Source organism: Neolamprologus multifasciatus, chromosome 4 (genome assembly GCF_963576455.1).
Source record: "Neolamprologus multifasciatus chromosome 4, fNeoMul1.2, whole genome shotgun sequence".
Taxonomy (NCBI): domain Eukaryota; kingdom Metazoa; phylum Chordata; class Actinopteri; order Cichliformes; family Cichlidae; genus Neolamprologus; species Neolamprologus multifasciatus.
Genome location: NC_140442.1, coordinates 7,617,199 through 7,739,094, shown reverse-complemented (window position 1 = coordinate 7,739,094; position 121,896 = coordinate 7,617,199). Strand labels below are relative to the sequence as shown.

Genomic DNA, 121,896 nt, shown 5'->3' with positions numbered 1-121,896 from the left:
GGAGCCATGTATAAATACTAATGGGCTACATTTACGAGACTGGCGCACATTTCTTCTATGGTTATATTCAAGGAACGGACTATTTACTCTCGATGGGTTTTTCTTCTTCCTTCCTCCCCCTACTCCCACAATCCCCTCCCCCCCTCCATCTTTTTATATCGTGAACGCGCGCAATAGGCTGCTATTAAATGGGCGGACTCGGAGGCGCGGTCACGTTCAGAGTGGCTCTGGTGGGTTTGAGTGGCACATAAAAGTGCGCGAGCCACCGGCCGGCCGGCGGAACTCTACCGCTCTATGAGACCGGATCGGAGCTGACTGACACCGGGGATCGGAACCAGAGCCGGTGACTCATCTGTAATTATTATTATTATTAGTAGTAGTAATAGTAGTATTTTAAACCTCAATCCAGCGCACATCGCCTGCACTGCATGATGTTTGTGCTGCTGTTATGTAAAACAAAACCCTTCTAGATTAACAGCTTGATAAGTAGCCTCGACTTTTCTTTCTAATCAGTAAGCTTTTTTTTTTTTTTTTTAAAGAAAAGTCTAAAATCCCTATTAATAGTTGTTGTTGTTTTTTTTATGTGTGCTTTATGAGCTCTCTGACCTTTTTTCGGCATTTGTCTGCCTTTTAAGTTTGTCCTGTACTGCGTTTCCACTGATTCAGCATTCATTGTATTTTTCTTCCCATAAAGGAACAAACCAGCTACAGTTTGAAGTCAGCTGGTTAGATCTGGACGTCCACTGTAGACATCAGGGAAAATCCAAGGTAAGCACACGTCCTGTGGAAAAAGTTGAATAGGGCTGACCTGCCCGGATACATAATCTGTAGCTTACCGTTTTGCTTGCTTGCTGGAACTGCATGAGTGAGTCTTACCTTGTTTTTCGCTCTTCTACACAATACTTGACCCTTTTCCCCCTCTCCAAAAATCCATAATTTGCTGCCGCCTCTTGTCTGACACAGTTGCTGGTTGGCTGCTTTATATAATATTTATAGATTTTTTTTCGTGCCTTTTCATTGAAATTATATTATTGCTATGAAATCTATATTTGACTTCTTTGCCTCCACCCAAACCCCCACACCCTCCTTTATTGCATTGATGTTTCCCAGAAGGTCACCCTCCTCCTCACCGCGGCCCATTGCGTGGGATGCTGGAGAGCAGAAGAGCGGGGGTGGAGATTTGATGCCACTTGGCAATATTAAAAGTTGTGGCGTAGTAAATCATGGGGGATTCAATCTTCAATTGCTGTTATGTCCCACCCCATCCCCCAGGCGAGGAGGAACCCCAGAGACCCAGGCGCTCAGAGATCATGGCCTCCCACCCAACTCACATCTCCCCTGACAAGCGCTTCCTGATCTTCTTTGACTTCGACGAGACCATCGTGGATGAAACCAGCGATGACATGGTCGTGCAGGCCGTCCCGGGTCAGCACCTCCCCGGGTGGCTGACGGACACTTATCAGCCCGGCCGCTACAACGAATACATGCAGCGGGTGCTGGCCTACCTGGCGGAGCAGGGGGTCACCGAGAGCGACATACGCAGCGTCATGGAGAAGATACCGGCCACACCCGGCATGCTCACCCTCTTCCAGTTCCTCCGCAACCGGCCCGCGAAGGACTTTGAGGTGATACTGGTGTCCGACGCCAACACCTACTTCATAGAGTGCTGGCTCCGGCGCGTCGGGGCCCGCCAGCTGTTCCACCGCATCTTTTCCAACCCTGCGACCTTCAACAAGGACGGGCGGCTGGTGCTGCGGCCCTTCCACTCTCACGACTGCCCCCGGTGCCCAGACAACATGTGCAAGCAGGTGATCGTCAAGGACTACGTGGCCCGCAGGACGCAGGAGCGGGGGCGCCCGTACCAGAGGATCTTCTACGTCGGGGACGGAGCTAATGACTTCTGCCCCGTGCTCTCCCTCGGTCCCCGCGACGTGGCCTTCCCGCGGAGGGACTTCCCCATGCACCGGCTGATCACCGAGACCCACGAAGCCCAGCCAGGGGAGTTCAAGGCTGTCACGGTGCCTTGGGTGAGCGCGGAGGATGTGGTGCAGCGGCTCCGGAAACTGGTGGCAGATTAAAGGGTCACACACTTAGAGAGAGAAAGAGTGTAACACAGAGGGGTGTAATCCAGGGGCCAGCTGACACTTTAAATCATATTCTCAGGTAAAATATTCCCAGAAATTGTTGTGCACGGCAATAAGATATTTGTACCATCTGCGAGGGTCATTGTGTCTATCTGGCGACCAACACGTGCCTCAGTCCAGAATCTCACGTTTTTGTTCCCCAGTCCTGAAATAGAAACCTGGTTTAATCATTAGACATCAAGACCTCAGCTGTTACCCAAAGTGGGGAATCAAATGTAATGATATAAGCATATTAAAGCATATTTCAGTATAACTATAAAGTTTGAGAGCATCCGATTAATAAATATCCTTCAGTGTGGAACATGGAGTGATTGTAAATGTTAAAGTGGGTCAGTGGTATGAGGAATCACTGCAGCAGTCAATAAAAATCTTATAAATAACATGACAAATATATCAACCAACTGAGTTGAGTGCTCCCGAATAGCAGTTATAACTGTTTTATTACAAACTGCACATTTTTGAATATGCAACATTAAATCCATTAAATAAAATTCAGACTTACACTGCCATGTGATGGCAAAGGGCATTGAAACTGACCAAACAGTATTTTTTACGTTCCCCAGACACTAACTTCTGTCTAATTGAGAACTGTATGAATGACCGTGTATCAAGAGTGAGTGTTAATGTTTATCAGTCTGTCTTTATTGTGTAGGCTTCGCCTACTGAGACTATCAACACCAGCAGGAATAAAGCCATCGACTGAAACTGTGTCTGTGTACTTTTTATCGCATTGCCAGAATCCACGAGCAGCAGTGAACTCCCCCCGATATCGTTCATAAAGGCGGGACATAGTGTCACATTTTCTGTTACAACGCTGACAACCGCTAGGATATCCCTCGTCTGAAAATTTTAGACGGCTTTAACTCCCATCACAAACTCATACGCACCCACAATTTGCATGCCATAACAATTACAAAGTCACTTGAAAGAGACTGCAATTAAAAACGGTCTTGAAATGACACCTGAAAGCCACATTAAAACCCAATAAACCAATGATTTTTTTTCAGAATGACGTCTTATACTTTCATATTTGTTAAAAAGTATTTTCATTCTTTATTAGAAGGCATGCCTGACTTTTAGTATATAAAAATATTACAATATGTCTTTAATTTCATCTCCTTTATCTCCTCACGAGCATATTCATGCGTGTCTAGTGCCCTCTTGTGGTTAAAGGGTGTAACTACATACGCGATGTTGTTATGGTCTTTATTCAGGTCAGCGATTAAGATTTAGGTCTACAACACGGTAACGTTTACATTTTCCGAGTCTTTCGGCTAATATATTCTAAAAGTAGTTATCAAAATAACTCTAAAAATAGAGGAAGTTGTAGTTACATATGGGGGTCAACTGAGGGCAACAATTGCACACGGACGTCAGTGAAGATATAAAAAATAAAAACAAATCATTACATAAATGCTCTGTGAGTACACGCGTTTTATTTTGCAGCAAGTGTCATTTGAGGATGGTGAAGCGATGTAGCAATGAACCCTTCGTTTTGCAAACGTGTGCAGTAGTGGCTTTGTAGCCCAAATGGCGGCAGTAGTGAGCTTTAACATCCATTGTTAACCGCCTTCATATTAAACAACTGAAGAAGAAAACCGGAAGCGTCTGGTGCGCATGGCGCTCTTTGAATAATATTTTCTCCTCTGCTTATAAACACAACTCTCAGTTTGCTCGAAATCGATAATTAAGTTATTCCTACAGGATACAGGTATGTGTATTTAGCCGCATGCAGCACTGAGTTATCTTTAACTAAAATCTCTGAACAACAACAACGTAACTCAAACGTCGCTTTCAAGCCATTCATTTCTGTGCTTGTTAGCCGGCTAGCACGGTCGTCTTAGGATCGCTAGTGCAGTAATGGAAGAGCTGCTTATGTCAAACGGAAACGTCTTAGTCAAGATGCATTTTCTGTGCTGATTATCTGTGGACAGAAAACTCGAGTGAACTTGATAAAAGTAACTGAACTACGTCCCTGCATGCTATGCAGCGGTTAGCGTTAGCATTCGCTTTAGCGGTGACTTACAGTGGCATATACTTTCTCATGAATGTTAACCGCCACTGGCAGACAACAAACAAGCCAAAGCTAACTTATATTAAAAGTACATTTCATTTTCTAGTGAAGCATTAAAATGAAGAAGTTACTGATGTGTTATTGATGACTCGGTGACACGTTACGTTTTGGCTAACTTAAACAGCAATAACATACGTTACACATTTTAAATATCTCGTCTTTTTTTCCCCTCTCCTATATATATTTTTCTGCTGAAACGTTATGCGTTTTGTATGCTACAGTGGATCGTATTTATTAAATGAACTTTGCCACCAAATTCAGTTGCTCATTGATATATCAACCCCTCATTTAGTTCTCTGCGATATGGAGGCTGATTTGTATGACGAGTTTGGGAACTACATCGGTCCAGAGCTGGACTCTGACGACGATGATGATGACCTGGATGCAGAGGACAGAGACGTCGACGAGGTACGGTTAACACTCAAGAACCAGCAGTAATTACTAGGTAGTACCGAAGTTCGTGTTTGCAGTGTATACATGAGTTTGTGGTATTTACAATTTGCAGGGTGATGAAGATGACGAGGATGAGCCAGCGGATGCTGATGATGATGTCCCTGGCATGGAGGTGGTCCTGCATGAGGACAAGAAGTACTATCCTACAGCAGAGGAGGTCTATGGGCCTGAAGTGGAAACTATTGTACAGGAGGAAGATACACAACCACTTACAGGTAGGGCTGCTTAAACTGATCTAAAGATGAAAAAAAACCTTGTTGACCAAAATCCAAGGTTTCTACATACAGAAAAGAGGTTTTTGCCTTCTCTCAACAGAAAATTACCAGCACCATGATTAACATTATTATAAATGTAAAGTGGCCATTATTTTAAAAGTGGGTTTTAATTTAGTCAAGAATAAAAAAATAAGCTACAAAAAATGATAGGAAAATGCTTAGACTTCTGTCAAGTAACAGATGCTCATGGCTTTAACTTTATGAGGACCAATCATGCTTACATGTGTAGTCACTAACGAGAAACCCCGAAGGTCTTGTCATCTTGGTCGAGCTGAACTTAACAGTGAATTTGGGTTTGTTAGGAAGCAGCATAAGTGGGAGAACATAGATGGATGAAAACAGGCGCAATAGTACACTGGGCAAAATTAAAGAAAAATGTAAATGTTTTGAAAACCCACAGATTCAGTCTCTGTATTTTCAGATACATTTTAACGGTAGACTGAATCTTTCTGTACTGTAAACATAGTCAAGGAGTGCAGTCTTAAAAATGCTTCTTTTCATGATCCTGTACACAATATTGTCTTTTTACTCCTTCCAGAGCCGATCATCAAGCCTGTGAAGAACAAGCAGTTCACCCTGATGGAACAGGAGTTGCCTGCCACAGTTTACGATATGGAGTAAGAAATTTTCAAGTGTTTCGTTGCATCTGAAAATGCAATTCAGCGTTTCACAGACTGATCTCGTGTAATATTCTTTACACATTAATCCATCTACATGCATTTACAGCGTGTCTTTGGCAAGCAGCATTAACCCTCTTCTCCCTCGCCAGATTTCTCGCAGATCTGATGGACGGGCCAGAGCTGATTCGTAACGTCACCCTCTGCGGTCACCTTCACCACGGCAAGGTTAGAGTCTGCCTTATTCCTGCTCCGGGCGCAGGCTTCTTTAAATATGCTCTTCCAGTCGTGGTCCTCCTCCAGCATGTAGCCAAGCGAACATGTGTTCCTAAGATGAAAAATTGAACAGATTTGGAACATTTTGGAGCATATGCTAATAACATGGCTGCACTTTAGAGCCATCTGTGGCTCACGGGAATCTAATGAATGTGTTTATTCCATTCAGACCTGTTTTGTGGATTGCCTGATTGAGCAGACACACCCAGAAATCAGGAAGAGAGATGATGTGGATGTGAGTGTTGTGTACAATAATTCAAAATGTTTGCAGTCTGTTATACATAGATTCTGTATATGACAGCTGAGACCAACATGATCTGTTACTTTTTCAGCTCCGGTACACAGACATCCTCTTTACCGAACAAGAGGTGAGTGGCTTGGTTTAACTGCTGTAATGCTACATAGCATTCATTACTAAATAATTCTATCAATATTTATAAGTATCCAGAGTCTATTTAGCCTGAATATCTTCTTTAGAAGACCGTATTGATGTTTTCCTTGCTTTTGCCTGATCCATGTTTTTATAGAGAGGAGTTGGCATCAAAAGTACCCCTGTCACAATGGTCCTGCCTGACTCCAGAGGAAAATCCTACCTTTTCAATATAATGGATACACCAGGTATTGTATTCACATTGGATCCTTTAGTTGTTAGATGCATATTTTGAGGTTTTATAGAATGATCTAAAAGTTGCTGACAAAAAACATAAAAACTAACAAGTCTACTTTTGTGCTTGTCCTCCCATAGGCCATGTGAATTTCTCTGACGAGGTCACATCTAGCATCCGCCTCTCAGATGGCGTTGTCCTCTTCATAGATGCAGCAGAAGGAGTGAGTCAACTCCTATTTGCGGTTCTCCCAAACCAACACTATCTATATCTTTTTATGTCATTTCACGTGTGGTCTTCAGCTGCCCATAGATCTCACAGATATTTGTGTATCTCTGCCCAGGTGATGCTGAACACAGAGCGTCTCATCAAGCATGCAGTTCAGGAGCGAATGGCGATCACCATCTGCATCAACAAGGTTGATCGTCTCATTCTGGAGCTCAAACTGCCGCCCACAGATGCTTATTATAAACTTCGCCACATTGTAGATGAGGTCAATGGTTTGCTGAGGTAATACTGGGAACCCCTCGCTAACAGTGTCTGAAGTGTGTGAAGCGTTTTATGCGATTTTTTTTCCCCCCAAAGAAAATTACCATAAAAATATTTGTTAATAATAGATATTATTGTCTTGGTGTGTGTTAAGTTACTACGTTTAAATATTTTCTAATATGATATCTTGGTGGTATGAGGTAGTGTGAAGCTTGCCAGCACTGTGCTGCTGACAATAGCAGGATTCTTTATTTTGTCAGGCGGTAAACATGGTCGCAGCAAGAATTTCTTTTAAAGGAAAGCCACATTAATCTGTAACTGACCACCCAGTGACACTGGTTGCTGATTGGCTATTTCTCTTCCCTCTCAGCACATATTCTACAGATGAGAACTTGGTGGTGTCTCCTCTCCTTGGAAATGTCTGCTTTGCCAGCTCTCAGTACAGCATCTGTTTCACCCTGGGGTCCTTTGCAAAGATCTACTCCGATACCTATGGTGAGATGACTTTTGGGCTTATAAAGTAGTGAAATCGGTGCTTCACTACAGCAGTATTAATATATTGCTGTTTCTAACCATAAAGCTTTGTCTGAATAATGAACCTTGTGTATTTCTGCTATTTTGACCCAATTTAATTCATTTAAAACATGTAAATGCACAAGAAACATGGCGTCCTTATACAGTTTATCTGTTTCAGTTTTTATGTGTTGTTTATTTTTTGTTAAATGAACCTTTTTTGTTTACATAGCATGGTTGATGAATTAAATAATTTGTGGTTTCTAAAGTACATTCGATAAGCTAAAACCATAAGATTACAAAATACTCTGAAGTTAGGGGCCTTTTAGGTTGTAAATCTAACAAGTGCTTATGTCTTTTACTGAAAGCTGATGTATAATATATCGTTTTGATATTTTTCTGTCTTGAAAAAGAATCTTAACACACATGATTTTGATTTTTAAAGTGGTTCAGGAAGCCTGAAAAACAAATGTCAGACTGAAGAATCTTAGTTCAGTCTGGGGGGCTTCAAAGCTTCGACTTTCATGTGACCAGCCCTACAAAAAGCCATGACTTTATTTCATACACTGCACTGTATCCTCTTACCCGTTCTCTCTCTGTTTGTAGGTGACATCAACTATAATGAGTTTGCCAAGAGGCTCTGGGGAGATATTTATTTCAACCCCAAAACGTGAGTAGCTAATGTGGATACGCAACTACGCTCTTAATACATCATTACTATTATTACTACTACAGCAGTTTTCTCTTCTTCCTAATTCAGTCGCAAGTTCACGAAAAAAGCTCCCAGTAGTAACTCCCAGCGCAGCTTTGTGGAATTTGTTCTGGAGCCTCTCTACAAGATCCTCTCACAGGTTCGATGCATTTAACGTCTTATTTATTTATTTATTTTAACATATGCACAACCAGGTAGCTTGGTACATTCTGGCTGCAGGGAGGGTGGGATGAACTCGCAAAGCTCTGTGTGTAATCCTTACCTAAATCCTCTTTGTACCTAGGTGGTTGGGGATGTGGACACGTCTCTCCCTCGAGTTTTGGATGAGCTTGGTATCCACCTGACTAAGGAGGAGCTGAAGCTGAACATTAGACCCCTGCTGAGGCTCGTCTGTAATCGCTTCTTTGGAGAGTTCACTGGTATTGCCCGATTTATTTATTTTGTTTTGTTTATATATATTATTCTTTCTTTTTTTGAAACTTAAAATACTATACAGGCTTGTATGCTTGGCTGCGTAATCAATAAAGTAGTAATAAGACTATAGACTATTAGCTTGTCTGTATGTTGTAGCTGTAATCTGTAGATTAACGGTCATTCTTTAGAAAATCTGAGTCTCATATCTTCAGTACATCAAATCTTGGTGCTTTTCTTGCAGGCTTTGTAGACATGTGCGTGCAACACATTCCTTCACCACAAGAGGGTGCTAGGAACAAGATCGAGCACACCTACACCGGTGGTCTTGACTCAGACTTGGGGGAAGTCATGGCAGAGTGTGATCCTGATGTAAGTTTAATGGAAGGTCAGGTTTGTTGTGTGCTGAGAAGATGCAGCAGTTAATTACTAAAGGTGGCAGTCTCCTTCCAGTGGAATTCTTTCAGGTCTGATGCAAAAAAAGTCAAAGGGCTCCTTGAATTGCTCGAAAAACACAAATTGTTAATTGATACCTTTACTAAAAGTTATGTTCCAGTGGTTAAAACTTTCCACTTCTTCATAATTCCTCTTATGTTCTCATGTCTGTCGTCCTCAGGGTCCTCTGATGTGCCACACCACTAAGATGTACAGTACAGAGGATGGCGTTCAGTTTCATGCTTTCGGTCGGGTGCTGAGCGGGACCATTCAGGCAGGTCAGCCCGTCAAGGTCTTGGGAGAGAACTACACACTTGAAGATGAGGAGGACTCTCAGGTCTGCACTGTGGGGCGTCTCTGGATTTCTGTGGCCAGGTATACTTTTAAAGCTTGAATTCTTTGTTTTGTCGCAAATCAGGGATTGGTTATTAAAATTTCAGTTGATCCCACTATTTTAGGTATCAGATTGAAGTGAATCGAGTGCCCGCCGGTAACTGGGTTCTCATTGAGGGCTGTGACCAGCCGATCGTCAAGACTGCCACAATCACAGAGCCCAGAGGGAACGAAGAGGTGGGAGATCGGCAGAAAAATATGCCCAACGTCTTAAAAAAATAAAAAAAGAGTCAAATCCAGATTCTCATGTTTTTTTTTAACTCTGCCTTTTAGGCTCAGATTTTTAGGCCGTTGAAGTTCAACACAGCATCAGTCATCAAGATCGCAGTGGAGCCAGTGAATCCATCAGAGCTGCCCAAAATGCTCGACGGACTGAGGAAGGTCAACAAGAGCTATCCTTCTCTCACCACAAAGGTATGACATCACACATATGTCAATAATTTTCTTCTTTTCTTTTTTTTAAATAACAGCCTGAGCCTGTTATTTTAAAGTCAGTATGTTTTAAAATTTTTCAGTGTAGTTTTACCTTTGAAAGGACAAACATTGGAAGCGTCGCTGCTCCAGACTGTAATCTAAACAACAGTTAAATGAATTGACTGGTGTGTTTGTCTTTCAGGTGGAGGAGTCTGGAGAGCATGTCATCTTGGGGACAGGAGAGCTTTACTTGGACTGCGTCATGCACGACTTGAGGAAGATGTACTCTGAAATCGACATCAAAGTAATTTTTCCTCCGCGTTGCTTTACTAATGATGTACAACTCGTGGCATTTATTTCACGTCTCGTAATGACACCTTCAGGGACCACAAGAATTAGTAAGAAAATTTAAATGATGAGATTTAGTTTTTGCTGCAATTTCCCTGGAAGTTATTAGGCTGTAGCTGCAATGTTAGTCTGTTAAAGGGGAGGAAACAGTGTGTTATCCTCGCAGCTGCCAACCCAGATGTGCTTTGATGTTTTTAAAGAAGTTTTTTTTTTTGTGGTTTTTATTTACTTTTTTGGTAGAAAAATGAAATATTACTTAAAGACAGTACACACGAGTAAAATCATTGCTTTCTATTTGTAATTTCGCTCCTCGTCCCCCCTCAGGTTGCCGACCCTGTTGTGACTTTCTGTGAAACAGTTGTGGAGACATCGTCCCTGAAGTGCTTTGCTGAGACGCCTAATAAAAAGTACGTGTCGAGGGTAATATTTTTAGATCTTATCCAAACAAACAACAGCATGAGGGCAGTCTGGGATAGATTATTAATCTAATTTAGAGCACCCGGCTCTAAAATAATTTTCTTTTTTAGTTTTAAAGTTTGAAATCGAATGCATGCTGTTTTGCAGTTTGTAGTGTTTGATGTTGAGAAGTTAAATATGTGCACTGTTCAGAGTGTTTCAGTCAGTCTTTCCCTTGAGCTGAGTTTCTCTCCAACCCATAATTAGTGATTGATAGATGTATGATATGATTGACAGGAATAAGATCACCATGATTGCCGAGCCCTTGGAGAAGGGGCTGGCCGAGGACATCGAGAATGAAGTAGTGCAGATATCTTGGAACAGGTAGGTGAAGACATTACTCTTATCCTCACACGTATAGAAGATAGAATGAACTTTCAATGAACTAAAACAATGTAATTTACTATTTTAGACGTGTTGATTTCTTCCTTTTCCTTCTAATATGATACCAGGGTTATAAAATACTCAATACTTCAGCGCCATCCTGACCAATATTTTATTTTCATTTATCCTCAAACAGATTTAAATCAGCAGACATTTAAGCCCAGTCATTAGCTCTGTATTTGAATGTGCCAAAGAAGGAAGGCATAGAAATATTCAAAGCTTATAAAAGTACATTTATTGATCTCTACTCTAGATATTTTATCATGAATAGACACAGAGGTGTGCCCTTTCTGAGTGATCCGATTCAGCTAGTTTTAAATGTTTCGTTTGAGTTGAATGCAGGAGTCAGGTTTGGTGTAAAATTTCTCACCACTGCTTTCTTCATGTTTTCCTATTGTAAAAGTCTACAGTCAAGCGGCGCTTCATAAATCTAAATAGTTTACAACATGGAAACTGCTGGCAACACTCAAGAAACAGAAACAGATCAAATTTAGATTTTCCAGAAAAGACCTAAAAAGGAAAGAAATGCCCAGTTGATTAATGGTTTGGGGTTTTTTTTATTTATAAATGAAAGTAAAATGAACTCATGCCAGAATGGTGGGCACATAGAATGAAAAAGGAAGGAAAGAAAGAAAGAAAGGGTTCATGATCCAAACAATACCACATTATCTATCAAACGCAGTGAAGGCAGTGTTATGTTAGTGGAATGCACGGCATCCAGAGGAACTTGGTCACCGATAGCTACAGATTTTGTGACTGCAGCAAGAAGTAGCAAGATGTGTTTTTAAGTTATAGAACTATAGTTTCTGCTCACATTCAGTTAAATGCTGCAAAACTGATTTGAACATTATAAGAAAAGATGCAGAAAAATGCATTGGAGCAGCTTTTTAAGGCAAAAGACATGCACGTGTTCTTAGATGGCTAACTCGGTCACCTGACCTTAATACGGCCGAGTATGATTTTTTTTTTTTGTATATATATTTTTATTGAAGAAAAAAAGGACTTGTTACAATAAGGTGCATTGATATTATTTAGTCCCCCCCAAAAAAAAAGAGAGAGAAAAAAAAAGGAAAAGACTTTTTCTTAGTCCTTTTGTTTTACATTCAGATAGTGAAAAAATGAACTCGGTGGCTTGACAGTGTATACATGATGCAGCATGTTTAACTTATTTACAAAGAATGCATTAGGTAGATATTATGAAGTTGAGGGTCAACCTGACATTGTACGATACATGGGAGATACACCAATTCAGGGCTGGTCTTACCTAAATTCAGGGCGGATGGGGGACGCAAAGCTAATCCATTTATTCCATATTTTGTAGAATTTGTCTTTTCGAATTTTTAAAAAGAATGTAAATTTTTCCATTTCAAATATTTCAAAAACCACATTAAACCAATCAAGTGTTGGCGGAGTTGGATTTAACCACTTTCTGGTTATTGATTTTTTTTGCTGGCCGCTAATAGCGCTTGTAAGAGCTTTGCGTCCCCTCCCCGGACCGAGCCAGCAACCAAGCCCAAGTACAAATTTATAAAATTAATGTCAAATTTTATCTTAAAAAACTCACAAAGAGTTTTATGAATTCCCAGCCAGTAATACTTTAAGTTAGGGCAGTCCCAAAAGATATGATAATGATGTGCCTCTTCTGATCCACATCTTCTCCACCATTCCGCTGTCCCATTTTTATATTTAGAGAGTATGATTTTTCATTTATTTATCTATTTATTTAGATTACTGAAGCCAAAACTAAAAGCACAAGGCCAGGAAAAGCATCTCAAGAGAGAGAACTCTGTTTTTTTTGTGCCAGACTTTATACAATCAATGCTGGTATTTTACATTAAGGTATTAAAAATAATCCATGCATTTAAAATTTGGACAAACATTTTACAGTTGGTTCTATTGGTTTGTCGATTTTTCTAGCGCTTGCACAAATGAAGGGACACTGTATTAACAAACAAAAAAAATCTCAACGGTCAATGAAAGTCTATATTTTAGTCACATCTTAATTGCCTCTTATGTTTATTTTTCTTTGAAATGTATTACTGGTATTCAGGACTATTGGGTAAATACAAAAGCAGCTACTGTCACCAATATATCTATTTAAAGTGTATATAAACAACTTTCTGTATTTTAATATTAAGGCAATATGAAGAACAAACTGAATGTATGTCTTCATTTTTTTTAAAAATCCTCCATGCTGTATTGATCAAGTCACTTACAGTAATTGAATCATTCACTAAAAGCATGGATGAATTTCCTCCTCTCTGACATGATTACATGCATGAGTGAGTATGGTGCTCGAGAGAGGCTTCCAGTCAGTACATGTCTCAGCTCATTGGTATCTAGCAGAGCCAGCATGGGATACTCTTCCTCTTCCATTAACCCCTTTACCCCCCAGCGAGCCAATATCTTTAATGTTACACAGTGGCACAGTGGTGCAGCCCTCTTTTCAACTGGGCTCTGTTCTTTTCTCATGACAGGAAGAAGCTGGGAGAGTTTTTCCAGACCAAGTACGACTGGGATTTGCTGGCTGCCAGATCTATTTGGGCCTTCGGACCAGACACTACAGGACCAAACATTCTTGTAGACGACACACTGCCTTCTGAGGTGAGGTTTTAATTCAGCCATGCAGCTTAGTCACAACAGTGTGTGCGCCTGTTTGTCTATGCAAAGATTTAATGCTAGACGCTTTTTCCTACTTGAGCACAGACTCTTCAAAACAAAATAAAACTCTTTGACAGTTTAAAAAAGCATCCAAAAACATAACAGAAAATGGGGCTTTTAAAAGCACAAAATTCAAATTGTTTTTATGCAAAAGAATTTATCATTTGAAAAGCTGAAGCCCTTTGAGTATTTGGCAGTTTGACTTTTTTCAGTCTTGCCGAAATTCATGCATTAACAATAGAAACCTAGAGGAGCGTACTTGCACCAAATCTCAACATCCCCCATATTCATATGAACATCTGGATCTGAATTAGTTTGTGATACTTCAAGGTGATGACACTATTTTTTCACTTTTCAAATTAACATTTGTGTATATGAGATATGGTCTTGTTTTTGCTCGATTCCAATCGGGAATTTTAATCACTTCTAAACTGGTCCAAGGTCGACATCTGGTTTAAAAACAAAAAAAATCATGCAAATGAGCACAGTTTTTTGAGTAGCTTAGAGACCGACAAACTGAACCAATCAGAACTTGTTGGCAGAGCTCTTAAACCAGGGGTCTCAAACTCCAGTTCTCGAGGGCCGCTGTCCTGAAAACTTTTCCATGTGTCCCTGTTGCAACTCACCTGAATACAATTAGCAGGTTATTAGCAAGACTCTATAGAACTTGACTGCATGCTGAGGTGGCAATTCAGCCATTTGGTTCATGTTACAGCAGCTCATGAGTGAACGAACACGGTGCAATAAAATAACTTTTGGATAGGGCTGCTCGATTATGGCAAAAATGATAATCACGATTATTTTCACTAAAATTGAGATCTCAATTATTTGACGATATTTATTTAACAATAACAATGTATTGAATAATGGCTTTAAAGATTGTCAAAAAATAATATAAAATAGTGTGCAAATACTGATAACAGTGCAAATGTTTGCAATATAAAAATAAATGAAAAAATGTAAGCATCTATGTTTAGTGAACTTTGCAGTGTTGCTCTGTGGTGCAGCTACGACACCGTAGCAAAGTTTACACACTATGTTTACTTGATCCACGTCTGACTCCTCGAACCCATAATGTTTCCACACCACTGAAGTTTTTTTTTACCTCTCTTTTCAACCAACGGCAGTCACTCTCCTCTCCAAATAACTTCTGCTTAGCTTTCCGAGCTTCCCTCGGGTCCTCTTAATTGTTGTGACGTGTGCTAATAATCGGCTCAGTCATTTTTAATGATCGTTGAAAGCCCAGATCGTAATTTAGATTAAAATTCGATTAATTGAGCAGCCCTACTTTTGGAAGTACATTTTTCCAAACACTTACATTTACTTAAATTTACTTGAGTAGGGTTTGGGGTTGCCACTTCAGCATGCAGTCAAGTTTTGTTCTCTCTGAATAAATTAGTAGGTAATGACCTACTAATTTTATTCAGGTGTGTTGCAACAGGGACACATGGAAAACTTTCAGGACAGCGGCCCTCGAGGACTGGAGTTTGAGATCCCTGCCTTAAACTATGCCGTTATATGAAATTTGTGACAGTAGTTTAGTTATCGATGATTCATTTTAATTTTTATTATATAAGATCAAAAAAATACATTTTAAAGAAATAAAAGTTTAGAACATCCACTCTTGGCTAGCTGTGCTTAGTTTCTACCCGTCAAATCATACAAGGATATTGAACTGTCAAGGTTTTAGCCAATCCTCCATCAACTTGTGTTTCACCTCCAGGTGGACAAAGCACTGCTTGGTTCAGTCAAAGACAGCATTGTGCAGGGCTTCCAGTGGGGCACCAGGGAAGGACCTCTGTGTGATGAACGTAAGTTCTCTCTTTGAACCCCGCACCACTGAAACACGCTGTTTGGATTGCATCTGGTGCTGGAATTTCCTCCTAACCTTGTAGAAACTGTACACTGTCAAAATGTGCCTTTCCTCATCAGTGTTATCTAACCATAACCGTGTGTTTTGCTGCCTTCAGCCATCAGAAATGTCAAGTTCAAGATCCTGGACGCGGTCATAGCTCAGGAGCCTCTCCACAGAGGAGGAGGTCAGGTCATCCCAACAGCAAGGAGAGTGGTGTACTCTGCTTTCCTCATGGTGAGCTCATTCTTCCCCCGATCCCCATTCTTCTCATCTGCCATCAGCTTCTCCAGTTTTTCCTTTCACCCGCACTTTCTTTAATGTTCCATTACCTTGATTAGAGTATGGATCTTTGCTGATGTGTGGTCTTTTTAATTGCAGTGTGATAACATTTCTCTTTCATGATGTTGGCTTCTTTCCTCATCTTCTTTGGCTTGTATGCTGCTGTTTTCATAAATCTGTCAGTCAGCTATACATGCCATTGCCATTTTTTTTTTCTCCAGGCTTTTGGCTTTAACGTATACTGTCCCTTATGTCTCAGGCCACTCCGAGGTTGATGGAGCCATATTACTTTGTAGAGGTTCAGGCTCCAGCTGATTGTGTGTCTGCAGTTTACACAGTGCTGGCTCGAAGGAGGTTTGTCTGTTTTCTTTATATCGATGTAGGGTTTAGTGCAAAGCAGTGCAAATATTAGTAAATACAAATTCCTTCTGCTTTTTAATTATTGGTGTCGTGTTTGTCATTGATCAGGGGTCACGTCACCCAGGATGCACCGATTCCAGGCTCTCCTCTCTACACAATTAAGGCTTTCATCCCAGCCATCGACTCGTTCGGCTTTGAGACAGACCTTCGCACACACACACAGGGTCAGGCCTTTGCTCTGTCTGTGTTCCACCACTGGCAGGTAAGATTTAAAGACATTAACTTGCTTTCCAGCTGATGTTTGTTTAGTAAAGTCAGTAACAACGTCAGTGAAAATCCAGGTGGAAATGCTAAGAAAACGCAGACATTCAAGGAGCTTTGGAGACATCCAGAGGTGTCAGACTTACACATGGAGTTTGGTATGCGCTGTACTTTAATACAAGTAAAGAAAAAGCTTAGATTCATCGAGAATGAAATAATGGCCAACCTTCACCTGCTTGCATCTGAGGAGCGGAATAAGCTTTTATCAAAACAGACAAAAAAAACACCCCAAACATACGGTTAATTTGTGAATTTCATAGTGAATATTCGCTAAACGACAGCGTGATTTTTGGTTCGTCTGCTGAAACCCATGCACTTACTTGCGCGCACAAACTCTGACACCACATAAAATTATGGCAGCTTGTGCAGCAGAGTGACCCACGTCGTGCACATGTCTGCCACTCTGGTTAAAACGCTTTTGATGTGGACTAGAGGGGAGTGTTGAGTCATTACGTTTTAAGTATAACGTGGCTGTCCGGGTATCTTTCTGCACATGTCTGACATGTGTTTGTGTCTGCACTCTGCAGAGCTGTGTCAGGGAAAATTAACTCTACTTAGTGTAGATTAATAGTTTGCTGCTCTGAAATTAGTCTGAAAGAAAAAAGGATTATCCTGGATGGAAATATTAAGTATTTTTTTATACTCCTAAGTTTTGTTTTATCCTCTTGAGGTGAAAATGAAAGTGTGACAAGAAGCTAGGCATGAGTTATTTATTCATAAGCTTGTTGAAATACTGTAAAAAGAGGTATTATAGGTACACTGATCCTTTGGGACATGAAAAATAAATGAAAACCCACTGATGACAAATGCACACAGGGTTTTTTTCCCTCCCTCGTAACTTATTTCAGTCAACTTGTTAGGTTTTGTATTGTGTGTAGTTTTTTTTTCCCTGAGAATATAAATTACCCTTCATGTTTTAGGGCAGTTACCAACTCAGATTTCCCCTGGGAAGATTCCTGATTTTATTTTCATTTTTAAAACTGCAGCAGAAATATTTTGATATTTTGCAATTATGTGAACCAGTGTGATGAATTATTTCCACCTAGCTCAGTTGTAGATTGTTTCGAGAAACTCTCCTTTAAAAAACAAGGATTTTCCCCCCCAGCAGACTTCCAAGATGAAGTACCAATCACCACGACCACCTATCCTTAAATGACTCTTCAAAAGGCAGCCTCTCTGTCTGTAACCGATACAATCAACACTATGAATGTTCACTGCTGACTAGTCCTGCCAGCACATATAGATTCAGCTGTCCCAGATAATAAGAATATAGCACAGTGAGCTATGCTGTTTGCCGCATTTAACTCAAGAGGCTATATTGTGCCTCCCTCATTAGTTTGATCATGTAGTGCCGGTATTGGCATGCTATCAGTGCGCTGCTGACTTATTCTTGTTCGAGGCTCCCATCCATCTGTTGATTAGGCTTCAGCCATGCTATTGATGATATTTTTCCCCTTTTCCTCTACTTTTAATCTCTCCTCGAGGCTGAGAAAGTCTTAGCTACTTGCCTCACACTACTTACTTCAGATTCAAGCTTTCCTCTTCCTCCTGGATTTAGGAACTGTATCACATCTCACTAAAAACTTTCAAAGGTTATCCAATGAGTTAGTGGATTTAGTAAATTGTTTAAAAACCTTCAAACTAATTTCTTCCGACTCAACCTGTTAACAAGACGCTGATGCCATGTCGGTCACAGACAAAAAGAGTGACAGCACTTTCACGTTGCGCTTTCCATCATGTTGATGGACGCACCCCTGACTCAGTAACAAAGGGACAGACTTGCAACTGAATCAGATATTTAATGAAATGTCCACTCAGCTTGTTAATGCTCTGAGTTTGATGTGCTTCGTGTTGTCAGATTATTTCACAGATTGTGCACGGTTGAGTGAAAGGGGGAAGAATTCCCATGTTGACCAGTCACAGCTGCCATTTGCTCTTTCTCTCTTCATTTTTCACCATGACGATCGGGTTTGTCTTTCAGATTGTGCCTGGTGACCCTCTAGATAAGAGCATTGTGATCAGGCCCCTCGAGCCTCAGCCTGCCCCCCATCTAGCCAGAGAGTTCATGATCAAGACCCGAAGACGCAAAGTGAGCCTTTTGACCACTTGTTCATCGATACTTCTATAAAATGTGCTTGTAAATTGTCTTATTTTTTTTATTATATCTAAAAAATTTTTGGTTCTCCGAAGGGCCTGAGCGAGGATGTGAGCATCAGCAAGTTCTTCGACGACCCTATGTTGTTGGAGCTGGCCAAACAAGACGTGGTGCTCAACTATCCCATGTGAGATCGCAGCATTCACTGCAAACTCCAGCAACTCCACCAAGACCTCTGCTGCTCAGTGAACAGCAAATCCTGCTTGTTTTAGAAGTTGTGGGGTATAATGTTGCTACACCTTACCCATTGCAGAGCAGCTGTAGTTGTCAAACATCGCAGAAGTTTGTTGCTTCATCAATCTCTTGTATTTTTATTTTTTATATGTACAAACTGTCATTGTTTTTGTAGAGGAAAAAGAGACATTTGGTGTTCGATCTGGCGTATGTCTGAATAAAAGTTTGTAAGTCAGATGTTGAGATGTCTGGTTCTTTCTAGTGATGCAATCTTTTAACATCATTTTACATTTCAAAGTCGACGTATGGGTGTATTGGATTTGAAACACCTGGATGGGAATCTTCAGTGTTTGTGTCTGTGGGTGAAAATGTTGCTTAGTTGGACTTTTTGCTGATGGCTTGAGTGAGCGGTGCGTGTCTGGAACACAGTGTGGGCAGTGACTGATAGGTTGTGGGATGATTTGAGGCAGCCAGGCAGGAAGCAAAGGTTAGGGTCACATGACCAAATAAAAGGGGGAACAAAGGAATGATGGAGCATATCAAAGGAGACAGATGTCATTGGATTAAATGTTTGGTCTTCCTTCATCTTGAGTGTGTGCTGTAAACTTAAAAGGCCTGGAAGTGACACAACCCAACAAATGACTTCTTCCTATGGATGTAGTTTCAATGGCGTGTAGAGAATGTGGAGTGGCTCAGGTAATTTCAGGTAATTAGACGAAGGGGTAGGGTTATCCAAATTGGTGTCAGGCTAATCAGCAGTACATTTACAGTAAAATCAAATCGGCCGGCTGTGTAACTTTTCTGTAGCTGGGAAGTTGTGTGAATTCAAATTTAACAGGAAGGAGCTAAGAATGTAAAATGAACAATGCCAGGATTTTTTTAAAGCTGTCAATAACTTATATAATGCTGTTATATAAAATCCACTTTAATGATGTGATTGGGTTTTTAAGGATGCTTCATAAATCATAAATCCATATATAATAGTTTCTAAAGACCCTGGTTATGAGTTTTCAATTGCCCAAGTATATTAAGAGCTCATCTATAGGCAGGATAAAATTTGGCAAACAATACAAACTGCCTTCTCAACTGATGGGATCACCAGAAGTCAGTTTATGTAACTTACAGAGTATAGCATTACTTAAATGCAGGTTTGATATTTTTGGGGGTTTTTTGTATGGGAATTGTTTTTCAAAAGTTTGGTGGTGCAGTATCCCAAAGAACTCCTTCTGAAAAATCCAATAAAAGCATGAAGAACTGCCTGCAACTCAGCATTTAGGAGACCGTCTTTTTGAGCAGTTTAAAGTTACACAATGAGTGATCCTCCAGCCAAATCAGCAGCAGAGAAGTGGATAATGCTGCAGGAGCAGTTTGAGAGGCACCGTCTGCTGTGAAACTTGATTTCAAACTGACCACAGCCACTGCTCTTGGTGAAAGATGAAACTTTCAAGCCTGTAGGGTGTAAGCATTTGAACATAAAACATATATACTGAGTACATTATCACTCTAAAGAGCAGCTTTTAATTTCACTTCAGGACACATTGGTTTGCGTATCTTGTCACACCTTCGGAGCACAGCAGTGTCTGAACAGCTCGGTCCTTCATCACTCACCACTGACAATCCCTCAAACAGTCCCGGAGGTGATGGAGATTGGGAAGGTTAGCCCTGGAATAGGAAGAGTTGAAAATGGCAAGCTACTTTTGACATTTGGACTGAATGTCAATCCTGTTCAGGGTGACAAGTGATTTTTGTGTATTTATTTATTTTTGGCAAATGTGGGTAGATCGCAGGGGTAAGGGTAGGGGTGGGGGTTTCTCTGCCCTTTACAAATGCTTCAGGGTAGGAGAATTGAAAGGAATTGGATATTTGTGAACAAGAACTCACTTCCTCATCGATGTATTTAGATGCAGGTTCTGTCAGAGGTTTACATCCAGTTATCTCTGTTCTATAAGAATATGATCAACTCTGCATTTGTTAAGTAAGCGTGCACTCAGACACGGTCCCATCACTCCTCCCTTATGTGCTGGCGTGAGATCGTGCCTGGCCCCGGGCGCAGAGACGGATGGCAGCAGTTCTTGCCGGTCTGAACACAAGGCCCCGGAGCAGTCATTACAATCTGTGGTCCCTGTGCTAAATATAGACAGGAGCAAGGTTCTGCCGTGTTATAGGGCCAACTAGGGGCACTCTCCTCCTCCTCAGTCAGGCCTTTTCCTTTGCGTCTTCATCTGATTTCAACATCTCATCAGTCACCCTTTCCCACAGTTTGTCCGTCCTCTGCTCTTACTTTTTTATTCGTGCTGTTCTTTCTCACTGCAACTACACACCTCTCAGGCTCTGCCATGTGTCTATGACTCAATCACACTTGTCTCTTCCTGCTAACATCATGAGCGAATCTCTCCCTCTGGATTATCCGGCACAACGTGGACAGCTATAGGCACTGAGAGTCCAGGCAGACAGTTTCATAATAAGAATCTGTTTATAGCGAAGATGTAACCACAATTATCTACTCGCTGAAGGAAGATGATGAAGGTTGAGTCAGCCTCCAAACAATGTCATGACTACAGCAACTACAAAGAAGCCAAAAAAGAAAAAAAAAACTATACAAAGTGAAGCAAAACAAACAACGAGTACTTTCAGACTGGATGTCTTGCTGCTTTGTTGAGGCCTTTCGTACGTGTCTGCACCAGGGGCCTGCTTTCTCATAAGCAAAGAAGGCCGTCGATCTGAACAATGTTTCCAAACCTTCCCAGAATATATCCTATTGCTCCTCCTTTCATATCTACCTTCCAGCAGATCCATAAAAATCTGAGGTAGGGGATTTGATCTGGCACACAAATAAACACATGACTGTGTGACTCCTGCACCCGCGGGCACCCAAAGAACCAACAGTACTGATTCATTTCCTATCAGGGGATCCAGAGTTCATGCCAGAGTTTAGCTCACATACTCATTGAGGCTGCACATGCATGGGTGCCTGCAGAATCAGAGAGGGTGGATGGACTCGTGAGCCACCCCGCCTTTAGAAGAATGAAGCTGCAACCTCAAAGCTGCTAGCTGTCTCAATTTGCCAAATGAACCATATGTGTTCCCATGCTTGAGGCCTTCTAAACAAGCAGATTGAGACCAGACGTGGGCCCTCACTCAGTGGTGCGATTGAGATGGTAATGAATGGTAGAACACCTTGAAGTGATCCAAATCATTTCACGAATTACTCATCTGTAAGCCCCTTTTCACTGTAAGGAATCGAAGAACCCCGATCCCTTCAGTCACTTCCTTGGATATCATTTACAGCCCAATAATTATTAATTGTTTTTTGTCAATGGTTTAATTAATTAACCTATTTTTTTTCCTATATAAAAAGCCAAGTACGTCAAATTGACACTTTATTTGTGCTTTATGGATTTGGACCACAAACAAAACTACACCAGACTAGAACAAGACTAATCTTGCTAAATAAAGACAGTTTTAACTTTGCATTTCTTTATTTATTTTTTAGGGTTTTTTTTGTATTTCTCCAGTTTGCTTTTATGGGAAGAGAAGTCTCCCCCATTTGCTCTGAGTTAAATTTCCTCTTGACTGCTGTAAATATTTTTATAATGTAAACAAAACATTTTTTTAAGCAAAACATTACAAACATTCTGAGCATGTTTTGAAATTTTTTGATTTTATTTTTAGATTTATTTCATAAAATGTCTTCTTTCAGACTAGCTGAAAGAAAATGTCTAAGATTCACATCTACACTCACTGGCCTCATTAGTAATGCCTTGCTACTACTTGCTCTGTTGGACCCTCCTTTGCCTTCAGAACCGCCCTTATTCTTTGTGGTATAGATTCACCGAGGTGCTGGAAACATCTGGAGATTCTGGTTCATTTTGACATCATAGCATCACAGTTCTGCTTTAGGTTTGTTGACTGCACATCCATGATGGGAATCCTCCTTCCTGTCACATCCCTAAAGTAGCTTATTTGGACTGATATCTGGTGACTGTGGAGGCCATATGAGTACAGTGATCTAATTTTCATGTTCAAGAAACCAGACTAAGATGATTTCAGCTTTGTGACATGATCACCATGATTTACATGGTGGTCATAAAGGAGTGGTCATGGCGGATCCATGTTTTCATGCTGTTTAGTATAAATTCTGATCCTATTTAAATGTTGGAGCAGAAACTCAAACTTAGACCAGGCCACATTTTGAAGTTTTCTGTTGTCCAGGTCTTGTGAGCTCGGCTGCTGTAGCCCACTGGCTTCAAGGTTCAGTGTGTTGTACATTCAGAGATGCTCTGCATTCTCTGTAAATCCTCGAGATGGTTGTTTGGGAAAATCCCAGCAAATCAGCAGTTTCTGAAATACTCAGACCAGCCAGACTGACACCAACAACCATGCCATGTTCAAAATAATATGAGATTGTCTCCCCATTCCGATGCTCAGTTTGAACTTGTTGACCATGCCTGATTGCTTCCATGTGATTGGCTGATAGATTAGATTTGCACTGATGAGTAGAAAACGTGTTATTTTTATTGCACTATGACAGGCTTGCAAAACAAAAAGAAGTATAATTACTATAAGTCATTAATTGAGCAAAATTAACTGTGAGGACTATTTGTTGTTTGTGAAAAATGGATAGAATTTTCACCAAATCCCATATTTTCCCAAATCACGGTCAAAATACACACACATATATATTTTTTACCCTTCTATTAAATTTAATAGGTAATAAAAATATATTTCCAAAACCGAATCTGTAAATCTTCCACCCCAATGTGCCAACAAAAATGAAACGATGCCTTTGAAAATGGGTTTATCTAATATTGCCCATATAAGTGTTCCAGAGTGACACACATTTTATTTATAATGCCTCATTGCCATACTAAGGAAATACACTTGCAGTACAATAGCACATTCCACCCCCCACCCCCTCGTCCCCGCCCCCAATATATCTGAGACACCACCAGCGTCTTCCGTTAATTGTGGATAAGCAGATTAAGAACATAAACTCATAGCAACACTAATTTGAATAAATAAATAAGTATTACCTCTAACATTCCCAGTGCTTTTTTTTAATAAAAAAATATATTAAATGTTGTATTTAAATGATACCATAGCAGATAATTATCCTATTGATTATTCCATTATAAAACAGCAGAAATACGCCGAGCCTCTAACTGTGATATCTGAACGGCTGCACCACAAACAAAGACTACAAGTACAAACTGCCCTTTCCTTAGGCAGATGTTTATGGACCCGAGATGTGTGACCTGTCGGGTACGCGCACTACCAAAGACACGTACGCGCAACATCGCTGCTCCCCTCCTGCAAAGATGGGTCTCCAAGCTTACAGTCAGAGACTCCAGCTGTCACTCATCGATATCCGCGTTCAGCTAATGTCAGACTGCATGTGGAAAACGGCGAAGGCTCCGTTCCCGATAAATACGAGACAAGGACACCGCTGGATGGAGGTGGACCTCCAGTGATCAACAGATCAGCAACTCCACTGTTCACTCCCCCTGTGAGGACAAGACGAGGGACCCGAAAGACAACGCTGGAGCCAAATGGCACGTGTGAGCCGCTGACGTATTTATTAGCAAATTCTCGAGCCGGTCATAGTGATATGGACAAACTAGCGCTGAAGATTTGGTATTAAAAAGCCGATACAGCTGTTATCAGAGCTGGTGTGGGTTCGGTTCTTGTCAAGATGACCAGACTATTGTTTAGCATCGCTGTAATGGAATGGGCCCGCAGGAATTTTGGCACCGGTTTTACGCAACAAACCACATAGTTGAATCGACGTAGCTCGACCGAAGACAGAATAGCGTGGCTGGCATGGACAAAGACTGCTTACACATCTCGTAGTGATGCTCTGAGACTAAATTGAAACACAATAGTGAAACATCCTGCTGGTTCCTCCCGAGAAGTGGAGCTGATAATCAACGGCGGGATTCAAGTTTGGACCTCACCAAGTCCAAAACGACCTTTCCCTCCCAAACAACGGATCATCTTATATCTTAAAGCATCCTCACAGACTCGCATAGCGGTAAGAATATGCCTGTTAATTGCTGTAATACTGTTACAGTGTCCCTCCTTTGTTCCTAATGGGGCTAATTTAACCCAGCGGGCACCCTGCTACGGTTGCTTGGGGGGTCATAGACGCACCATTTGGCACCATAACGCACAGAAGACGGTTTCAGCTATGCGTTTCATTTCTGTTGGACCGAATCTCCTCTGTTGTTTGGCATGTGTAACAGAGTGGTCAAGGCCAAGCTGTGAGCAACAAGAAATCAACTTCTTTGTACAAGTGTGCTTTGGGGAAGGAGCTGCAAAGGACACGTCTAATTAATATAAAGTGTCAATTCAGAGACACATATCCGCACAACAGAAAACAAATATAGGTTAAAAATCCACGCTGTGTATGCTTTGAGAAACAAAACCAAATCCATTTATTCTCAAATCATATCAGCATGTAGATGATGTAGAGGGCGGTGCAGGGATTCTCCTCAGGGTTTCGTTAAATCCCGCAGGAGCTTTTGAGATTAGTTGAATCGCATGCAGATTCTATAATGGCTTTATTGGTAAAATCTTTGTTTTGTATAATTAATGAATTGATTTCACAAGTATTGGACGCATATGTATAGCTTTTAGGAAGTTTGCATTGATTTAAATTTATGAATAGAATTTTGGCAACATTTGAATTATTTAAATTAGACCAAAAATGTTATCTGCATCAGTAAAGCTCACTATAATTCAGGTTTATTTCTTATAAAATGTGCTTAAACTAAAAGAATATAACAATAAGGTTGTTCATACCATTCCAGATGTAAATAACTGTGTATTAATATATATATATATATATATATATATATATATATATATATATATATATATATATATATATATATATATATATATATATATACATTAATATAAAAAAATCAATTCAAATCTGAATATAAAGACAGCAAATTAAAAAATAAATAAATAACTAAAAGCACTCCCCAGGTTTTTGTGATTGTCTTTATCCGTGGTGCTCCATACCTCCATATATTTGCTGATTCAGGGATTATTTCATAAATCCAGAAGTCAATATATCAAAAGTAACATTCCCACCACTTAAAGCTGAGAAGCAGCCAGCACCCAGCATTATTCACCATGATGAGAAACCCTTTCATTGTGCTGGACCTCTTTGAATTATGCCACATTGGTTTCTTTGTCGAGCATTTGTCAATGCCATACGAGCAGTGTCTCACATATGAGCCTCCATAATGAGTTTCTTCCCCTGTGCTTCAGAAAATCCTCGCTATATGTGCAGCTATTGTGATGGATTTGGGATATTGCCAGTGAAAGAGCTTAGGACCAGTGAGTGATGCTTACTTTGCACATAACATATGGATGCTATGTATTTATTTTGAATTTATTCCTTGGTAGGATTCCAAGAGCAACATATAACCTCCATTTGCCCTCCATTCTTTGTTCTATATTTCCATCAAGTAAATGCAGTTTTGGCATTTCACAGCCCTGCATACTATAGATTTAATTAACATTTTCTGCATGTGAAACTACTCTGCGAGGCAGTCCATCTGTGCTGTCGGATTCTCCTCCCACCTTTTTACCCTTGTACCCCACTGGAGACCATTATTTAACTCTCACTGTGCATTGGGGGTGGAACCTATGCCAGTATGGGAGGAAGGGAAGGGAAGTCCACCCCTGTGCACTCCAGCACTGCGAGAAAGATGAGGAGCACATTCTCTTTGGCAGCAAGAAAATGCCCCATCAGTTAGTATCATGATGAATGTGTTACTGTCCTCTTTTTATATTAAATACAATGCTTTTTTGCATTATTTCACTCATGGGGACACTAAAGAAACTCATGACCTGGCAGATATAAGTGATAAATTGTGCATGGATGTTTACTAAATGACCAGAAGATGTCCCAGAAAAGTTGGAGATATGTTACATAGCCTCTGGTAAGTTGATTTATCCAATCGATCAAAGCAAAAAAAAAAAAAAAAGAGAGAGAAAAAAGCAAAAAAAAAAAAAAAGGAAAAAGAAGAAAAGTGTTGAGCTTTTACAGTAATCCCCCCAAAAATGTAACTTTAAGTCAAGTCCAGAAGAGACAAACAAAAGAAAAGAAAAAGACCAAGCAGGCTATCCGCTCTGCTGAAAAAGCATGTGATGATTTCCAAATCGCAAGATCAAAGCTTGAAATTTAGAGGGTACACTGCAGAATGTCACGTGCCTGAAATGAAAGCAATGCACTAGTTATTGAGGACGTGTTAAGCTTAAGCTTTGATTATATATGCATTAAAATATATATATTTGAATGTATCTGTACAAATATGTACATATGTAAGCAGCATTTTACCTTTGTAGCTGGTGGACGCGGGGCTATATTCCTAAATACTTTAAAGCTGCACATTTCAAAAGCTCCATGTGTAAAAAATGAAAAAGTTAATACATGTTATTAGTCGGGTTGTTTCAGTTGAATGGGTCTATTCCTGTTGCTTGGCTCAGGACCAAGCCACAGAATACACTGTATTAAATGTTCCTGTATAGATTTCATTATGGCTTGCTATGAATGGTCAGTACTGCAGTTTAATGTAGAATGCATTAGCATTGTCTTCTTTCAATTTACAGTTAAAATTTAGTATGATGCTCCTTAATTAAAATGAAGATGCATTCAAGTTTCTTGAGCCTTTGTACGACTTTTGAAGAAAACAATATTTTGCATAGTTTGAGGATCAAAGTATAAGCACAGCTCAATGGCGGAGGAGTCAATAATGATTTTTTTCGGATTCAAAATAAAATCCTTGATGCCAATATTACTACAGAAGAGTGGAAATGTAAGAAAAGTTTATAGATGTCAATTGGTTGTTTGAATCATAAAGAAGTGAAATATGTTTGTTTCCGAAAGTCTACATACAATGATCTTATGTTCAGTGCCATCAATTAATTGTAATTGTATGATTCATTATCTGTTTTGTAAATTTTTACAATGTATTTTTATTCTATGAAACAGGTTAAAAATGAGCAAAACATGTTTTCTTGTATTAAGTTATTTTGCATTAGTTTGATGCTCCTGCCCATTTTAGGTTTGACACCACAGTATTACATACTACAGTATTACAGTGTATTTTGTTAGGCACCCAAGATAACAGCAACAATGAAGCCCTGCAACTCTTCAAATGTAAATAATAGCAGTAAAGAATCATTCATACAAAGTAGTTTTAAAACCATGAAATTCCTCTTTTAGTTTCCACCAGTGAAAACTGCCTTAATCTCTAAAATATATTATGTGTATCAAATTATCTACCTTTGTGCTGTTATTCGAACGCTATTTTACGATAATCACTTGCAACTAAATCAGCCGTCTGCAATTACCATAATTGTCGGCTGAAATATCTGCGGGATGTGTTTAAGTCAATTACATGCTTTATGGCAGCTATCTTGAATAAATGAAGTAATTCACTTCCTGCTTTTCCCAGTTCTTTCCTTCAGAATGTGTAATGTGGAGCCAGTACAGTAAGAGCTAAATTTTATGCTTTCAGCCACTACTTCAAAAAAGACCTATCCCTACTTGCATATTAGAAGCAGGTGTTGTGCAGCACAAAACTGTCAGTCGTCAAAACATGCAATGTTACTGGAACCTCAAAGAAAAATGTTTGAGTGACGAGGGAGTGCAGTGTTGTAGATAAAGTGGGAAAAATATAGAGATGTTGGGAGATTCTTCGCCACCGCAGCTTCTCCTAACTGGCTTTGCCCAACATGAAACATCAAGGTATTATGTCTATATCTTGTTTAGCAGACGTGAGCACACAGGCAGGCTTAATCCTCAGAGTGCAGCACACTGAGGGAAAAGTGTCTTTATGCCTGCCAACTAGTCTGGATTCCCTCTGCTTGACACTGTGTACTCTGCTCTGCAATTTCTGGTTGCCAGTTCCTGTAAATGACTTTAAAGTAAGAGCAGAAGGAAGGTGGCTTGCTCTGTTTGTAATTACCGAGCGTTTAGAATTTTAAGAAGTCACCAAATGCAAATGATAGATAGAGCGGAATGTGCGTTGTGCTGCATTACTTCCATATTTGCTCTATAAATGCACATTTGTACGTTGTTTATAATTTGGCTGTCTTTGGTAGTACAGTTGGGATCTAATTTACGGATTTGCATGATGTGGTGGAAATGTTTCTGCAATGAGCAAATGATTCTGGGAGAATAGTTTTAGAAGATTTAGTGAAAATATTGAAATTTGTTTCAGAACACTGATTTAAAAATAACTGGTAACTAACTGCGTCTGGTCTCTTAAGACAACTTTGAAGATTTTAAAATGTTTTGCAAATACTTTTCGTTAAGCTAAACTAAACAGATTTTGACCTTCACGTGCTTCCCAATTTAAGTAAGTTCAGTGGTGAGATTATTGTAGTTTGATGTGTGCATGTGAGTGCAGTTGAGCATGCTTTGTGTCCTGCGTGCCTGATATTTAAGGGGAGACCTTAAATATTGGGCGACAAAGAGTAGGGGAGGGTTGTGCGTGCTCTCTGTGACTCAGGATGACTCCTCTGGAAAACGAACCCTGGAGTCGGCCCTGACCCCTCGCAGTTGTGTCGGTGCACGTGTCGCCGTGATGCCACAGCAGATCTCCGAATCTTTAGCTAAAAACAGGCGATGGGGAGTGTCTGATTTCGTCTAACAAAGGGAATCCTGAACACCAGGATTTTTGTGTCATCCTAGTTGTATTGCTGCAGCATGTCGTAGTCGTGCGATACACGTGTCCAGATCGCAAAGTCCTCGCAATGCAGTAGTGCTGTGTACTTTGATTTAAAACTGCAGTGTTGCGTTTCACAGATATATGACACACTCTTTCCCTGTAGAGTTTGATTAATATGTTGATTAGTAAACAGGGAAATTAAGTAGCAACAATTTTCATAAGTGGGCATTAATTCTAACTGTAGAATAACAAACTTAATTTATAATACAATTTCCCAATAAAGCTGCAAAGTGCTTCACAGAAAGAAAGTAAACACTTACAAAAACAACAAACAAGAGCAAAATATAATATTAAAATATATATTCCATAAGTCAAACATCTATAAAGCCCTCTTAATAAAATAATTTTTAAAGTAGAATCTTTCAGGGAAATAAAGTTGTCATTCTGCTCTTAATTGGCAGATTGAAAACCAGCAGAATACTTTTAAAGATTAAGGTAAATGCCCAGGTGGATAAGAGGTTAGTAGGTCTATGATATATTCGGGAGCAAGGCCATTCAATATTTAATGATTCTTCTCAAATTAATGCTTTAAAATTATGAGTAGAATTTTATGAAGCAAAAAGCCAGCTTTCAAAGATCTCCATTGTGAGGACTTTTGACTTTTCCCCATTAACCGTCTCAAGGCAGGCCTTGCAGATTTGCAACAGTTAAAAACTAACAACCTGATTACCCCACATACATATTTTATGAGTTCTTTTTACTCAGAAGTACCACTGCAGGACTTGGTTGTGCATTAGCAACAAAAAGTTTAATTTGAGCCTGAGAGGGTTAAAATATAGCTTCCATTTTTGGAGTGGAATAACTAATGGAATAACTAATAATTAGTTCACAGCACTAACTAGGTATGTCAGCAATTTTTCTGCCATTCAATGTGATGTAAATGCTAAGAAGGAAGTAAATTTATTCAGCTTTAATTGAAATAAATGGTACAGTTACATCCTTAATTACTAGCACCCATTCTGGTATGACATATCCAAAACAGACCACAGGTAAAAATAATTTATACTGATGTGAAACAGAGAAAACTAGTAAATGCCTCCTTGCAGAAGGCACAATAGGGGACATTTATTGTAATAGAAGAAGATATAGACAGACAGAGAGAACCCCTGTGAGTGTGGATGAAATTGGATGTCACTTTCACCTAGCCAGCACTCATGAAGACATACGGGCAGTCCAGCAAATGAAAACAGTCGTGAGGGACCTTCCCACTGGGAATGTCACTATGACATACTGGGATCAGCTCAGACATACATGCCATGAGCCTGGAAACATACATGCAGATGTACCGAGCCCTGCATGTACAGAGATGTTTACGCTTCAGTCAGTGTTGCACATGCATATTCAAACTGATATGTCATGCTCACGAATCTGTGTATGCTGACACATTTACATATGAGCATAGCTGTCATAGCCCAGGCTGTGATTCGGGGTGACAGGTCTTATGCCACTTCCCTCGGGTCATCGGAGGGTCGGAGTCACAACGTGACAGGGATGGGGGGCAGAGAGATGTCTTTCATTCACTGTCACTCACCAATGACACAACCTTTCCTGTGGTTTACTCACATTCCCGGGTTCAGCAGTGTTTGAGCTTCTGCACTGTGTGCTCATGTGACTCATACCTGTTGTTTTGGTTTTGTCTGCGGTTGCTCATCTTAATCTCCTCTTGTTGGTAAACTTGTATTAATGTAAAGTGTCAGTCTGACAATTATGCACCAGTCATCAGAAGTTCTTTAGTATCTCAAATTATATATATGTGAAGGCATCTTTAATATAACTGACCAAACTCTCTTGGGTTTCTTTGCTTCCGATTATTAGAAATCTAACAATTACTGTGCCTGTGTATACTCTTAGTTGATTCATTTTATTTTTCTCTCAAAATTTTGGAAAATACCCATTATAATATTTTAACCTCCTAGGACCTGGCGTCCACATATGTGGACATCACATTTTGGGTTATTTAGACTAAAATACTCAATTTTGCTCTACATGGGCCTGATATCCACTTATGAGGACATTATACTGCTTCTGTTCTATCAAACTTTTAAACAAATATCCTCATATGTGGCACTTATTTTTCTTAAAAACAAAAATAAGGTTAAAAAAAATCTGGTAATTCTTTGTTTTTACATTCATCGGGCCCCAATATGCCCAAATATCAAAGAGAAATTAAAAACGCATGTCGTGAAAGAGTTCGGGTCTTAGGAGGTTAAAGGCTGAGGGAATGTACCCAAAACAAAGAATTGAAATTAATCACCATATGTTTAAATATACTTGAAAAAAATATTGAAAAGCTTGACATTCTTCTTCTTCTTTGGAAAAAAGACTGAAATAAGTTTTTTGCATTTACCATAGAAAAATGTTATATTGAGTGTGTTTTAAACATGTCTTAGTTTGATCGAATGCGGGTTAATTTTAAGGAACATTTCTTTATGAGAATGAAAAGCTTGTAATGTTTTATCTTAAATTTTGTTTCAAAAATCGCAAGGTTCCCCCTAAGAGTAGTCAGTAAAGAGTACAGGAAATATTGTGGCCTGGGAGACCTCTGACATCCCTCACATTACTCTCCTGTCTGTTCTTTTTAACCTTTTTACTCCCCATTTGAAATATCATAAGATAAGATAAGATAAGATAAGATAAAACTTTATTAATCCCTCAGGTGGGTTCCTCTGGGAAATTCGGTTTCCAAAAGCACAGCACCGACAGAAGTTACAGAGTTACAGAATATTATATATATATATATATATATATATATATATATATATATATATATATATATATATATATATACACACACACACACACACACACATATAAATAAAATTCATTGTCTTGGGTGTAATATTTTTAAGGACAGATGTCATCCATGATAAGAAGAAATGAACATTAAATTCAAATAAACTTAAAATAATGTTATTTTGAAAAATGTATTAAATACACTTCAATCCATTAATTAAAGTAAGTGGGATCGATATTGAAAGAGTAAATGAAAACAAATTTCTGTGGGTAATGGCAGATGAGAGACTTAGTTGAAAAGCACACATTAAATATGTCAATTTTGAAGATTAAAGAAGCACTGTAATAATAAAAGGACATTGCATCTACTTTTTCTTCTTCTTCTTAAAAACTTTGGATTATTTACTATGAGGGTTGTTGGGATTATACAAATTGACTATTTTTACAGCTTGAGACATTTAAATATGCAGATCTCGTGAAATTCCGAACAACATAAAACTTGTTCAGAGGAAAAAATAATCAAATACAGGGAAACATTCAAGGCATGCTTTCTACAAGAATAAGCATCTCTTATGTATGAGGATAGGATTAAAATGAATGTAGATGTGACTTTTCTTCAGTAAAATTCTTTGCATGGCGTTTATACTGTTTCCTCTGCATGAAGTGATCTCATGTTTTTTCCAAGACCAACATGAAAAACAGTCATTGATATGATAAACTATCATTGCACTCAGATGAACCCTAAATACTACCTCAGTGAATGAGTTTTTGCTATATCTAAAAATAGCTATGTACTATTTCAGTGTATAACTCATCTTCTTCATGTGCTTTGTTAAACTAAAATCTAAAAATCACACCAATGCATTTAATGTCCTTTATATTATAAATAATACAAAATTATTTTGTGTACAATAGACAGTTTCCCATTCAATGAAAAAATACAGAATACCACAATGATTAAAATCATGTTTTTTTAATTAAATTTGGCAGAGCTGCATTTGAGGTTTCACAGAATGGGTTCAATGATGTCATCGTTATCAACTCTAATACATCAGCTCTAATCTACAGATTTGAATAAGTTCAAATTTATTCTAGTTTTCAGATGTCACTCTGACCTGGTGATGAATTGCGGCCTCACAATTTTACAGCTGGATCTGACTAAATCTGGATGTGTTTCAGGTCAAAAGAAAAAAAAAACAAGTCCTGGACAGTCACACAGGCCCAGAGACCGGTTGACAAAAACGGTGTATTTCAAACAGTTGCGATTGGTTGCTTGCAGTAACTGTAAAAACTGATTGCTAAAGCTCCGTTCACACAGGTAAGCGATTCCCTGGTCACAAGGAAAAAGCGCTTATTCCACAAACAGTCGGCAAGTGGCTGCTGTACTGTTTTATTGCTGGCAGTCACCAGTATGAAATTCATATAAAGAGAAATATATCTCGCTGCATCCAAAATGTGCTTATGATTGCTTTGGTTGCCAGCATACTCCTGCAAACTCCCATAGTTTTGTAGAAGCTTCTGACTTATGTGTAAACAGTCGCAAACTGCTCGACATGTGTTTGCGAAACTTAAAGAAGTGCAATGCAAAAAAGAAACTGAGAATGTTGACCTTCAAAATAAAAGTTGTGTCTTACCTATGAAAGCAACATAATTCAAAAGAGACAGCTTTTCCTTTAAAGGCAAACATTCTCTGTCTCCAGTTTACATTTAACAGTGAATTTACATTGAAATTGTGTCACTACAGCTAAAAAATAGGTGAGGCACCCTTTGCTATTTTGGATAATTTGGGAAATTTTAAAAAAAACAACTCATTTTTGACCCAAAAGGTCACTGGTATCAGATTTTGGAGGGCCATAATAATCAAAATCAAAGTTTTCAGAGCAAACGCACATACGGTTACACTAAAAGCCTGTTTTTCAGCAATGTGATCACATAATGCTGTTAAACATTATCAGCGCAGGTGCAGTGAAGGAGGGCACACATATTTTTAATGAAACACACAGAGTTACCTTTATTATCTGAGCAAACACATGCAAGTCATCAGCAGAATGCCACTACAACTGTGGAGAGCATATTAGGGGATCTGTGCCACAGAGCTGCACATGGCAGAAGGCATGCGCTGATGTGACCGTAAGCGCTCACGCCTGATTGGCTCAGCTGGGGCAGCCACGGCTGGGTGATGTCCCCCTCGCTCTCTGTCACAGGCGGAGCTAAACAGAGCAGCCAGGTTCACAGACCGCGGCCGAAACCCTGTCACCGCCTTGCCTAGCAGACTCTGCCACACTCTGAGAGGCACACACACACACACACACACGCACACACACAGGCTAAAATAAGATGAACGCTAGATGCAGGGCAGACTGCATGAAGTGCGATATGTAAGACGTTTTTTTTTTATTTTTTTGTTGCCTGCATGCGTAGTCTTAATGATTTATCCACAATAACCCTGTGAACATATTACTTCAATTTCATCCCACGCCTTCTTTTCACAATACCCCTGAAGGTCACCACCTCCATTACTGGGTCACAAAGCTCATATTCATTAGCTGCTGATAGACTCACTGAGGTGTCACCACTCATCATTCATGAAATGCCTTTATTGATGCATTCTTACATTATAAAAACCTCCAGCTCGGTCTTTTTCTTTAACGTGTTTGAAACATAAACCAGAATAGTGTCCCTTTGATTTACTTTTAAAGGAATTTTGTTCAATTGAACAACTGCAGGGGGTTACACTAATAAAAAGATAGAAAGAGACAAGCTAACACTGGGTTATTTTTAGCCGCTGTTCCATAAACAACATGTTCCTCCTGACACAAAGATGCTCTGGGGTCATGTTCAGTGTTTATACAGCCTCCAATGGAGATGTCATACCTAAGACTAACTGGATTATTGGTTAAAACAGACAGAGGAAAGTAGGTTTTGAAAATATGCTGCAACCTGACTCCTGGCTTCCTCTAATACCTGTGAATATATATTCATAATGACTGGTGTTTTCTGCTAATCTTTTACAGACCATGTGGATCAGGTAAGTAATGATAGAAACTTTCTGTCCTGTCTTCTTTCATTAACCAGTTAAATCATGAGAAACTCTTCTAGATTTTTGGAGTATGTTTTATTGCTAGACTGTGATAGCACCACAGAACGTCTACTTACATTCAGGTACTTTACAGTTGTGTGAGGAAAGCCCTACACACAACCTCTCAGCTTCTTCTTGTCCGCATCGTTTTTGGCCACCAAAACACCGAGTCTTTTTTCCCTCCACTTTCTTGTTACATCACCCACACGTGACGTGTCTTCCAGGACATTCCTGTCCCGTCCTTTCCTCTCTGTGTCTTCTCCTGGAGTCATGTTTAAACAAAGTAACATTCATACATGAGTGGGTTTCTATGACTACGAGGCCCCAGGATTTTTTGAGCCGTAGACCACCATGGTGCGATGGGTGTAGGAAAAAGCCCAAAGGCGAGCACAGATGCTCTCGTGCTACTAGTGTTGCCTTGATAATAGCCTTATGGGCTAAAATTTGAGACTCTACATCTAAAATGAAAGAAAAAAAAAAGGAAAAAGCTGATTCACTTGACAGAAGTGCTTAAGGCCTAACTTTAAATAGCTCATTGCAATTTCTGTTTCCTCTTCTCCTGTTTTTTTTCCCTGTCTTTCTGTTGGACGTAGGACTGTCTTTAACTCTTATGAAGTCTTAGGACAGCCTGTTTAAATAAAGGGTAACTCAGATGAAGATCATGTTTGTTCAAAATGATAATGTTTTAGTAAATGCATGCACAGACGGCAGGGGAGAGCAACAACATCAGTTTCCTCGACTGGAACAGTGCAGTACTTTCTGGATTTTATCACAGCTCCTCTCTGCAGTTTGGTGTGGGAAAAGATGAGCAGTCTAGAACCAGCTGTCTGCTCAAACCTCCAGAAGTAGTTCCCCTTAAGGTTTGAAAAAACATCATCCTTTATGTATGTACACATTCTTATTTGTGTTGTCTTTAGACTTGTAATCCCCACAGTTTCAGATTTGGCACATTTTTCATTACCACGATAGCAGCAGACAGCGTAGTTTAGGACTGCTGCAGACAAAACGAGCCATTTCCACCCTGAAGGGGTCCCTGCACTGAAGCCAGTTTGTATCTGTTATTAAAGATACACATTGTGACCTTCTACAAATGGCATTTCTAGAGGGGTGCAGAGTGTGGCACGTTCAGTGAAGAGGCTGAATAGTACTGATATGATTCAAGTAGATACAGCTTTGTTATGCTTTAATTATGTTGGATCAATTTTGATGGAAATACAGATGAGAATTTTTAGAAGTCGGGGAAGATTTGAGTTTTAATGAGTCATTTTTGTCAGATTATTTTTCACTCTCTGATTAACAGTTTTTATGGAGTAGTTTTATTTTCCTTTAATTCGGTCTGGCCTTGGCGACCTATTTTAATTCTTAGACTCTACTAGAGTAGCCTTACAAGAAGCACACATCAAAATAATCCTTCTTTATATTATTCAAGGCCTTAGCACAGCCCCTCAGTTCCTCTATCAGAAATTATGCATTTTAGTTTCCTCTCACTTCCTTTAAGGCTGCCTTAATTTGATTGGATGCTTCTTGCAAACAAACTATTTCTATCTGTCTCTTCTGTGTTCACAGCCTGTTACTGTGTTATTGAGAAGATTGCATCAGGACTATATGATTTTAGTGATAATATAACGCCATTCAAAACAGAGATTACCGTAAGCTACTTGTGCAAATGCTGACATTGCTATACAAAGCTTTGATGGTGTTTAAAGTAAGTTTCCATGACTATAACAGCTTATATGAAAACAGGCAATAATAGGTCACCTCTAAGTGACATTGGTGAGTTGGCATGATAGTGTTTTTCTATGGCTCCTGTAATGAGAAACAGCATGAGCCAGATGTTGCATTAGCATTAACAATCATAATTAGCAGGTGGACATCACACACACTCATATAAAGAGAAAAATCAGTAAATACACTGTGTTGTTACAGCCCATAATAAACAGTTATAAAAACTTATCTAGAGAGTATTGTCTATGTATGAGTAGAAATCAAAACAACTTTCATCTGTAACCCTTCTTACGTTTTGCACTCATCTTTACTTTATCGCTTATTATACCAGGAGCCGTTCATAGCAGTAACAAGAAGAGACTTGATTCTGTTTACTTTATTCTTGATGTAGATACAAACATTGGGCTGTGTGGTCTTCAGAGTGATGAAGGAGATTTCATTCGGCCTTTGGTGGTTGCATAAGCAGGGTGCCTAGGCTGTGAGGTACCCTGAAGGGTTTGCCTTAGGCAATAATGTATTTATGGAGTTAATATTTTTGGCTTAAAAATATATTTTTCTTGAGCCAGTCCTTAATAAGACACTTCTTTTTATAGGTTTACATACACATGTAACCTCAAAAGACCAATTTCTGAGGGTATAAAAAACTGTTACTCTATTATTTTCTCTGTCCTTTCCCCCCTTTTCCTCTTGTTGGGTAATTGTCGTTCGATAGTATCCACACTATAGCTGTGAATGCAGGCTTTTCTTCTTTTACTCCTGGGTTTTAGATCCAATATCAGTGAGAGCAAGATCATTTTTTTTTGCACAACCAGACCTGTCAGTTAGCATGGCAAGCCCGGTTGCATCATTAAACTTGTATTGGAACAAGTGTAACTGCAGGCAAGAACATATTGCTGGAATAGGGCTCGTTTTGTTCCCCTTTCCTTTCAGTATGTTTCCTTCTCAGCTCTCCAATCCTCTTATGCCTTTTCAGTCTTTTATCTTCTCCCCCCCTTCTGCATCCATAAAGTGTTTTGTAGGAAATTTGATTGCCAAGTTCCGTTTACATTCACCCACCATCTGCTGAAATTGGCTGCAACTGTGAATCATTTCTTAATATTGGCAGCTTTGCATTGACTTGCCTCCTTATTTTTCCTCCATTTCATCTTTTCCCACTGTCTGGCATGCTTTAACCTATTCGTTGTGAGCAAAAACAACGGTCCGATCCGTAACTCTCAATAAAAGACAGCTCACAGAAAGAACACTTGAACCACAAGTGGTTGGACTGTAGAGATAAAAAGTTTTTTACTGGGAGTATATGCTAGCAGATCACACATGAAGTATGAAACTGTCTGCTTTTGAAGTGGTGCAGTCAATATTTTTCCAGCGAGTGATTCAAAGAACTCATTGATATTCATATAACACATTAAAACTACAGTTGTTGTTTTTTTTTTAACAACAAATCCATACTTAACTTTATGTCTTAAAGAGATATTTATGCTTAACATTTATATCATCTGTAGAGGATAGAGGATACAATTTGTGCTACTCTGTTACTATGTCACATGTACTATTACTTCCCTGAAAATACTATAAACCGCTGGGAAGCTTCATTTATCAAAAACATCACCTTTGAAACTCTTGATCTCATTTGTTTACATTTTTTTTATCAAGTACAACATTACAAGTACAACTATTATAAGATGCAGTTGAGTAGCAGTGGAAAGTAGAATCAAAAATGTAACTAAAGTTAACTCAAGGAAAGTATAGAAAGCAATTACCAGAAGTACAGCCCTTCAGTAAATACTTTGGTATGCTTAAGTGCCACATTAGCATGCTAATATCCTTACACAATATTAATATGTGCCTGTTTAATGGCTTCTGTGTGCTACATGCCCACTATCTTAGATCACCAAATGTGCTAATGCTAAACAAACTAATCACAAAGTAGTGCCCTGTTATAAACCTTTGGTTAGAGCCATGTAGTTAAAATTCAATGTACTGAGTGAAATTGTAATCGGTTGTATATGGATGCTGCTATTGCATGTCATTAATTTTATCCGCTCCCTCCTATAGATTGCGCTCCTCTTTTCAGCTTCTTTTCCCACTTTATCCTCAACCCAACGTTTCAACTGCTCATGGTCTCTTTGTTTTAAAAGAGATTTTCCTTCCCCACAGTCATAAAGTGCTCGCTCACACCTGACCGTTTTCTCTGTAGGTTCTTTGGCTTATAATATGAAGTGCTTTGAAATGACTATTGGGAACTGGGACTGTATAAATAAAATGGAGTGTTACTTAATGTAACGGCATCATTAAGTCTTGAATGTGAAGGAATGTCTGACAGATTTAGAGTTCTCAATCCTGTAGAGATTGAGATGCTTCAGATTGGATCATAGTGGCTTATTAAAAACCGACCAAGAGGCCAACATTGCCATAGCTACATCTGCACTAGTATCTTGGGAACAATTAAGGTCATTGCCACCCACCGTTACACATTTACCTCTTGGGTCTCACCTGTTAATTTGGTATTTACAGTGACCCGAGTGTCACTGTGTGGTGGCAGTTTGTGAAGGATTTTTTAGTTTGAACTCTATTTCAACTCTGTCTCTGAGTGTTATCGTTTGATAAACCTTGGCCCTTGCTTTACTCCTCAAGGAAAATACAGTGACAGTGGAGTGATCGCGTCCATGGTGCAGTCAGATGAAAGTGAATGAAGGCTGATGAATGCTGTGACACTGACGGAGACTTGTTATCAAGATATTAAAGTATAACTTGAAAAATCCGTGTCCTCTGCCAGTCAGTTTCCCAGTGCTGGCCCGTTATATTTATGACTGATGTCTTCTGGATTTGTTAGATGAAACAGGAACAGGGTCAGAGTTTTGTGTTCAAATGTTTTGGCTGACTGGTGCATCCTTGAGCAAGACGCTTGACCTCTAACAGCTCCTGGCACAGGGTGAAGTATTGCCTCGAAGCAAACGAGTCATGAAGAGAGAAGATGCAGGGGGAAAGCAAGAGATCAGTATTCAGGGCTTACGAAAGTAATTCTAAGATTTATTATCAAATTTAATTATTAGAAAATTAAGATAAATTAAGGATTTCTGTTCAAAAGCTATTTTAAAACACTGAAGATGTTGGTAGTCATTCAGTCTTCTGGCTGCACACCACAGGTGGGCAAGATTATCGGTCTTAATTTATTCCAACAGAAGATTCAGTTGCAGATTATCAAGGTTTGTGTCATTAACTTAACCCAAATAAAATCTTAATGAGAGCACTGGGAGCTCCTCTATGAATCGTGTGTGCACATGCTCCCATGCATGTTTGTGAATGCACTCACATTTATGCCACCGTGAAGCCTGAATGCAGCGGGATCCCTCCTCCTTTCTCCACACAAACTGAGCCAAAATCATCATCTCGGCGTTCAGTCACTGTGATGGCAAGGATGTCTCTACTTATCTGCAGTAAACAAATTCAACCGTGGCTGGCAGTGGCATTTGGCCTCTGTGTGCTCTCCTTCCTGGCAGCATGTGTGAGTGGAGCTGCTGCAACTGGAGCAACAGAGGATCCTGAAGTCGACGGTTTCTCCTCTAACGTGTCTGATTTAAACAGTGCGGCGCCGCAGGCTGAAAGTCACATTTCATTAAACAATGCTAATTAATTTTTGCGCGAAGTCATGCGCGTTTCAAACTGATTGACTCATTGTCACACCCTAAATAGATGAAGCATTAACGGTCCACCACGTGTGATGCTTTGAGTGTCAATTTCACGCCAGCTGTAGGGGTGGAAGTTATGGTCTTAATGTTTGTAAAGTCAAATTTGGGGTATTAAGAAAAGGGTAGCTTCATAGGGCCGCTGCTAATCAGTCACTCATTAGTGTTGTTGCATTGTAATAATCCTCTGGGACCTGTTTGTGCTTTATGTTCTATTAACAGTGAGTCTGTCATCTGTATGGGGAGCGCTGACAGAGTTAGCTCTGACAGCAGGGGGGCGGATGAGCGCTGTTGGCAGGTATCAGGTCTGCTTTGGCTCGAGACAATGAGCTTCATGGTGAATCTGGGCTTCTGCACAGGAGCAGCCTAATACTCTTAAGACTCCCTTCATGTCATTCCCTCTTTCCCGCTTTACCTTACTTAACCCATATGTCTTTTCCCCATGCATTCCCACTAGCTTTCCTCTAAGGTCAGTGTAGCTGAGCTCAGGGACCCATTATTCCTGGTCTGTCATATGTCAGCTCTTTAATCATCTGACAGAGTGCAAGAAATCAGTTTCATCAATAAGTGGAGAATTTGTGCTTTCTTTGTGTGTGTGCGTGCATGTTTGTGTGTGGTAATTGACCCTTGTGTTGCAGTCGGCATATCTTTTTGCACTGTGGTGGATTATTCCTGTCTCCCTGGGCTTGTTAGTGGTTTGTTTCACATCAGTTCCATGTCACACTGAAAGCACACAAAGCCCCGTGTGGATAAGAGCGCGATAGTGTGTTTGCTCTGGGTTCCATTGACACAAAAAAAGAAGTTAAGAAAAAAAAGAAAAAGCCATAGCTAATTGACATTAAAACGGCATCATTGCAGCCTCATTTGTTCCTGAAAAACCTCAAGGCGATTTGTCTCCAGCAAAAAGTTAATTGCTGCTTCTTTTATGCTTTTTGTGTGCATAGCTAAAGGCTTTGTTATCCCTCAACGATGCAACTTGTGGCTGACATCAAAATGAAACATTTTACAAAACAAGAAAGAGCTAGTGTGCCTCCATTTTCCTACTGCAGTATCTGCTTTAAAAAAAATACCATAGCTTGAATCACGGTCCTCTGTGATGGTACAGCACAGAAAAGAACGATGGAAGAATCCCCTCATGAAAACAACATTTCATTTTGACAACTTTACATTCCCCACTAATATACAATGACAAATGTGTACTCACCAGCCACTTTATTAGATATGCTGTTCAGTGGCTCGTTAATGCAAATATCTAATCAGCCAAGTAGACATGGCTAACAAGACCAGCTGAAGTTCAACTGAGCTTCAGAAGGCTGCTTTCAGAGTCACTTACTTTGGAAGAAAATGGAGAAGGCATGGGTTTTGGTGCCTGATGGGCTTGTAAGAGTATTTTAGAAACTGCTGATCTAATAGGATTTTCCCACACAACCAGAGAATTACAGCGAATGGGCCGAGTGGGTGAAAACACATTGTTGAGGCCAGAGATGAGAGGAGAATGGACAGTCTGCTTCGAGCTAATAGGAAAACAATAGTAACTCAAATAAACACGTCTTACAACGAAAGAATAAGAAAGCATTTCTGAATGCATTCTGCATCAGACCTTGAAGTAAATGCACTATGGCAGCAGAAGACCACACCTAGTGCCACTTCTGTTAGCTAAGAACAGCAAACTGAGGTTACAATTCACAAACACTCGCCAGAAGTGGTCAGCATATTTCTCGCACTTTGTTGAATCTATGCCACTGAGAATCAAGGCAGTTCTAAAGGTAAAAGAGGGTCCAGCCCACTGCTAGCAAAATGTAGTTAGCAAAGTTTCCAGTGAGTGTACATTAGAGAGATAGAAACAAATGAACACACTGTTCCATACCACTCTCCACTTTTATTTGGAATCTTAATTTACCAACGCAGCAGAGAAAAAGGAAATATTGCCCTTGTGAAGCAGGTGGCATTTAAGGAGTCCCCTACATAATTATCATCTGGAAAAAACAACAGCTCTATACTCTTTTCTAAACTTAAATCACATTTGATTGAGTGAATGGTTTATAAGTTTTAGGAGGTGGGCTGAATATTGGAATAAATGAGGATCCATAATGGGTCCAGAGGGAAAGTGTCTCAGTGAGCTTCAGCCACACCGTCCCTCTGTGCTAGCTGAAAGAGAAGAGTTTAGAGGAAGGGCTTTGAGAATTACCAAGCAGGTAAGTGAAGGAGAATTAATATGACATGTGGTGTTGTTCCAAAATTTAAGTTGTAATAACCCGATTTAATACTTTCTATATCTGTAACACGTTTGGCTGTCAGATTAATAAAAATCTCTAGCATGATGTATTTTGTCTTCTTAGCTAACTATCAGCTTGTGAAACCAATAAAAAAAAAATAGAAAGAAACCTTATTACTAGCATAGAGTGGACTTGAAATTCTCAACTTTGGAGTTGGAATCTCCTAAAGGAAAACAGGAGGTGACAGGAGGTGAACTTAGATTTGTGATTGCTGTTGTTAAGTTGCGCAGAGCAAATGCAAGTGGAGCACAGATACCCAATAAATGTTGAAGAAGTCCAAATCATTTAGAATTGCACCTGGATTCTTGTGCTCTAATATTAAAGCTGATTCACCAAATTGATTGATTTGTTTTTATCTTATGGGATTACACACTACACGAAATGTCTTTTGCAAACATTCTTCAGCCATAGTGAAACAAGCAAACTGACATGTTTTTTTCTAATAATATATGATTTAAGGAAAATGTGTTTTTTTAAAGGAATTAATTTAAATAATTCATAGTTGAAGAGGCACATCACATGTAAAGTCAAATTTGGACTCTAGTGTGAATGCAGCTTTTTTCTAAACTTGTAGTATAATTAAATTGTCTATATAAGGGGCTGTTGGCTTCACGTGGCCTCAGACTAATGGAATAAGCCATTATGCAAATCAAGCAGTGTATCTGATATGTAGGAAGCGAGAGTCAGTCCTTATGGTTCTTGATGGATGATGAAGAGAAGGAAGTGGAAGGGGGGGGATGGAGATGGCAAACAGCAGGAAGAGTGACTGTATTGGGTTTTGTGGGGGTGGGCAGTGAGATAGGGGAGATTGTGGGGGAAGGAAACACTAGTCAGCCAAGTCCTTGCATTTCATTTATTATAATACCTCTATACTGTGAGCCAGCCTTTGAGTAAGCTTCATTTTTTTGCTGTCTGTGCATTGGCACTGACTGGGATGTTGCATGAGAGCGTTGTCTCTGCTCTGCTCAGTGCCATGAGCTGAAACAGGGGGCTCCATTCATGCGCTCTGATTTTGTCTCATTAGCCTGTGGTTTACCATAGTGGCTCCATAGTGTAGTAGCTTACAACGAGTGAAAGAGTCTCAGTTTGGATCTAGGAGGAGACATAAATCCCTTTGAGTTGCATCATCTCGCAAATCTGGCAAATCCAACATGCAGAGTTACCCACTGTGGCGGCCCCTTGTGAACACAGGTGGAACCTAAAGTATCTTAGACTGTGGGTGCCATATGTGCTGAGCTGCCTTTATGCATTTGTATGTTGTTTCTATAGATTAAGAGAATTTACATTGCTGGAAGTGTTTTCCAATTTATCATATTTGTAAACTGGACATATGTCAGCAACCATTATTTTTTAAGATGGCAGACAGATGATAGCAACGAATCAGGGAAGGCGGGAGGGGCTGGTGTACTCGTTTCAATTTCTGTCAAGATTTTGCCGCCCTCTGGTCAAGAGTTTTGAAATTGACCCTTGTGATTGCCTTGTCCAAAAAGCCTACTTTAGCTCTTGATCCGGAAGAGTGCTTTTTGTTTTTCCTTTCACACTGATGTCAAATTACAAGCAGCAGAGAGGGAAACACACCATCAGAGCTCTCCTCTGGTTCATCTCCATCACCATTCTGCTCTTTGTTCCTATCAGTCTTTCAGACAGCAGAATGGCCCCTACAGTATAGACCGAGGCTGAAAGCTGCAGCTGCTGCACACACTGAGCAGAGGCGAGGGACAGCACTCCCCCAGTTACTACACACACACACACACACGGATGGAGGAGAGAGCTGCTCCTCCCTGTTTGTCTGATGTTTTGCTTTGCTTTAATAGCAAGACGGATGCCATTTAAAACTTTCGCTTCATTTCACTCAATGCAAATCCAGCTGCATTAGTGGATTGCCAGAGTCCTTCACTGACATGGGACAGTACATGCAGTGGCTCTATACAGCCAGCTCCACCTGATTAGTCCTAATGTTAGTCAAAAAAAAAAGTACAGCTATGCATAGACTATTTTTTTTTTAATATGACTAAAATCTATATTTAAAATTACCTTTCTTGCCCCCAGAATTATATTACATAGTTTTAAATACATCACGTCTACCACATCCTGAATAAAGAATCATTAGTGTGTGAAATTAGCATTTTTTTTCTTGCTGTTTGTTTTTCAACCAGACAAACAAAACTGAACATAAAAAACAAACAAAAAAACAAAAAAACGCTGTCTTCTAAGACCTTTTCCCCTATGTGCACATTTTGACAGTTGTTCAAGGTGACAAGTAGTATTTATAATAGTTACTTTTAATAGAAATGATATCAACACTTAAAGAAAAAAGAAAAAAGACACTGACACTTAAAATGTTTGAGCAACTTTGCTGATTTTGTTAAAAGTTTAAAATGTTCTTATCATTGTCACACAAATTTGGATTTGAGGACCCAAATACAGACTACGGGGGAAAAAGCCCCAAAAGTCAAAGTCTAAACATGAGGAGCCAAGGAAGAAATGGAATACAAACTTGGGCCCAGCTCCAGAAGACAGGTTCAACAAAGCCTGAGTCTAATCCTTGGTGGGAAACTCTTAGTTTTCAGTTGCAGAAAAGCTGGAAAAATGAAGCCATAATCACTGGATTTCTGATAGCATTCACCATGACAATGAGTAAATGAAGAACAGCGGCTTCATTTTTATGAAGCTATGTGAAGGATGACATTCATCATAAACACGAGGGGAGAAAAATGTAATTGTCATCTATGCAGTCATCCAAATTTACCTTTACAGGTAAAGGTGAAACCCGACCAAATTTTACTTTTGATCTTTAGGTTAAAACTATCCAGCTTCACCCTGACAAGGAAAAATGCAGGTCCTAAAGGACAAATATGAAATAATGAGATAAAAAAATAGATTACTTTGACATGCAATATTATTTAGATTCATTAAAACTCATTTAGTTTATTTTCAATAAAAACAATGGTTCAGACTTTGCACGACATAAGTTGATGACTATATTTGAATATGTGAAAATATTTCAGCATAAAATCCAGTGACACAGACTGCCTGTATTCAAAAACCTCACTTTAAACTACACTTAGTCTCACATTACAACTTTCAACTAAAATATTCACAAAATCTCCAACTGATAAACAATGACAGGTATTTATTCATCATTGTGACTGATTCTTCTTCTTCTTCTTCTTCTTCTTCTTATTATTATTATTATTATTATTATTATTATTATTATTATTATTATTATTAATAATAATAATAAAATGCTCATGAATACACTAATCCATGCTAAATGTTTTAAATCAAGGTGCTTGGACATCAGTTACACAAATGAAAAAGCAGGAGTGAAGAAGTCAAAGAGAAACTTTGTTGACCCTGGCACCTGACACAGTTTAAGTTTAAAGTCTCTTTCTAGAACAAAAAAGCCAGAAATTCCTCTCATGTGTCAACAAACTCAGAGTTTTCATTAAACCTGCTTTCTGGAACAAAGCCTTGGGAAACACACTGAGACAAAAAGTTGGACTGGACTATATATACAGAGATCACTGATTAGGGATTAGACAAAGGAGGGGAATGAGATGCAGAAAAAAACCCCGGACAAAACAAAAGAGAGTACCATAGACTTGAATATTAACACTTAATAAGGGAACACAAAGGGACGAACACAGGAACAAAAAGAAAGGAAGGCAGACAGAAACAGAAACACTCGGGCAACTGCTGCTACTGACAGTAACAGACATGAACCAAAACACAAGATAACACAAAAATGAAGAAACAAAGCTCAAAAAAGGGATAAGATATAAGGCAAGTTTAACATAGACAAATTTCTTAGTTTCTTAGTTGTCTTCACTAAACATAAAACCTCAGAGATAATGAACATTTCCACACTTGTTATCAGTTTTTTCTTTGTTTTCACTAGCCCAGCCTTTCTTCTTCAGGCTCTGCTTGCGCTCACATAGAAGGGACGTTTGATGTATTATTTGACTCTTCTTCTGCACAATGTTGACCAGTTGAATCCCCTCCCCCCAACTCCAAGGCAGATACATTATTGGAGGAATGTGTGACAGAGCTCTCTAAAAGAAAAGAAAAATATAGCAATAAAATGGAAGATTGCCATTGCAGATAGGACAAGAGAGTAATGCTGCAGAAAATCATTTGGTGATTTGATCACCAGAAGCATGCAGAGCAGTTAGAAAAAATGTATATGTTAACTCAAGATAATATGCAATATTTATTTTATTGCTCAGTGTGTTCTTACTTAATTCTGACATGACAGCAGAACATGAATTCTCACTGTGTCATATACTAATAAACAGGAGGTTGAAATCACTTACGTTTGTTGTCAGATTCTTCTCAAATTAATCTTATTGATTGGTGATAAACAGTCTACATGTTATGTGTTCAGCATGTGTTACCATGGTAACACCGTAAAAAGGCAGCCATATTTGTTGTTCTGGCTGTTAGCTTCATATATGCCTCTCCGGGCCGGTAATACAGAGCAACTCCAACACACCCAGGATATCTTTCCCCCGTCTGGTTTCACTTACCCTGACAGCAGCAGTTGGGTTCAGGATCATAAGCAGGTTATTATCACCTTGATAAATCTACCATGAGATTCCAAATCTAGCAATCAGTACACTTAAAAAGTGTTTTAAAAAGTGGTGGTGACTTTACAAAGAAACTATAGTACTGTGGAAAAGTCTTGATCCACCCTTCACTTCTTTACATTTTGTCTAACAATTCTAACAAAGTCAGCATTTGGTACGACCACTTTTATTCTTCAGCTCAGCCTGAATTCTCTTAGTAAGTCATTCTTGTCATTTCGTTAAGTAGTCTTCAGGAACGGTTCTCAGGGCTTCTTGAATGACATTCGAAGCTCTTCTTTGTTGGGTGTCTTTTTTTCCATTCTCTGTTAAGACGATCCCACACTGCTTCCATAATGTTGATGTCTGGGTCTGTCCAGGTTTGCTTTTACCACACTGGCAGTATGTTTGGGATAACTGTCACTTTGAAAAAATAAGCCGTTGCCAATCAATTGATTTCTGTATCTGGCATCATGAATCAAAAGCTAATGGTACGTTGGAACATTTCTGTATTCATAATTTCATCAATTTTGACAGGATCCCCAACACCACTGGCTAAAATCCAGCAGCAAACCATTCCAGAGCCATTGTGTTTTACAGGTAGACACTCACTGTTATACCTCTCTCCTGACCTCTGTAGATATTGATGATGGTTTAAACCAGATATTTGAAATTTGGATTCATCACTCCGTAAGTCCTCTTGGCACTGATTTTCAGTCAACATCAGCCTTTTCTCCCTGTTTCCCTTCATTAATAATAGCTATTTGACAGCCACTTTCCCACTGAGACCGTTTTGGGGGACATTTTTCTCTGTTATTGGGTAGTGCAGCAGTGATAAATAAACAAGAAGGAAGGGGAGACATGCAGTGAAGTGCCGCTGGTCAGACTTGAACATTTGCCTTATGGAATATGGTCGCCTGCTCACCCAGAGAGCTTTTTTCTTTCTTTCTTTCTTTCTTTCTTTCTTTCTTTCTTTCTTTCTTTCTTTCTTTCTTTCTTTCTTTCTTTCTTTCTTTCTTTCTTTTTGTCTGGTCATAGCTGATTTTTTTCCTTTCTTAAGGGCATCACTCTCATACATGTTTTTTCGACAGTTTATTTTTTATTTTTTTAGGCTTGCCACTTCTTCTTTTGTCATCCACCGTACAGTTTCTTCCTATCTTTTAGACCCACACTACATGCCGTTCTGTGTATATACTGTATGGGGTAGGTACAAAATTGGCTAGGTACAAGGAGTGGACTGTAAACAAGACATCAATCAGCCAATGTCCAGAGAACAACTTTGAAAGACCTTCAGAAAGATTGGAGAACTATTGCTCACACCACACCACCAAAAAAAAAGTCTGTCTTCTTGGATGCAAAATAAAGATATAATAAGGAAAGGATGGCTGGTTCAAGGCTTTTATACAGTACTGCATACTATGGGGAAAGTATGAAGAAGTTAAACACAGGAGTTTTAAGAATTTTCACCAGTGGGCCTGAAAAAGAGGGACCAGTTTAATTTATTAAAACCAGGAAGGAAAGTCAATAAAACTTCTGCATGGTTATCTTTGAGATTTTATATATATAGACAATATAAATATTAGTCTATTTATATTGCCGTAATATATTATGCCTATTATGTGAACACAACTATGTTTAGAACTCCTTATCAAAGACCAGTTTCCCCATGGGACAAAAAAGTTTATTTTTAGCTTATCTTAATGTTCCCCCACTGTATCTGTATATTTACTACTAAGATATGTTTCAGGCAGGACCTTTTTCTTTTTTAAAGTAGCCTGTTGGGTAATATATTAAGCAAAAAGCCCGGCATACTTGACTCCAGACAATTCACCAGTCTAATGGGAGCTGAACCATTAAATTGCCTGTTAATTGGAATTTCAGCACTAACAATTAAGTATATATAATGTATTTAACATACCATGGCACAAAGAAAAAAAAACTGCCCGTGGCTTTCCTCAGTGTATCTGAAGTGTCAGATTACTGTGTAGGTTCTGGCTTTCAGAAGGCTTTACGGTCACAGTATACCTATATTGCGTATTTAGTGCAGAAGTACAAATCTCTTGTTTGCATTTATTAGAGGTAGTCCTACTCCACTTGGAAGCTGTGACTCTTTTGTGTCACATAAATTAATAAATTAATGTGCAGCATGTTTTTGCCGTCCCGCTAATGAAATTCCTATTTTGCAGCAATAGTTTGGGAACCAGTGGTGTGGTATTTATAATGCACTTCTATGTGGTATCATATTTAAAGAAATGTTCTCTTCCTTTATCTATCTTCCCTCTGCCCAGCTTTTCAGCTCCTGCGGTATTAAAGATACGCTGCTGTAAAAGAAGTCATCTGTAATCCTACATGTGCTGTATGGCCCCTCTAAAGAAGGCTCATCAAGGTGAAACTCTTGTATGATTTTTTTAGACACTAAAAGCATGATAGCAGGTTTTTTGGGATGAGAGGGAAAAGCACACACTGTGCATCCAGGTGTGTGATATTTAGCAGCAGCAATCGCCTCGGGAGCAGAACCGTCAAACAAGTGAGCGCACTGTAATGAAGGACTAGCCACTTCCCTGGAGAATGTGAATAATGTGAATAGGAATAAATGACATACAGTACTTTGCAGGAAAATACACTCACACACACTCACACACACACACACACACATGCACACACACTTTTTCTGCCCTTAGAACCTGTCACCAGTGGGTAAGGTGCTCCGCATGCGCACACACAGGCAAGCACGCACACTGAATACATCCATGCCTGAAGACACAACAAGAAATAATAATTGTGAGTCAGCCTCACATATGCATACAGACACACACATACAGTATATACACAGACACAGCCAATAGCCAGTCTGCTTTTTCCATAGGAACATATTTTGTTGTTACTGGAGACATTATTTCAAATTAACCACACATTTTATTCTCATTAAGTGAATATTTTACACACCTTTGATTCAATAATACAGACCCACAGATGCTTCCTCAGCTCCATCCGCCCTGCTCCTCTTCCTCAGTCCTTCTCTGACAGGTCTCTATATTTGCAGGTGAGCCTGAGGAGATGATAGCAGTGTGTTTTCGTGTGCGTGCGTGTTTTGGGGACTTGCTCTGCATGATTATGTATGATAACATACGCATGCTGAAGTATCCATTCACCTCAGGTTAACTCGTCTCCTCAACACTAATTACAGATGTTAATCTAATCTGCGGCCGATGAGTTAAATGAGGCTTTTTATGGCAATTCATGAGATGAAGTGTGGCTCAGTGATGTACGTGTGATAAGAACACACAACCTAAACCTTTTAAGAATTTACTATCTCAAAAAAAAAGCAGTTGTCTGTTTTACTCCAACTAATGGCTGCAGCTATATGAGAGTCAAACAGCAAATATGAATTTCTGCACTTTTTGTCTCTTTTCTACGCCATTTGCAGCATAGATTATCTCTTCTAAAATAATTGCAAAATGCTGTCACTGGTTTGCAAAATCTTGTTCACTGTCACTAGCATTAGCTTGCTTTATAACTAATGCATTTAGAGTAGATAAATGCATGCCCATCTAAAGCCTTATTATCCACACGGCTATAACTGTGTGATGATAGCATTATACGATAAAATACGTTTATTTTAAGATGTTTAAATGCAGGGTTTTTATGGTTGAATTCTGCTAAGAGAAGATATATGAAAAGAAACGAGCAGCAACAAAATGCTGAGCGGAAAGCTTTTCGATTGTCTGCCACCCTGTTGCCTCTGACATGCAGCAGAGCTTTATCACATGTGCAAAGATTCCTGTTTACATACAGCAATTGAAGAGGCAAAATGGGAACCTGTTGATCTACAGATAAATGTTCCACCACTGAGCTGTACTCCCTCATGATTTGTACGTGCTTTATCTGTGAATTCAGCTCTGTTTGATAATGAACTGTATCCACAAAGCCCGAGTCAAGGAGGCAGCCTCTCTCTGAACTGCAAATATTTAACAGCCCAAATGTGTTTGTTCACTCGTGAGTCTCTGCATGTTTGTGTATGATAATGAACCTGCGCTTATAGCATCCATCCTCCCTCTATTAATTAATTTGCTCCATGGCACAGATAAAAATCAACAACAGTTTATTATTTCCCGGGATTTTTGCTTTTTATCGTGGAGGAAAAAAGGCTTTTAAACATTTCCACACATGAGATGAAGATACATGAACCTTACAGAGAACTCATATACAACATGCTCTATAATAGCCAATAAAAGGATCAGAAGTCACCTGAATATGAATGTAATTTATATAATGATCTTTAAAAGAATACCTGACACTATTTTTTTTTTTTTAGCTTGAGAGATACAGTATGAACAATAATTTATTTATTTCTTTTTTTGGACATGGGCATTCTGTACTCTGGATTATATAGCAGGCTGGTCAGTTCATTAGTGTTTAATGCTATTTAGAGTGTGCATTCATTTATGGCATGCTTTCTTAGGCTCCAGTAGTTGCCTGGAAAAAAATACATACAAAGACAAATCTGAGTGCCCCCTGTGTTTGCTTTATATGCCCATAAGTCCAGGAGCGCTGCTTACGGTAGACTGAGGTTCATTTAATATTACCTCCTGTAGAGAGGCTGGAATGCCCTGAATGAAACAAGCAGGGGAAATTATTGTCGCAGAGCGTGAACTACTGGCATTGTCATACAGGAGATTGTATAACAACTCATCCACAGGTGCCAAACTGGAGCCTATCAGCTTCTTAAAATCTGCGGTTTTCTGTTCTAATTTCATTTATTCACTGGAAGAGTTTTTCACAGAGGAAATAGATTTTGCAGATGATCAAATTAAAGAGATGACTATAATGATCAAGCATTTTCAGACAAAACTGATGAAGCCCAGCTGAGTGACCCCCCCCCCCTTTTTTTAAACTTGTGTTTAAACATTCATGTGTGATAATGTCACATTATGTGTGATAATGTCATAGTTAGAAAAGGGCATTTTGATCCATAGTCTGACGCTTTATCTTTGTGCTGTTCCCCCTAATGTAGGGTTCACATATAGTTCAATCCATGAATAATGTAAAAAATTAAATTTCCTTTTGCTCTCTCTGATGTATTTAATGTTTCTATAGTGTTGGCTGCCTATGTATCCAGCTCATTTCCTACAAATCTAAAAAAAAAAAAAAAGAGTACTTCCTATGATAAGGGAAATGATTTTTCACTACAAAGGCAGCATTGATTGACTAGTGATAAAGGATTCTTAAAGGAACACTGTAGCCTCTATAAGCACCCATGATTTTAATTAATATAGCATTTTTTAAAAAATACAAATGATCTGTTCTGCTAGTCATAACTCTAACCCTTTGCACTGCAGATGTGCCATACAGTGTATGCATTGCCAAACGTAATTACAATAACATATGCTACGTCATCCTTTGCTTTGCAGCTTTCGGATCGGGTGATATTGTTACCATCTTTTCATAATACCACTGTAGTGCAAAAAGGGGACACCCAGACTTGAACTGGGGACCTCTTGATCTGCAGTCAATTGCTCTACCACTGAGCTATACCCCCTTGGTGTTAGCCCAGGAAATGACCTGTATATAAAGGCAAATGTAGATCAAACAAATGACGGGCTTTTACGTGTTCTTCATTTGTAAACAAATAAAAGTTGTTTACATCCATGTGATGAACCCACTGACCTGCTGTACTTCCTGATTGGTTCAGTGGGATGGTTGCATCCACTTAAACTTTGGTTGTGAATATAAAACCTATTAATCCCCGTGAAGGCAGACGAAAGTGGTAGCTAAAGTTAAACTGGAGCAGTATAAACTACTCAGACCACAAGAATGTTTCTTGCTCCCTGATTAATGTTAATCAGGTGAAGAAACTCTGTAATAGCACTAGAATGGACACAGGAGGCAGCAAGTAACCCTATAAGAAGAGGGGCTGGTTTGGTATTTATCGTAGAAATAGATTGCAGCTGAAGTGAAGTGTAGAGTCACTGGAGATGCTGAGATTTGAACAGCAAACCATTAAATCTAAAGGGAAATATTTTGTTTTATACCACCTTCTGCACAAGACATGCAAACATGCTTTCTGATACAAACTGCTAAGCCAACCCAAACATTAAAAATGATACTTGCTTCTGAGTTTCTTTCTACATGCTGGCCCCATTAGATACATGGCCTTTAAAAGTAAAATTAAATATATATAAGATCAATATATAAGATAATATATATAAGATATATCAACGATTAAATATCTTTAAGTATCCCTATCTTTTCACAATTTTCCTTACCTACATGTGAGACTAATGTAGTAAAACAGAGAAAATAAGATCCCGCCACATTTATTGACAATGCATAAGATTAGAATTTAGGGAATTTTAAGGTTCCCCGTTTGCATTTTATTCTAAAAATCTAAACATGAATTAGAAACTCATAGAAACTCGATCACTGAAGCACACACAAGCAGTCAGACCAGCCTCTCCTCTTTTTATTAGAACGTCAGGAAAAAAATTACAATTTATTCCTTGTTTGGTCATTTTTGTTTGTTTGTTTACATAAATGAAGACATTTCCACTACTAATTGATGTGGAAACGGCATTAACGTGGAAAAAAATAACTTTGTTAATTAAATGAAATGTCAAACTTTCAAAATTTCTTTGAGGATGATCTCCTTAAACATTTCCCTCTTGTTTAAACATCTGTGTGTCAGTGTATCCTCTCAAATTTATGTTTGTTGATTCATATGTTTACAGCAACAGCTTCGCCTCCACTCTGTGAGGTGTTCAACCCACCATTGAAGAGCTTAACTTGATGGCTGGCATTTGAAAAATTGTGGTACTTTAATTTGGTAAAATTACGACAGTCTTGAGAAAGTTTACCATCAGGAAGTCATCGATCAAATTTAACTTTCTTGTTTAAACTTGGAAATTCCACACTGCACATGCAAATGGGTCCAAAACACTCCACACATCTTGTACAATTTTTTCATAAAGCTAAACTTTTTTGATGAAACCCATATTTTAAGATGACTCGGCTGTCTTGGGCTTCATGCATATTAATAGCTACTCATCATTCTACGGCTCTGAAAGAGATTTCTTTAATGGCCCGGGTGGAAGTATGTTGCGAAAATACTGACAAGAAGCCAAATGACAACTTTGTCACTTAAGCCTCTTCTTTAAGTGCTTCACTGTTTACATGGACGATACACAGTAAAATGAGCCAAATTAGTTTGGTTTATGCAAGCCGAGTGAGGGATTATGGGTGCTAAGCGGTCCCAATCTCCTCAATCCATCTATGAGCAGCCTGTGTTATGACTTGCTCATATATACACATTTTTTGAAGGCTGCTCATATGTGCTCAGAATATAAAATGCACACAGAAGACTTAGAAGAACCCAGTGTTGATGACTTGCCTCAAATGTTAAGCAGTGAAACTGTTGATTGTTTGCTTTGGTGCTGTATGGAAAATCAAAGGCTTGTCCTGTGCAGTATGACAAGATCTGCATGTTATCTAGCAGCACGCATGACTACTGCATATATATGCAAGCATATGCATGTGTGACACAGATGTTTGCAGTTAAAAAAAAAAGGCATGCTATTATGGATGGTTTTTGCACATGCTATTTGTGTTAACAAATTCTGGTTTCTAGTTTACTCTTATTTGAGTAATTGTATAGTGTGTTTCACATAGGTTGCAAATGGAATTGCATTAAGGATCTCTTGATTTGATTTGTGTACTCACCTTACAGTATAATGTGTCATGCTGAGAGACGTTGTTGTCAATGTGGTGCTATTTAAGTAAATACTGAAATTAAAACTAAAAACTGTGGACAAGGGAAGCAGTTAAAGACAGTCAAAGTTTGTGGCCTTCACAGGGGGGCAACCAGAGTTGAACTGGGGACGTGTTGAGCTGCAGTCATATACTGTAACCCACAGCTAAACCCCTCTGTGTGGCAAACTAGCACTGACAGTAACATGGAGTATGTCCATTTCATGTCAGCAGAGAAAAGAATAAAACCATCTCTCCCCCTCAATGTCTGTGTAATCACACAAACACAGACAGTCTTTCACAGAATGACTTACTGTGTATTACTTGAATGTTAAAGCTTGTCACATAGTCTGATTAGAAGTAGCTGTAAATCACGATAAGCGTGCTTAAAAAACTATCACAAATTTGACTTAGCTCCAGTTAAGGATTTGGATATTCATTCCCATCATTACTCTGAACTTCAGCATCAGCACCATCATTAAAAACAACTCAAATGAATTGACATCAAAGGAAAGAATGTTACCAGGGATACTGCCAACATTAAAAAAGACACACATAGGAAGGAAACTTGGCAAAAAAAACATTTTTAACCAAAGCTGTGGATTTTGAGCGACATGATATGAATTTAAAGAAGAATTATACTCTGTGCTTTCCTAGCGTATGATCTGTGAAATTCGGCGATAGGAATTGGTCCGCTCAAAGGAGAGCGATAAGAAAAGAGGCTGCGATAGCGTGCAGTCCTAATTTGAGCAACCACCACTGGTGAGTGGATTTGGACAATATCAGACGAACATCTTTTATTGTTCATAGCGTGCATGATTATGACTCATGAGGAAGCGAGGGGAGGGGGAAGAGGGAAGGAGTGAGGAGGGCATGTGGACGCTGGAAGAGATGGAGGATTATGATTGAGTCTTCGTGCTTCTGAAAGCACCGACTAAAGTCCATAAACGTTGGCAATAAATGTTCATGTTTTGTTTCCCAACCTTCAATCGAGAGTACACTGTGTTGTCAAAGAGCTTGCAAAGAAAAGCGTCTGGACTTCTTTAAGTTGCTTGAAGACGTTTCACCTCTCATCCGAGAAGCTTCTTCAGTTCTAAGGTCAAATGGTGGGGAGTCCCAGATTTAAACCTAGTGGGAGTTTCCCCCCACAGTGGGACAAAAGGATCCCCTGATGATCCTCTAATCGCCTGAGCCAAGGTGTGAAAATGGGTGTGGGTCACACTGTGTTCTTTCATTGTTGCCCATATGATGTTGGGAAGGGATGGTGTGAGTGTGTGTGTAGTTATCCACTGGCAACAACTGACTAAACCTTTGGGTCTGAAAAGTGAACACAAGTGAAGTGAAAAGCCTGAATGTGGGAACACTGGGAACTTCATTTAGTGTACCCACTTCATTAGACACTCTTTATCTTCTTGTTAATGCAAATATCCAATCAGCTGATCATATGTTGTAGACATAGTCAAAACCTGCTGAAGTTCAAACCAAGCATCAGAATTAGGAGGAGATGTGATTTAAGTGTCTTACTAGGAAGGCAACAGTAACTCAAATAAACACTACTGACAAGCAAGTATTGCTTGAGTATTGTATAGTATACATACTCAATTGAGTATTGTTTAAATAGCACAGCCTACCTGAATGTTATTGCTGATCATGTCCATCCTGTGAACATAACAATGAGTTCATTGTGATCAAATGACCCACACAGTCATAAGATCTCCATCCAGCACTGTGGAATATCATGGAATAAGAGATTTGCATCGTGGATGTGCAGCCGACATATCGGAAGGATCTGCATCGTGTTTTATTTCAATATTAGGCCAGTTTTGAAGACAAAGGGGGATCCTAACTGGTGCTAGCAACATATAGTGAATATAATGAATTGTTTAGTGTACAATACGATCAGTTGTCCATGTCTATGGGTTAGTTTATGCTGGGGGAAAAAATCGAACAAACAAAAACCCCACAAAGAAACAAAAAAACAAGTTCATGTAAAATTATTGTTTTGATTGTTGTCTTTATTTTTATTTTATTAAATTATTGATTATATTCATAGTTTAGTAAGTGTTATGTTTTCTTTTCTTTTCTTCTGTCCTGGTGAAATCTGCAGCATTTAACATTCAGTTTTTATGGTGCTATATAACCAGAGCGTTACTTCTGTTTTCTTCTTTTTCGTCTTCTCCTTCTTCTTCTAAATATGGAGCAAATGAAGCATGTTATAAGTCTGTAGAAGAGGGAATTAATGTAAGTGTGAGACATGCTTACCTCTTTTGCCTCTCCTTTGCCTTTGTTCTGAAAGGTCACATAGAATAAACATGTAAAGCCTGTTTTAGTAGCTGTAGCTGCAAGTAGTACTTATGGCTTAAGGGTATAGTCAGTACTGTCACAGTTACTAATTATATGAGATTGGACATCCAAACCTCCCATGTCATGAACAGCTGACAGTGAACTGGCTAAACAACAACAGCTGGTTAAGCTGTTACGCATTATTGTACTAACCAAAATAATAATTTCCCCCTGATAAAGAGTTGAATTACATCCTCACAACGTATGAGAGTTTATTTACCATGTGTCTGAGTGCAACAATGTCAGACCCACTTCAAAGAAAGTTTGGATAACAACAACTAACAGCAGCTAACTCCAGCAGCTAACAGCAGTGGCAAAAGCAGTAGCCCTTATTGACAGACAAGTTCAGGATATCTTCAACAGCTCATCTCAGTATCGCTGTCATCACATAGAAGTAAGCTTCACTAACTCTTCCACTTGTATTAGTGTCCTTTTACAAAGTTTTACAGCCTCTTCCTGATTAATTAGACATGGATTCATATTGACAGCTGAATTAAACGGTGGATTGACATCCGCTGTAGCTGCAACCTACAATCAACTCACATGTAGCAGTGAGGTTTCACATACTGTAACCTTCAATATAGAGATGAAATATCCTGTAGATATACAAACACATTAGTCATTTCAACATTCAGCTTTGTTTTTCTCAGTTCAGTTAAAGCAGACAGCACAACTTGTGGCCCTTAAGCAATGCTGCAAAAGCACAAAGAGCTCTAATTACAAACCTACCTTTAGATTTGCTGAAATCCTCCTCATGTCCTGCTTCTCTCCAGTGGCTAGAGGTCTCACAAAATCAGTGAGTTGAGAATTATTTACCTCCAAAAGCCCTCCTATGTTTTGACTGTCTGTCAGTCCTAGACCTCCCCCCCTCCTTTACCCCTCCAAGGGGTATTAACCCCCCCACCACCACCTCTTCCTCATCATCACCACACATATAAACACACCCCACCCCCAACCATGACCCAGTTTGGAGGGAATGAGGGGGGTAAGTGAGGACCATTGTGTGAGTACCACAGGGAGAGAGGCAAGATGCTCTGCCTCTCTCATTCCTCTCCCTTTCAGGAAGGACTCACACTTGGTTAAGCACACACACTGAGACTCTTCAGAGAACGTCCAGAAAGCCGAGTGTTTTGTTGTGAGGTTTTTGTTGTCGAAATGCCGCTTTTGATTTTAGGTTAGGTTTGTTTGATGTCAGGCGAGGTTAAGAGCCTGTAAAGGAGACTATAAGTGAGACGAGGAGATAGAGATGAGCGGGCCTGATGCTGAGAGACAAAGGACACAGTACCTGGCATCCGGGAGAGAAGGAGTAGAGTGAGTATGCTGCTTCATCACTTTACTGTTGTTTTTTATAAAATTTCCAAGTATTTTTTTTAATCTGAAATGATGTCAGGTTGCCTGACCAAAGATCCAGTATTTCCAAAACGAGATAGCAGATGAATGACTTCCTGAACTTGTTTGTAATCTTCTGGAGAAGTTACATTACTATTTCTAACAGCGTAAGGCACAGATGCACGTGGAGAGGCTGCTCCTGCCTCAGAGATTCTTCCTGTAACATATGGAACTAGTTTTCCGTTGTGTTCCTTCCCTTCGGAAACTATTAATGAGGGATTTTTTCTTTTTTTGCCACAAACGCAGAGAGGCATGCTTCTTGAAAACCCGCCTCTCTTATGTAAAATGGAAAAGACTTAATTTAAGCAACGAGCTCCTCATTTTGAGATCTCCTTATAGGCCGGGGTCCATGACCATTTTTTAAAAAAAAACTGTCAGCAGTTTCTGTTTTTATCTTTCACTACTGAGATTGATTTGAATTCCTTTATCTTTTCTCCTGCACGTTTTATGAACCAGAGGCCCAAATCGGGGTGCAGTGCCTGCTTAACTCTTTGGAATTCATAGTTTATTTGTGTTTCATGGCCGCCCACATTGATCACTCTGCAAGTAAGTTTGATGTCTGTTTGTGTGTGTGTGTCTGTGTAGAAACATGAACCATAGAATCTGAAAACAGATGTTAATTATAGTGTTCAAAACCATTTGTCATTGAACCGAATGCTAAGTTACTCTTGACGTGCATGATTTTAATCACTTGAGAGAATTTTTTAAACAGTTACTGCTCAGGAAAAACAGAAGATAGTCAGAAAATGTTGGTAAGAATTTCCTTTTTAGCTATGCTGGATTTTTGGATGATTTGAAACAGTACAGAAAATCCCTTTTCTACTTAATCCACACATTTGCCAGCTGTCAGTCCTCTACTGAAGCTGTAGACATTAAGATTTATTGTAATTATTATATCATGATATAGTTGTTATCTTTTAGTCAAACTGCAGATTCACAAAGCAGAAGCAGAAGCTAATGACCTTGTTGTGACTTGAATTTGGTGGTTTTATGTTCGGGTCTTATTGCTACAAAACAGCCATGATTAAACCCAAATATGACGATCCAGGGGGTTATCATGGACAGATGTCTGGCCAGCTACTGCGTGAGCAGATTAGTTTGATCTGTGCCGTCTGCGTAGGACAAGTTGGGACTGTGAAGGGCAACAGTGAAGCCTGAAGATGCCACTGGCAGAACAGAGGGAGAGGGCACTACGGTGCTGACCCCCACACAAGGACAGGCAGAGGAGTTCTGACTCTAGAAGATGCTCAGAAGTCTCTGTCTTTCCTCTGATAACTCTGAGGCTTCCTTTTTTAGTGTTAAGAGAACAATCAGCATTTCTGGTGAATTGTGGAATAAGACATGTCACTCTCTTGGTACGATATAAAATGCAATAGCAGAAAAGACTAATGACAGGCTACAACACATACACGACTGACTTCACTGTGCCTGAATTTACATTGCAACGCAAATTAATTATTAGCTGCAGTGTTCATTCTTTGGAAAGAAATATGTCTTTTTTGTGATTAAGCTTTCCAAGGACAGCATATTAAATTTCTGAACACACTACAGCATTTAGAGCACGGGCAGCTTGGAACTCAAGCACTGGAACTCGGCTGATTAAATTCATGTTAATATAAAAATTGAAAATGTTACTTTATGACAAGCAAGCAGCGCAATTAACTCTTCTCCCAGTGGAATAGTTCTTTTTCTCTTGCTGGTTTGCCTGCCTGTCAGCCACGATATTCTGCTTTAGAAATAATTGCTGAATGTTTATTTTCACTATATGACTTTGTAGATGTGATTTTTATTTGGTGAAAGAAGATAACCCATCAGCTCAACTCTATAAGTACTAAGTACTAGTATTGTACTTGTCTTGTTGGATTTAGTAAGTACTAAATGCAACAAAACCTTGACACGGGGCCTTGTTGAAGACAAGTAATATATAATAAAATATAAATAAAATACAGAGGACAAAAAGGGAAGCAGACATATAAAGTTTAGGTATACATGCTGTGATTATCAATGTGATAACGTTTCTGGTTAGATATTGAAAAGAAAGAGAAACTTTGTCTGCCACTAACATCTACAGATAGGTCCCAGAAGGCAGTAAAAGTTCAAATGAGGAGTGTTTTAAAGGCAGCAGTCCAACAGCAGATCAGCAGGATCAGGAGCCAAATCATCGTCGACTGAATAAAACGCTGACAGTGATTTTTTTTTCTTTACAATCACTTTAAAAACACTAAGAGAGATCTAATGGATGATTAGCAGACTAAGAAAATTAATTCCCTGTGGGAAAACAATCTGTACTTTAATGGCTGCGGACTGACTGATCAATGACCACTACTGTAATTGTACAGGTTTGCTGGTCTGTGAATGAGTACAGTCGGAGTAAAGTGCAATATGTTAATTATGGAAAATGTTCCCCCAAAAAAATCAATGCAATCGCAATATGCATTTCTAAATATGGTGACCAGTAATAGAGTCATGCAGAAAGAGTTATACAAACAGAAACAAATGTATAAATATACGCATTAGTGTGCTTCACTTAATTAAAGTTCAACCAAACGCTAATAAATCTATTAGTTTTACGTGCGCTCATTAGAGGTTTTTCTTTTCTCTGTTTTACAGTACATTTATTATTCAAACTGCCCTGAAACGTAGCAAAAAACCATTAGACATTCAGTCCTTCTTCTCAAGGTAGTACATAAAGTATAAAATAAACCTATGCTAAACATGATATATATGTAATTTAAGTACAGCGTTCAATATTTAAATGCACAACTTGCTCCAAAACTACTCCAAGTTAGTGTGTGCCAAGTCACAGGCATTAAACTGAGGGGGCCTTTGAACTTGTAAGTGTGTCTGCTTGTCTGTCGGTCTACATACTATATCTGGATGTGAGTCTCTGTGGATCCTGCAGGAGAAGAGTTAGTGACTGAGGGGATCCCTGCGGTGACGCTCACTGTAACTGTCTGTTAGATTCAGTACGTAAGGGCTGTGATGTGGAGTTTTCAACCCCCGAGAAGTGATCGTGTTAACTTCTGACCTTGTACTTCAGCGTGGCTCCGATATATCAAAGAGAGACTGATACATCTGTGTTTGTTGACCTGTGATTACACAGTCATGACCTTTTTGCAGATGGCTGTGGAGCCATTGATCCTGACTGTGATTCTCTTTCAAAGCTCATTAGTTGGAAATTGCTGTGTTTACACTGGAGGGGATTTCCTTGTGACTCTTACCATTTTTAACTTTTGAACTAGAGTCTGCTGTGCTTTTTGACGTTTTCTTGTGTGGCATGATTTCCACCAATTTGCTGTTCATTCTTCATATCAAAGTTTTCGACAGAAGGTCTGCCTGTTGTGTCTGCACGGTGCTATTCGGGAGGCTGACTCACCTCGGTAACTTAATGCACGGAGTCAGCTTCTTACCCCTAACTGCCCCACTAGCTCCTGAAGACGTAAATTGGATGAGAAAGCAAAATGCCAGGTTATATGCAACTAAGGTAGCAGGAGGATTAAACACAGGCAGCTGTGTGCCTGGATCAGAGCCTCTCTCCTGGTCAGGGTGAAGCTTTTCAATTCCTGGTGCAAAAATTACCTAAGGACTTAACACGGGTGAACAAGGGCCCATCAAAGGACATAGTGAAGTTCCTCTATTACTTGTGGATTTTCAATGATTGTTTTAACCTAAGCCTCAAGCTAAATGCATAAAAGGGTTGTCATGCATGTTTTACAAACCTACAGAACATTTTTTAATCTTTTTTTGTATCTATAATTGAAAACTATGGTGGGTTAACTGTATTATCGGTATGTTTGGATAAAAGGGTGCAGCATTGCTTTATCAGCTATAATGCTTAACCAGTAACACAATTTTTAACAGATGAATAAAATAGCGAAGTAGAAAAACAGCTGCAGAAACCAAAATTGTTTTATATATCAGTCTGTGCTCTGATATAGATGTACTCACCTCTGCTCTGGAATTTGGGTATTTCACCACCTGAGTCAGTAGGAGTTAACTCTGTTTTAGAGCCAATTGAGGAAGTGCAGTTTTGGGCTTCATTGGCTAAATTTCTTTAACCACATGATTAGAATAGACCAAATAGAGCTCATATCAGATATCAGGAAAAAAGATTTGCAAATACAAGCCAGTGAATTAAATAATAAATAAAGCAAGCTTGCAGTTCAAGTGTCTGGGATCTGTAAAATTCAAAATAAATCAGCTCCATGACTGAACGAGTCAAAGTAGTGCTGGACCATAATGCATATTACTACCAGGAGCTGTAAAGTGACCGCATATCAAAAAATACTGTGTGAATAACACACCAAATCAACAGTACCTGTTAGGTGAAGAAGTCACGGGAGAAAAGGTAAAAAATATAGCAAAAGGTCCAATGTGAAAATACCAGTACCATAAAATAAGAAGTAGAAAAGTACAGAAAGTAGACAGAGAGAAAAGATAGAATAGCCTTATTTAATCAAACTTTCATCTCTGTGGTTGCTTTTTTGTCTGTAGAACTGGATATTATTAGCTAAAGGACAACTGTGCAGAAGAATTATGTAAAGAAATGCTGTGATGTAATGCAGGAACAGTCAGACAGAGGTCCACGATGAAAGGACACTGTTATGACTCTTTGTGCTTATGGCAACCTCTTGCTCCGCTCCGGCCATGTGCTGCTTACTCATATTTGTTGCTCACAGACTCTTAGAGTTGGCGCTCTTTCAAGGACTTCAACGCTCACTCTAACTGCAAAAAGACTCTCAGAAGGAGCTGTTGTGCACTCACGTGTTGGTAATACACACACCGGAGCGTACTCACACAGAGGATTCCTGACATCTACCTCCTGTGTCTCAGGCATGCCCTTATATGGTCAGAATGATCGATACTATCACAAGCCTTCTTCAAAACATTCCCGCCCTCTTGACTCCTACTGGAGACACAAAGCAGAGGGCTGGGAGCTCATGCGTCTCTGCTATAGCTACATTTTCTCTCTTAATGTAGCTCATTTGAACTAAGCTCTCAACCTGCTTGGTAAGGATATCGTCCCTGGAAGCCCTTTAAAGCCCAAACTAATCTCGTATTCATGCCTGGATTTTCCTCTCAGTCAAGCTGACAATAAGCCATGCGTTACTGTGCCTTCATAAGGGGGAAAGTTCTGTGGAGGTGCCACACTCATCCCCCAAAGCCACCCTCAGGGACAGCAGTGTTTGGGTTCAGCTCCACTGCCTGAGATAATGTGGGTCTGCTGCCTGAAATCCCGCTCCAGTAGCTTGCGCCTGGCCACCTGCTGGTTCTGCTGGTGAGGACGGACAGCCTGGAGCCCAGACCTAACCTACATAGGCAACATGTCTCTATCCCTGAACTGCACATGCACACATGCAGCAGAGTAGAGTTCAATTCCATTTACCTCCCAACCAGAACAAACCAGCGAAGTTAATACAATCCTGAAAACTGCACCTCATACAGAAGAAGGCTCACTAAGAGGATTTATTTCTTCTGAAAGAGATAGGCTGTTAAATAAAGTGTGTGTGTGTATTTGGTGATAGCAAATTCCCTATTTGGATTATTTCAGCTCCTTCTCAGTGCTGTTTGATGGTATTTTTTTTAATACTGAGATCCTCTTTCCACCCTGTTTGGTCTGCTAATTCTCTAAAAAGCCCAAAGTTGACAGCAACCTCACTGTGGCACTGAGCTAAAATCAGTGGGCTTGCATTTGAAATGTATAGAGCAACAGATCAAATTAAGGACTTAGTGACTCCGTGAGATCAGAGGGGAACATTCATTTTAATTAAGGCAATTATTATGTCACACCCTTAACCATCTTGCTGCTAAACTTGCAGGGCTAATGCTATTTCTGCATGAATTAAAGTCTTATTAATATTTGGACAAAAGTGACTAAATGCTTTGATCATGTTTTGAAATGTTGGTGATACTCGTGTGGAGGCATTTACTGTCAGCTCGCTGCACCTTCCTTGTTTCACTCTTGTCTTGACACGTTTTCTCTTTCTTTACTTTCTCCAGAGTCTGTGAACAGGTGAGAGAGGGACACTGTCTGCCCCACTGTCCAGCGACACCATGAGCTGGAGCTTCCTCACGCGGCTGCTGGAGGAGATCCACAACCACTCCACCTTCGTGGGGAAGCTGTGGCTCACCGTGCTCATCGTCTTCCGCATTGTTCTTACTGCCGTCGGGGGAGAGTCCATCTACTACGACGAACAGAGCAAGTTTGTTTGCAACTCAGGCCAGCCAGGCTGTGAGAATGTCTGCTATGATGCCTTCGCCCCTCTGTCTCACGTCCGCTTTTGGGTCTTCCAGATTATCTTGGTGGCAATGCCTTCTCTCATGTACATGGGCTATGCTGTCAACAGAATTGCACGATTAGATGAAGCCAAAGGAGGAGCTGGATCTGTTGCTGTTAGGACAGGAGGAGGGGGCTACACGCACAGAAAACCTAGGAAAATGTGCTTTGGAGCAAGACAGCACCGAGGCATTGAGGAGACCGAGGAAGACCAGGAGGATGATCCAATGATCTATGAGGTGCCGGAGATCGAGCCCCCAAAAAGGCCACGGGACCCACTACAGCCTACACCAAGACCCAAAATCCGACATGATGGGCGTAAGCGAATCCGAGATGAAGGGCTAATGCGGGTCTACGTTTTGCAGCTGGTGACTCGTACGGTGTTGGAGGCTGGTTTCCTTACAGGCCAGTATTTGCTGTATGGTTTCCGTGTGATGCCCATATTTGTGTGCTCAGGGAAACCTTGTCCACACAGTGTTGATTGCTTTGTGTCGAGGCCTACAGAGAAGACCATTTTCCTGCGCATCATGTATGGTGTCACTGTCCTTTGCCTCACACTCAATGTTTGGGAAATGCTCCATTTGGGCATTGGTTCCATTTGTGACATTCTTCGCCGTCGCCGCTGCCCACCTCAGGAGGATGAGTACCAGCTGGGCCTGTTGGGTACCAGCGGGGGTGTGGAGGGCTCAGTAGGGGCAGCAGGTCCTGAGGCAGGTTCTGAGGGAGGCGTAGGCGGAGATGGTGCTGCCGATTATGTTGGCTACCCCTTCTCGTGGAACACCCCGTCAGCTCCACCTGGTTACAACATTGTCGTGAAGCCAGAACAGATGCCCTACACAGATCTTAGCAACGCTAAGATGGCATGCAAACAGAACAGGGCTAACATTGCCCAGGAGGAGCAGCAGCAGTTTGGCAGCAATGAGGACAATTTCCCCACCGGGGGAGAGGCCCGTGTAGCCCTGAACAAAGACATGATCCAGCAAGCTCATGAGCAACTGGAGGCAGCTATCCAGGCCTACAGTCAGCAGCACCGGGCAGAGGAGCAGCTTGGGGACAACCAGGATGACAAGCCCCAAAGTAACATTATCCAGGCCCAACCTCAGCCACAACCCCAGCCTCAGAAAGAGCGCAAGCATAGATTTAAGCATGGGAAAGGCGGGAGCAGTGGAGGTGGAAGCAGCAGCAACAGTAGCAGCAGCAAATCAGGAGAGGGCAAGCCCTCTGTATGGATTTAACCCCAGAAACAGTGACCCGTATTGAAAACATGTAAATATTGGAGACTGGATGATGAGCTGTTGCAATGTTTCTTGGATATTTAAACACCATTATGCCTTACAGAATCCTGCAAGCTGGAGAAGATGCGTGTTTGCGTATAATGGTGTGTAACGGAAAAAAAAGAGAAAAAAACATGTGATATTGCAGCTGACAAATTGTTTTGTCTGGGTAATCACTGTTTAACTTGAAACATCACACCAACACAAACTATGTTAGGCTACAGTCTGTCGTTTACATGTGTCGTTCTTCTCAAGCCCCAAAGCAGATTATTGACCTCTGTTTTCTTCCCGTTCACCCTTTCAGGAGAATCCCAGGAGCATAATGTGTTCTCTTGCAAAATTAGACTGATTCCAAATTGCCGATGATCACAATGTAAATGCAATAAAATGATGCATGATTCCATGGTGCCGCCCAAAGGATTGGCTTTATAGTGCAGTGAGAAGATCACCTTCCTGAAAGGTTGTGTCCTGTCACTCATGTTCCATGTCTGCTTCATTAATAGTGTTATATTGCTGTGACTTTGCATTTGACCGTGTGTTTGTAAATGTTTGTTGTGTATTTTTTGATAACAGTAGTACACCAGCTGCTACAGAAACCTATGAGTACAGCTGGTGGATTTTTATCCAGTCTACATCTGAAATTATCTGTGAAAAAATAAATAATAAGGTGCAGAAGCGATCCAGATTTTATAGTTTATTCTTAAATATCTCATTTTCTCCTTATGGCTTTTCATGGCTCAGTACCATCGTTCCTCTATCTGCCTTGTGTTTGGCTGCCCCCTGGTGGTGTCATCAACGGGGCTTGATACTGGGGAGAAGATACCAGTTGCCAATGCTACCTGCATCCAGCAACACCTTAACCAGCTGTAATGTTCCTTTTCTATTGACAATACTTGTGTCACTTATGTCTTCCCAGTGCTACAAGTCCAGTGTTAGATGCACAAGGCTGCAATATTACAACATTGTAATGGAAAAGGTTTAAAGCCATTACTATAACACAGTGAGACCAAACACTGTTTGTGTGATGCAAGTTGTCAGTGCCAAGATTTTATGCTAGGCTGCCACGAAGCCTGGTTGTTTGTAGCTTTGGAATACTGTGGCCATGCTACTCCACTTGTGGAAATATGCCTATGTGAGACCAACCCTTTTGTAAAAGTCATTTTTCTTTTTGTTTTTCCTTCTTTTTTTGTACAACAGTATGTCTTGCATTTTTTCATATGGGATTTAAAATGATAAAACTTCAAAATGGAGTCAAATTTTATGTTCCAGACAGTGTTTTATATGAAAACACTCTGTTTTTCAATAAAGTTTTGTTTTGTTTTGTAAAATAAATAAACAAAAAACAAGATCTTTTGAAAATGAATTAGCTGTATGAATATTTATGTTTATTGTGATTTAAATTGCCTTCTAATTGTAAAAAAAAATGTTAAATAGGACATAGTATATTTTTATAATATGTTAACTACAGTGACTTAAAGAAGTAAAGAAAAAAGTCTTTTCCTTGTATGTTGCCGTATCAGTATTTAATGTATGTAAAAAAAAAAAAAACCTCTGGGCTGTATTTTAATAAACAGTGTCACTCCTTTTTCAACACTGGTCTGAGATCTGATGAACACCGTTGTGGGTCATTGAATCCAAGTGCCAAGTAATTCAAATAATTCGAGCTCCACAGTAGCTTCCCTATGACGGCAGGAGGAAAAACCATTAAAAAAGAAAGTAAATAAAGTTGATTTAATACATTTCATGTTAAAAGTCTACAATTCTCTCAGTAAACATTAAATGAGTTAAACAAAGCATCACTCGTGAAGCAGTGGCTGAACACATAGCTTTCTAAATATGGAATACAGTGCAGCAGAGTGCTTGAAAAACCTTTTTGGATTGTTCACCACTGGGCTCCACATGTCTATTCATCAAGCCCAGCCATCATTAGACAGACGTAAGTCACCCGAAGCAATCCAACCAGCCTTACCCAAAGCAGTGATTGGCTTGTCTGAAGCAACCCTAATCCCAATAAGCCATAGGTGATTTACTGAGAATTTGCCAGTCCCTGTCAGTCTTTTCCCTACAAGGCATATCAACCCTCATTACATTCTTCTCCAGTAAGCAAAGTTTCTCCACTGCTGCTGTTTTTTTGAGAGAAGGCAATAAGATCCAGCAGGGACCACAAGAGGGCGACATCCTGTTAAATAAATGAGATCTTCAGGAGCGAGTGAGAGCGAGTAAAGGCCATTCTGTTAAGAGTGCCACGAGGGTACTCAGCGACCCCATCTGCTTAGATCTTGATGACTGCCAGCTTGTGTTTGTATATTCAAAACATCTCCAACTTGTATTGTTGAGAAACTGAGAAATTTGGCCAGCTATCCAGGTCAAAAGAACTACCCTGTGGCACATTTGTGTGTTTGGCATGACCTGTTTTCTATTCTGTGCTGAGTGACTGGAGAAAAAAATAGAATACTAAAACAGAAAGTGTTCACAAATGGAGTTTATGCCCCTCTGTATTCTGTCCTTGTTATCTACAGTAACATCCAGTATTAACCAAACATCTCTAAAATCTTATAACAAGGGCTTTGTTTTCTTAGAAAAAAACAAGAAAAAAATTAAGGTAAACTAAGATGCCCTGTCTGATACACAATAGTGTGAATATGTGTTTTAGCTTTGTGGCAGTGGATTTCCAAGACAATAGAAAAAATTCTCAATACAAAAGTGCTTAATCCTCCAGCTCTCGCTGCATGTCTGTGTAGATTTCTGATGTTTGTTGATGATGTTTGTGCAAGTACTTCAAAAGCTACTTATCACAATTTTTGCACAACTATTTATGAGCATAGTGAGGTCAACAAGCTTAATTGTATTTGACTTTTTAACCCTTGAGCTACCAAGCCGCTAAAATAACCACATTATATTCCCCCATACTGTTTCTATATCTGTGATAGATATTCTATTATATGTTAAATTAAATAATTATGGTCTTCCATTATTTTTTATATCACTGAAGATCGATAAAAATCAATCTTGATAGTCATGATAAAAATCTCTGACTTTTATCATGACTCTGGTCACTTTTAGTTATTATTCTGCTGCAGTAAATCTTGCTACTTTACTTTCTACTTATATATATATATATATATATATATATATATATATATATATATATATATATATATCAACCTCCACTTTATATTATCCTTGTCACACCACTGTGCCAATTCATGTTAATAAAAAATAGTAGCAGCATGAAGCATTTTAACAATTGAACTGATCAACGATATATATCAGTATAAATCTGGGATCATAAATAATCCCACTTGGTCACTTGAGGGTTAAAAGGTTTCAGCAAACTAAATTAACTTGAATGACAGTGGCTGGATTGGCAGTACTGGCAAAACGATGAGGTGCGGGTATTCATACTCAAACATTTTATGACATAATGTAGTGAGAGAAAGATTTTGCTGTTAAAGACAATAGAGATTCCAGGAAACATAAACACACCTTGTGATTTTCAAGAAACTTTAAGGCTGAAAGACTCTCGTCACAATTGGAAGATTTTGGTCTCAGTTGAATTATCAAAGAAGAAGAACGAGGTATGTGGGAACTTTTCTGGAAAACCATAACTGGTCTTGTCAGTATCTGGGGGAGGAGCAATGTTCCCACATTTAAAAACAAAAGTTTTTTAAATGGCTGTTTCGGATTAAATGTTTTGTGAATGTTCACAAAAACAGCTGTGTTGTTCCCTTAGATGTTTCCTCTAGTTAATTGTGTAGGTTGTGACAAATGAAAGAAAATGTGCTGAAAAACTCAGATTCTCATTGGTATTTGAGTGTTTTTCTATGCCTTTTTGTAAAATGTACATTTCTTTGAGTGCCATTGTTGTGTCCCTTTTTTCATATTCTTCAGCGAATGCATTTGAGTTGCATGTGAAAGGGCCTATTTTACTATAAAAAAAAATAAATCAAAAGATACATTACATAAAGTCTCTGCATCTTTTGTTTTGGGTTCACAGCAAGTAAAATGGTTTCCCTGTTCTGACACACTGAGTGTTGTCCTCTTCTTGTTGTCAACACAAGATTTGTGTTTGATTTTGATTGGTGAAAAGCAGGAGGCCCCCACCATCCTATCAGGAGAATTACAGTCACACAAGTTGATATCACCAGCAGGAACAACCGACGAGATTGAAGAGATGTCATTTCAGTTTGTGTCACCCATGACATTTTGTTTGTCGCTTTGGCAGTCCACTTGGTGAGTTTGTGAGCGGAGAACATGTGAGTCTTTGAGGCCTTGTGTTTCCTCCAAATAGCCCCTGACTCAAAAAGCTTTTATATGAAAATGAATATATCCTCACTCTCTTTTTTCATCAAGTTCAGAGTCTAGAGAATACACAACAAAAAATGGAAAGTAGACAGTGCATTTTTGTTATTTGCTGATATAAAAAGGGTCCCCGGAGAGAGTAGCCTGGGGGAACAAGTGGAGTGCTGCAGCTGGGTGTTCAAACAAGGTCACTGCTACTATGACTGGAATCCCACAAGCAATGTCTGGGATAGGAACTTGTGGCAGCGGGCTATTTTGTCTATAAAGAAACAAACATTAGTGCCCCTAATTGGCTAGATGCACTGACCCTACTTGTATGTCATTTTAAAGAAATTTTACACCGTTTCTCTAAGCGGGCATGGGGCTGCCCTAGTAGCCTACTTTTGGAATTTGTTATACAAAGTCTATGAATTCACAACCACATGTTTGAATGTGTGCTTCGTTTACAAGAAGGGAAGAAGAATGTGCAGTAAAATATAGGCCGTCAATATCACAAGTTGGCAAAAATATGATCAAATATATGATATCACCAGATCTCAATCAGATAACCTTTTGGATATGGTGGAATATACATTTACATCATGGATGTGCAGTTGATGAATCTCCATCACATCAATATTGAACAAAATCTCTGAGGAATGTTTCCAGCACTTCGTTGAAAGGTACTTCTGAAGTGAACAAAGGGGCTGTACTGTCTATATGATTAGAATTACACATCACTAATCAAAATAAAAATCTGGAAAGCTGCACAGCACCTCACGATGAAACCTATAAAAAAGAAATGATTCATGTTTCCTTTATTACCTACCTGGGGGATATAGCTATCTATCTAGCTATAGATAACATAGACAAAAGTCATACGTCAGCAGTGTTGGGAAGGTTACTTTTAAAATGTATTCCATTACAGAATACAGAATACATGCCCCAAAATGTATTCTGTAACGTATTCCGTTACGTTACTCAATGAGAGTAACGTATTCTGAATACTTTGGATTACTTAATATATTATCATGCTGTTTACAACTACATGAATGTACTATTGCTGTGATTTATTACTGTTACTGAAGGTCCGCGGCTCCGAACCGTAGTAAAGGGACCTCTGGCTAATACGGTGGGTTCTGTGTCGGGCTCGTAGCCGAAAACTAGCTTTACTTTGTTGTCTGGGTCAACTTTGCTAGCGAGAGACAGAGAGAGGCGTTGAAAGGCTGCTCCAACGGAACTTATTGTTTTTGGAGGAAAACACGGTGTACAGTCGATACTTAATAGCTTACTTACAACTGGGCTCGTCAGGCACTCTTCTTGGCTGCAGTGGTTATTATTATATTTACATGCTTCCAGCTCCCGTTTTTGCTCGATGTACTTTTCCTTTTTCTCCCTCCCTCGCTCACAGACACATAACGTGTATGGCAGTCCATTCTCCCTGCAGCACGGACTACACTGCCTATGATGCTACATTCTTTAGAGTTATACCTGTAGCATTCTGCCTATTAGCTTAGCACAACAACAACAGGCGCTCTCTCACCCAGGAAACACGCAGAGAGAGAGCGTCACCCTGTAACCATGGCAACCGTAACGCTGCCACCTGGAACAACAGAACGTAGCTGTCAAACAAAACCCAAACAGGCCTGACCCGCCACAATATGAAACAGGGAAGTACCGCCGTGTAATCCATTTATTTCAACAAAGTAACTGTATTCTAAATACCACCTTTTTAAACGGTAACTGTAACGGAATACAGTTACTCATATTTTGTATTTTAAATACGTAATGGCGGTACATGTATTCCGTTACTCCCCAACACTGTACATCAGAAGTGACCAAAGCAGGTGGGTCATTACAGTATATGAGAGATTTAAAAGTGAAATACTGTACATTATATATGCAGTGGAGAATTTGCTAAATTTGGTGTCCAGTTTTGGGTGCTATGGGAAAAGGCATGATCTGTAACTCAGGAACAATAGGATGTAGCAAGCGGTTTGGAGATGAAGGAAATAACTGTGCACTCACTTAAATATGAGTGAAAAATTAAGGGTTTAATATTTGATGTTATTTACATGTTTTTGTTGTTTTTTTACTTTAAGTTTCTGAAGCAAAGGATCAATATACCATTCAGGTCATCTTTAAGCTGACAGAGTAACTGTATGCTCAAACAGCACTGCCAATCCCATGGTCAAAGTGCTGTGTTTTTGAGCAGGTGTACGTTTTTATAATGAAGTATGTAAAAATAATTTCAAGTTAAAATTTGGAAAATTGTAAACAACAAATAAATAATAATTGAACCACTTGATTTAATATATGCTTGTTTTACCTGACAGTAAATGTTAAATAAAATGGTTAAATAACTTAATACATTCTTAAAAGTCTTTTAATTCTTTTTTAAATGAAAAAAGTTAATTTATGGCCCATTTCTAACTTTTGAAGTAAAGCACTGTGTGTGTGATCATTTCAAAGGTTGTGGACACAAGTAATGATTAATGGTTTGAGTTAAAAGTATATAAAACAGTGAAATAAAATAAATAATCTGTTCACTTGGAAAAGATGTTGCTGTCCTGCCAAAAACACACGTTTCTATTGCTAAATTAAAATACATGTTGCTTGCTTGGAAGTGCAAACAATGTGGTATTTCTGGTTACAGTGGTTATGGACCTCACCACCCCCATCGATGCATTTTTTTTAGCTGTGCGTGTCAGTGCAAAAAACCCCACATCAAGATACCATCGGCCATAATGACAAACTGAACCAACTGCACATAAATGTCTTTTCTTTTGCTTAAAATTCTATTGCCTTTGTTTGTATTGGCAGAATTTAGAAAATGATACCAGTCTATAGTGATTCTATTTATCACATTATAGTTTGCATCCAAACATCATGTCACATTTGGCCTCTGAGCTGGGTCTGTACATCATACTTGTGTTTTTGCTCCCTACCAAGAATTAACACCACAGTTCTTGACTGTTGCTCATTTTTGTTCATTTTTATTCTGACAGCTTGGTCCTTCAAGCTGGATCTCAACATCTCCCCCACTCGCCTCGGGAACATGACTGGGGCTTCTTAAAATAAAAGACCTCCACCCCAGTGGTTTTAAAAATGCTGTTTCAGGATGTAAAAAGCAGGACGTGATATATGCTGAGGTGTAACCTCTGAGTGAAATCTAAATATTGTGCAATGGATTTTACCTGCTATTTGTTTGTCCAGCTTGATTTGGTGATGGGCAATTTAAAGATTCTTCTCTTCTGAATGTCAAGGTAATCGTGCAGAAGGAAAAGCCTCCATGTTGTTGTCTCCACCATGGATTGTTTCATTACAAGATATAGTTAAATGTGAAAGTTATCCTCTGACTGTTCTTTATGATGTACCCATGGCTAAGACATAAACAATTTACCTTTACTCTGTCTTCTTGGAAGGCTTTCTGACATTAATAGGAGGAAAGTGTTTGTAGCAATAGGTACATCAGTTTATTTCAGATTTGCATACAACTAGGTGTTGTTTTTCATTATTCATGATTTTTCACATGCTGATAGCTCCCATCACTCATCTTCTTTGGAAAATTCTATTGACTTCTCCTTGTGTTTCATCTGAAAATAATAGAATCAGATTTATGCCTTTGTGCCTATATTCAGTAAGTTTCTGTTGTAATACTTGTTTTACTTTACATCCCTCTGCTGACGTGAGTCTTGCAGCAAATTACTCCTTTTATCTTATCAGTGCATCAGAAATTCCTTCATATCTGATAATCTGTACTGGTTCTCCCAGTAGAGCTAGTTCATCCATCCATTATCTTCCACTTATCGTTATCAGAGCTGCAGGGGGCCAGGAGCTTATCGCAGCTACATATGAGCCAGGGCAAACCCTGGACAGGTCGCCAGTGTGACACAGGGCTAACACAGAAAGCCACTGCAACCTTCTTGCTGTGAGGCAACAGTGCTAACCACCGTGCCACCACGTTGACTGCAAATAACAGATTACTTGTATGAGGTTAAAATGTAGTGGCACATTGTTGCAGCAAACAGTCACCTCACAACAAGAAGGTTCTTTTTTTGAGTTCACTGGTAATTGGGGCCTTTTCATCTGAAGTTTGCATGTTCTTGCTCTGCCCCTGTGGGTTCTCGCCCAGGTACTCTGACTTCCACCCACAGTTTAATGACAGACATTTTAGGAAATTACATTAAATCACATTCTAATCTCAAATCTCAGCAGGTTTTCAGTCTGTTAATGGCTTCATGACTCTAAATCATCAAATCATAATCAGAGATGGGCAGTAACGTGTTACTTGTAACGCGTTACTGTAATCCGATTACTTTTTTCAAGTAACGAGTAAAGTAAGGCATTACTATTGCAAAAACTGTAATTAATTTCCCGTAGGAACGCTGCGTTACTGCGTTACTAAAACCGTGATTTTTTTGTGAGAATGTCTAATGACAGTGACGTAAGCAAGTGCGACTTTCGTGGCAACAGCTGTGTGCAGATCAACAATGGATAATATATCGAGTGCGGAGAGAGTATGAGCGTGCAGCGTTTAAAGCGTGGAAGTACTGACCTTACTTTAAGTTTGATTCCATAAAAAGTGACAAAAACATTAGCGTCCGTTGTGCGTGGGAAGAAAACTTCTTTTTACAGAGAAAAAAAACCCTAAACTTCCAAGCAAGCACCGAGTGCGCTATGACGTAATGGGAAATTCACAGAGAAACTCGCGGATTCTTCCACTGACCGCTGCGGCACACCTGCACCAGGGTAAACCTCCGCCTACCCTACTCCTGCTTTACAGGTGAAAATAGAGCAACAGGACCGCTAGTCTTTGATTTTATTTATTTTCTGCTGTGTTTTACACATAATTTATTTATTTTTAAAATAAATAAATTATGTGCTGGAATGTGCAGAAAATAAGTTTAAATTTTAAACTAATTTATTCAAGTCAGAATGTTGCATATAATTACATTTTTGCTTGATGCATAAAGTTAAAAGATTAAAACTAACAAAACAAGTTTTAAAAAGAGACTTTTCCATTTGATTACATTTTGTATGATGGATTATGCAGAAAAAGTAGAATTGGGCTGAAAGATCTATCACTTTATCACCCATTCAGGTTGTAAATCGTGTTTTTAAAAAGTAACTAAGTAACTAAGTAACTAAGTAATTAATTACTTTTGAAAATAAGTAATCAGTAAAGTAACGGGACTACTTTTTTGGGGAAGTAATCAGTAATTAGTTACTGATTACTTTTTTCAAGTAACTTGACCAACACTGATCATAATACTTTTTCTGTCAGTTTAGACAAGAGAATCCCACCACAGCCTTCTTACATGCTTTGCGTGATATTTATTAGCCTGAATGTAAATTTCCCTCCCATATTGTGCTTTTCATTAAAAAAAAATATATTCACACTCACATTCAAAAACATTCAAAAAATGTTTTAATTTAACACACCAAGAATGACCAAGTTTTGTAATTTTTACATTATATTACCAAAAATATTTCCTCACCAACATAAATAATTAAATCCAGGCCTTTGCCCCTTCCAGGAAAACAGTACTTGTCTGTCCACACTGTGCCAAGTCTCAGGTGGAAACATTTGGACATTTGAATTTGTTCTTCCCAAGGCCACACAAATGGTATCGCTTCTGTTCTCTCATCTGTCCCCAAGAACTAGTTGTCACCTGTTTTACAGTCACCCAAGTGAAGCCTGAGCACGCCTTGACTGTGCATCTGCAACATCTGGTCAAATGCAGCTGGCATTTTATGGAAATACTTATTAACTGGTCTGTCATCATAGTAGTGGTTAGTCAGAGTCATGCCCATTTGATGCTTTCAGTAATCTGCAGTACCAGTAGAGGTAGATGTTTTATGAAATCATGGGAAAGCTTTTAAAGAGACATCATTATGAGGGTTCATAAACTCACTAATCTTGATTACTGGAATAATGGTTTGACTACAATAAGATAGTCAGATCAACAAACATACTGATTCACTGCCAGTATGTCAAGACGAATATTCACACCTACTGTAAGGAGATAGTAGTCAGTACTTGTTAGAGACAATGTCATATTTATCACAGTTTTAGACGCATTCTTCGGAGGCCGCCAGCTCGAAGCCGACCGGGGGGTCGAGGCACGATGTGCCGGGAAAGCGGTGTTCCTCCCAGCTGTAGTAGGTCTCGACCTCCCGTTAGCTTCGAGATGGTGGGTGTCAGATCTCCGAAAACGTCGGAGCACTTTTGCAAATATGTGATGTCTTGTAAACCGAGCAGATATTTGACGTTTACACAACTACATTCACGCCTCAAAATATCGTAAAAGTTTATTTTGTGACCCAGAAAGAGTAATATTACAACTAAGTAGCTGCCGCCATTGTTGGAATTAAACTTTTGCGAAATCCCGAGTTAGTTTTGCGAGATCTCGCAAAAGTCCGTCTTAATTTTTTTTTCTCCCATGTCCCCTGCGGGGCTCCGTAGTTTGTAACATTAATAAACAACATATATAGATTTGCCAACATCTTCTTCCCTCGGCTGCTTGCTTTAGGGGTTGCCACACTGGATCATCTGCTTTTAGCATGCAGCTCCTGTACACAGGGCTCGAAGCAAAGACTAAAACAAAGCAAAGCTAAAAACAAACAAACAAAAAACAAAACAAAAAACCCTTTCCACCTTAGATATGTAACTACATCAAAGCAAAACAACCAAGAGTTTCAGTATTATTATTGCTCTTTTCAGTTTTGATTTATATATTTTTCTAATACTCTAGTTTTAAACATGTTTTTAAACAAGGAAAATGAACTACACCTTTTTAAATCACTGTCATAATTATTCCACAAGTTAACTCCTCTAACAGAAACACATCTCTGCTTTATGTTTGTCCTTATCTTGTTTTTTTTAAAGAAACCTGTTCCCCTTAAGTCACATTGACTCTCTCTGACTTTAAACAGCTTCTGAGTATTGCGCCAAAGCAAGTTATTTTGTGCTTTATACATTATCTGTGCCATTTTATATTCAACTAAATCATAAAATTTCAGGGTATTCAAATTAATAAAAAGGACCAATAAAAAGATAAATGGACACAAACCATGGCCTTTGCCTGCATCATATGTAGAAATAATGTGTAATTTGTACTTGTGCACTGAATCTATACAGAGACTATGGTGTAGCTTATGAAAGCGGCCAGCAAAGCTCTCTATTCAAGTTCATCCATTCCCTTGCAGTCAATTTAGAAAATGGCAGCAGTAAAAGAAGTAGCTGGAAATGCCTAGGAAATGACAGTACTGATCGAGCCAATCACTGTCATTGTAGACTGCATCCACTCAGTGTTTAATTTAATTTCAATGGAGGTGCAGGCTCAGTTACTGAATTACGGCATTGGGTTTCAGGGAGGTTTGAAGTTATGCTGTACATTACCTGTGGTGCAGCATGAATCTCACTTAAAATCAGACAAATGTGGTATTTGTGTGATATGATTTTTGCACTTTTATCAGGCACTATACATTTATCTTCTGCTGGTACCAAAGTACTTTTCATGGTTACATTTTTTAAGATATTGTCAAAATAGTCCTTATATTAGAGTTTTGTTTTCTAAAAATCAAGAGAATGCAATTGAGGTATTTCAGAATACAGGGTGAGAGATATTTGTAATAAAGCACTAAAATGTACAGAGCAATGGCCTTATGAAGGCAAAAAGTTACTGGATTCATCCTGAGGCTATAGAGAAGGCATTTGACTCTGTACTTTGCTTCTGTGCTGTTGTCTATCCCTGGGAACTATTTTTTATCTGATTTACAGTCTCCCAGGTGAAGCCTGAGTACCCCTTCAGTGTGCAGCCGCAACAAGCGTTCAAACTCAGCCGGCATTGAGTGAAAAAACGTAGCCGGTACATCATCATAGTAGTGGTTAGTCAGGGTATAGAGGCCATATGGGTGATTACTAAAGGGCCAGAATCCATACAGATGCACATTTTCACACAATTCCAGGGCCATGCTAACCATAATGAATCCAGTGCTGAGCCGCCTTTCTTTCAGGCCTTCAGATCTCCAGAATTGATCCAGACTGTCAAGGTACTGAGGGTTGAAGAAAACAGGTCGAATAGGGCTTTTAAAGTCCTCTATTGTATATGCAGCCCGCTGACACATAGCAGTATTCCTGTGAAAGGAGAAGGCAGGAAGGAGCAGCAGAGAGTTGCCGTACTTGTGCAGATACTCCACAAATGGAAGGCGATGTCCAGTCAGCGCACCATACCTGTGCAAAAGAAACAGCTGACTTTGAGCAACAACACATACATAATGTGAGGTGACAAGTAGGGATAGGAATCGAGAGCTGGTTCTCTAAAAGAACTAGTTCCCAGTGTTTTCCTATCAGTCACGTTTGTTGTACTTGTCATCAGCTGTTTTAAGTTCATGTGCCAGAGGAGAAAAAATAGCGGTGTGGCCTACAGTGTAGATTTGGACATTTAATTATTTTTTATTTAATTATTTTTGTTTTTATTGGGAAATACCTCAAACATATACAAAATTTTAACAACAGCATGCAATTAAGTTGCAGAATGTAATGTCTTTGACATGCTGCTTAGCGGTGATGGTGACTCAATGCGAAAACAATGAGAACCCAATGAGCCTCAATAAGAGAGTTGATAAGAAATCAAATTGGAAAGTGATTCTGATAATAGAATCAGAATCGTTAAATTCTTATCAGTTCCCTTCCCTAGTGACAAGGATTTAATTTTTTTTGCTCACTTATGGAAAATGATGCTTGGGTTTGCTGTCACAAGGCTAGTTTTGCTGCCAACATCTTTCTCATATCCATTTTCCAAAGGAGGTAAGTTGCACCTGAACAAACAAAAAAGTAGACACAGAAATGGTTACGTGGAATTTCCACTCTGGATTTGGTCTACATTGGACACTTTTCTCACCTGATAACAAAGTCAGCAGAATCAATCATTTTTCCACAGCCACTGTCAAACAGGATCCAACCATTCCCAACAACCGAACAAGTGTCCCATTGTTTATTTGAGAAAGGATTCTCCTGGAATAGACAGCGAAAGATAAGGCATTATGAAAACACATTTACATTGTTGCTGATTTCACATGTTGAATGAAAAAGGATTTTAAAAAGACATTTTATTCTAGTTTTATAGTCTGATGCTTTTTATGCTTGCTATTGCTAATGATAGGTCTGTCGTTTTTATAGATTACAACCATGGGAATATTATATCCAAAAGAACAATGATCACAAAAGTGTATATAAATATAGTCATAATTATTAGAAATGATTAAAAAAATGACAAAAAACTTTGTTTATTGTGTGGGGTTTTTTCTCTTTTGGAAAAAGAATCACACACAAAAGTAAATAGAGCTGAAACAGACTATATAAATACAGCGTCTTATAAATGCAATAGCTCCTCTAATGGACAGTGTATCAATTGGGATATGCTCCGATATTAGGCATCTCCAAATAAGATCATATTTAAGCTGTTTGGCCTTTTTAGCAGAGATGCAAAACGCTCCAGGCTTTTAATAACAATTTTGCTTAAATATGTTAACGGTACAGATTTTCAGTCAGTTTCTCTCTTGTATGGCTCTGCAGACCGGTCAAGTTTGAGGCTTGAGGCAGACCAGACTACCAAACGTGTATAATTATATGTGTATAATCACAAATGATGAATTATATTTGAGTTTCTTTCTGTGCAGCTATAAATTGATACAGAAAATGGTTCATCATAAAAATGTATGTTGTCATTGAGCCTGTACAATGTTGCTTTTCAGTTTCATAACCATTTTGATTTTGAGGTTGAAAAAATTTCAATGCTAGATGTCAGTAAATTGAAGATTGCAGTCACTTCAATTCTGTTTTCTTATCCCTCCTAGTTTGAGTGCATAATCCTTGCTATAACGGCTGCTATACAACAAACATGTTTTAGTCAGCCAAGTGATATCACAAACATTGAAATCAGCCTGCATCCCATAATTTTCAGGTGGCATATTTCTTCTGCTGTTTGTGTAAAAATCTATGTATATTTTAACCTATTTGAATAATATATAAACACTTAATAAATCAGGAAATACAAAACATATAGAGTCAAGTAAATATTTTGCAGCACTTTATATTTTTACCCCCCCAAGTCTTCTAAAAATTTCTAGCCACTGTTCATCTGTAGTGAGTATACTCAGATAGCAAAATGACTCTGGACCAGATGTGCCCCTGAGTTTTTCCCTATTGTGTAGTTTATCAGATCACTGTTTACCTTAACCATCAATGTCAAAGGAGCATTTACTTTGGAAGAGGCTATAAAATTTGCAAAAGGAGTTCAAGACAAGTGAATGAGTCAATGAAGCTTGCTTCTGCAGATGTCAGTGAATGACAGCGACAACAACAAAGACGGCAGGCACAAATTTAAATGCCTCTCTATGACACGCAAACACCTACAGTTTCCCCAAAACATCTCTGTTTTCATTTAATTAAAATTTTAAAAGTTTAAAGCCAACCAAGCTTTAATGTCATCTAGGAAAGTTAAGAGAGGTTTTATGGCGATGCCATCCTTCTGCTTTAGTGGCAAATAAAGTTGTCAGTCATCAGCATAACAATGAAAAGCAATTCCATAACTGCTAAGGATGGAACCCAGAGGCAATAAATATAATAAAAACAGCAGTGGCCCTAAAAACGAGCCCTGTGGGACGCCGCACGACAGAAAAGCAGAAGATGATTCAGAACCGAGAAGGCTGACAGGGAAAGTTCTATTGCCAAATAAGACTGAAACCAATTAAGTGCAGTGCCACCGATACCCACTACATCATTTATTCGAGAAATTTGAATATTGTGGTCTACTGTGTCAAAGGCAGCAGTTAATTCAAGCAAGACCAGAACATTGTGGTTACCAGAATCAAATGCCAGTAGGATGTCATTAAAAACCCTTAATAATGCAGATTCTGTGCTATGTATTTAGTTATAAATACTATATATACTATATATTGATTGATTAATTGATTGATATACCATATACACATGCAAAACCCAAGAAAATCAAATGACTATTGACTATTAAATGACTATTAAAATCTGTAACATAATATATTGTTTGGAGTTTAGTGTGTTACTGTTACTATTTTTTACCATTTCTTTTTGGAGCAACTGTAACCCACATAACTTCTTTAGGGATTAATAAAGTATTCTGATTCTGATTCTGATTGTTTCAGGATGACCTGCCATTATCCAATCACACATCTGCTTACCTGTATCTTTTGCTCGTTTCTCCTTCTCTTCTTTTCTATTTTTTTCTAAACTGAGCACCTGATGGCTTTGAACTTTTCTTGTCCATCTTCCATTTGTTTTCATTTTGCACTCCAGTATGAACACCCATCTCTCAACCCGAGGATCACCACAACATAACCTAACAGACCTACACCTTAGTTCTGTTAGGAGTTGGTGGGGTTTCTCTGGTGTGGTGTCACGGGGTCTGCTTCTGTTTTCAGCTCAGGTAGGCGGGGTGGTGTGTCAGGGGATGGTGACACACCGGCGGTGCATCAGACGTCATTTGATGGAGCGTTACTTAGGAGCAGCGCGACTGACGTTTGGTGTCGGAGTATTGCCACCTCCTCGAGTGGTAACGTGTTTAATTCTCCGCGGTGTGCATTACGGCCAACCTATGTCTTCGATTTTGTTTGCTTACCTGTTGTCCTGTATCCTCAGCCGGATCCATCACCCGCTTACCTGTCAGCTGTTTGTGAAGTCGCATTTCCGGGATCACTACGGAGATCATTTACAGCGTTTCTCCCACATCCCGAGAATCCCCGCCCAAGCCCGTACAGACAGTGTGACAAGTGAGCTCTCCAACTCTCCCCATGTTTATTGCTGTTTCTTACCGGTGGTTTGGCATCTCCCTCTAAAGTTTCGTTTTTCTTTTTCTTATAGATCCACCCTGCGTGCGCGGGTAACCCCTTTCCCTCTGAATACGTGTCAGCCTCCTCCCCTGGTTTCCCTCTGTTTGTCCCTCTGTATAGTTTCATCCCGTGTAAATAACTTTGACACCACAAATAAAGAGCACTCCCTGCATTTTCTGCGCTTCTGTGTGTTCTGCCATAGAGTCCGTTCACTCAGCATAACAAGTTCACAGATTCACTTAGGGTGCATTTCTGAGATTTCACACAACCCAGGATTCAAATCATGAATACATAATTGGCTTGGATTTACAACATTATAAATGAAATGTGCTCTATTTGGAAGCAGCCGGCCCTTTCGACGGGTTGTGTGTGAGACTTTAAATCAGCGGTCTCCGACCTTTTTTGCGCCACGGACCGGTTTATGCCCGACAATATTTTTCACGGACCGGCCTTTAATGTGTCGCGGATAAATACAACAAAATAAAACTAGTACTGGTACCGAAAAAAAGAAGATTTATTCATAACACACGTGAAAAGACCCAGGAAAACCGAGTTAACGATCAAAACGATAACAAAATAACGCTGAAAACCGATAAAAACCCTGGAAACTATACATTTCACACCTGAGCCTCAACTCTCGCGGCCCGGTACCAAACGGGTTGGGGGACCGCTGCTTTAAATCATCAAACTGTAAATGTTAAATTGTTATTGATCCCTTTACCTCTAATCCTAAAGCATATATTTATTTTCTTACTCTTCTTATATATATTGTTTGTTTACTTGCACTGCTGTAACTGGAGCCTCGTCGTCTCGTCTCTCTATATACTGGATTGTATGTAGCGGAGATGACAATGAAGTTTACTTTGACTTCGGCAGCGAGCAGGCGCACCGAGGGCTCTCGCGCTCACTTTTCGCGTATAGAATTTCGAAAAAACATCAGTGCAAATTATAAGTCTGTATTATAATGTCTGGTGTTTTCGTGTTTGTTGTTTTGTTTTTATTTTGTTTTATTTTGCGAGTTGGTTATTAGCTGCTGCTCCAGCCGGTCAGTGAATCCCCCGCCGCCCCGCCCTCTCCTCCCTGCGCCGCAAGCAGCAGGCGCACCTCGCAAACGAAGGGCGCCCGTAGGGGAGACCGGGGATAGTTGTAACATTTTTCACATTTCTGTCTGTAAATTGGAGCTCTTTTAAGGTAGTGGATTCAAAATGTAATGCAAAGTATTTACATGTCTCGGCTATTAAATAGTGCAGCTATTTTCTCTGCAGCACAATTACCCATTGCATGATATGGTCTTAAACACAAAGAGTGAAATGTTACAATTAACCCCATAGTCTGGGTTAGTTGTAACATATCCTGGGGTGAAATGTAACACAATGAAAAAAGGGTACTGACAAAACATTACCATGTAATCTTTGTTTATTCAACACATGAATGCACTTAGAGCCATTTATGTAGCTATGTGTGTGTGTGACAGAATGCAGAAATCTAGCTTTTGAATATATGTCAACCCCCCAAAAAAGACAAATTATGGAATTTTCTGCAACTGAATATTTCATTAATTTTGGTTGGTCTTCCTTGAGTTTGGCCTCATTGGCTCAGTGGGCATTATAACCTACAACTCTTGCACCAATTTTGAACATAACAATGAAGCAGAAAAAATGTAGTTGTTCACCAGCATCGCAATTCCATTACTTTTTATTATGGCTTACCTTGGTGTGGTTTGTAAAGTGCTTCAGAAAGATGAGGAAATCTGTTTCTTGCACCCATCCTGATTTATTTCCACTACCAATACTTCCTACTGGTCCATCTCTGACACAGTGGTCTGCATAATGTATGTGTGGGAACACAAACAGTGGAGGAATTGTGTTGCCAATGGCATTAACCGCATATACAAAAGCGACCAGTGAACCTCTCTCTGCTGATGTCTTTGCCCCAACTTGTTTAATATAAGTTAAAGTAATAGTGTGGTAAGTATTAACATCTGCATTATTGTTACAACTGACCCAGACTGTTGCTGTTACAACTGACCCAGACTCCTATAGCCATGAACTAGCTAACATTACAGCCAACGGCTAAAACATTAGCACTAAAGACCTACACAGAATATATCCCCATAGACATACAAATAACATAATTTAAGTTTGATGAGTTTAACTGCAAAGCAGATAATGCTATTAGAAATTGAAATAAAGTAGAAAAACTTACTTTTTGGCATACAAATTACTTTTTTTCATGTTAAATTGTCTGTGTTTGACAAAATGTGCTGATTTTTCACATGTGATAGCAGAACTGAATTGGGCATGCACAGGATGAGTCACATCATTTGAAACTTAGCCCTGATTGGAGAAATTGGAAGTGTTACAACTGACCCACGTTACAACTATCCCCGGTCTCCCCTACTCCCCGCAAATGGGCGATAGAAAACCGATCGGTGCGTATGCCATTCCCAATATGCGCTGGCTGACGTCGGGGGAGCATGAGTACGAGCATTTTTATTTATTTATTTTTGGCCGATGCCCGTGATGCCGCCCAATCAATCAGATGAACTCTTAATACCAACCAAACGCTTATGAACACATAAAAGCTTTCAGCTGGTGTTTCTCTAACTAAGTAACGAACAGCTGGAAAAATGAGAGAAGTGGGAAGTGATGATTCTCTGTTGCTCTCTGTTGCCAATGTTAGCAGAATTAAATTCTTGCAGTGATTAGATTAATACTGGCAAAGCACTTTTTTCAAAATTAACTTAAAAAAAGCATGCCTTTAAAAACACATCTGATGATGTATTAATATTTTAAACTTGTATTTAATCTTATATTTTACTTAAAACTACATTATACAAGCGTTTCACATATCAGTACATGCAAGTGTCCACTTTGTGGCAGCATTTCTTCATCACTATGTTGTCACTGCTGCATATATATTGTACCTGCACATTGTTACTGCTCTTTTGAAACAGATGCCTCCCAAAACAATTATTTTTAATCAACTATTTGCTCAAATTGCCTCAGATATTCTTGTGTATTATGCTTTTGCTCCCTACCAAGAACTAACGCCCCAGTTCTTGACTGTTGTTTATTTTTGTTAATTTTTATTCTGACAGCTTGGTTCTTCAAGCTGGATCTCAACATTTCCCTCACTCACCTCGGGAACATGACCGAGACCGTGCATAGGGGAGTCTGGGGCTCCACCCCAGTATTGTTTAGAAGTGCTGTTTCAGAATGTAGAGAGCGGGAGCTAGAGGCAACTGAAAGAGTGACGAGAATCATAAACCAGAAGAGCAACTAGAATTGGGAGCAAGTGGCCTGGGACCGCGAAAAGGAAACCTCACATGGAAAATAAGATAGGCCTGCTACTAGAATCCATGACTCTGACTTTTCTAGACTTTTCTAAGAGAGACTAGTCATTTAAAAGGGTGTGATCAAAGCCCAATGATCAAACACCACTGATCAAAGCCCACTGATCAATGGCCATGAGTACCATTCACAGAGAGTTGGGGAATGGCTGCAATCACAGCATTGTAAGATGGCGAAAGATGTACCCTTAGGCCCCCACCTCGATTCAGAGATTCATTCCCTTTTCACGTAAATAGCCTCCTTGACTCTGCGCTCAAACCAGCGTTCCTCTGGTTTGAGCGCTGGCCTGTAGGTGTAAATACACTGTGGACACCTAGCCTGACGAGTTAGCTCTTCTGTGTTGTGCCATCTGCTTCACCAGAGGTTATTTGGTTTCCCCGATCTATAAATCTTGGCAATCCTCCTGGCACTAAACAGCGTAAACTATGTTACTCTGTTTGTATCGGGTGACCCGATCCTTGGGGTGGAGCAGTTTTTGGTGCAGTGTGTTTTGGGGTGTAAAAGCCACAGAGACATGGCGTTTAGATAAAATGCATCTCAGCTGGTCCGATACTCCTGACACGTACGGGATCGCTAAGGGTTTTCCCTTAGGCAGCAGTTGTCCTTCTCCCCTGGATCAGCTGGAGCTTTCTTTTGGTGCCTTACCAGTTTTGACACATGTCCAGCTGGGATAACCACATTTACGAGGGGGCTTCTTGATGTGATGTTCTTCTGCTTCCCTGGCTGCTGTGGCTGTGGGGATGGTGTTCGCTCTGTGTTGTAGTGTCCTGATGACACCCAGTTTGTGCTCCAGTGGATGATGAAAGTCAAACCTTAAATATTTATCCGTATGCGTAGGTTTACGGTACACGTCAGCTTTTAAATGTATCCCTTTACTGATGGGAATCTTACAGTCTAAGAAGGCTAACCTGCCACTTTTCATATCCTCCCTGGTGAATTTGATCTGTTGGTCCACCGAGTTAATGTGATCTGTGAATTGTGGTCCGTCCTGGGATTTGCATATTGATGATCAAGAAACTGACCTCACAGTCACCTGCAGTCAGCTGAGACTGAAGAAGTCACTTGGATGAGTTGAAAACGCTACATCCAGACGAACAGAATCAATATTTTGGGATTTACTTACCTGGATGATTGAGCATGCATCAAGACATGTCATTTAAGGGAATGAAACACATGAAAAAAATGTTGAATAACAAAACTCTGATTTCCTCAAATTCTGTTCCACAGCAGGAATCAGGACCTTCAACAGAACGGGTGAAGCCAGGAGACTGGGTGTTCCTTAAAGTCATTAAGAGCAGTGAAAATAGTGGAGAGAAGAACCTGGATGTGTCTAAGCCATTGTAAGTCTGCCACACACGTCAACTACAAAGACAACAAATAAAGCTGAGGTAAAGCAACACTTTCAAATGCACTTTAAAACTATCTACGCAATGGAACCTGTACCTGTGCCCTAGTTTATCTGGTTATATCTTTTACTGTAGTTTTAGGCCTAAAGGCAAACACTTTGGCATCAGAAAGTAAACTTTCTCACAAATTCTATAAAAGAGACCTACCCACATTTGAATGGCACGTGTATATATATATAGACCCCATGGGGGTTCCAAGAGGACTCCCAGATGAGTTTAAAGCACATAACCAGATAGCTGCAGGGTTTTAATCCATATTCTGGTAGCTAACTATTATTAAAATGTTGATTGGATAAATTAACTGTATTACAAACAACAAAGATTCTTGAATTACTTTAGAGTTGCAAATAAGAGACTTTTGGAAGAGCAGAAAGATAATATACTTTAAAGGCATGTTGAAAGTCTTATCTTCAAAAATAATAAAAATAAATAGAAGCTTAGCAAGAGAAAGAACTCTTACTCTTCCCAAAGAGCCTGAAACAAGAAAAGTGGAGAAAATGAGGAGGAAAATCTTGTCCTAAAGGAAATCCTTGTTTTAAGGGGAAAAAAAGACAGCATTATTCCAAACTTATTAGACTATAGTGGGCGGGATGCAGATGTTGAATTCATCTATCACAGGGGTGGGGAACGCCAGGCCTCAAGGGCCAGTGTCCTGCAGGTTTTAGATGTGTCCTTGATCCAACACAGCTGATTTAAATGGATCAATGACCTCCTCAACATGTCTTGAAGTTTTCCAGAGGCCTTGTAGTGAACTACTCATTTGATTCAAGTGTGTTGACCCAGGGTGATATCTCGAACCTGCAGGACACAGGCCCTCGGGGCCTGGAGTTCCCCCACCCCGATCTATCAGAAAACCTCTGTGACAGGATGTCACATGTTGGATTTGATTCAATATTTGTAGGTTTCACATAAGACCAAACAAAGTCACAGTGTAGGATGATTTGTTTTCCACCTTCAGTAGCAGGTAATTCAATTGCACATCAGCAGATTCTGCTGATCGACGCCATGCAGGACACCACAACATGACACATCAACAGGAGACGAGCATTTTAATAACCTGATCATTATTAAGCGAATGAATTTAATGTTAAACAGACTTCCTTCATAACAATATCATGCACATCAGTTATATCCTTTTACAAAAATTGACATCATGGCATAATTTTACTGGCAGCTAACCCACGCTGGTTTTGTTTTCCAGAATTGTCAAGAGGATTTTAGCGTAACATACATATTCAGGTGGAAATCTAAAAAGAAAAATATAAATAAATAAAAAGGTCCCATTCCCAGAGTTAAAGATGACTATTGTACTTCAGGTTTATGTCTTCCAAAAATGAGCCAACATTCCCCTCTCTAAGCAATCTTGCCAAGAAACATCTGGAACTTATTACATCATCTGTACCTTCAGTTAGGATTTTCTCAAAGACAAAGTTAGTGAGCTAGAAAAGAAGTACAAGAAAACATTTATTTTCCATTAATAATTTGTACACTTGATTTTAAAAAGACACAAGTGCAATAACAGGGAAAATGTCCTGTTATCATATTATTGTTTCTGAACAAAAAAGTGGAGTGTGCCATGTGAGATTTAGAGCAACAAATACTTTGCTAGCAGTCTGTCTAATTAAATATCCAGGCGAAGTGTGTGGTTTCCCCTCATTACAGGCTACAACTTGGCATGCCAATGCACTCAGTACACTCTGACAGCGCCTCAGACAGCAGCACCATTACAGACTACGGGAACCTGGACACCAGTATCTCATAAGGGTGGAAGTACGATACTGTACAACAGAATACAATAAAACTTTCAAAATAAGATCCCACAGGTTTCAAAGTGTCCGTGATGGGGTTGAATTAGGATTGTGATTTCACGCATGAGGTGGGAAGTTGTATTTTCTAAAATATTTGACCAATAATAATTTAAGAAATCTGCTATCAGATCAATTTATTAGACATGCAGTTCTTTGAGGTAATCAAAAATGCACCTCTCTGAGAGAATCATACATTGTCATGGTCCCTCAGTCCTACCTGGCTGACATATCAGGGTTTGTTTTGCCTCTCTCTAGGCTTCCGTTTCTCTCTCCTCTCTTCTGTCTGTTATTGTTTGTTGTTGTCTGTGCTGTGAGGCAGTACTCATTCGTGTTCCTACCCTTGAGTCTACACACCTGAAGATAATCAACCCCCTCTGGCCTCTGATCTCATCATCAGCCATTACTTAAGGTAGTCATTCATTACTGGATTGTTGAACTACCTTGTTAGTTAAGCACTGGCTCCTAGCTTGTATTTTGCTCGTGTGTGTTTGCCTCAAAGGATCCGACATTGTCTTCTCCCTCTGCACAGACCTTCCCTGGCTTCCCCTTCCTGGAGTGTGGTGAGTGTGCCTATTTTGAGAGAGTATTGTACTGGAGAGACATTTGAATGTTTTCGGATGCAGTTTCGCCTTGGACCCCTGGAGACCCATTTTTCCACCTGCACTGTTATTTATAGCATATTCTGGTGTGAACGCTGTAAATAGAATGCACTAAACTTTAAAATCATAAAACATCAATTATCTGTCTGCATCACTAACAGCTTTAAGCATAAGAAAATTAAATTGTTGTGAACCCATGCTTTCATTTAGTGTGAAACATGTTTAACAACCATTTAGTAAATACAATAACTGAGGCCTTGATTATAAATTCCACAGTACTTTCCACGTCCGCAGGTCTGCTGGACTCTACTTGTGTCAGAGTGACTTAACTTCAGGAACAGCTATGAGGGTGTGTGCATGGCATCATGGGCCTGCCAGTTTTTTGTCACTAATTGCACATTCACCCCAGATGGCAAACTTCAGATAAGTATGAAAGGAACAGCTACTCAGCCATGGTGTCTCCAGCTCTCTGCACCAAGGTTTAAGTGACTAAGCTCCCTTAACCTTATAGTTAGAAGAGAAGGTTGTATGTTACTTTTCTCTGGTAGGGTGTCCCTAGGCAAATTAGACCATTTTCATTTCTTCCTATGTTTCATTGGCAACCTAAAGGCTGAATGCATAGCCATCTATCATGAAATCTTCTATCTATTAGGAAGTATCTCCAATGGTTTTAAGTCAAGTGTCTTAGTGCCCTAGTGGGAGTTCCACGCAGATATATTTTAAGAGCTCTATTATTTACCATTTATATAAAGAATAAATCTGTCATGTATATGTTTACACTATTTTATATGCCACTTGAGAGCTTTTTCTTTTATCTGGACATTGCAAAACTGTTGTCTTCTTTTGATATATTTCAAATCTACCAAGAAGAGGCCAAGAAATCTATCAAGAAATGGCATGCTCATCATTGCTACAGTAATTACAATCGCTGGTCATAGGACTTTCTAATATTAGCTGTGCTTCTTATTGGAATCTGTATTTAAAAACACAAAACAAGATTATAAAAATAATAAAAGGGAAACAATGCATATAAATATATGTATATATACACTAACCACAAAAATGCCCAAAAGACAGCAAGTTTTTAAGCACTTGAGATACTAAATCTTCCGACTGAGACATCCAGAGAAATCTTTCCCCACCTGGTTAGAGAAGTGAAAGGCACCACACTTTTTGATATTTATTTATTCATTTGAATTTCAATTTCCTTTTATAACATACTGTTAAAAACAAAATATACAAATGTTCACAATATGTTGCCGTTGCTACAACAAGAGATGTCAGGTGTGATAATTCACAGCTTTATAATGCAGTGTTATGCTAAGAAACCCTGCATAATACTCCACGTAACTTGGCATGCACCTCACAAAATATGTAACTACACATCAGCGCCGATGTGTAGTTACACCAGAGGATACCCAAAAAGGTCCAATGTCTCTTGTGGAAGCAAAAGAGGGACCTAAATGGCAGGAGGCATGTCATTTTAACATCGTGGCTTATTAGGGGCATTTCTGCATGACAAAAATCAATGCTAATGCTTTAAAAATACCAGCCTAAAAGGCAACATTCCCACCTACATCAGACACACCTAAATACTGTTACAAATATTGCATAAGAAATTGTTCTGAACAGAGGTTTTCACTCTCTAAGTGCAAATTTTACAATTACATTTTTACATTTACAATTAACAATGAGATAAAAAGAACTTACACAACTAACATTTTACCAATAAATGTATGTTGCCACTTTGTGGCAGTAAGTTTTTTATCACTGTCTGGTCACTGCAGTGACGAAGCATAACACACATTTGTGTGATTTTATCAGGCACTACACATTCATTACCAGCTGGTACTAAAATACAAAGTGGTTAATAGTTTAAAAAATGTCAAAATAGGCCTTACATTCAGTGTATTCGTTTTCTTTCTAAAAAGCTTTTCAGCACGAATGTCTTTATGTAATAGAGGTATTTCAGAATATAAGGTGAGATCAATCTTTCATAAGGCACTAGACTGAGAGCAACTGCCTTACAGAGGCATCAAACTACATTAAAATCATTTCAGACTCCAAATGGAACATTTGTTTAATAAATAGGGTTAAAGAGGCACTCATCAGTGCAAATGTCTTGGTTGCTGGAAGGTAAGGAAGGTGACTATGTGGCCATTTTCCATCTTTCCACTAACCAAAAATAATGTGTAAATTTTCTCTAACTTCATCCTGAGGCTATAGAAAAGGCACTTAATTCTGCACTTTGCTTCTGTGCTGTTGTCTATTTGGGAACTATTTTTTATCTGATTCACAGTCTCCCAGGTGAAGCCTGAGTACCCCTTCAGTGTGCAGCTGCAACAAGCGGTTAAATTCAGCTGGCATTGCGTGAAAACTCGCTTTAGCTGGTTTGTCATCATAGTAGTGGTTAGTCAGGGTATAGAGGCCATATGGGTGATTACTAAAGGGCCAGAATCCATACAGATGCACATTTTCACACAATTCCAGGGCCATGCTAACCATAATTAATCCAGTGCTGAGCCGCCTTTCTTTCAGGCCTTCAGAGCTCCAGAATTGAGCCAGACTGTCAAGGTACTGAGGGTTGAAGAAAACAGGTAAAATAGGGCTTTTAAAGTCCTCTATTGTATATGCAACTCGCTGACACACAGCAGTATTTATACCAAAGGAGAAGGCAGGAAGGAGCAGCAGAGAGTTGCCGTACTTGCGAAGACTCTCCACGAATGGAAGGCGGCGTCCCACCAGGGAGCCATACCTGTGCAAAAGAAGCAGCTGACTTTGAGCAACAACTCATAAGTAATGTGAGGTGACAGCAACTTTTTTTCTTGCTTACCTCTGTGTGAAGATGCTTGGGTTTGCTGTCACAAGGCTAGTTTTGCTGCCAACATCTTTCTCATATCCATTTTCCAAAGGAGGTAAGTTGCACCTGAACAAACAAAAAAGTAGACACAGGAATAATTATGTGGAATTTTCACTCTGAATTTGGTCTACATTGGACACTTTTCTCACCTGATAACAAAGTCAGCTGAATCAATCATTTTTCCACAGCTGCTCTCAGACAGGATCCCACCATTCCCAACTACTGAACAAGTGTCCCATTTCTTATTTGAGAAAGGATTCTCCTGGAATAGACAGTGACAAATAAGGCATTATAAAAAAAACATTTACATTGTTGCTGATGTCAAATGTTGAAGCAAAAAGGATTTATATATAATCTTTCCTCTTCAATTCACACATGTTTTCTGGCAATTTAAACTGATACTGAACTAAATCAGCATTTGTTGCTTTGTTGGTTGAGATGCTACTATATCACCTTAGCTTTTGTGGTTTGGTAGCTTACATATTTTTATATCTTTCATTCTGGATTTGACTTTATTTCTGAAACACTTCAAAACAACATAACAGCTGACCGAATTCCAGTAGAATCAGAGTAATTAAAATGTTTAAAAAAATAAGATAACAAGAACAGAAGAATAAATCAGTACAGGTACAAACAAAGAGCGAGAGGTTAAACACGGATAACAACTCACACTGGGATAAAAGCCAAGGAGAAAAGCTGTGTTCTTAAATGATTTTTAAAAACAGCAAGAGATGAAGCCTGCCTGGCAGCTCATTCCACATTTTAGGAGGCAAAACTGCAAAGGCTGTGCCTCCTCTGGATTTATAAAATGTCTACGGGACAATCAAAAGCATCTGGTTATCTGATGTAAGAGCATGTGAAGGCATGTAAAGGTGAAGCAGCTCAGACAAATAAGAAGGGGCTAGACCATTAAGACACTTAAAAAGAAATAAAAGAATTTGAAATGGATGAAATGACTGCATGTCTGTCATTACTATGCAGCTTTTCTGCTTCTCCTTTTATACTGGTGTATACTTTATACTTAGTTTGTATTTGGTTTGAGGGGGTGTAGCATTTCAGTTCCTGTTTGTAATACTTCTAAAAACATATTTTTAAAAGTGATGGTGCATTACTTACATATGGCTGTGTATGTATTTACATAAGCAACCCCCAGCCCCTCCCGCCTCACACACACACAAACAAAAACAAAAAACCCTACCTTTGTAAAAATGCTGAACAACTCTTTGTTCACCTGTAGAGTCCTCTTCTTTTCCCCATCATAAACGAGCTTCAACCCCACTGGAGTGTTATTCTTGGTAATGATGGCTTTGTCAAAGCCATTGCACTTAAGTCTCAGATTAGTTCTGGGGAACATAAAACATTTTGTTGACACAGGCTAGCTATTTACCAGACAAACTAGTTATTATTAACAGTTAATTAACTGGGAACAGAAATATTGCTTTTCTCAAAATACAAGCTATCTGGATTGTCATATAATTCCATATTATGCAGTAAATTAGAAGATTTTTTTAGGAAATAACATTAGTTTATTAAAAACATGACAATGGTGGGATCTCGAATAAAAATACATTTTGCATATTAGCCATGTGTCTGAAAGCCTGTGTGACATCTAAGAAAACTGTCAATATTTAAAGTTGATGCTTGTTTAATTTATACTAACAGACATTGCCGATCTAAATGAAACCACTGCTATCAGTCCCTTAACGTAATGCCAAGGAATACCATTTCTTTAATGCTTTTGATTCTCTTCATGTTCATTGATGTGTTCAGTGAAATAGTTCAGTGTGAGTAAATAGACAGAGAGAGATGAGACATCAGTACACCCACAGGGCAGGAGAGCAAACAACAGGTGAGCGAGGGGAGGAGCAAACATTGATCAATATAAAGTTAAACAGGAAAAGGTTAAAAATGAAATAAAAGAGCAGTGTATTACAACACAGTAGGGCTGCCACGATTAGTCGACTAGTCACAATTACGTCGACTATCAAAATCGTCGACGACTGATTTAATAGTCGACGCGTCGTTTGAAGCTTTGTAAGATCCCAAAAGACGCAGGAATAAGTAGTAGGATTTAAGAGTGTAATAACGGACTGAAACAGAAGATGGCAGCACTGCATGTACAAGGATGCCAGCTGCCGTTAAACCCCGAAGAAGAAGAAGCTGTGTCCCAGAATTCATAGCGCAGCCCAGCTCAGTTTCCAACAATGGCGGCAGCTAGTTAGTTTTAATATTACTCTTATTATTCTTTCTGGGTCACAAAATAAACGTTTAACATATTTTCAGGTGAGAATGTAACTGTATAAACCTCAAATATCTGCTCAGTTTATCAAGACACCACATATTTTCAAAAGCGCTCCGACGTTTTCAGAGACGTCTGTTACCCACTAGCTCGATAGCTAGCCGGGGGAAAGGCTCACTAGAGCCCGTGAGAACACCGGACTCCCGGCAAATCGTTTTCAAACCCACCGCCGTCTTTCGCTACTCAGGTTAAACATATATAAGTCACTTAGATAACTTCAAAATGTTATTGTTTGGCTTTTTTTAGTATTTTATTTGTTCCTGAGTAAATCGGTTTGGCTGAGATTAAAGTTATAGTTTTTACTAGAGATGGACCGATCCGATATTACGTATCGGTATCGGTCCGATACTGACCCAAATTACTGGATCGGATATCGGTGAGAAATAAAAAATGTAATCCGATCCATTAAATATCAAAAAAGCACCTCACAAAACTTGCGACACGGCGTAACTCGGCTCATAACCGTAGCACGTAGCAGCAGTATGCATCACGTGATAGAGCAGCTGTGTGTATTTGTAGCCTTGCTAGCAAACCAGCATTTCATCTCCGAGGAAGTTTTCCCAGAGAGAAGTAAAGCAAGTGTGTAAGTTCATCTCTGAATGTTCGTAAAGCGTTCCCACGTTAAGCTTAACAACCGAGATATGGAGCGACTGCCTCTCTCTCTCCCTTTCCTGCTGCTACTTCAATCGTGAAACTGCTTAATGATCAGCTGATCGGCTTTTCTGTCGCGAGTCCATCTCTCTTGTTTGTTTTTGGCCCACTTCGCACCAGAAAGAGGAAACCAGCGGCTGAACAACAGCAGCACGTTTAAGCTTGATATGCTGTTGTTAGAATTTATTTAATATTACTTTCTACACCAGGATCCTTTTCTAGCAGCTGACCGCTGGTAACTGTGCAGGGGCGGATCTAGCAAAGTGTAGCCAGGGGGGGCCGATAGGGCATGAACAGGCAAAAGGGGGCACAAAGACATACTTTTCTTTCTTATTCTCATTTAAAATGTCGAGCTTTTAATAAATAATTATCTGACTCTTACACCCAAAGTTTTAATCTGATGTAAAATATATAGAAGTCCATTACTGTATATAGTAACTGTTAAGTCTAATATAGTAAGCTATACTACTTTTTTCTTCGGGAAGATACCATCCGTGCAGTCTGCAATTCTGTTGAAGAAAGATGTTGAATCTATTTAATTATTCTTGAAAAATAATTTATTTTGTGCATTTTCCCCCCTGCATCAAATTAATTTTGATTACATCGATTAAGCATCATGAGGTGGAGGGTGGTTCCCTTTTTTTTTTTTTTTGCTGGGAGTTTGCAACCCTATTAGTATAGTACTCATACCAGAATAGGGAGGATGGAGCAGGTTTAAGTTTATTAGATTGATCAGTATTGCTGAACTATGAAATATTTTGGGCGCAGTGTATTTTTTACATACAGGTTTAACAGAATAGCTTTAGTGTTGTTATTTATTTAAACTTGAGTATAAACTTATACAAAATGCAGCAAGATATTAAAAAAACGTTTTATTGATTAAAAAACACTATATCGGATTCGTATCGGTATCGGCAGATATCCAAATTTATGATATCGGTATCGGTATCGGACATAAAAAAGTGGTATCGTGCCATCTCTAATTTTTACACAGCTGAATAAATGTCAAGCAGACAGCTGATTATCAGAAGTGTGAGATGCTGAAGAAAATACTCCGGTGTCCCGTTATATTTTAGATAGCAAGGAGTTTATTAAACTTCACCGAAACAATCTGAAAATTTCATTAAAATTTAATAAACCATCGTCTTGTCTTTATTTTTAGTTAGCACATACCTTAAACACTTCAAGCTGTAAGCTAATGATAGTTATATAAGAGCAGATGAATGCTGGTGCAATAAGTTGTACGTTTTACGTCCAATGGATGCATGATCTGATTAGTCGACTAATCGAAAAAATAATTGGTGACTAGTCGACTATCAAAATAATCGTTTGTGGCAGCCCTACAACACAGTTAGCTTTAGTAATCGTATTAAAAAAATCTTTCTTTCAGCTGTAGGTAACAAATACAACAACAACTCCTGTTAATGTTTTATGCAGCTCGAGCTAATAGAAAGCCTCAGTTATATAGTCTTAAAGAGATATTTACCCACATGGTAAATATCTCAAGTATTCTTTGTTGTGCCTACAGAGATATTATGCCAAAGTCATCGTCCCTCATTGCAGGGCTCCTTTGGTTTAAGCTACTGGCTCACTGACTCCTACATGAGGCTGATGACACCTGATACCTGATAGGCTGATACCTACATCAAATCTTTGCATAAAAAAAATCCTGTTATCGATACACTATTTGAATATATTATGGTAGGGATCATATCGGTGACTTTAATTGTATTTCATTTTTAATTAAAAATTTACTCGAGCAGACACACACACTCCAATTTAGTAAAAAGTTTTACTTTGATTTGTAATTTCTATAGAAAAAAATTGAAAGTGTTTGCAAATTGGTTCTTACCTGAATTTTAGGTAATTCTCCTCCTGCTTCTTCCAGGTCTGATTGTAACGCTCTTGTACCTTGCTAATGATTTCCCTGTGACACACACAAACACACAGTCAACAGAATCATATCTGCACAGCTGACTTTGCACAGCTCATTTTTGACGATGGCATAAACAAAGAGGTTTCTCAGGGAAATTCTGAGACTGTTATCTTTTCTCTCACTTGCAGCCTTTGCAAATTTCTGAGGGCTTTGCGGCATGTTTCTTTTGAGAAGCTGGTTGGTGAGGCTCCACATGTCTGCAAAAAAACACAAACAAACAATAAAAACAAAGAAAACTGGTCAGATTAAGGAAATCAGATCAGATCAGGAAAATGCAGTAAAAAGAGATGACATATTATAACAGCATTTCATTGTTGTTGTCAGTTGTTCACACATCCTGGGTGGAAAAGTGTGATGTAGAGTAACGTATTGTTCCAGTCAGTGTCAAGCACTGTACTTAAAACTTGCTTGTTGTCCTTTTTTTCCAGTTTGTGCAACTAAATAATTATAATACATAATATAATATAATTGTATTACATCATATCACAGCAACTGTTCCTACTTTTTACTCAACTAAACTGATCTGACAACTTTAGTAATTATTTACAAAGGACAGTTGGACTGAATGATATGTTATCCTGGCTCCTTCCAACCTGCATAAAGATTAAATAATCTTGCATGCAATTGGTGTTCATGACTTGAACACTTCTTCGTGCAAATGATAGCCTCAGTTTCCTGTTCCTAGCTGGCAGCAGTGACAGTGTGTGGTCACCTGCTGCTGTAGCCCACCTGCTTCAAGGTTCAACATGTTGTAAGGAGTCATTTTTGACCAAGACATGTCCTTCAATGCACATATTAAACAAATATGTAAATATGTAATATGCTTTCTTCCATTTGCACAACATCTCTAAAATTAGAAATATCCTGTCTCACAGTTACGCTGAAAAACTAGTTCATGCATCTATTACTTCCAGGCTGGACTATTGTAATTCATTATTACCAGGATGTCCTAAAACCTCCCTGAAAAGACTTCAGTTAATCCAAAATGCTACAGCAAGAGTTACTGACAGGAACTAGAAAGAGAGAGCATATTTCTCCTATATTGACTTCCCTTCATTAGCTCCCTGTTAAATCCAGAATTGAATTCAAAATCTTGCTCCTCACATACAAGGTCTTAAATAATCAGGCCCCATCTTATCTTAATGACATTGTACTACCATATCACCCTATTAGAGTAATGTTAAATGGTAAATGGACTGGTTCTTATATAGCGCTTTTCTACTCTTTCTGAGCACTCAAAGCGCTGTACACAACATGTACATTCACCCATTCACACCCATTCGCACAAGCACATTTCTCTAAGTGCTTTCTAAGGTAACATTCACACACACATTCATACTCCGATGGATGCATCGGAGAGCAATTTGGGGTTAGTATCTTGCCCAAGGATATTTGGCATGCAGACTGGGGAAGCCAGGGATCGAACCACCAACCTTCCGATCAGTAGATGACCTGCTCTACCACCTGAGCTACAGCCACCCCACTTTGAGCACTTTGTTCTCGCACTGCAGGCTTACTTGTTGTTCCTAGATTATTTAAAAGTAGAATGGGAGACAGAGCCTCCAGTTTGGAGACAGACACAATCTCTACTTTCAAGATTAGGCTTAAAACTTTCCTTTTTGCTAAAGCATATAGTTAGGGCTGGACCAGGTGACCCTGAATCCTCCCTTAGTTATGCTGCAATAGGCATAAGCTGCTGGGGGATTCCCGTGATGCATTGAGTTTTTCCTTTTCAGTCACCTTTTTCACTCACTATGTGTTAACAGACCTCTCTGCATTGAATCGTACTTGTTATTAATCTCTGTCTCTCTTCCACAGCATGTCTTTATCCTGTTTTCCTTATCTCAACCCAATCCTGGTTCTGCCGGAGGTTTCTTCCTGTTAAAAGGGAGTTTTTCCTTCCCACTGTCCCCAAAGTGCTTGCTCCTAGGGGGTCATATGATTGTTGGGTTTTTCTCTGTATGTATTATTGTAGGGTCTACCTTAAAATATAAAGCGCCTTGAGGCGAGTGTTGTTGTGATTTGGCGCTATAAATAAATAAAATAAAATAAAATTTAATTTAATTTAATCTTCAGTGTACCCTTTCAAATAAAGCTGTCTATAGCAAATACTTCAGCTTCAACACCTCTTTTCAGAAGATAGTTCTGCTTCTTCTGCTTTTTTCAGCAGATAATTTCCACTACACAACATTCACACTGCATTCTCGCAGGAAATGCAACTTTTTCTAGTTTTTACTATTACTGTTGTTGTTGTTGTTATTAAATAATGATAAAAAATAAACATTTTATTGCTATTAATAGTAGCTATGAGATATTATATCAAGACTTATGTTTGGATAGGGTTTAAAATATTTAGTTTAATGAATCAAAACTAATTCAGTCGTACCTAAGTGGTAAAACAGAATATACACAATAATGCAACAGCCATCATATACAGCACACCATATAAGCTGTCAATCTTTGACAGGGGTGCGTTGGTCTTTGTATTTCGCAAAGTCTGTCCTGCTTAAGCTCAATGTATGTCTCAGTCCGGGGGTTACGACTGCTGCAGAAGGATCGAACTAGAGTGAAACGAATTAAACTGAGCAATGAATACAAAACTGTATGAATTAGTGTAACTTACAGTTAAAGTGTATCAGCAGAATTCAGCTAAAGGGCCACAGTAACTTTCCTGGGCGAGCCTGGACTCCCGAGGCCCTTAACCCTTACGCTGACTCACTCAACAGCCTAATATCTAAATGTAGCTTAAATACAAGAATTTTATCATGTCTTTTTCAACACTTAACACCTTTTCGTTTTCATATTTCAAAAGGTTATTACATTTTCATATTTCAGATTTGAGGTATATTTCTTCAGCTCCAAAAAGGCTGAATATATTATTTAAATATCTAGGCTGCAGGTCCATATGTCCCCAAACCTTGACCCTAAGACGCTGGCAGTCGCATTTTTATCAGAAAACATCATAACAGAAATACTGAAAAAGTCCTTTACTTTTGACACTTTAACTTCACTTTAAGGAAATGTACTTAAGTGTGCCTATGTGCCTATGGCACACTTATTACTATTTGGCAGATTTATTATTGTTATTATTATTATTATTATTATTATTACACCTAAAATTTTGATCACGCCCCACAGCTTTGAGACAACACCCAAATTTGTCATACCGTTTCATGCGGCTCAATAGGGAATGGTGTGCTATGGGAAAGGGCCTGAAAAAAGGTCCCAACCCAGGCCACTTTGAAGGTCCACCGCTCGGCCATACTTTGTCATAGAAACATCATTTAAACTTCTACAGGTCACAAGACTTTGGACTTTTATTGACCAAATCCATGTTGTGAGTGTGGAGAATAATTTGAAAAAAAGGTCTTTCTCTTCCTTTCCCACCCAAACCGTTTGCCCTACATGTATAATTTATACATCAAAACGTAGCTATCGTTGTCTACTTTCATCCAGTGTCTTCCTCACTGAGATCATATTTACGGTTTTCTCACAAATGCCATCAAAGCGCAGCCTCCTCCCTCTCTGTCCCCATAGATGGCCATTCTAAACCTGCTCTCAATTTTCGGTTCAAATTTAACATCAGAGCGTGTCTTTACACTGTCACCACGTCAGTATAATACACTCTACAGGCATGTAAATTTAATATGTTGTAGTCTGGAAGTTCCTACCACTCACAGTGAAAGAATCTTTGTGACCGGACCTACAGTTTTCTCTTGGGAACAATTTGTTTCAGAGTTTAATTCCTGTTTGCCGTTCTCTGTGTTTGACCCCAAATGCAATGTGTGTGTGTGTGTCCCAGTCCCTCCTGCCACTCACACGAGTTACTATAGCAACCAGCCTTAACAGCTATGAACTGATGACTGTTTAAAAGTCAACAGTTTTTTCCTCCAACCACATACATCCTGTATTCTGACAACTACCTTTGTGAATATGAGCTCGAAACATACTCTGACCAGTAAAATTAAGTTCAAAACCGTCCTACCATTGTGAATGTAACCTACAAGCATACTTTAACAGCTACAATTAAGTGGCTAATCGGCCTACCTTTATGAATATGAGCTAGAAGCACACTTTAACAGCAAAAATTAAGTGGCAAATCACCCTATCTTTGTTAATAAGCGCTAGAAACACACTCTGACGGGTACAATTAAGTGCCAAGCCATGCTACTTTTGTGAATGTGATCTACAAGCATACTTTAACCGGTAAAAATGAAGTGGCTAACTGTCCTGGCTTTATGAATATGAGCTACAAGCATACTCTGATGGCCAAAAGTGGCAAGCCGTCATACCTACTTAAATTTATGCTGGAATTACTCTGTGACAGAAGAAATGTGCATAAACTACTTACGGTAGGACGTTTTGCCAAAGTAGAATGGTTTATCAGAACACCGGCATAGGCACAATTAAAATTTCTTCAGTAATGTTCGCTTTCTAGTTTCACATTGTTGTTGCTACTTTTATAAGGTGAGCACAATCGTTCTTCCACAGCCTCTTTAGTTTTTGCTCTCTAGGCACAAATGTAGTTATGCACTCACTTGCCGTCCGACTTGTACCAGATGAGAGTGGTCATCAGGCTCCCCAGACAGACGAGAGTGATCATGAGAGACAAGAAAGACTTCGAGAGCTGTCCCCTCATACCTCTCCCCTCCTGTTAGTCTTTCCCTTTAAAGGCCCACCTTTGTCTCTCACTTCCTCCTTGTCCTGCTTTTACCTTGCACAACACGCGCTTGTTTTATCTACCCTGTCCCGTTGCCTATGCTCTCATATTTCCAAACTGCACTGCTACGAAGTACTTCACAAGCACACACGCCGGCTCAGTGAAGGCTGTTAATCTTTTTCCTCATGCCTGTCTGCTGTTTTACACACTCATCACTCCCGCCTCCCTCGCTCACTCTCTTCCTGTCTCATTTGCCTCTGTGGTTCAAATCCCTCCTCGATAAATTAAGCACCAGAAATGCAGTCATTTCTGTCTGTCTAGCGTGATTTATTTTCCGCCAGACTGGTTGAGACAAGTTTGAGCCCCAGTGCGCACTTCTGTTACTCTTGTTTCCTCTCGTTACACTTGGTGGCAGTCAGCCGAGATGAAACCGATAGAACGTTCCTCCACATCCCTCTTAAATCCTCGCCACTTCTGCTTTGCTCGTCCGTCTTCTTTATGTTGTCGCGCACCTTTTTTGTCATTTGCTCACACGAGGAAAGTCCGCCATTTCTTCTCAACTACAGCTCTTTAGCCCCATTCTCTCGGGCTTCTGTGTGTACTTTCCCCTCCCTCTGCCCACATTGGCTAAACCCCTCTCCCCTCTGCACTAAAAGCACGTAGTAACATGAGTGCCCTGTACTGAATTAGCTCACAGTTGTCTCTTGACTCGACTGGTTCGTGTGTGTGTGAGTGTGTGTGTGTGTGTGATAAGAAACACGTTCAAAATCAATGAGAGTCAGTCATAGGCAGGAGCCTATGATCGCCCCTCCAATCAGAGGGGCTCTTAAAACCTACCAAACTCTTATTAACGCACACAAAAGCTTCTTTGATTCGCGTGTGAAACTTTGCAAGCTTACAGCTGGTCTTTCTCTATGTAACTAACAGCTGGAAAAAATGAGAGAAAGAGGAAGCCATAATTTCTAACTTGTTCTATGTTGCCAATTGTGTGGTGGAAGTGGAATTAAATTCTTGGAGTAAATCATAATGAGGATTATGTTAAACTAGTTGCATTTATGGGAATTTTTTTGTTTTCACAATGAATAACCATAAACAGATGGTTACTCCCACACTAATTCCAGTTGTCAGTGGTAAATTTCTTTTTTTCTCCCTATCTCTTTGCAATAAAGGCATAATTCCCACAACTTCAACTTCACTTTAAGTTTTTTGAGTTCTTTGGAGTTTTGCATCCATGTTTATTATAAGGCGTTTTCTGTTTGGTTTCAGCTGCAGCTTATTGGAGATGATGTCATTTCCACTCAAACACCCCATTAGCTATTTAAGCACATTAAACATTCATAATGTTTTAACAGAGGAGTTTTTCTCAGCGTTATGCAGTCCTGTGTGTGTAAGAAGCCTCAAGTCTCTCTAATGATGGAGGATTGTGTTGTTAACTTTTTATTGTACACCTGTCATGAGTAGTAATGAACAGGGTTGTAGCTGTGAATGTCTATATGTTCCCAAAGCTGCTCTGTTGGTTTAAAATCTGATAATTTTGGAGGCCATTTGAGTACAGTGAAGTCATGTTCGAGAAACCATTTGTGAAATGGCATGTTATCCTACTGAACATATCAGCAGATAATGTACACTGGAACATGGTTAGCACAAACAGGGTGGGGATTTGAGACTTTGCTCAGTTGGAACTAAAGGAGCCAAAGTGTGCCAAGAAAATATCCCTCACATTGATACACCCCGACAGCAGCAGTCTGAACTGTTATACCGTTGATACAAGACAGGATGAATCCATGTTTTCATGTTGTTTACACAAATTCTGACTCTACCATCTTAATGTCACAGTAGAGATCAAGATTTTTCCAATCTTCTTGTCCAATTTTGCTGTTCCTATATGAATAGTAGCTGCAGTTTTACATTCTTTGGCCATGATTATGCTCAGCTGCAGACACTGACGCAAACAGCTGGAGGCTCCAAGTCTGAGTAGTCTATGGCGATGTCAGCATCACCCTCAATTTTATTTCTATAGCACATGTCATTGTATGCAGACATAAAGATAAAAGCATGAAAATCAGGTCTACAATGGCTTAAGGCAATAAAAAAACAACAAAATAAAACTTTACACAGATTAAATACAATTTAGTGTTCACATACACGCACAGATACACACAATTTTTGACTGTAGCCCCAACGTGTGAGAATAAAAAGTGTTTGAATATGTTTTTTTTTTAATGTAGATAAAGTTCTAAGTCAGTGGGCAGATTGTTTTTAAGAAACAGTAACTGAAAGCACCCTCAGCACCATCAAATCTAATTCTGAGATGAGTTTTGCACCTGATGACCTGAGGGTCCAACTGCGTTATAAACACTAAACAGTCAGAGATGTACAAACCACTGAGTTCTTTATGAACTAATACAGCTATTCCTGTTGTATTTCTTTGAATTCCACTGCCTGAGGCGAATGCATAGTTCGTGCATGGTTCATGGTGCTGTTTTGTTTGCTTTAAAGAACAGTAACTAATAACATAAGTGCATCATCTTATCTTTTTAATGATTGTTTGAATTTTTGTTTTTATTTACACTACAGGGCTTAATAAAAAACTAAATAACTCTTCAAGTCATTCAGCTTTATGAGCTTCATGATTCGTTTGATTTCTTTATTCTAAGAATGAGTTTGATTTCGTGTGACTAAAATGTTGTTTCCCAGTCCTGTTTTCACAGTTATTGTAGTAAGATGACCGCAGCACTCCAGTTTTGTTTCCTGTCAGGTTTTATGGCATTTGAGATGCCTGATAAATAGGTTTCTGTTTGACTTTTAGTTCAGAATTGCTGTTTTTCAACTCCTACTTAGAGTTTATGTGTGTTTACCTTCTTTAGTTTGTCTTGTCTTCCTATGCTTATACTTAGGGGCAGCTGGGGTTCAGGGGGTGGAGCAGGTCCTCTACCATTTGAAAGGCTGATGGATCACTCCCTAACCCCTTTATCATGACAAAGTGTCCTTGAGTAAACCCTGATTGGCTTTCATCTATGCATCTATGTGAGTGTGTGTAAAAATGATAAGGCACGTGTCACTGGGTGAATGAGACTTGATTTTTATTTAGTTTAGTTCTTCTTTTTGTTTTGTCGTGCATTTGGTTCTTCCTGCACACACTCCAAACCCATGATAGGGAAGTAAAAGCAACATTGAACCCAATTTGTACATCATATACACAGTGATTTCTTCACTGATTGACAGATCATGTGACTCCAGACTCCAGTAAGCAGCTGTAATGTGTTTGTCACAGTATGTAAAACTTCCAAGTGTCAAGTGTTTTGCAGATAGCTGAAGTCCTGGGAAGATAATGTGCATTTACACTTGGCATACATCATGAGGCACTAGCAGAAACATAGTTAAAATGTTGTTGTTGTTTTCCATTTGCATGGAATAACCACAATGAGGACTCGGCCACGACTAGAAAAGGGGAAACCAGTGTCACTAGTGTATCATAGGGCAGTCAGACAAACACGTTGCTTCAGTGGCTGTCTGATTATTCAATAACCCAGACGTCTGGTTTTCCATCATTACAGGCTGCCCTTCTGCCTCCCACAGCAGTCATTAGCTTGTTACAGACAATGCCAATTCCATCCAAAGACTCCATTAGCTATTTAACCACATTAAAGCCAAAGAAGTAACTTTTCATAATGACATTCATAACCTTGTAAAAGTTCCTCACCATCGTGTAACCCTGTGCCCGTGTGAAGCCCTCAGGCTCTCTAATGACATAAGATCGTGTTATTAACTTTTAATTATACAAAAAAAAAAGTTCTGTGCAAATTTTTCACATGTCTAAATTGGCTTACACAGGATCAGCTGTGAAGGTCTGTATGTTCTTAAATGTGCATGTGAGAGGATAAAAGCAAATCTATTACAGTTTATTGCAGCAGGGAGGGTGACAGTGGATGAGCGATGGGTTGGAGGAAGCAAAGGTTGGAAGGTGTGCAAAGTGCTTCCTCCATAAAGTCATGCTATATGCAAATGGAACAAGACAGAGAGATGAATATCTGAATGAAATTCAGATTCTTTGTTGTGCAACAAGTCACCTTTTAATAACAAATAACTTGCTGGTTATCTGATTCCTCTGTAAAACTGTGTCATTAATGGTGTAATAAAAGACCAAATGTAAGCCTGTTCCTCCATGTCTATACAAGGTGGGACTTTTTTTTTTTCAAAGATTTATTTATTGCTTTTCCAACAACATTTTAACCAACAGGAAGAGAGAGTTCAAATAAAATAGAGGAGGAAATTAATGGTAAATTGGTAAATGGCCTGCATTTGTATAGCGCTTTACTCAGTCCCTAAGGACCCCAAAGCGCTTTACACTACATTCAGTCATTCACCCATTCACACACACATTCACACACTGGCAATGGCAAGCTACGTACGAAATTAATAAAAAATTTGAGTGTATAATAGTAATGTCTGTACATCGTATATGAACAGTGCAAGGGAAACACATAGATATAGTTATACATACTCTCCCATGTAGATCATTCAGATATTATTACAGAAAAAAAAATATATCCATCCATCCATCCATTCGCTTCTGCTTATCCTTTTCAGGGTCGCAGGGGGTGCTGGAGCCTATCCCAGCTGTCATAGGGCGAGAGGTGGGGTACACCCTGGACAGGTCGCCAGTCTGTCTCAGGGCCAACATACAGGGACAGACAACCATTCGCACTCACATATTCACACCTAGTGGCAATTTGGATTATCCAATTAACCTATCCCCACAAGCTGCATGTCTTTGGACAGTGGGAGGAAGCCGGAGTACCCGGAGGGAACCCACGCAAACACGGGGAGAACATGCAAACTCCACACAGAAAGACCCCGGCCTGATGGTGGAATTGAACTCAGGACCTTCTTGCTGTGCAGCAACAGTGCTAACCACCGTGCCACCGTGCTGCCAAAATATATATATATATAGATAAATAAAACAAAGCAAAACAAAACAACAAAACAACCCCCCCCCCCCCCCAAAAAAAAAAAAAAAAAAAAATCCCAAAAAAGTAAAAAAGAAAAAAAAAACAAGGGTTAACAGATAGTGCTCCAGAAAAAAACAGGTATAACACAGTGAGACATTAGGTTTAGGTGCATTATTCCAGGGCTTCGGGCTGAAGTTTAGTCCAAGGGTGTCAAGGTGGGACTTTTGCTGAAAGTACACTGAGCTTCCTTTCAGGCTTTTAATGTCAAGAGGCCGCATGCTGCAAACCTCACCAATCTGCATGTTTCCTGTCAGCTTGCATGTTGTTCTTTCAGTGCATTCTTTCTTTGCAGTGCATTCTCCTTCACGATGCTTTAGTAGACAGCAGAATTCATGGCTCCATTTAACACAGCAAGTCTGTCAGGTCCCAAGGCATATAAACAGCCCCAGACCATCACACCTCCACCACCATATTTTACTGTTGCTATGATGTTCCTTTTCTGAAATGCTGTGTTACTTTTACACCAGATGTAACAGGCCTCAAACTTTCCAAAGAGTTCAGCTATTTTCTCATCAGTTCACAAAATATTTTCCCAAAAGTTTCGAGTTTCAAATGTGAGATGAGCCTTTGTTCTTTTTGGTCAGCAGTGGTTTTCTCCTTGAAATCTCCCGTGGATGCCATTTTTGCTCAGTCTGTTTCTTATTGTTGAATCACAAACTCTGACCTTAACTGAGACAAGTGAAGCCTGCGGTTCTTTAATGTTGTTCTGGGTTCTTTTATGTCCTCCTGGATGAGTTGTCGATGTGTTCTTGAAGTAATTTTAGTAGGCTGATCACTCCTGGGAAGGTTCACCACTGTTCCAAGTTTTCTCCACTGTGGTTCACTGGAGCCTTAGAAATAACTTTGTAACTCTTTCCAGGCTGATAAATGTCAGTGACTTTGTTTCTCTGGTGTTTCTTTAGATCATGACGTAATGTGTTGCTTTTTAAACTCTTTTGGCCTGGTTCACTTTGTATTTACTCAGGCTATCTTTGTCTAATATTTACAATTCGTTTAATGATCTGAAACATGTAAATGTGACAAATATCCGAAACTCTAGGAAATCAGGAAGGGGGCAAACACTTTTTCACACTACTGTATACATCAAATGGGGACACAAAATATTTCCAGAGTTTCAGAAACACAACCAAAACACCAAAATAAACAAAACAAATAAATAATCTTTATGTCCAAGCAAATTAATCATAGCATCTTACTTATCAACAATTACACGACATGCATGAAATATTACTTATCTTATCAACACAAGGGGAAGTCCCAGTGATTCTGGTGTTGGTGGTGGTGATAAGCGTGCAGTAGTAGTAGCCAAATTAGTTATTAGATATTCTGGTTCCAGCTTCTTGTATGTAAAGATTTTTCCATCTTTGTTATAAGCAGTATTTACGTGGGTTGTTGTTTACAACTTCAGGCCATTCATGCTTATTGTTACTTTTTCTGTTTATTAAATTCTATTCTATTTATTGAAGACATAAATGCAGGATGTTGGTAACACAATTTACCTAAGGCAAGCTTTTAATGCTAATGATAGTCCAGCAGGAATCCAGGAAACTCTAGGAATACTGACTCAGGGAGACAGAATGAATATAAACACCCAGGCAAGACTAGAAAACCAGACATTGGAAACACAAAGCTGGAAACAAACAGCAAGCATCAGGAAACAAGCAAAAGAGAGGGATGACTCAACAAAGGATGAGGGGAGACAGAGACAACAGACACTAACATGCAAACTTGGCACAGAAGTGCAGAAAGGGAAAAGCTAAGAAAATAAAAAGAGAGTATACAAAATAAATCTGAGGCAGAGAACCAAAAACTGACAAAAAGACTCTGGATACTTAGAATAAATAATAATTATCAAACTAAAAACCAAAAGGAATGTTAAATAATAAAAAAGAATTCAAGCCCTCTTAAAAAACCCTCTGTCCAACGCCTAGGACCACGACATTCATAAATAATTTAGGTTTGGAACAACTAAACCTTATTTATTATTTTGATTGTGCTTTTTTCTCCCTAATTGGTTCCATCTGCCGAGGCTTGGCTCAAAACGTGAGGCTTGGATGCCATTATGGCCTTTGGGACTTCTTGGTCACTTTATGGAATATTTGGTGAATTTTCTCAAGCTGCAATCCTTTAAATTTAAATTGTCAACTTCCACGGCTGTGACTATCAAATGTCTCCACATGGGAGTGTTGCAGAAGACATGGGCCTTAGGGAGGGAATATTGGGGTCATGTGGTTTGGAACAGCTGATCCTTGGGCATTCCAAGGCTGTTTAGTGGTTGGTATTTTTATGCCTCAGTGATCTATTGCCTCCCTGTACCCCTCAGAAAAATCACAACCAAAACACAAACTAGTCAAATGATATCAACAGGCAAGCACATCTTGAGGAGGAACCTATAAGCGACAGGAAGTGGAAGTGCATAATTTACACTTCCCCCAACACATCCAGAGTATTAGGAGTTCATCATTAATTTATTAAATAAAGTAGATAACAGATTAATTTATTAAATAAAGTAGATAACAGATATATGTTTATGTGTGTTAAACAAAAACCTTAAGCATAAGAACATATAATGGCAAATCAAAATATTGAAATCAATCTACAAACACAGATTCTGAGAAACAGTAGTTCACTGTGCAACGCAGTGCACCTGCAGATACTGTTCACTTATCTCTGGCAGGTGCTTTAAATCAAACTTTTGAGAAATCCCATGCTGCAACCACTAGATGGCAACAAACCTTGAAAATTAACAAAGTTTATTTGCCCATTTATGGATCAAAATTTGACAGGTTCATTGGGAGCACATGGGATTTTCATCAGTTTGAGCTGGTTTGGGTTGTGGGTCAGTAGAAGTCATAACAGCGGCCTAAGAGAGTTCACTGAAGGATTACTGTTCTTCACAAAGCAGGAAATAAAATTAATCACAACAGGATTAGTCACGGGGGACAAGGCGTAGGGGATGAAGTTAAATTGTATAGCCACATGGAAAACTAATTTAGAGAGAAACATGACTGAGCAAGTTCCAAAGGATGTGAGACCCATGATCCAAACATGGACCCACAAAAAACAAAAAACAAGCACATTCAGTCAGTGACAATTTTCTGCTTCTTAAGACTTACAAGTACTACAGATTTTATTTACCTTTGTGATTTTTCTCATTTTAATTTTTCTACCACAAACAACTGTAAAAATGAAAAAAACATATCTTTGTAGAATGCAGTTTCTATACTGAATAAATAAAACTTCTCTTCAGATAGATAGATGGATAGATATGTTGAATTGAATTTAGGGTAATTTGCTGGTTCACAGTCATGTCCTTGCTCACAAGATAGATATTCGCCCTGTGTATGCATATCAGTGTGTAGGTATGAACATACTTGTGTGTGTGTACATGGGCGACTGACAGGACAACTACAAGTAAGATGAATATTGATTTCAATCATTAGACAGAATGCACTGCCCCCCCGGCCATGAAAATGAATGCTTGTTTACTTTGGAAACATCAGTTTGACGAAACAATCAATTTAAAGGCTTACTTCTTTTTTATCTTTTAATAACATTTTCTTTTCATCATTAAAATTATAAGCTGGTTTTGATTTAATTCTGTTCAACCAAAGTTACCCAGGATGATAAAGGAGGTGAAAATTTAGTGAATAATAAGTGTGCGACAGTTGTTAAGAGTACTTCTTGCTCTTCTGTGGACTCCACTCTACATTTTGTAGTCAGCACAGTCATATATAACTTTCAATGTATAGCACAGTGCAACTTTCAAGTACAATCTAGAATAATACGAAAACAGTAAGCACTAGCTGATAGAAAGAAAGGAGCAGAAGTAGATTGTTGTTTCACTACTTAATATTCTACTTTTGCAAAATAACTGGGTATAAAATATTGTTATTAAATTCCCTATACAATTATTACAAACACACAAGCCTTATATAAACTGCATAGACCACCTCACAATTAACTTTATCCATCCAGGTCCAGAGCTGCATCGTCCTCCACCAACAAACTGCAGTATGGACAAACAACTCAAAGGTTGACTTCGAGTTGTTTCAGTAATATTTCTATTTCTGGTAAAAATGCAGAGCTGTCTTTCAGTGTATGGCTGTGTATACATTTTAATTTGCATTACAAGCAAACATGCTGCTTAAACATGTTCACCACTATGTTGTTTATTTTTATAACACTGTATCCTTCCCACTCACGCATCACAGCGGTCTACTGGGTGCCTATGAAATCGGAAATTAATTTCAGAAACACAGAGCTAAAGCAAATTTTTAGCTCTGTGTTTCTGAAATTAATTTCCGATTTCATTCGACCCTTTATACTCCCTTGTTTTTAAAAATGTCCCCCAGAGACAAGAGAATACAGATGCTTTCTTATTTTTTCATGTATTATCCACAATTCATGTGTAGGACTGTAGATCAGCCAGTAAATCAACAGTTTTGTTACTATTCTTACTTTGTGAACCAGGACAAAAGAGTTTTATAACTCTGCAGTGACAGAGTTATAAAGATGAACTCTGTCACTGCAGAGTTCATCTTTATAACCACATAAATTTATTAGATAAAAAACAGTGTGGGTCAGGGGGCCTAATGACCAAACGGTGGTTAAACAAAAGAAATGGTTTGTTCAAGCTTTTCTGTGATAATTAGGCATTTGCTGGTTTTAGGAAATGTATAAACTTTAAAAAATGTATTTTTATTACATAGTTATTCAGTCATGCAACTCAAAGAGTGATTCAAGAGGTTTAGGAAAACAAGGCCATCCATCAACTTTCTGTGGTCTAACAGAGGCCCCGCACTCCCTCTTTCTAGTGTCCTCTGGTGAACTTCTCAAAACAGAATTACATGTGAGGCTCAATCACTTAAATGTTTAGATGGTAAACCTTTTATCAGCAAGCAGTTCGTTTTGCTAATGTAAACTCCACCTATACTGTTTTATCACTGGTGTAACTCTGTTGCAGAGTAAATTAGGAATAAGGCCATATTGTTACAGCTTTGGGAGCCTATTATCACTTTGTGGAAGCTAGAGTAACTTTAATCTGTAAATCATACAAGAATTTCTTTCATTGCCCCTCTGCTAAGTACTGATAGCAGTGGTTAACTTTGGGACCAGCAATGTTGTGCCACCCTGCTGGGTTTTGCTTTTTTTTTTTTTTTTAAATCAACAGATCCAACATATTTTTATGTACATTGAACCAGCACTAAATTAAGTGGAGAAATGATAAACATGAACTTTCAGCAAAAGATTGTAACTACTTGCCACACATACTTGATAACACCTGTTATCAAGTATATGCATTTGGTTTTTATTGACCATTTATTGAATGCATGTGCACACAGATGGATATTTGGTCGCATGTAAATGTAAAAGATATTGCTAATGCATTATGCGGGTGGCTGTAGCTCAGGTAACAGAGCAGGTCAGCCACTAACCAGGTGGTCAGTGGTTCGATCCCAGGCTGCCTCCTGGCTGCATGCCAAATATCCTTGGGCAAGATACTAACCCCATGTTGGCCTACTGGTGGTGGTGCCAGTAGGCCAACTTGCCTCTGTCAGTGCACCCCAGGGCAGCTGTGGCTACAATGCCGTCACCAGTGTGTGTGAATGACTGAATGTAGTGTAAAGCGCTTTGGGGTCCTTAAGGACTGAGTAAAGCACTATATAAATGCAGGCCATTTACCATTAGTGCAGGTGTGGGCAATTCCAGGCCCCGAGGCCAGTGTAGAGTTAGATCTCACCTTGGGTCAACACACCTGAATCACAAGATTAGTTCGTTACCAGGCCTCTGGAGAACTTCAGGACATGTTGAGGAGCTAATTTAGCCATTTAAATCAGCTGTGTTGGTTCAAGGACACATCTAAAACCGGCCGTCGAGGCCTGGAGTTGCCCACCCTTGCATTAGTGTCATCATGATGGAAGTAAACACACAAGACTACTGTTGTGTTTATGTACACTTTTATTATCAGCACTTGACAGGTGGCAGTCAGGCAGGACATAAAAAGCCAGATTACTTCTTTGTCTCCTCCTCCTTGGACAAGTTCTTGATGATCTCCTCCTTCTTGGCCTGGAGACGCTCCTCTCGGCGCTTGCGGGCCTCTCTTGTCTTGGAACGACGAGCCTCGGCCTGATCGCTGCAGGACAAACAGGAGAGACACGCGTGTTCATACAGTGCATAATCACAGCCACCACAGCTATTTTACCACAGATGTTTAACATCAGTGTGTTTTCTTTTTAGTTGACTAAATCCTTAAAACTGACACACTAAAGACTAAAAACATCCTTTATGTAAGGGCGGAACAAAAACACTGATCTTTTAGTTCCCTCACAACTGCTAAATTATATAAAGATGCAGGTATAATCAACACAATCCACAGATTAGTATTGCTAACACCCAACAAACAAAACTCCTTCCGATCTATCGTAACCAACCCTCTGCACTTAAGCTGCACAGGCAGCAGAGCACTTTCTCTAACAGACTGATTCAGTTTTTTTGTCACAAGAACAGACACCGAAAATCTTTCAGACCTCAAGCAGTAACTCTCCACAGAGTACATCTGTGTAGCAGATAAATCTCTGCTCTTGTCTGAAGAGCTTTATTTCAACCCTCCACGGCTACTTGTGCTTCTGTATTTATAGAGCCATTTTACTTCACGTTTTGCCCTGCAGTTGATTTAGATTTTAATTTGCTGAGCTTATTCATTTCTATTTTAGCTTTTCTTTTGACTTTACTGAAATGTTTTGTTTCGTCTTTCTAGACTTTTCGTGGTCAGGGCACATATTTTAACCTGGGCTTTCAAAACAATCCAGATGCCACAAATAGGCGTCACTGTGCCAAATAAAGATGTAAAAATACTTACGCCAGGAGCTTCTTGCGGGCCTTGTCTGCCTTCAGCTTGTGAATGTGCTCCATAAGGATGCGCTTGTTCTTGAACACATTACCCTTAGCCCTCAGGTAGAGGCTGTGGTACCTGAAACGGATCATGTGGAAAATAAATGAAGGGCATCACAATTAAATAAAAACAACAAGAACAAGAACAACGCCCACCCACACAAAGTGAGGGCAAAGGATTTAAAAGCAAATTCTTTAGCCCAAGAATAATTCTATAAATACCAGCACGTTTCACTGAGTTGATTTTATTAACTAAAAATCAACTAGATTTCAGAGTGTCCAGAGAGTCTTTATTTAACCATTGCAGAACCTACATGTGCCTGTCAATCTTCTTGGACTCCCTGTAGCGACGCAGCAGACGACGCAAGATCCTCATGCGGCGCATCCAGGTCAGCTTCTCGGGCATACGAGCGTTGGCAGTACCCTTTCTCTTACCTGGACACGCAATAAAAAGACACATCAAGTACCAATGATAACGCAAACAAAATTTAAATTAGCTTTGTCGTTCAATATCATCTTAAAAATGTAATCACTTTCAGCTTTGCAAGTTTTAACCTACCGTAGCCTGTGTGTCTTCCCTTGCGACGCGCCAGTGTGTTCTTGCGGCAGCGGGCCCTGGAGTGGACCGTAACAGGTTTGCGGATGATAAGACCATCCTTTACCAGTTTACGGATCTGCTGGCCTGAAAATGGAAGGAAATAAAGTGAGATGATGGGATGCAATGAATACCACCTGTGCGGTTTCTATCTATCAAAGCAGTGCTGAGTATGATCCTCGGATATCCACAATTCATTCACCAAGTACAGAAGAGTGTAAACTAATATTAAAAATTTCCACCCCAAAAAACAAACAAACTAGAAAGTAGAACTGCTCTAGAGCGCTTATGCTGCAGTTAAATACTAGATTACGTACATCACTTCATACTCATGTCACTGACTCATATTGGTTTAATATTGCTCCAGTAAAGCAAAAAATTGATCAGAATCGTTTTGGTCAACACTGTAATGAATTACTTAACAAGCATTAACCTAACAAACTATTAAATTATTGAATTTTTAAAAAAATGAAACTAAGATTAAAATCCCACGGTTCTCTCAGCATCAGTATTAAGAGTACACACTGTCTAATTTCTGCAGTACATGAAACAGCAGTATGACCTAAAGAGACTGATGTATAGTTGAAACACTAGTTTTTTTTAATTAATATTAGCGAAGTGTATATACAAATATTTAGCAGCTCCACATAAATCCCTTCAGAAGGGCGTCTGAGTAAAAACCCTGCCAAATCAAACTGAGGAGGCCTGCTGCCTTAGTTTTCAGTGTTGATACACATTAACACTGGAGTTCACCTGTAAGATTGTGATGTTATAAATTCCCTGTGTATCGAGTATGCAGGGCACTTAATTTATTTAGCTGAGCTGATCCTCTGGCTCAGTTTTGGTCACACACGTGTAGATAACTTTGCATGAGCCGGTGAACTTTTAAACTGAGCCGCTAACAAGGCTTAAAGGACAAACTACAAAACTACTTTTTGTTCTGCTTACGGGAGTTGGCGTTGGCGATCTCGTTGGTCTCATTGGGGTCCAGCCAGACCTTCTTCTTGCCGCAGCGTAGTACGCTGGAGGCCAGCCTCTTCTGGAGCCTGAGCATGCTGCGGGAGGCACAAACAACCACCGGTCAGAATTACAGCTGCGATTAGACCCCAAATTTTGTTTCTATAGTCTTAAAAGCAGAATGTCTTTTTAAGGCTGTAAAAGTGTTGTTAACACACCAAAGAATTACGAGAGGATTAGTTAAAGGCTAGCTGTACGGCTAACTACCAGCCGGGTTGACAACATGGCCTCTGCGTCTGCTACATCGTGTTACACAAAGCACCGTAAAAACATGCCATGCTAACTTTGGACAGATTTATAAACTTTATATATTGATAAAAAGGGACTTTGGGTGTCTTAATAAAATGGTACGATACTGAAAGCTGCGCATTTTAACGCTTAAATTTTGACTTTTACTATGGAATCGCCTCGGCTCCTACCTCATGGCTGCTACTTCAGTAGGAAAAGGAAGGCTTCAGAGACGGACCGGAAGCTACCATTTCTGAGGAGAGTCCATCTCTGATCTGTGAAACAGCTCGATGTCGACCCATACAATAATGGACATTATTATCACTTTAATTTTTACATAATGTTACTATATATCCATATTGGAGCAATAAATACATAGGAAAGTGACATAGAGAAAGAAAGTCTTTATCGCATTTTAAAAGTTTATATCGGTGACATCCCCTTTTGCCAAATAATGGCACTGCCCAGCATTAATGCACTGCATTATGGGTGGAGAGGTAATTGGGTGTTTTCTGACGTTACACCACATGATAGCGGTGTTGAGACACAAAAACTCGAACAAACCATGAACGTTAAAAAATATTTAAATACATTTTTCTATTCTTAGTTTCACTTTGAATCCTAAAGGTTTGTTTTTCCTTTAAAAAAAAAAAAAGACAGCCCCCTTTTATCATCCTGCAAGTGGCGTTGCGTTCGAGTCAATGAAAGGACAATGTAACTAAAATGACAATGACAATTTTTTTTTATATTAAAAAATTAATATGAGATATAGTAATATATCATCAAGTCATTAAACGTCTGGAATATTGATCTGGTCATATTAGCTGTTGTTAATCAGTTTCAGCTGCTTTGGTAATAATCAAACCAACAACAGGTGCACTAGATGAGAAGCAATGAGACATAACCCCTGAACAGGAATGGTGTTACAGGTCACTGACAATTTTTCACTCCTCATCTTATCTTTTGACTCTTTTTTCAGTAATCTCGCATTTGACTAGGGTCAGTGTTAAGATAAAGGCAAAACCTGGACCATACTAAAGTGGCACAGGTATGGTCAAGGTTTTGATGTCAAGTCCTCAGGCCACCATCATGAGGAGTATTTGTGATTGCTTAGGCAGAGACATTAACACCAGTGGCCCGCTGAAGATCATTTTGTAGGGATCTCGCAGTGCTCATTCTGTTGCTTTAACAAAAGAGCAGACACTGGTCATTCAGATGGTTTAAGGACCTTCTTCAGTTCTGTCTAGCTCTTCAGAGAGCAACTGCCTGTCTCCTGGAATCTCCTCCATGCTTTTGAGACTATGTTGGGAGAGACTGCAAACCTTCTGGCAATGGCATCCTCTAATGAGCCCTGTGCCTCTCACATATCAGAGTAGGTTCACACTGAGCACACGTGATAGATCTGGAAGTGTCTGGAGAAGCTGTGGAGAACATTATGCTGCCTGTTACATCATTCTTCATGACTGGTTTGGTGGTGGTCAGTGATTTTGTGGAGAGACATATCCATACAAGAACACACAGTGCTGGTGCAGTAGGCCCTGGGTTCCTCTTGGTGCATAACAATGCCCAACCACGTGGAAACAGTATGCACTCTCACCTGACTTAAATCCAGTTGAACACATCTGGGTCATTATCTTTCTGTCCATCTAAAACCACCAAGTTGCACTCAGACAGTCCAAGATCTCAGTGATGGCTTGGTTCAGATATGGGAGAATATCCAACCAGAATGCATCCTTCATTTATTAGTTTAGCTTTTCTCACAACATTGTCAGGCATGCACACAAACACGTAGGAACCATACAAACTACTGAGTACCTTTTTGAGCTGCTGCAATAAAACTTTGACAAAACAGACTAGCCTGAGGTATCACTGTTCACTTAGATTTATTTTTCTTTTTTTGGTTATCTTTGAATTTAGCCCTCTGTAGGTTGATCATTTTCACTGACATCAAACAATGTGGTCTCCTTTTGTTCCATAACCAGTGTAGAAAAATAATTGCTATTTCCAACAGAAAGAAATTGCATGGAGAAACGTTTCCCATAATATTGCACAAAATATAATTATCTTCACACTGTCTGAATTGTGAGTGATGTAGTGTGAAATTCACCATGTAAAGGTGTAAAAGCCACTGAGTAAATAATTAACCTGCTGAGTAAAATAGCAAAAGTGTGATTGAGAACCAGGAGTGTCAAGAATGACAAATAAAGATCATTTTCAGCTACTCGAAAACATATAATTTGAGCTTTGTTATTCTACTAGAAGCAGTCTTCGGAAGATGGGTACACTGTGCTCATAAAGGGATGAACATGGTCAGCAACAATACTCAAGTAGGGTGGTATATAAATAATGTCTGATGGGCACAAAATGTGCCACAAAGTATCTCGCCAGCAACCTGAACCATTGATATACAGGATGGGACATACAGTATATATGGATACAGCGTAATAACATGGGAATGGTTGGTGATATTAAAGTCCTGTTTGTGGCACATTAGTATATGTGAGGGGGCAAACTCCTCAAGATGGGTGGTGACCATGGTGGCCATTTAGAAGTCGGCCATCTTGGATAAAACTTTTGTTTTTTCAATAGGAAGAGGGCCATGTGACACATCAAACTTATTGGTAATGTCACAAGAAAAACAATGATGTGCTTGGTTTCAACGCAACTTTATTCTTTCATGAGTTATTTACAAGTTTCTCTTTGTTCACAGCCATTGACATGTCGAAGAGGTTAACACGTGAGGAGCAGATCGAAATTGTGTTGATATCTGGTGAACGCAGTAACCGGGTCATTGCAGCAGATTTCAATGCAAGACACCCTACGAGACCACCCATCTCCCATGCTACAGTTAGCAAACTGCTTGCTAATTTTCGTCCAAAATGCAGCTGCTCGCCTTCTTACCAGAACCCATAAGCTGAAGCATATCTCCCCTGTTCTGGCCTCCCTTCACTGGCTTCCTTTGTGTCTTTAAGAATTTATTGTATGTTTTTAAACCCCTTAACGGATTAATATTACCTTGCTGATCTTTTAACACTTATATATCAACTTATATATGAGTGTCTTCTTTAAAAATAAAGTTGGTTAGTGAGTGGGATTGTTGTGAATAGACTTATAAAAAATAGCCATCTGATACATTACCATTTGACCGGCCACTTAGTAAGAATGCTGTTATAGTATCCTCTGCTTTTCATCCACACCAGGAGCAGCAGCCCATCACTATGGCAACGCTGCAAACCTGTTGTGTGGGTGAATGAGGACCACTTGTGTGACTTCTGCACCTCAGGTAATACGAGTGAAAATCACCATCTGAGGGGGAAGTTCAACACAAAGTACTAGATCATCAACTCTCCTCCTCACTGCAGAGGAATGTGTCATCCAGCAAGAGAGAAAACAATCTATAAACTCCATGAACTTTGTGTTGGGCCACTGTCTGCCCGGGAAGAGAGGCAATATAGCTCATCTGAACTGCCGTGGCTTTTGGAGGCCTCGGTGCGTAGTCTCTGATGTCCTCTGGTGCAAATAACACCCCAGTTTGGGTTACGTTTTTGCTTTGCAGGGGAAACAAAAATGCCTTCCCTTAACAACTATCGAACAAAAGGTTGCTCATTTGCAATGCAATCTTGCATCTAATTAACATTATCGGAACCTAATGCTTCAAACAAATTATAATAATGCCAATCTTGATTCTATCTAATAATTCAGTAAATGTGTATAGATCTACAATGAGCATCTCTCATTTCTTCTGAATCCACAGCTTAGAATAAATAAGTGTTTCCAGAGCATTTGTTCACTCACTCCTGACTGAGACACATTTTCAACTTTAAATCAGCCATGCACTCTTGCTTCCCTCAAGATTTGAATCCCTGCCATTAAGAGGTGCAATTAATTGGCTGTTGTTATACTGTAACATTTAATGGGTCAAAAAGTATTGATTTGTCTTCTGTAGTATCAACATCACTGAAAGTCTCTCTTCACTGAGCCAGTAGGGAATCTACTGAATGAGCACCGGGATGCTACAGTGAGTGATATTTTTAATGTTGAAATCATCAGGATGTCAATCATAGTGAGTTTGAACTCCTATCTGTGAGATTTCATTCATATTGTTCATGAAATCATCACTCACATAAAAGGACACAAAAACACAGCGGGCAGAAACCAAAGAGCCGAGAAAATCACCATGTACTGAATTAAAATGTCATGGCTGCACATTTATTATAGTGTTGATCTATGTGGAAGTAAATGGATACTAGAGCTGACTACCTTGAGCTACCTTGGGTAGCAGTAGAGAGATTAAAATAAAAAACACGAGGGGCTAGATAGAAAGTCCTGCTCTCCTGCTGCACATTATGTTCTTCTTGAAGGAGGATGTCAGCCAGTTGCTGCAGGAGAGTTAAAGGGACTGTTCAGAGACATGACTACCATAATTTCAGTAAATATGTAAAATATGATAAAATATGAATATAAGTAAAATACGATCCTTTTTTGCTTCTTCCTCCTATGCAAAACTGAGCTGAACTGAAGTATGAGCTGCAGCCGCAGAGGACGATCTTGTGGGTGTTCAGTCTGATGGCATCAACTCGAATCAGGACGTCACACTGATTTCCCCCCAGAAGGGCTTTATCAAAGACTGCTGCAGGTGTGGGGTTCATTTTCCTTTATGACTGGTTGATACGAGAGGAGGAGGTGGATGAATCATCCTTTTGTTTATTCAGATTTGCACGGATATCATCAATGCTCTGTGAACTCAGTGTTTATTACACTTCCGTGACTGTCGTCATCTAAAACTCATCAACACCCAAACCTAACGATAAATTTGGGAACCGGCTGCTCATTTCGATTTCAGCCATGCACTTGAGGTGGGAATAATTCGCTATAACAGTTGGCTGTATAAACATCTGAAAATGCCACACTGAATAATATGCAGGAATCAAATACCAAATGGACCCTCAGAGACTTGCACTTGCACTTGACTTTTTTACAGCCTTTTAAGGTGTTTCGGGTCCTTTTTTAGGGGATACTCTTTGACTTTACAATCTCCATGAAGTATCACAGAAATGTGGACGTTTGCATCAATAGATGTGAGTTAAAACTGCATGATGAGCTTCAGCGAACAGCTAAAAAGGAGAAAAAACAGAGCAGTAAGACTTTCGGGTGAGTTTTGACGTCAGTCAAAGGTTCAGCAGAAAACAAGCACATGCACTCTCGGTGGGGATAGGTGAAAAAAAGGTTCACAGTTCTTCTCTTTTTTTTATTCTGAGCTGATTCACAAAAGCCACTAAAGAGTTTTAGAGTAGTAGCACAAGGTGAACAAATAGATTAAAAAGAAAGGCATCTTTCAGGATATCAGATATTTGATTTCCAGCTAACTTAGCATATCTTCATCGTGGCTCCGTCGAAAAATTGGCAGTAGAAGTGAAAATTCTTATTGTGAGACTTCATGAAGATGTAAAAATTCTAAAGGAAGACCAGTAGCTAATTTTAAAAAAAAATGGTCCACTCAGTGGTCCACTAAGCCATAGTGCCTTTATAGCCACACTGACTGTACTCTTAAAATGATGTCCCCAACAATGCACTGCTTGAACAACAAGTCCTGAAAAACAGGTTCTTTATTTCTTTAGATTTGGCACAGAGACAGCATCAGACAGCAGGAAAAAACATTTTGAGATTAAACTTTTCTAAAGATCTTGAATAGTATAAATATTTTTTTTGGTCACATTCAGTATACAAGACCTTTATTGTCAGTGTGGAAGCAACGTCACATAATGTATAGGAACA

The 121,896-nt window shown here is 39.2% G+C and overlaps 5 protein-coding genes and 1 non-coding gene across 11 annotated transcripts; 3 read left to right on the top strand and 3 right to left on the bottom strand.

Annotated features, from left to right (window-relative positions):
* The first annotated feature begins 234 nt into the window (after positions 1 to 234).
* phospho1 (phosphoethanolamine/phosphocholine phosphatase 1) lies at positions 235 to 3,192 on the top strand. Of its 2 annotated transcripts, none has more exons than XM_085155587.1 (3): positions 235 to 354; positions 695 to 768; positions 1,111 to 3,192. In XM_085155587.1, the coding sequence occupies exon 3, from the start codon at positions 1,224 to 1,226 to the stop codon at positions 2,076 to 2,078; it is 855 nt and encodes a 284-aa protein (XP_085011713.1). In that variant the 5' UTR covers positions 235 to 354; positions 695 to 768; positions 1,111 to 1,223; the 3' UTR covers positions 2,079 to 3,192. The 2 variants fall into 2 exon arrangements, with proteins under 2 accessions (XP_085011713.1, XP_085011714.1); XM_085155588.1 differs by having other exon boundaries at positions 1,273 to 3,191.
* Positions 3,193 to 3,710: 518 nt separating this feature from the next.
* On the top strand, positions 3,711 to 19,039 carry eftud2 (elongation factor Tu GTP binding domain containing 2). The gene is made up of 28 exons (XM_085155577.1): positions 3,711 to 3,855; positions 4,511 to 4,626; positions 4,724 to 4,886; positions 5,485 to 5,563; positions 5,716 to 5,791; positions 6,009 to 6,074; positions 6,172 to 6,207; positions 6,367 to 6,457; positions 6,585 to 6,667; positions 6,788 to 6,954; positions 7,304 to 7,428; positions 8,053 to 8,116; positions 8,207 to 8,297; positions 8,442 to 8,577; positions 8,814 to 8,941; positions 9,186 to 9,379; positions 9,463 to 9,574; positions 9,671 to 9,811; positions 10,014 to 10,115; positions 10,484 to 10,566; positions 10,853 to 10,939; positions 13,477 to 13,603; positions 15,384 to 15,471; positions 15,631 to 15,749; positions 16,054 to 16,148; positions 16,263 to 16,416; positions 18,457 to 18,564; positions 18,666 to 19,039. The coding sequence occupies exons 2-28, from the start codon at positions 4,522 to 4,524 to the stop codon at positions 18,759 to 18,761; spliced, it is 2,916 nt and encodes a 971-aa protein (XP_085011703.1). The 5' UTR covers positions 3,711 to 3,855; positions 4,511 to 4,521; the 3' UTR covers positions 18,762 to 19,039.
* Positions 19,040 to 23,980: 4,941 nt separating this feature from the next.
* gjc1 (gap junction protein gamma 1) lies at positions 23,981 to 69,670 on the top strand. 4 transcript variants are annotated; one of them, XM_085155582.1, is made up of 3 exons: positions 23,981 to 24,835; positions 49,911 to 50,008; positions 65,098 to 69,670. In XM_085155582.1, exon 3 carries the CDS (start codon positions 65,152 to 65,154, stop codon positions 66,607 to 66,609), a length of 1,458 nt encoding a protein of 485 aa, XP_085011708.1. In that variant the 5' UTR covers positions 23,981 to 24,835; positions 49,911 to 50,008; positions 65,098 to 65,151; the 3' UTR covers positions 66,610 to 69,670. The 4 variants fall into 4 exon arrangements, with proteins under 4 accessions (XP_085011708.1, XP_085011706.1, XP_085011707.1 ...); XM_085155580.1 differs by lacking the exon at positions 49,911 to 50,008 and having other exon boundaries at positions 23,983 to 24,835; XM_085155581.1 differs by lacking the exons at positions 23,981 to 24,835; positions 49,911 to 50,008 and adding an exon at positions 53,821 to 59,019.
* trnac-gca (transfer RNA cysteine (anticodon GCA)) lies at positions 53,090 to 53,161 on the bottom strand. Its single transcript has one exon. It is a non-coding gene; the product is annotated as a tRNA-Cys (tRNA).
* Positions 69,671 to 75,867: 6,197 nt separating the features above from the next.
* On the bottom strand, positions 75,868 to 103,246 carry st8sia6 (ST8 alpha-N-acetyl-neuraminide alpha-2,8-sialyltransferase 6). Of its 2 annotated transcripts, none has more exons than XM_085157437.1 (7): positions 102,254 to 103,246; positions 97,838 to 97,912; positions 97,632 to 97,706; positions 94,028 to 94,172; positions 79,839 to 79,951; positions 79,663 to 79,755; positions 75,868 to 79,168 (listed from the first exon to the last, which is right to left on the bottom strand). In XM_085157437.1, the coding sequence occupies exons 1-7, from the start codon at positions 102,352 to 102,354 to the stop codon at positions 78,694 to 78,696; spliced, it is 1,077 nt and encodes a 358-aa protein (XP_085013563.1). In that variant the 5' UTR covers positions 102,355 to 103,246; the 3' UTR covers positions 75,868 to 78,693. The 2 variants fall into 2 exon arrangements, with proteins under 2 accessions (XP_085013563.1, XP_085013562.1); XM_085157436.1 differs by lacking the exons at positions 75,868 to 79,168; positions 79,663 to 79,755; positions 79,839 to 79,951 and adding exons at positions 91,138 to 92,724; positions 92,803 to 92,895; positions 92,979 to 93,091 and having other exon boundaries at positions 102,254 to 103,031.
* Positions 103,247 to 113,330: 10,084 nt separating this feature from the next.
* rpl19 (ribosomal protein L19) lies at positions 113,331 to 116,420 on the bottom strand. The gene is made up of 6 exons (XM_085157435.1): positions 116,313 to 116,420; positions 115,825 to 115,931; positions 114,841 to 114,963; positions 114,596 to 114,716; positions 114,250 to 114,360; positions 113,331 to 113,523 (listed from the first exon to the last, which is right to left on the bottom strand). The coding sequence occupies exons 1-6, from the start codon at positions 116,315 to 116,317 to the stop codon at positions 113,400 to 113,402; spliced, it is 591 nt and encodes a 196-aa protein (XP_085013561.1). The 5' UTR covers positions 116,318 to 116,420; the 3' UTR covers positions 113,331 to 113,399.
* Between the last annotated feature and the right edge of the window lie 5,476 nt (positions 116,421 to 121,896).

Coding starts and splice junctions, on each gene's coding strand:
- phospho1 (XM_085155587.1), top strand. CDS start 1,224: ATGGGGGATTCAATCTTCAATTGCTGTTATGTCCCACCCCATCCCCCA.
- eftud2 (XM_085155577.1), top strand. CDS start 4,522: ATGGAGGCTGATTTGTATGACGAGTTTGGGAACTACATCGGTCCAGAG. Junction 13,604..15,383: donor ACGACACACTGCCTTCTGAG/GTGAGGTTTTAA, acceptor TTTCACCTCCAG/GTGGACAAAGCACTGCTTGG. Junction 15,472..15,630: donor AGGACCTCTGTGTGATGAAC/GTAAGTTCTCTC, acceptor TGCTGCCTTCAG/CCATCAGAAATGTCAAGTTC.
- gjc1 (XM_085155582.1), top strand. CDS start 65,152: ATGAGCTGGAGCTTCCTCACGCGGCTGCTGGAGGAGATCCACAACCAC.
- st8sia6 (XM_085157436.1), bottom strand. CDS start 102,354: ATGAGGGGACAGCTCTCGAAGTCTTTCTTGTCTCTCATGATCACTCTC. Junction 97,913..102,253: donor TGGTACAAGTCGGACGGCAA/GTGAGTGCATAA, acceptor GTTTTTTTGCAG/ACATGTGGAGCCTCACCAAC. Junction 94,173..97,631: donor GAGAATTACCTAAAATTCAG/GTAAGAACCAAT, acceptor TATGTTCCCCAG/AACTAATCTGAGACTTAAGT.
- rpl19 (XM_085157435.1), bottom strand. Junction 114,964..115,824: donor GATCGCCAACGCCAACTCCC/GTAAGCAGAACA, acceptor TTCCATTTTCAG/GCCAGCAGATCCGTAAACTG. Junction 114,361..114,595: donor AAGAAGATTGACAGGCACAT/GTAGGTTCTGCA, acceptor GATCCGTTTCAG/GTACCACAGCCTCTACCTGA.